Source organism: Seriola dumerili, unplaced genomic scaffold (assembly GCF_002260705.1).
Source record: "Seriola dumerili isolate Sdu_G_001 unplaced genomic scaffold, Sdu_1.0 BDQW01000138.1, whole genome shotgun sequence".
NCBI lineage: Eukaryota > Metazoa > Chordata > Actinopteri > Carangiformes > Carangidae > Seriola > Seriola dumerili.
The window spans coordinates 6,166,515-6,310,693 of NW_019174393.1; the positions used below are offsets into that span (position 1 = coordinate 6,166,515).

Consider the following 144,179-nt stretch of genomic DNA (forward strand, 5'->3'; position numbering starts at 1 on the left):
TATAAAACTGCATTATCTCTGTGACAATCACTTTATCCACTATCTCAACACTTGTGTGGTAAACAATAGAATCACTCTGTTCTTGTTACAGGGTATTATAGCAGGAATGCATGTACTTCACTGACCGACGCAGAGTGTTTCCGGATGATGTTGCACACATTAGTGGCAAAACTTGATCCATGTTCATTGTTTTTCTTGGAGGAACCTGTATGTTATTTCTTTGCTACAGCCCTCTGCATCCAGACTCCCACTGTGCCAACACAGTAAACTCACTGAAATGAAGGAGGAGGCTGTGTCGGTCTGAACACGGCCTGATGAGAACATTTTCCCATGCCCCACGAAGAGGCTTCCACAGAGAGGTCAGAGGTGAGGATCAGCTGTAGCACAGCACGGGAGCTGAGGCTTGCAGCACAGCCATGCTTATCTTTTTTTTTTTTTTTTTTAATGGAAAAACTGACAGAAGACAGAAAACAAGAGAAGCTAATGACTGCCACTCTCAGATTGTTTTTATTAACAACTACAGCCAAGATGCCCTTGGGCAACGAACTGAACTGTCAATTATGAAGCTTCTCAGCGGCCAACAGTGGAGGACTGTGGTATTTAGAGTCAACTGCTGGGTGTTATTGTGTTGAACCGGATTAATTTGACGCAGGGCATTGCGAGTAAGCTTGTTTACTTATCATTTCTGGAAAGCCAAAAGAAAAAAAAAGAAAGAAATGCATTAAAAAAATTTTAGGATTTAACTGATCTAAAATAAAAAAAAATAAAAACATAAACACATTAAATGAGACTGATGATCAGATGTCTGGCAAGTCTAAATGCTGCTTTGTGTTGGTGTTTACAACATCTTAAACAATAACCTGAGGCGCTTTTGGAGCATTTCACGAGTCAAACCTTTGAGTATCTGCAAAGTGCAGGTGGTCATGCCCGTTTTGGCAGATCTCATCAGCTCCCCGGGGCACGGAGAGGGGATGAGCCGGGGATTGAAGGGAATAGAACAGGGCGTGCTCACCCTGGATGAGTCACCCAGCGCTTTGAAGACACACGCACAAACACAGAGGGGTGAACATGCAACTGCACAGAAAGCACATAGGACACAAAATGCACCCACATGCAGAGGGTTAGAAAGAATATATATACACATCTGAATCAGTCTCTTATTACAGAGGCTAAAGTGTGTTAAATATATATATATATATATATTATGGCTATTTTGCTTGTTTTTCATTGAGTTTTTACGTTTCTTTCCTTTAAAACAACAAAATTTACTTCTGCTGAAGTGAAAATGATGGATATAAATCAGTCTAAGTGTTAAATGCAATAAAAAATATTTCATTTCTCCAAGCAGCCAGACGGCCCCACAACCTTTTTAAACACCCTTCTTTCATTAGCACTCAAAACCAATTAGCTCTGTATGTCCATATGTTGCAGAGCTTCATATGGAACAAAAACATTTATAAAGCTGAAAATAAGCACAGCTTGCTCACCCTTTATGTCGCCACAAACCAACCTCTTTCCAACACACACACAGGCTCATATTCATTAGCTCTTGCCCTAAGTGTGTGAGAAGCTTTTCCACACGTACTTGGCGCTCTAATGTAATTGTCTCATAGATTGTCTCTAGCAGACTAATGTGGAAACTTCTATGCCAGAGGTAAAATCCCCCTGTAGTGCAGATGCTCGTGGACGTGCATGTGTACGCGGTTGTGTGAGGGAGAAAATGCGAGACAGGTGAAAGAGAATCTCTCAGGGTTAAAGATTTCTCTCCCTACTTTGCTTCCTCCCGTGGGGATTTAAAGGGCTGAGAGAGAAAGAGACAGAGAGAGGGAGCGGGAGAGAGGGATGATGTCACTCCTACAATCGATAGAGCTGTGAGTCTACTTGATGTGATTTCTGCTAAATTTATTACTATCATACGCCACAGGAGCCCCAGGGGTGAAACAGAGTGGCAGCAGGGGGGGGATACCATGACTGAGTCTCCTCGCCACGCACATCTGCTCGACATGTTACGTCAGCCAAGTGTCAATATACTGATGGATCGGCCCATGCTGTTGCGGCTCGGCCATATTGAGAAATCGACTTAAGCCAATCACTTACTGTAAGACCAGAAGGTCATCAAGAAGAAAGTGTAAAATACAAGAAGGTAAAAGAAAACTCCATGTAGTCAATCACACTTTTTTTTTCCTCATGGGAACACGAGGGTTAAGGGTCTTTGCAGGTCTCACTGGTTCCGACTTCAAAACCTTATAAATAAGATATAAACCCATCAGACACTTCAGAGCAGGCAGGAGGTGGGGCAGCTATCCCCGGCCTGGGACCAGTGGGAGGGTAGAATCCATGTGAGCTCATTGTTTGTCTATGTGTTCCACTTTTTCCTTGCCAAAAAAATGAAGTAATGTATGTGTATGAATGAAACAAAGGCATGAAATGCATCATGAGCCTTGAGATTTTGTTATAACAGCCAATCAACTTCAAAGTATCCAATCTGCAGTGTGACGAATCATATCCATGTCTCTGCTTTTTTCCACTTTCACAAACAATCATATACTTGCAGCCATAAATCGGCCTTAGAAATGTGCTCATTCACAAAAATATATATACATAAATAAACAGAGAAAAGTGTACAGATGGCCATTATGCTGAATATTTTATTGGCTGGTCTGAAAGGCCAAAAGAAATTGCGAAAGAAAAGAGAGAGAAGGGAGGAAGAGAGTAACTAGGAATGTTATGATGATTATACTGCCTCATAAATGAGCGTGCCCAGCCAAAGTTGGAAGGAAAAGTATCCATAAAGTGTGCGCCGAGGTTTTCACTGTGTGTACAAATGCATCTATTTCACAGCGGCTTGCATGAACACCATGCGCTATGTGTATTTTAAATGTGCGTTGGTGTGTGTAGAAACATTTGCTCGTGCTTTATGTACTTATGTAACTATGTGGGAGAGGATGAAGCAAAACAATGAGATATTTGGACAATGAAGCCTCGACTGGAGGCCAGCCAGGAGGTAAAAATGCCCAGAGATTACTGGGATCCAGGGTGTAACCGCATCCCAATGTCACCCAGTGCCTCTTAGCTGCAGGGATAACTTGGGTCTGGTTCAGGGAATATGGGATTTACACTGATAGAGCTGAGAGAAGATGGCCGTGACCTGCCATAAAAGACCAGCTGAGGACTTAACGTGTGTATGTTTACGCCTGCACACATGTGTACCCCCTCTGTGTGTGTTGTTATTCCCCATGCGCAGGGGTCATCAGGTTTGTTGGTCTGCTTTGGTGCAGATGACCTTTCACAGCATCGTGCAGAATGTGTCACACTTCATCAAGCCTAATTACATGTGGGAAAGCTGTTTAGACGCATAAATGACCTTCATGGTAAATAACAAGTTCCAGTCTCCTTGGAGACAACCACATGCACGTGTGCATGGAATCACATCGATACACACACATACCTGATTTATGCATGCTGTTGTGTGCACACAAGTGGCCACTATGCTGCAGTCCATAAATCAGTTTAGTGTTATGAAGAACATTTTGATGGTAAAATTTCAGCTTTGAGGGGATAAACACAGGACACTTGGGGACAAACATCCCCCCAGGCTTCAGGTATCACATGACAGATGCTCGCAGCCATTGGCTGTGTAAAATGATGTCAGCTCAGTTTACTCACTTTTTTCTTTGCTAAAAGAGTTGAATTACCCTTTTCAGCTGGATATTAAGATTTCATTTAATGGGGTATATTTTACAGCAACTATGTTTCATGAAGATATAACTTCAGTTAAGCATCTATAAGCAGCATGTAACAGTAAATGGTTCATAGAAAACATACATCATACATATACTGTAGTGACAATTTATGTGTTTATTAATGTGTTTGTCAATTAATTAATGAAGCATCAATCTGTAAGATAAATGCTTGATAACATGGCGGTTAACATTTTATCACTCATGTTATAATATCATTATCAACACTGAAAAATGAATGTAACAAAATTGTCATATCTTAAAAAAGCTTCTTTGCTTACAGCAGCATACATTAAAACGAGCAAACTGACTACAGGCAGGTGTTGTGTAACATGGTTATCAATTAAAATCTAACACTGCTAGCATTTCCATGTTATCATAATTTCAAATTAAGCTACCGCTGAGTCCTTACCTTTGACATTAAAGAATAATATTAGCATACAAGCAGTAATAATATGACCACAGGTAGTTAACATGCTAACAGTTAGCATGTAAAATTTAGCTTGTTAATGCAATAACATTTGCATGTTGTCACAATTTACAATTACAGCTAAGTCTATTACTGAGTCTACTGTTTACTTACAACAATACGGTCATACATAGTTTAACCATTTATTAAATGTTTATATAGCTTAGTGCTTGTAGATAATAAATATAGATTAAGATAAAGTGGTATTTATATGGTAAAAACATCAGAATAAACATACTCTAAATCAGCACTTCCAAAACCTGGAGGTAAATCTGAGGGATCACGATACGATTAAAGGGACAGGAAAACGAAGAAATAATTAAGTCTACTATTCAAAATGATGTATATTTTTTGGCTTTTCTCTAATAGTGAATATATTTTGTGAAATACTGTGTATTTCATTCATCTGGGCCTCCAGAAATCCTTCAATTTGCAGTCTGAGAAGAAAAAAATGTTTTCTGTTAAGACTGTCCACAACTCGTGTCCACACGAGGCCATGAGTCACAAGTCCATATAAATCCATTTTTAAGGGGGCAAAAGCAAAACAAGCTTTGGGAACTAGTGCTCTAAAGAGTAGCTTCCTCAAAAAAAAAAAAAAAAAAGGTCTTAATTTTCTCAGAGCTGTTTGTGAGAAAATCAGTGTTTTTCTTTTGCAAATTAAAGACTTTTGTCAGGGTCACTGGGAGATATCACAGTAGTAATTTACACTTCAGAACAAAATGCAATGAAAATAGCTGCCACATGTGTCACTGAGCTAACTGCTCTTGTTATAACTCACAAGAGTAAAGGACGGAGTAGATGAAGCACAATTATTTTTGAGCGTTGAGAAAGTGTTATTTCAGACATGTTCCCGTGGACAGTGTTTCGAGTGAGCTGGATACACCAGATATTTTCCACCTCTGGGTAACAGCAGCTAATTTATCCAGCTGAGTCACTTTAAGTCCTGCTCTTCCACCCCATTGTGGTTTAAGGGATGATATTTCTTTAAGGTTAATTCACCATTGTCTGTTGCTAAAAAGAGATAAGTACAGTTTCTAGTGTATCTTAATCCTGGGTGCTGACCAGAGTGGCCAGTGTAGTGTAGCCACAGGGCGGGACAATAAACACTGCCTTTCTTTTCAGCCTGCCAGGAGACATCAACAGGGCCGATTGTACTACAGGGATCGGTGACATCATTCATTCTCTCAGCAGGGCAATACACACGCACAAACACTCACGCACACACACACACAAACCCCTCCTGGGCCGCCCTCTCCACAGGCCAGTAGCTCTAAAAGAAGCCTCTCACAAAGCACGGGGTCAAAAAGTCCAGTGAGTAGGGGCGGGCGGAGAACTCCATTGACCTACATCACAGACATAATCAACAATGGTCATTTGATGAGTTTCCACAACAACCCTCGCGCGCACACTCACACAGGCCCACTATCACTTTCCAGCAAACAAACTACACCACAACCTGCATCTGTCTCGGAGCCATAATAGGCAGCTTGTTATTAGCAAGCTCTCCCGACCCCCGCAGAACTGTCTGCCGAGGCCTCGCCGCTTCAATGGGCCTCTTATATCTGCAGAGAGAAACAGCTACTGCCAAACAAGACTGGCACAGAGAGGGAACAGCGTGGGCACGTGGGAAAAGCATGGGCAATCCGAGGCTCGTCTCGTGATCCAACACAATAAGCTTTAAAACGGGGAAGCTGGCAGACACAAAACATAACTGATAGATGAACAAGACTGAAAGTCTATAGCCACGGGTATGGTCCCTTGTGACATGATGCTCATCTCACACCAGAGAACAAAATGGTTGATTGGATGAAAAACAAACAAATGTCTGACCATTTATGTTGTCCTTTTTCAAATGATTCAAAAGCGACAAGCAGAACTGCTTCTCACTGTAACTGGCCTGGTGTGAGGAGGTGAGGAAGTGCAGCAATAAAAAGGAGAGAAAGACAAAAGAGCTTCATATCTTTAGGAGATGTATGATTTGAACTTCTCTCTTCTCTCTTGTTTCATTACTCCTGTAAAAATACTTAAGCATTGGCTGTGTTGGACAGGTGGAAACTTTGACCTGCAGGTGGTGCGATACAGAAAAAAAAGTGATCACCAAAGTCAACAGGATTCATCTTCAAAGGATCGTGAATGTCTTTTTTAAAATCACATTTCATGGCAATTCATCAGGGAGTCGTTCAGGTATTTCAGTTTGAACCAAAGAGGTTAACAACGGAAACTGTCGTCTGGAGAGCTACACCGCTAGAAAGGCGAAAAAGTGACACAAGCAGTTGAAAGTAGCATCCACACTTTGGTGTTCTCAGTTCCTGGAAAAAAAAAAAATGAGTCACTGAATGTTACACGCAACAGAAGAGAACACCAAATGGAACGGATATACAATATATCAGCTTGTCTAAGGCCGTAATCCACACCAGCGTCACAAAATGGCAGATTGTTTGGGGATGCAAATCACCGAGTCTCATGAGGATCCACAGAGATGCCATGAGTGGGAGATAGTATCTGCTGTGTTTGCATGTCCTGAAGGGCACGCTGTGGAACAAAACAGCCCCGGGTCGGCCAGCCTGTTGGAAAAACACACAGGTGACTGTATCGCCGAGGTCTCCGAATCAACAAAGGCAGATTAATGACAGCGGATGATGTGTGGATCTGATGGCACAACTTTCAGCTCCTTATCCAGTATGTGTACCAGAACAAGTTCGTCTGATAATCCCTGCACTGCAGAGGACCAAGTGTGAGTGTGTGTATGAGGGCAAGAGTGTCTGTATGGGTGTGTACATAATGGATTGTGTGCTTGTGTGTGTGTGTGTGGCTGATAAGCGTAAACAGTCCTCTTAGACTGTAGCATTTGCCTACGCTGATTACATCTCCTATGCCTTCGCCAACCAAATCAGTCTTGCCCCTTCTTACTGCAACACACACACACACACACACACACACACAAACACAAACACAAACACGCAGATGAAACAAGCAGCCCCTGCACAGGCATGTGATATGTAAACACTTCAAACACAGCAGATCCAAACCACTCAAAACTTCCCCTTTTGGCTGCACTGTCAACAAACAGGACGTTTTGCCCATGCAAATTTAAAACCCCAGAGGTAGCGAGATGGAAATCTCGGACAATGATGAACTCATACTTTCCTGTGCTCCTGTATGCTAATGAAAGGCTTTATGTGGATGGGTTGTCAGGGGATTTATAATTACAGGGCTGGGGAGGAGGGCTAAGGAGCTGTAATGAGCCGTGTAGCTTGGTAGGTCCTCTGACTGGAGAGCTAGAGGCCAAAAAGCCCCCTGTGGAACCTGATTCTGTATATTTATGTGTGCGAGTGTGTGAGTGTGTGTCTGTCTGTGTGTGAAGATTTGTTAGAAATGTGTAGAGATAACATGTGGGAGTGCTAATTTGAGTATTTTGAAGTCTGTTCACATTCTCCAACTGTCTCCCAGACAGACATGAAGATGTTTTTTTTTTTTTTAAGCTGGATCAATCACATGTAGGTTTGCATGTGCTGGTTTCAACATTGCAAAACAACCTGGAGCCTGCAGGGTTATTGTTTAGCTGGTTTGGCTTTAAGCTACAAGATGAAAGGGTAAAGCTCTTTGGTTAACTAAGATTGAGTTTGATTAGTGCTTAACCTTCTCCTTAAGGAGTGGTTACAGTCCTCAAAACAAATGGGATGTTGGCCTCCTCACCAGTTCACTGGATGAGTCTCAGTGAAACAACAGATGCTGTAAGACATTCAAGAACAAATAAAGTAGTTTAGAATCATCTTGCTCTGTATAACTTGCCGTACAGAAAGAGAAGCTGTAGCTCTGCCAGACTTCATTCAGAGCATGCCAAACATAGCTGCTTACTATTTTCTCCCATGCCGTGAAATCATTGTTTATGAAGCTTAAAATGTGACTGGCGAGGAGCAGCCAAGCATCTGGCGAGGAGCAGCTGTTAGTCTCAAAGCCATATTGTCCAAAACTGGTTCTCCCTTTATGCCTACAGTACAACTGTGGCTACCTAACCTTTATGTAACCCTCTCTATCTGTCCTTTAAGGATAGTATGGACTATCTATGCAGAACAGGAGTTCAACCTAATCTAATAATAATAATCTAGAATCGAGAAAATAGGCTCTAAGTTACTTGTCTAAACTATAAAGGTAGACACGAAACATCCACCTCAATGAACACACACGACAACTGAGTGGATCTTGTAAAGGTAAGTGTATTATATTCAATTGGTCACTTTAAAGTCACACAAATACACTTTCTTCTTTCAGCTAAAAATATATTGGAAGGAAATTAAATGTATTACCAGCAACCAGGTTACCCTCCAACAAGCATAAAAAATAATGACATTCTTGTTCTGCAATCACACTAAGTGTATAAACCAAAACCCTTGTACACATTAAATGCTTCTCTTCTAACCAAGTTCAATGAATAAGGAAATAAATGAAAATAAAATGAAAATTAAGGAGAGCACTCAAAATGTCCTACCATCCTCATCTACACTGAATGTACCACAGGAAGGTCCAAGGTGATGACTGATGGTTGGGTGGAGATGGAGACTTCCGGGGAGGACGGTTAGACGGCGGTTGAGATGCGGATGGATGACAACAGACGAGATGGTGGACAGACGTAGGACAGACAATGTCTCTGCTTCCAACAGAAGATCTCTTCAAAACCAGCCTACACAACATGCAGGAAAATTAAGCACAAGTCCTCATAAGTTATTGTAAATGTCCATTGAGATCTGCTCATATAAAGTCACTGCTGTAAAATGTTTTAAATGTCCTTTTTTTCATCAACTTAAACAAATGTAACATAACACAACCCACAGTATACCTCAAAGTATATTATCTCAACATAAACACATGAGAGAAATTAAACATATTGTTTCTCTAACAGACCTATTTACTGTACTCAAACGTGCTTTTAGCAGACTTCATAACTAGCTTACATATAGCTTAGCAGCATGAAAGCTTGTGCTAGCCCCAATGCCTATCTCCACTCCACATGGTAATTAAGCATCAAACACACAATTTACCTGGACAGGAGTCATAAAACACACAATTATCACACACTCATGACAAAGTCTGATCTCCTTCATAACAATCCCGACTGGTTTTAATAGAAATACCGAGCTTTTATCAACTCTTTTTATCTGCACGCATCATTTCATAATGCAGTTAGCATGCTAACGTAGCAGACAATGAGTTACAAATGCTAACTCACCGGGATATCAAATGTTAGCAGTCGAAGTCACAGCTCCTTCATCAACTCATGCTTTGCTCAGCATCAAGCATAAACTTACAGCTTATTATCATCAAGCTTTAACTTTGGCTAAATCCATCAGGTAGCTCCTTAACTTTAGCAGGACTGCAACGCATCAGGGAAAAACAAAAATAGGTGTTATTTAGAGAAAGAGTGCCACTCTGAGCACTTTTTGCGCACTGAGCAGAGCTACAACCTAGCAACCCCATTTAAAGGGACAGTAACATAAAAGTAATCTCGGGCTAAACTACCCCGGTTACATTTAGACACCTTGAGCCATTGACAGGTCACTAGCAGACATGCAACCACAGCAACCCCTTTGTCTGTGATTCCCCACCTGTTATCTTCAGTGGTGTCTTCAACCTCTATGTGGTCTGAGGGAACAAGGCCTGCTGAAGAAGAAAAAAAGGCAGAGTTTCCAACAGAAAGCAGAGCAAGTTTTCGCCTCACATTATTCTGGCGGTTTTAAACACACAAATATTTATTTGCCCCAAACAGCAAATGCAGCAGCTGTACAGACGTTAGCTTTAAGCTAGCTAGCAATGGACACAATGACTGTGAAAGTTGTGTCTCTTCTTTTTCCTCTCCTCTCATGTTATCATCATGTTTATGAAGCAGATTTACAAACTGTTATTTTTTATTTGTATAGTTTTCGTGTTAATTTGTGCCAAATTCGCTTCTAATCGTGTTTTTCCATTCACCTTATATGCAATCGAGCAGACTCTAAACTTCACTTCATGTTCTGTCTGAACACACAGTTTCGATAGATGTTTTGCTCCTTCATCCATCTTTTCTGTCAGTGCTGGTCCACATGAGAGCTGATCCACATTCAGCTGATTGCGGAGACAGACGGCAGACATGGACGAGGAACACAGGAGCTCATTCACCACCACCACCACCACCACCACCACAACACTGACAGTGGCTTGTGATTTGGCCTTTTAACATCTGTTGCAGACTGAGTGACCTTTGCACCATAAAGACAGAGCTGCAGAATGCTGTTTGTTACTGTTTGGCTGCCAAACCCCTTTTTTTCCATTGCATGGGTGTGCATCCTGAGAGAAAAAAAGTACTAAGAGTACTAAGATTTTTGTGTCACATTCACACTGCCCTCTTCTTTCCATAAATGTTTTTACACCACAAACCATAGCTGGAACAATGACTTAAAAATCCCCACACTTCCCTGAAAGAGGAAACCAGCTCTGTTGCTGCTGCCTCACTGCCACCAGAAAGAGAAAACTGTTTTTGCCTCAGAGATGAAAACAACTAGGCCAAGTCAGTTTTTTTTTTCTGCTTACGAAAGGGAAAAAGTGCATATTTTGATAAGTATGCAACCATCTTCTCATACATCAGATAGGATCTGCAAGTGGCTCTTTAAGGGCCTCTTTGAGTGATAAATGACAACACAGGGGTTCTTGGAATTTGCCTCCCAGTTGCTCACATTTACAAAGTCTTTGTTAAATAGGTCCCTTGCTACATTACGTTACGCACACTATCAATCTGGCCACTAATTAGCCTGGAAGAGACAGGGTAATGTACAGAGCGAGGCAGACTCAGCGGGACAAAAACAGAGGGTTATATTGTTTAAAAAAAAAAAAAAAAACAGTAAAATGAGTGTGTCTTTAGGGAACCTTGAAGCGGGGGTTCCCCTCCTTTGTGCCTCATGATCTTTAAAATGAAGAACCATCTACTAACAGTCTGTCTTTACTTATTGTTGCATATGTCAGTAAGTTGTGAGCAGAGTGAGTCGCCCTCATATATGTAACTTTTCTGTTCTTTTAAGCAAACTATAGAAACCTGACAAGAAAACAATAGAGAGTGGAGAGACAACAAGAGGAGGGTGGGGTGGTGGGGGAGGGAGGGTTTCCATGAAGTTTGGTCCCATTTTCAAAATGTATTTAAAGGAAGAAAAATAATATCTACATATTATTTTTATTGTGAACTTGTGTCCCTTTTGTTGTTTATTTCGTTGTGTTCTTTGATTTGTATTAGTTACTTTCAATGATTTAAGTGCTGGAAAAGCCACTAAGAAATTGAATTACAAATTTCTAAACTTCTAATAACAAAAACACCCAGTGAAGGACATTACATTGATAGAAGCATACAAATCAGAATAAAAAAAATAATTAATTAATAAACTTTTAATATTTTAATTAAGTTATTGTGCTTTTTTGATAAGAGAGATATAGATAGAGAGAAATCCTACTTCCTCATACACATCAACCGAAAGCCTGTAAACTTTTCCGCACCTGGCCAGGTGGGGGGGTGTTTCTGTGAGTGACCTCTACTACTAATTACCCCCAGATAAGATAAGTGAGAGTCTGACAGGAATTGCTGACTGGGACTGATAAAGAAAAGTTGGATCTGTGCTGTCCAGTAATGTTAATATTTATTTGTTTTCATTGGTTGAAAGACATTTATTTTGAGTTACCAGCATTTGACTTCATATTTTGTTTTCCTGGTGATAATACTTGTGTCATATCTTCTGATTGTGTGTTATGAGGTCACTTGGGATGAGGCAACAACAAGAACACTCGAGTTTTGTAACACTTTTTTTCCTGTCATAACAATTGCATGTGAAACATGAAATTGAACTGACGCAAGAAATTATCTGCGTAAGACCCAAAGCTCATGCGCGTGGACATGCACACAAAAAAAATCACACATGCAAATTGAGAAAGGAAAGCCAGCGGGTCAACATAACCTGATTTGAGATATTCATCAGCTCTCTCTGCTTGTGCCACATATGTCGAAAATTACATTTGTGATCAATCTCCACTCTTCACTTGCACTTGGCAATCAGCTCTGTGATTGAAACCCCCCTCCAATCTCGATAATAAGTTGATTTCATGCAGACACACTGTGACACAATTTACATGTCTTCACCTTGCTGCAAGGACGCTCTCCGTAAAAACCCGAAAAGGTTTTACATACATTAGAATACAGAACGCTTCATAGCTTAACGTCTTTGGTTATAAAAGCGGTGGAAATGTGATCCTAGGAGTACAATATGTCAGTCAGGAGTATTGTCTATGACTGGGTGTGTTGTGTCTTTCTTTGCTACACAATGCCGTATGGATTATATTTGCATTTGTCCCCTAAAGAGTTCCCTGCAAAATAAGGAGTTTTTTTCAGGGGGATGGGCAATATCTCCTGAGAGATGTGTTGCATAAAAAATACTGCATTTTTTTACTTTTACTGTTTCTGCATTGACAAGGGGACGTCAGCTTTGTGTGATTTCATTTTTATACCGATTCTTAATTATAACAATTTGATCATGGAGAAACACCAGCAGCCAACCACATATCTTGATGTGACTGCAACCAGCACGAATGTGGAAAGTCCACAATAGCCATTGTGTTTTTCTGGTTACTCTGGGAACATAAAATTCATTAGATTGACTGACAACATTAAAAACCTCTCAGCCAGAGGTTTTTTCCTAGAAGCCCTGTTTTGGCCAAGCAATGGCTGCCTTCTACGCACTGTGACTTGGATTCAGTGCATTGGTCGTCATTTTGCAGCCAGTGGCAGTTGTTCTCTTTCTCCTCAACGCCAATGAAAACATCCAGGCCACACTTAACCACTGCTTCATAAAAACTAATGCCACACTGCCTCTTCCAAACTTTAAATGTTACAGCTGTTAACTACATGCAGAAGCATCAAGAAGCAAACAATGCTTCCTTTCTTTCTACTTTGTTGTGTACTCAGTGACATACAGCGACTGTTTGCACAAGTTATAGATAAATTAAAACATAAAACAAAAAAATCTTTTTTAAATCACATTTCTAAAACCAAAAATTCATGAGCAAAGTGTAAGAAATGTATTAAATCTGTTTGTCTGCTCATAAACTAAAAACATTAGCATGCCTTGCTAACTAGCTTGTTACCTACATTTAGCTATTAGCTAACTATATTATTACATGCAGGTGGAGGTCACATTAGAAAAGCCCTGTGCACTTTCAATAGTAAACATCTGCATGTCATGTTAGAAAGAAATAAAAGTCTGGTATTAGATATTTTCTTTTATAATACTGCATTTTATACTTGGGCTAGTCACGTAGCTCTACCCTGCTGTACAATACTGCTCCTTTATTTTCATGTCTTCATGGATTAGCTGAACATGCTGACTACTTAGATCTCAAATCTGGGCCATATTGTTTTTAAAAATTACCATGAAGTGTTAAATCGGCCACTGTTACCACTGTAAACTGCTTTTGTTTAGTGCCATATTGGAAAGCTACCAGTAGCAATAATAGTAAAGGTAAAAAAAATTTAGTTTCAACCTTCAGACAAGCCAACGTATAGATAGTTGAACCTATGTGCTGCTTATTATGGCACATGAACTGTAATGCTTACTTGCTTTTTAGTATGTACAGAATTGAAGGAAAGTACCAATATATACAAAGAGTTGAATGAGCACTGATGGGAAAATGAAAATGAAAATAAATACATATACTATATATTCCCCTGTGATTTTTGGGGGACTTCTTCAGCTGTGGGCCTCACATGTGACAACACAATTGCTGTTAGTTGACTTGAAGGAAAACACAAAACAGAAAAGAGGAAAAACTAATAATTAAGAACAGTGAGATTTACTCCATTAAAGAGGCAGCGACTGGTGTGTACTAGAAGGCAGGCAGGGAGGAAGACGGATGATGGGGGAGTGTGGGGAAAGGCAACGGAAGGAGAAGCAGACATCACCCATTACCTCATTACCATTACTCTTAGTGACTCTGGAGTTGATGAATGAAAGGGTATGAAAGCAATTTCATTACAGGCAGCGAATAGGAATGGGAGCTGGAAGAGAATGCGGAAGAGTAGGAGATAAAAAGCTTTGCACAAATAACAACCAAAAAGCTATTATTTCAAGCTCTTCCCACATACTGGTTTAATATAGTAGATAAAAAAGCCACAATTTCTTCCCCCGAAAAACACATTTCAGGTTTTCACATTGTTTAAACATTGCACCAAGTGACACACACACACACAAAGCAATGCATTAGCAGCTTGCTGTCAGTATATTGCAAATGCTATACTGTCTCTCACATCAATCTATGTGCAGTGAAGTGTGTTGCTCATGTCTAGACCCAGATCAAACAATGAGAAAAAGCCACCTGGAGTTTTTTTTTTTTCAGTACAAACATTATCCACTTTCCAGTAGGACAGGCAATTTTCCCTAAGCAAATGAGATACATTGTTTGCTCTACTAACACAATCACTGGAAACCAGCCCTACCTGTTGTACAATGTGTGAAGCAGAATGGGTGTGGGGCGAAAGAAAAGCTAATGTGCGGTGACAAACAACACTACCTTGCAAGATGCCAGATTTCATAAGCGGTAATAAGGCTGCCGTTCACAAGGACATGGAGGTGAATTAGGAAAGGTTTGTTACGGATGAGTTCATGTAAGAGGTGTGTGGTGTTTTGGAAAGTGTCACACGGATAAAAGGAGACAATCAGCGATGGAGATGGATTAGCGGGAGGCCTCACAAAACCTGACACAGATGCACACTCATCTCAGCTGTGATAGCAATGGGCGGCGGGGGTCGAATACAGTTGTGTGCGTGTTGATTGAGTGACAGACAGAGGATCTGTGTATAAGAGTCCTGGGTGATCCTAAGTAGCCTGATAGTACAGGGCGTATCACTCCGGAAATGGAAACATGGGTCGGAAAGAGCTGATAAACAAACAAGACCTTCTGCAGTCAGAGCATCACGAGGACAAAATTAGAAACCACACTCACCCTGACCAAAGGTAACGATCACTAAAGTGAGCGCCGCAGCTGCTCAACCGCCACGATTTTTCCATGCATGCATCACCTGTTTGGTTGGAAGGTCACCTTCTCTGGTGTGACAAGTGAAACCAAATAATTGGCTGTTTTTATACGTTCAGTGTGTTTGTGGCTCACTACGGCTGATGATCCGTCTTTCAAAGAAATCTTCAAAAGTCTGATGGGGGTTTCTTTACTGTACACAGCACAGATACAGGCGCTGCCGATTACTGAAGCTGTGGTAAAGGGGAAACACAGTGATAGCAGTTTACAGGGAGCAGATGATCACAGGATTACTTTCCAGAGATACACACAAATCCAACTGCTTTTTCTGCAACCCCGTCTCCTAGAAATTACAGAGAAATGTCTTAACTTCCAACAGCAACAATGGAGCATTTTGTTCCCAAAACGTTCCCAAAACATCACTGCTAAAACAAATTAGTAGAATATAAATGCAACTCAGAGGAGACCTGAATGGTTTTTTTTTGCATCATTTTTTGTTTGTATCTCTTGTGTTGTGTTCCCGAGTTGTTCCTGTGAAGTCTGCTGTAAAGCTGTGAGCCAGGATCTGAGGGTAGCAACAATGAGCTCCTGCTGAGGAAGCTGAGTCTGGGCTTTTTATACGGCCTGTAACGACGCAGTTCTGGCTGGCTGACACCTGATAAACTCCACTCCTCTGGAGACGAAGCAGCGGGCATGATGCGAGGCTGCAGCTGCTCCTATGGACATGCTATATTGTACATTTATATGTGCATTTGTTTAACTTCTGTCTATACAGGACTGTGGACTGAAGAAAGTATCTTGAGACTGATGCGAACAGAAACACACGAAACCACAACCAAATACCAAAATTTATTAGCCCGCCTGTAGGCCCCTCTTTAGTCTAAGCAGACTTTTATGACCACAGTGGAGCCTTTCCTCTCTCTGCAGGGTCTGTGTTAAAACTGTTAACTATGTCAACATTTGCAAAACACAAGTCAACTGTCTCTCTATCACCAAGGGAGGAGCACCTTGCGTCTAACAACACAGGTCACAGGTCATAGTTTACCACCAAACTATTAAATCAGACAGGCTCAGGAGCCAAACCGACAGAGGTAAAAACATCGTTTAGTAGCTCCACAACACAAACAGGAAGGTGTGTTTCTATGTGCGATGAAGAAAAGATAGATGATTACATCTTCAGAGCAATCAGAGTATCTTGTTCAAGTGGGTCTTAAAAAACAATGAAAGAACATTACACTTTCTTCCCTACACATTTTCCCAGCCCATCCTGGGAAACCAGCCAGTTTTAATTTTTTTTTAAAGATAATCCTGCTTCTTTAACCTCTAGGCTACCGCCGCTCCCATTTGACAGAGAAATACTGTATGTGAGCATTTTCAGTCTGCAAACAAACAACAACAATGCACTTCTCTTCCTCTAAGGCAAGGGAGCTGGAAAGTTATAAATAGGAATATAGGGGAAGTGTGCAAACTGCAAGCAAAGGAGCACAAACAGCACAAAACATTAGGAAAACACTCCTATATATGAGGAGCACTTAGTGACTTTGCTTTGATCTCTGTGTATCTTCCGCATCGTGTGCATCCTCCCCTCCTGACTGAAGCGGATTTTACAGTTGAAATTATAATTAGAGATAATACTGTTCGAAACTATTTCAAAAGGGGAAAGAAGGGGGTCCTAATGTTATCAAATCAGCAACGTACTGCAGCATATGTTCTGTGTTAGTGGTGATACTATGTGTAGAAATACACATGCCAAGATATGAAGAGGAAGATATGGGGTTTTAAACTGCCAGAGCTTGTTAAGTGAAAGACACGTTATCTCTATGATTAAATGGCCCTCTATGTAACAGTCCCTAGTAATGGAGATGTGCTCCTTTGTTGCTTCGTACAATTCATGTGTGTATACACTGCGTGCATGCATGTGCCATGCTCATGTGTAAATGTGTGTGTGTGTGTGTGTGTGTGTGTGTGTGTGTGTGTGTATGTCTCAGTCTTTCCTGTGTCATCCATCCGTCCCTTGTGAACTCTGTATGCCATTAAAGGATGGCAAGACTGCAGCCATTAGTGTAACAGGATCGGACCACTGAGAACCTTTAGACACACACACACACACACACACACACACACACACACACACACACACACACACACCATGCACACGCATGCATACATGTGCTTCAGACATTTGCTCAATATCAAGAGGGCAGACACACACTCTCAGAGACATACTGGAAACCATTACCACTGTTTCCTTCACAGCACTTAAGTGGGCCTTTAGTTATTTTGTATGTGTGTGTGAGGAGGTATATGAATGCAGGGTTGTCTGAGTGGGAAAGAAGATAGAAGATCAAATCATGACAGCGGCAAAGCATCCACCCCTGCAGCCCACTTTTTGGCAGGAAGTTAAACCAAGACAAGAGGGAGAGAAAAGCAGCAGCAATCCTGTTTCTCCCCCCATATGTCACCCACACAGCCCTGGATTCTGTCCCCCACAGGAGGAAAAAGGGAAAATGAAAATCTCCTTGTTTTTTCCTGATGTTTTCTCTACCCAAGAGGCAGAGCTCACAGCCAGCCACATCTCTTCCAGTAAGCTATAATTATCACCAAACCGACGCAGATTACTGGAGGAGGGAGAGAGTGGGAGAAACAGCGGCAAGGGTTTTCGAACAATGGCGGAGAAAATGATAGGCTTGATATTGAGGTCACATAATAAAGGCAAATAGAGCCCAAATGAGTTGATTCTATGGCTCACACAACATTCCCCGTGCCTAGCCAGTAGAGACAGAGGGGGTTTTGTCCTTGGCTGCTGTTAGCATTTTGCACAACATGTGCTGCTGGTAATTACGTTTGCCATTGAAAAACACTTGAATGGTTTGAAAAGACAGAGCAGGGAAGAGAACCATCGTTATCTGTCTCTGTTGTGCTCTAATAATGAAATTGCTGTTGATTGAATTAGGAACATGATGAACGATTTCTTATGCTAGCCTTGGAGGCGTGGGCGGGTGTGACCAAATGGGCTGCGGGCCATATTTGGACAGCTTTGGGCCAAATGGTGTTGCGTTTCCACACGGCTCGTGTGACATGGGAGGCCATTTGCTGTGAGGGGCAGAGATCAGAGATGTTATGAAAAATGATCTGAGAAGGATTGTGTCGGGGCTGAAATGAAACACATATGGCTCTCGAGCGGTGGATATACACACAGGCAATCGTGCAGACAATGAAATCCAAACACATTGAGGTCGAAAACATAAACACTCAGGCAGAAACACACATGCACTATACGGCTCATGCAAACTCTCCAAATATTTGGAACCAGTTGGACGAGACAACGCCCCCCGTCATCTGTCCAATCACCTCAGGAGCATGTTTTTCACAATCACCTTATCAATCCTGTTAACCCCCACCACCACCAATACCTCCACCTCCCTCCTACACCACACCCTGTGGCACACATTCTGTCACACACACACACACACACACACACACACACACACACACACACACACATAAAGATGTTGTTTTGCCAGAGCAAGGCCCCTCCCCTGCCCTGCTATCACCAGGTATTTCTGGATTCCCATTGGTCACCTGAGGAGCAAGATTGCAACACCCTCTGAAGGTTCAGTGACCTTCACTCCCCGTGTTACTATGAAGCATCAACATCTGACGGGATGACTCAGAGGGAAGTCAGCTGCAGTGATTAACAATGTTTTTTGCGGAGGCTTCAGCTGAAACATATGTGCATAGGTACACACATACCTTTCGTACAGATGTAATGTAGGTCTGCTGCGCAACCGCTGCATGCTCTGCAACGCGCTGTCCAACTTTTAGTCCTGTGAGCCAGCTCCTCCAAAGAGAAGCATGCACAAGTGCTGCGTGTGTGTGAATGAGTGTATTTTTGCGTGCACGTCCTCTTGGACACTAGAATCAACCAATTCTGTAAAAAAACAACTCACGACCAACGAGGTGTGAGACTCTGTTGACACTCGAGGGCCCTCAGGGTTGAGCACAAGTTATTTTTTACCAAGAATCACCTGGGAGTGCGAGGCAACACACCTCTCATAGAACCTGTGTGTGTGTGTGTGTGTGTGTGTGTCGGGGCATACCATGAGGTGTATGTACAGGTTAAACCTACACACCTGCATCCTTTTTATGGAAGCAAAAACACAGCAGACAGTCCTGCGTTTGTACAGCCGGGGAAACTGTGAAATACCGTCACCTACAGCGTATACAGTTGGCTTGGCAGGATCTCAAAGTATGCACGAGCAAATGGTGAAGCAACATGACTGCCATTAGTGGACTGTGTTTGTTCAGTCTGCTCTCAAGCTCTGAGGCCTTTCCAGTCAAAACACTTCTTCTATGGGACCCATTTAATTTAGTGCATTACAGTATCTGAGGACTCGCCTCATATAGCCACATGCTGTTACTTTTAACACCTTATATGATAATTTGATCTTGTACCTCCACCCATGTGAAATAGAGTACGGGATTAGAAGACAACAACAACCTCTTTGTCATTCTGAGAAGACAGGCCGTGATACAATAAGAGGAAATCCTTGCAGCATACTGATCAGCTTGAATCATGTTCCCCTGACTCGGAGCTCTACAGCGCTACCAAATGACAATATATCCAACAAAACAACTACTGTATCACCCTTGCACATTATCTAACACAGCGCTCACAGTGAAACCTCAAACCACTGCAGACGTGTGGCTCAGCTGATGACCCCACCCTTGTGGGCTCCCCTGCAAAAAAAGATTTCATAGCTAACATGGGTATGCTTCTGAGTTTGCATGCAAGGCTGCTGGTGCAGAACAGCGTGTAAAGTTCAACAGTGTTCAGCTGTGCATGCTTGCAGACAAACTCCAGTAAGAAAACACTGCATAGGATGTTTGGAGGCACGTTCAGTGCACCGGCTTGCACATGTACATACAGTAGGCCCATATTAGAGTGATGATAATTCTGACATCCTGACTTCCTTGAGTTCAGTAAGAATCCCACCCGAAGCCCACTGCAGTCAAAGACAAGTTATAAGAATCAGTAGATAACCTAAAATATCTGCAAAAATGAATCCCAGTGTGTCCTCAAAAATCTGGACTCTATCTAATAAACAATTTACGTTTTTGTTGTTAGGCTGTATCAAACCTGCATGGATGATAATCTAATTCATTGATTATTTAAGGTGATTTTATTGAATCATTGCTTGTGTTTTGTGCTGTTTTGTAGGTATTTTTGAGTTGAGTTTATGTATTTTAAAGGTCCATGCATCGCAAACTAGCATGGGCTACAAATGCTTTGGTATGTGGCATTGGTTCATGCAATATATTTGCCCCTAAAATAACCATTAAATAAATAAAGAGATAAACCTTAAGATATGTAGGGGAGCAAAAGCAAAACCAGCACAACAACAACAGCCAGCCCTGCTACTGTGCAGTAGAAACGGCTAATACGGCTAAAAACACACCAAGAATCACACAAACTCAATGGAATGACAGTCAAACAGCTTAAAGCCGTACTTAAGTGTGTGTTGTGAAATGAGGGCCATGCAAGATGCAAACTGATGCAGTGGAATTTATGAGGTGGATGTATTTATGGGAAACGGCTGCAGTGGCTGGCCAGAAAAATACAGTGCGATTTCCTGCTCTCACTGCTTTCTCAATACCATCTGGCATGGTTATGGCTCTGCTAGTACGTATGTAATCACTCTGATACTTGTTAATATACTACAAACAGCACTGATGTCCTAAAGCTCTGTGCATTACTTTGTAAAGGAATCCCAGCTTTATGAGTGATAGTGCTCAATCAGAGAAAGTAGAGAAGAGTGTTGTCTAGACTGTTGCATAATGAATGAGGCAGACTTTGTGGTCACAGCAGTGGAGGCGCATTGGTCACATTAACACTATTCTTCCAGACAGCTTTAATGTGTTGTAATGTCTGCATGAACTCACTCACAAACTCAGGTAGGTGAAAACAAAAAGTCGGAAACTGCACTTTTGCACTTTTTGCAGACGCTGAACTGCAGGAGACTCGAAGGCAAAGCCAGTGATCCGAATGTGACAGAAGGGTCGGCGAGTAAAGGAATGAAGTTTGATGCTGAACTTGCGACATTTCTTCCCGACTGGTAAGTAAACAGCTGTTAATGCTAATGCTGGCTATGTAGCGATAGCAAAACTTACATATAGCTCCTTTAATAAAATCAAACAAATTACTGTTTTTCATGCAGCATCTGTGCATTTTTCTTAATTTTTTTTATATTAATTACTGGGCTGAAATTGCATGTCGGAAAAAGTCCAAACTCCGCTTCCTCTACCTGAACATCTACAACACCATTTCCTAAAACACTGAGTAGAAAACTCTGTATCCTCGTCTTCGTATTGTCGTCACAATACCGTGCAGCCTGAAACCACAAATAGTACACAGCTGCTTAGAAAGATAATATTCACATATTTGTCAGTGGCTTCTACACAATACTGAAAAGCGACTGTAGTTCCAATTCTACAAATGATGCTGTGAACAAGTACAACAAAACAAGTGCCCACCAAAAAACAAACAAAAAACACTAGTTTGAGGAAGTAATACTCAACTACAAACAAGACCAGCATGGTTAGGTCTTATTATACAGTGGGGAAGTCATCGACTCACTGGTTTGCACTGCTCTGGCTGCCAGTGAGTAAAAAAAACAGATGTGTGTCTATTTTTCACCAGCGGTGAAACTGTCTGACCCTGAGCTAGAAGTAAGAAAAAGTCAGAATGACAGCGATGAATGAGACCTTTGTTTTACAGACAAAACCAGAGGGAGCATGTGTGTAATTGTGTTTGAGCAATGTTTGCCATTAGTGAGGGTGAAAAGGTTAGTGCGCGTTATTGGTATAAAAATTTGATTGAGTTTTCAAGTTTACAGGAAAAAGTCTTGATGGGAGCGTAAAAATATCACATCCACTGTCATGACAACAACAAAAAAAGACTGTATGGAATTCGCTAGGAATATTCAGCCATGTAAAATAGTTTTTAGTCTGATTCGTTCTGTCAAGTCCAGTCTGTCTGATTGTTGTCCAATTGGGAATATACAGATTGTGTGAAAAGATCCATATGATCAGCAATCGATCCGGTTGAGTGTCTACGGTGTTTGTGTGTCTGTGCTGAGGTCAGCAGGAAGTTCCCACAGACCCACAGAGTGTAAACACAGCTGTCTGGATCAGTGTGTGTGTGTGTGTGTGTGTGTGTGTGTAGCATTATAAGATTGGAGGTGGGGCAGAGAGCAAGGGCAGTGAGGTCACTGCTTATATTGAGGGGGAAGGGGCTCGAGTGGGGGGGGACTGAAAGAAACAGTTGTGGAAAAAGTTTAAGGGTTAATGTGCAGAGCTGGAAGTAAACAAGAGGGCCGGGCCCTGCTTGGTGTCCAGTATCAGATAAGAGGCAGATTGAGGGAGGGGTTTCAGACTACAGACAATACAGCAACATATAGATAACAGCGGCAGGACCTTCATACCACACATTATGGCCTGGGTGGAAGTCAGAGTGAAGATTTCCTTTAAAGGAAAAATGTTGAAAACACAAAGCATTCATCTTAAGGTGCCATTCGGACTGTGCGATAACAATTTTACAGTTTCATTGTATCAACTGTGCAAGTTGGGTCCAGTAAAGTCTTATAAAGTCAGTTTTCAGGCATGTCAGAACGTGTGATGAAAGCCTGGGGTCGGGAGTGTTATGATGTACATAAAGAAAAGATTCAAGAAGATACTTGTCATCAACTCATGTTTTGAAAATGTAACAAAACAATAAACAAACTTTAGCCACGGTGAAATTTCTATGTCGTAGTGGATATTAAAGGTCCCATATTTTACACTTTTCCTGTGTTTTATTTTAAGACATATTTGTTTTTAGTACCAAAAACCATCTCAGTGTCGTTTTACATCTGATCACTCAGGGATCTCCCTGGAGCCCTAGCAACAACAGGTCAGTCAGCAAATCAGAAGAGAGTCTCAGAGCCTCTCCTCTGATTGGCTGACTGTTTTCTGAGTGATCAAATGAAAATATAGCAGATTTCAGGTAAATACTTTTAGAAATGAAATCCTGCAAGGCTGGATGCAGGGTCCAGGTAGACCGTACTGGGGGCATAGCTGTGGGTGATGACTTTTGTTGTGACATCAAAAAGTTACAGTAATCCTGACAGCTCGTTTTAAGACACAGTTTTTGGGCCCTTAAAGGAATGATAACAAAAGATTTTTACAGTGTTTGACGGTGTTGTTGTTGTGTGTGTGACAGCCCAGAAATTGCAGTGTGAGGGCCCATTACCAGAATCAAAACGTCAATGTCAGGCAGATGTAGAGACACAAGAAACTCTAATAGAGAGGAAATGATTTCCATTAAAGTTCTGAAGTGACTTAGTATTTCAGTAACGACAGGGGAATCAAATGAAACACTTAAAAAAAGAGGGGGCCGAGATATTTTGACTTTCAGTCCCTGTAGTGTGGGTCCTGAATTCTCCAGTTCCTATGATAACAGTGTCTTTTGTTAGGCCCTACCTTTCAAACTCCCCATCAGCAGTTTGTAGCGGATACATGCTTTGTGTTGTGGGGTTAGGGTTAGTCTCTTACTCTTGCTCGTGGTTTAATCACAGCTCCTCCTGCCCGCAAGTCAAAATGCTCTTGAGCAAGACACTGAGCCCCAAATCTTTCCTGGTGTGTGTATGTAAGTTTTTACCAAATGAACGTAGCATAAAATGTTATTGACTCAGACTTGAAAAAAAAGAGGACAATAGGACATTATACAGCAGTTTGCACACGCTAAGAAGTGACCCCACATGATAATTGAGTATAGACCATTGTAATATTGATTCTGGCCACCAGTGGTCATTCTTGAGTGTTTGCGTCCTGTAAGTTATTCTGGGTGCAAAAACAGAAAAGCCTGTTTTTTGCTTTAGGCCAATATTTGTGTTCTGAAAAGTTCAGAGTTCAAATGTCTCAGAGGTCGCAGAGGGATTTCTGCTCAGCTGACTCACAGGGCAGTGGTGGGATGAAGGTTCAGCAGGAAGGGTTTGAGGGCAGGTGTTGAGTATAAATGTGGTGCATGGGAGTGTGTGTATGTTGGTCTGTGGAAAGACATGTCAGCAGTGTAGGGTAATGGTGTGCACTTCAGTGCGGTCACGGTGAGAACTATAGTTATCTGTGCAGTGCAATTAAGGTCAAGAACGTGTTTATGTCACAGAAGTTCAGCGACAAAGTTGAGAGGAAATGCGTTTTCATCACAAGGTTCCCGGTGAGTAGAGGAATAGTTTTGAAATTTGTTTTGAAGCATGAGAGTCAGTTGATCGGGGGGGGGGGGGGGGGGGTGAAAGGGCAGAGTTCAAAGGTCACACCGCAGCAACTGGGAATGTTGAGTTGAGCTCTTCAGAGTTTCTTTGAGAGGTGAGCACCTTTGTGTAGCAGACAGATTTATTCTGGGAAGCATGCAGAGTGAGAGAAAGAAAATAACTTGTCTTGTTCTACACAAAAAAATGAGCCACCTTTTCTGTTATCCTCCTGTGTTTATGCAGCTTTGCCCTCAGGCTCCCATGAGATGTCTCATCATTAGAGGTTTTTTCTGTGATGAAATGTTCTATGTTCATACATAATGCATCGTATAGCATGTCTTATATAAGACGAGTTGGAGAGGCTTCACTCCTACAGCTCATCTTTTAGCACAGAGACACGGGAGCTCAGAGGAGGTTCAGCCTACACGAACGCCGACCAGCGTAACGGCATACATCTGTAACTGCACACAGTCAAACAATAACGTATTGATATGCAAGGCCGACATAACAGATACTATAGGCACCGAAACAGCTGCTAAACAAATGCTCTCCCTTGTATAAACACACATGGGGATATTCAGTGTCAGAGGGATGTGGTGTGTGTATCTATGCATATGTGTGTGTATTTGTGTGTGTGTGTGTGTGGAGCTCAGATGAGATCAGAGGGAGAGCACCGCAGCGTTTTTTCATTCACTGGGAATAAGGAAGAGCTCTGTGTGGAGGGGAACTCTGAAGGCCACTTCACTGGCAGAGGGACAAACCCTGAGAGGAATCATGTGCAACATACAATCCTGTGTGTGTGTTTAGAAGTGACTAGACACACACAAATGACAGTGAGAGTACGTTAGACTCGTTGGATTACTGTACTGTGTCTGAGACTGAGGTAACACAATGTCAATATATTTTGAGAAGGAGGATGGAAGAAATTCCCATAATCCTGTGCGAGGGTTGTCGTGCAGGTCGAGTCCATGCTGTTACATTATGTTACAGTAGCCATTACAACACCATTACAAAAACAGCCACATATAAAAACCTGTACACACACACAATCAAAGCGCACATAGAAACTCTTGACATTTGTTCTCATGTCTGAATTATGCAATAGGTAGAAATCTGGTGTAAATTTACACTTCTTCAGAATAGGCCTCACTCATCCTGATTTTTTTTTTTTTTATTCGTGAGAATGCCTTTTATGCTGCGGATAAGGTCGCCCACAGAGAACAAGCAGGTGATTACGTTAAAGGATATAAATGAGAAGGAGGCGAGCGGCTGACATAAATTTAATGTGCTGTATAACTGACGCACAACAACAAACAGCACATGTACTGTAGATGCTACAAAGCACAGGAAGCACAGGCTGAATTATATGAGGCAATGCCGCCCCCTGTCTGTCACTTTGAACCCGTGAGTTCTTTAACAGCAGGTATTGCCTCAGTGTTATTCTCTTGTACAGTATGAAAACATAGTGTGGTGCATTTAAATCAGGACACACACACCACTGAGATTTTCTTTAGTATTTTAACTTTTTAATTTTATGGACCCTCAGTCCATATCTGCTTTATTCATTATGAACAAATCAAAATCAAGATATAAAACTATATCAAAATATAAAAACAAATATATCAAAATATAAAACAAAAATAAATATACAATCAATACAGTTCTATGACAGTGTTGAGATCCATAGAGGTGGTGCTCACTGTTTGATTGTGTCTCAGGGTCATTTTACAGCCGGCTGGAAAAAACAGGAAACAAACTGCTATATTCACTCTCTTCTCTAGAATAATAAAAGGGGAAGTCGCACAACATGTGCACATTCTGCACTTTCTACATTTCTGTTGATGAACCCGGGGCCGCTGGTTTCTTAACAGTATCACTACACCTTTTCAAATGTCCTGAAGGACCAGAGAGAGAGAGAGAGAGAGAGAGAGAGAGAGAGAGAGAGAGAGAGAGAGAGAGAGAGAGAGAGAGAGAGAGAGAGAGAGAGAGAGAGAGAGAGAGAGAGAGAGAGAGAGAGAGAGAGAGAGAGAGAGAGAGAGAGAGAGAGAGAGAGAGAGAGAGAGAGAGAGAGAGAGAGAGAGAGAGAGAGAGAGAGAGAGAGAGAGAGAGAGAGGAAGCAGTGTGTTTTCACAATGATGTCTTGTCTTTCACGAAAGGAATAAGAAATATGTTCAACATTCACACTTTATTTTTTTATTCATTGGTTTATTTACGAGTCACAATCTGCTGTGACTGTGAGCCAAGAGGCTATTTTTCACCTGGAATCAGTAAACAGATGTTACATTCAACTTAAAAAAATCTTTAAAAAGTTTTTTAAAAAGTGTAAGAATACAGGGGATAAACACAGTGGCTGCATACACTCTCACACTATGATACAACCTTTTGTTATGCTTTGCATTTTCAGTTTGTTGAGACTGTCACAGAGGCACTTAATAAACTCTACATGTTCATTTTCTGTAGTGTTGTATTGGGTTAAATTCTAATTTCATTTGTGTTAATTTGTCCACAACCTGTAAATGAAGAGGTGGGCAAAATAACATCTTGCTCACACACTGTGTGTATTCACTACACTATAATAAAACCAGCTATACTACCACCAGTGCAGCTGTTCTGGGACGGTAGACATACGAGTAATGGACAAAGTAACAGGAAAAGACGTGAGGAAATCACACATTACAAACACAGCTGCACAGATGTATCATATTAGGCTGATTGTCAATTAGCAGCAGCTGGAAGAACCTGGTACAAGCAGCCTTTAAAAGATCTTAAAAATACAGCTGGTGTTCTTTTAAAAGCAGGTGCTGCATTTAAATTCCTTCCGCAGAAACTGGAAACCAAAAATCAGACAGAAAGTCGATACTAAAACCTGACAAGTGGTTAACAGAACAGTGTGTGTGTGTGGGTTTCTTTTAACCACATGAACTTCAGTATATCAGTCCGAACGCCAACAGCATCATGCATATTTGAAGGTGGCTGTAAAATGGCAAGACGCGGTAAATATTAACAGGTAAAGTGACACCGATTGCCGTTACATGCTCCGAGTATGAGGTCTGCTGCATATGAACACAAAAAATTAAAACAGGAAATAACTACATATCACTTGTAGATGAGACAAAACACTTTTAACCCACACGCACACATATTACTAACAATATCATTTATTTTAAGAAATTATATTATTATTATTACAAGGTTCGTTAAATGAGGATCTCTCAAATCTGAGTCCTCCTCTAAACAAATATTTACAAATTTCACAGTGAATTTGGTGCATTTGGTTATAAGATCATGAATAGAGACGTCTTCAAACCCTGTTAATATTAATCTTTTCAAAATAAACACAACACTGACACAAGGAATCAGATAATCATGACATGATGAAAACAAAAGAAAATGTGAATAGGACAATGAGATTAAGGCAAAGGTACAGGCAACGGAAATTTGGCCTCCCAAAAAAAAAGTCTCAGCTTTGACATCCATTTCCTTCAACAGAAATGCAATAATCCAACACTCTCAAGCTACATCTGTGGACCTTACAGATAGTCTGAATGTATGCCAATAATCAAAGTCCCTTCTAATCAGTGCACTAAACCTGCTAGTTCCGATTACAAGACCCAATAAGCATCTGCAACTGTAATGGTATCCAAGCGGAGGGAGAAGTGCAGGAAGTTCGGAGCTTCGCTGTCCTGCTCAGGGCTCACTGACGTTCCTCTTTCTTGCCAATATCTTCCGGAGAAACGTTGTTCTTCTAGGTAAATCTGAATAAAAGATTTCAGGGTGAGAGGTGTAAAACGACCTCTCTCAGCCCCAAAGAAATGTAACCACTAAAAAGTCTCACACGGACAGGAATGTCTGGAGGACGAGGTGGACAGAGGCGACGAGAAACTGGTGGCTTACGGTTACAGCAAGAGTCAGTCCTGTCTCTGGGGCACACAGCCTTCCATCTCCAACACCTCAGGCCATCCCTCGAATTTGTTGGTGTCTGCGCTGTTCTTTATGTGCTGGAGAGGGAAACACAACACACACTCTCACAAATTGTGTTTAATATGAAACCAGATAACCAGCTTCGTCTTGATAGTCCGATGGATATTATATCCTGTTCACACGAGTGTGACATTCATGTAAAGTGAACAGACGGAAAGGCCATGACATAAAGAATCCACTGTTCTGCCCAACAGCTGATATGAACCGGGTTGTTTAATGTTGGAGTGTCACTTAAAGATTACAGATTATAAGGTTATACAAAACCTCTGTATGCTCATATACAGTAATAGTGCTCAAACTGCACTTCATGTCACCTCTCACTTTAACAACTGGAAGAACAAGGTCCACACGTGTTCACACTTTCAAAGAAAAGAAACAAAAAGGTTGCACTTGTTGTTGCACTTTGATGAATGAAGTGTCGACAATGTTGTGCTCACATTAACTGAGGAATTACCAAATTACATTACATCTTTCGCTCCCTGAGCTGATGCCACGCAGAGTGCAGATCTACCTGCAGCAGGTATGAGATCTCTGCATGATCCGCAGATGAAAAGTGAAAATCTGCTGTGTCAAATATCTGTTATCTGCTATCAGGATTCTCACCAGCCTTAACCTGGCAAACTCTTGATGTACATCTGATGGGGAAACACTTGCGTTGTTGTGTTGAACACTGAGGATTTGCTGGGAGTAGAGAAAGACGAGGATACTGTTCCCATCATTCAGCTGAAATTGTGTAACTCTTTGTCAAAGAGAGTTGAAGTAAAAATAGGATTTTGTGGGTCGTGTTACCTGCTCAAATGGACTCTTGGTTTTGATGCCTTTCCCTCCCACAAAGATCCAGTTATCCCGGAAGCCCAAACTAGTGATAACTGAGCTGCCCAGATCAGCAATTAGCTTCCTGGCTTCATCGTTGAGCCTACAGAGGAAGGAAGACAATTATTTCACGGCCACACCAGCAGCGGCACAATCAATATTAGAGATAACTAAAGCAATTTAAATTAATCGTGTGAATCTAAATTGTAACAGTAATCAAGGGGATACTGTGGGAAAAGTCCTTACTTTGTTGAGGGATCATCAAATGAGGCCATCATCACCACTGTCCCTTCTTCAATTTCCTTCAGGAATTTAATTAAAGGAGCCACATCTGCACAAGGTTACACATGGTTAACACAACGTTACAGTGTGTGTGTGTGTGTGTGTGTGTGTGTGTTTGCAAATGTCCAAAACAAAAAGGTTGTGAAACGTATTCACCTCCTGCCCACATGTCAAAGAAGTCTGTCTTCATAACGTCCCCTGTTCTGCCTGTGGAGGAAAAAGATCCCACTTTAAATCTCATGCTCACGACACGACACAGAGGAGTTTTATAGTTTTAATCACTACTGATTAACAACAGCGTATATAACTTTTATTACATTAAGTACACAATCTCTGCAGTGACTCATTGCTCATGTGCTATATTATCACCTCTAGGCACAATATATTATGGTTTTGAAACAATCTTTGTGATGTAAATTGTTGTTAATTAGCAGGCAATAATATTATATAATGTTCTGCTGTGGACAGGCTCATGACGTCTTTTTGTTAAATGGTGCCATTCACTGTAGCACTTGATGCGTGACGTGGCAGTATAACATGACCGTCCACAGTTGTTCACTTATTAAAAAAGGTATTTGACTTCAAGGTGTGGAACTGATAACGTTACCGTGGACCAGGGCAATGTTGATTCCTCTCCCCACATTGTTCTTCACACTGCTCATTATTCTACAACAAGAAGTAGGTGATGAGAGCAGAGTCCATGGGGATACTTTCACTTGTCAGGAAACGACACTCCCTGTACAGCCACGAAGGGCAAAACTTTACTGTATGCCCCCCTATTCATTATTTATAGACACCATAAATTCATTTGTTTCATAGTTCATAAAACACTAGAATGTAGTTGTACACACATTTGCGTTTAATGTATTTGTCAACATCTAAAACTAGTTCAACAGATAATAAGTGACAACATGTTAAAACACAGTTGAAATATTAAATACATCTTCATAGCAGCCGTTATGAGTTCAGTTATAATTGTTGGTAAATATTATATAATAATTTAAGCTTTAAAATATACTTCTAGCTGCGTGAAACTATATCATTGTGTTATAAATGCTAACAGATGGACTCAAAGTAAAGTGTTAGAGTGGAAATATGTTTGATAAGACAGACGCTCTGGGACTTTTGCATGCACATATAATCTTTCCACGTTTATCTTACATTACACCAGGCAGGACTTTTAACAGATGAGCTGACTGTTTTAGAACAAAGCACAAGTGATCTGCTCTGACTGCAACTATGGTTATTATGGTTGGGTTGACTTGCTATTAAGCAATTCATAATTTAATGTATAACATTTTTTTTTTTCAATCTTGTTTTGTCTAAACAACAGTCCACATATTCAATTTATAATTGTTTAAAGCAGAGAAAAACAGGAAATCCTCAAATTGCATATTTGACATTTTTGCTTGATAAATGAATGACGGCTGACTAATTTTCTGTCAACTGACTGATGGATTGCAGACTTCAGTTGGTACATTTCTAAAACAGAAAGCAGCTGCAGGATTATGTCTTTAAAATGGTACCTGATTGCTGCCGAGCTATGAAATAAAGCTCTGAGGAAAAAAGTGTACATAAACGGTACATCACTTGACTTACAATTTGTCCTCTAGGCAGATTCTGGGTCCCACTACACTGGCCGCTCCACTCGCCATTTTGAAGGCAAAGTGTCCAGCCGGACATGACTTGGACAGGCCACACTTATACCTGACTGGCTTTGTTGCTGTGAAAAGAAAACCCCATTTTCACATTGACTAAATAGCACAGTATCAGTTAACAGGTAACCCAGTCACAAGAGCCTATTTACAAAACAGTGCAGACACAGAACAGAGAGCAATGGTACCACTTAAACTCTATCATTTACACTCTAAATGCCGAGTGCTGAGCTTAACACGCACCTGAGACTGTGTGGTGATTTTGGTGTGACCCAGGCTCATTATTAACATTCATGTGTTGACTGGTTCGACTGGTATAAAGTAACATCTTTAGAGCTAGTTCAGTTACTGAGAAAACAAATCAAAAAAAAAAAGTTGAGCATACTTACGGGCTTCATCCACTGGCACAGATCTTGCTGAAAAGCAAATATTACACCTTTAATGAGATTTTCAGTGGTCACCTAAATGTCAATAATTAAACTGCTTTGAGGAAAAACTCCCTCCTCTGAATAAAACATATATTTCTGTTCTGGTAAAGCAAACAATGATCAAAGCTGGTCAGTTATAAAAAATGCCATATCTAGTTTCAGTAATGTAAAGACAACCGGCTACAATAAGGAAAGCGAAAATACCACCTCTAAGTAAGCGTCATATTCCTTTTACAACCGAGCGCCTGCCACTGTCTCTTATCCTAATCTGCGACGAGTTTCGAAATGCAAGGAAGGTGACTCACACATCATGCTGCTCAGATTGAAATCCATGTTGATCTCCAGCAGTTGGAAAGCCAGAAAGACAGCTAGGAGGAACACAAAGATGAGCGCTGCTAACTTCAAAATACCTGGAAGAGCAAAGACATACAGTGATTAGCCGTCAACTGTTAATCAACACAATTTGGGAGATTTTAAACAACACACAAAGATTTTCCATGGGCTTATATCCTATTGTATAGTTTTTAAAGGATGCACTTACCGCCAGCCCTGACCATCTTAACGAGCCTCCAGCCACCGTTTCCACAGCTAACAACCTGTAGAGATGAAACCATCAGATTTACTTATTCATGTGTCTTATCAGGGTGGCCAGGGGTCCACAACAACTACAGGGCGACGCTAACTTTAGCTGACGTGGGTTGCTAACAGCTGAAATGGTTTACACACAAAGTTAGTTTGGGGTTTTACAGTTAACGTCAGTTTAGCTTTACTTAACTGTTTATTACAAGGCAGTACGTCGTTATGGTGCACTCGGCTAACGGCCAGAGTTAACGGACTGGAAATTACTGTACATAGCTTGCAAGCTACATTTTCAAAAGCTACGTTTAATCGTCTGCTGTGTAACTTCCTGGTCTGTCTATGCTAGCTAACTGACACCGAAGTAGCTCCCGTGGATGTTCAGTCGCAGTAATAATTGAATCTAAAACGTTAAAATATCTCCTCCAGATGAACGCTCACACCTTTCTTACCTGTTCAATAGCCACGGTAGCGACAAGTCCTACAGTGGTTCAGAATGTCATCACCTGATATGAGTGAATCGTGTAATGACAATTAAGCTAGCTGTATAGCAGGAAAGGAAGGCGAGAGGCCCCACTCTGTCGAAAAAACGAAAGACGAATGAGCCGGCAGACCAGACAAAAGCGAAGTGAATCAAAAAACTGGGCTTTTTACAGCGTCTCATTCCTTAACATTCAAGTCAATTAAAACAATAAATAAATAAATAAATAATACAAGGGGTTATTTCAGCTTCAGTCTTATTTTGTTTGATTAGTTTTGTTGCTTTTATTTGTTATTGTAATTTAGTAAATTTGCATCTGTGCATGAAATATTTAACCAATAAAATTATATCATCATCATCAATACATGAAACAATAATTCCTGCAAAATACTGCATCATTTTAAATGAAATGCATTAAACTTTCTTGACGAGTTCAGTGTTCAAATGTTTCTATATCACATTTCTATATAGAGAGCAGTTATTTTAATCCATGCTCACTCTGGGTCTGATTAATTCCTAGCAGAAATCTATATCATTTTCTTTACAGTTAAGCATAAGAAAAGATAAATATTTAGATCTACTTGCAATGATCCTTTTTTGTGTAAATCCCATTAATCAGCAACTAATTTATAAGTCACAACTTGGCAGTTTTACGTTACTTCCACACTGAAGAGTATTGGCAGCTAGTTCAGAGGGATACATCCTGTTAATAAACTATCTTTGATTTCTGCTCTTTCTTCTTTTATGCTCACTTTGAACCAGATGGGACAGTTTCCGGCAGCACCAGTGCCATCTGATGGAGGGTTTTGAAGTAAAATGTATTGTGCATTAAAACCAGTCGTGTTATATTTTAAAATGTAACATACTCAAAATGATGAATATGCAATAATTTATTTTTCACAAATGCAAATTTGTTTTCACATTTTACAGAAGTAAAAAGGTGCTGCAAACAGAGTGAAATAAAAAAAAAAATACTGTACAAATGGAAGAGCAATAAAAGTAAAGTAAAGCAACAAAATTAAGTAAGCTCAATAAATTAAGACATTTTCATGCTTGTCATTCAAATCCATAGACTTTGGCACGAAGGTTGTTCCCATCCAAATATGAGGGATTAGTCCATCAAAATGGAGTTGGTATTCTTTTTCAGCACAGCTGGTTTCAATCCATAATGTCTATTATGTCCATCAAAATGTGTCATGTGTCATTCAATAAGATCCTGTCAAAATAAGAGCACAAAAGTATCAGTATAGTTGGCAAAATCTCACAATCTGAAAGCGATTTTGAACTCAAAGTGTTATAGAAAAAATAATAAACAAAAGCGATAATAAGTCTGACATCATCTGAGTCCTGTTGGCAGACGGTGCCATTGCTGCTGGTTGCGCTTTCAACATTATCATCATCCTGTATCTGCAGGTTGGAGAAACGGTACACTGGTGACCTGTAGAGGGCGACAGGAAACAGCAATGCTCAGCTCCTGCTGAGTGTTCAAAGATGAACATGCAGCACAGCTGTGTGTGTGTGTGTGTGTGTGTGTGTGTGTCTAGCTCACCTGTTTCTATAAACCACTCTCCTGACAGCAAGGAGAGCAGAAACGACAGCCACCAGGACGATGAGTCCTGCTCCTGCACACACCAGGATCAACACCAGCCTCTCTCGCTGGAAAACACACACAACAGCTGTTACACTCCGAAAACACTGAACATGAGCAACTGGAGGTACACAGACTGATTAGACCAACAAATCTACTGACCGGTGTGTCAAAGTGTGTGTCTGGAGACGATGACCTGGCAGGTTGGCCAGGGCTGGGTTTAACACCACAGGGCCTGATGACTGTCTGCACTGCGAGCTGAAGATTGAACCCACCCTCACACTTATTACTCGGGACCTTACGATACCTACAAACATGGTCAAAGTGTGTGAGTATGCGCAGGATGTGTGTCTCTTTGTTTTAAAAAAGCAGTGACCATTATTACCCTGCTGTCAGTAGCTCGTCCTCCTCTCCATTCAAACAGACCTCCAGAGTTTTATTTGGGGCGTTGGGTTGTCTCACACACTCGGAAGTGTTCACATGACGATAGTAACCGTAGTCACTGTAAAGGACAGAGAGTGTGTTCACTGAGGAGTATTCTCCATGCTGGGACCAAAACACTTCCCAATACAAGCTTATGTTCTTCAATCTGGACCTGAAAGACGGCACATTCTGTATATTTCTTCATCTAATCACTAATAACAAGCTACAATTGTCTGACTCACCATAAGTAATCTTCTCTGGTGCACGAGCAGGGGCTTTGCTTCTTGCTCACCACAAAGCTTTTCCCATTTCTGCATACAGATTGTTTCTTCAGCCTCCTGTAAGTCTCCTTGACACCCAGGACGCAGCCGTTTCTCTCCGAGTCTCCTCCCTCCGTAGAATGAGCCAACCACTCCTCATAGTCCTGCTCGTTACCTGACAGAACACATGACGACCAATCAGGACACAACTGTCAAGGGCAATTCTTTCAGTTAGTAATAAACAAAAAAAAAGTTAAAAAGGCTGGTTGGTTAATAAATGTAACATATATATATATATATATATATTTATATTCCATTACATGGACATATAACACACCAAAACATAACACAGAGTGTAACCATTCTTCTCCATGTCATGTGGGGAGAAGTTTCTTGTGCTTAATTTCCCTGTTCAATAGACAACACCAGATTCAGTTTCTGTTTCCATCTACTTTCAGGCATCGCTCACAGTGCTGTCGATTGAATTTGCCAAGCAGATACGCCGTCACATCACCCAGAAGATTACTACTACAGGCGTAAAACAACGACTGTCATTTTACTTCTGAATCTGCAACAATTATTGCTGTCACCACACAGCAAAACTGAGCAGGAAAACAAGATAAACTATTCTATTCATGTATTAAACTATTCATGTATTAATTATTTAGTATAACTCTGACATAAAACTGTGTTCATGCAGGAAGAAGCTGATTGAGAAAGTAAGTGGTTACAAAAATGAAAAAGGATTACAGAGAGATAAAGAAACCACAAAAACAGGAGGGTAAACAGCGAATGAAGTGGTTTGATACACTGGATGCCCTTTCAGTCTTGTTTGTGTCTTGTTTTTAAAGCATGATGGTTTGTGAAATGCAACAGAAATGAAAATAGAGGAACCTAATGCGCCTAAATCTCATGACTTCTCAGAGGTTTAAGTTTGGGAAAGTCCCAGACCCTGGACTGTTAAGTTTCTGTAACTGCTGTAAGGCTTCACGCACCTACCACCAGGTGGTAACGTGCGCTGTGAAGGAGCAGGCTATATATGTTAGCAGATGTTACAGCGACTCGACTCACACTCTCTGGTAATGAGGCTCTGGAAATCGATGGTGACGGCCACCCACATGGGCTGGCCGTCCTCCTCGGGCCGGAAGCCCCACACACTGACATTCATGGCTTTGGTGCCTGGCTCAGATGCCAGGCCTGCGAAGAAGAAGGGCTGGTCAGTGAAGTTATACGACTTCCAGCACTGGCCCTCGTCTGTGGAGAACCTGGTGATGAGAAACCTCATATAACTCCAACTCTCTCTGCCTCTTATTGTGTTAACTTGTCAACTGCGCATGAGGTAAACAAATATCCTTTTCAGTACTTGATAGTTTTGACTTGTCCTTCGCGCTGAGCCTCCACAGCCACAATGAGACCCCCAGAGTCCAGTATGCTGTAGTGGTGAGTTCCCCTCAGTGTCCCCCTCCAGTTATAGCCCCCGTCTGAGGAAACGAACACGTCTGGGTGCTGCGACGATGACAGAGAATCACCCACAGTGCCTGAAGAAGGAAGGAGATGATCCCAAATACGTCTTTTAATCATCACACATTAGATTTCCAGCTGATCGTTCACTCATTCAAAGCTGAAAAAAGGGGCCGAGTGTTTGACTCTGACTTCACTTGTCTGTGTAACAGAAGCTGGAGCAGTTAAATTACCATGGGCGATGACCAGGCCGATCGCAGTGGGCTCAGAGAGCGCCACCATGGGAACTATTCGGTTGTTGCGACTGTGTTCTCCATGGATATGAAGGTTGCACTGATGAAAGACACAAAGGCACTTTAGTCGACAATGACTAATTCGAATAATGTAATGTACACAAATGCAAACAGGGATTCATGTAACGTACACTCTTAATTTGCTCTCTACAGTCCACGTTCTCAGGTTTGTTAAGCTGTCGCCACATCCCTCCTCTGTTAAAGGAGATGACAGATCTAACACGGCCGTCTGCAACAAAACACAGTGTTAAGGTCATGAGTCATAATATTCAAATGAAAAGGTGAATGACTGGATCAGCAGTTCGATTTGAGCAAAGTAATTAAAGCCTAGATTAAGTAATATGTCTGCTAATTAACTAATGCATTGTGGAAGTCAGCTAATTACAGTTAGAGTATGAGAGCAAAAACAAGTTGGGAACCACTGGCTTAAACTTTTAATGAGTCCATTAATTATAATGGACGTTATTATAAGTGATAGACATGATGGCCAAGGCTACAAAAAATAAGACTCAAGCTGTAATAAACCGGAATTATCCTTTAAGATTTCACCAATAATGCAGAAATATAGGGCATCCAAAAAAGGTTTGCATGTGTGCAGATGTGTGCAGGTGTGTGTGTGTGTGTGTGTGTGTGTGCATCCAGAGTGGACAAAGAGATGGATGGCCTACCCTCGTCTAGTTTGTTAGTGAGGTATACTCCTCTCAGTGAGGTAATGTTGGTGAAATCGCTCTTCCTCTGCCCGTCAAACAGGTGGCGCTCCAGTGACTTGGAGAACAAGATCCCACGGTCGTCCGACGTGTACATGGTCCCAAAGTAGGTGTCTGGAGTAAAGCAGAGGGACAACTTTAGTCTCTCAACACACTAAAACCCATTTTGGCCAATTCTGGATCAAGGTGTGCTGTAGATTTTATTCCTGAAGATCAGTTCACTGGTCGTAAACAGCTGTGAATCTGTGATATCTTATTAGAGATAGTCTATTAGTCCAGATCACTGGTAGTGTCTGTTTCCTATTTGTGGTCATGTTTTTTATGTTTTTCCAAAATCAACATCACATTTTCAACAAACTACCTCATTCCTCAATCAAACAGGATGTGGTTACTCAGCTTTTGTTTTCTTACTTTTCTTATAAAAACAACAGTAACTGAAAGTTATTCACATCTACAGGTTTTAGTCTCCATCCAGCAGAAACCAAACCGCCGGCACAAGATATCATAAACAATGAGATCTGAAGGTGGGAGTGACGTCTCAAACTGAATGTAGTGACAATGAAATGATGCACCTGGTGTCAGCTGATGCCAGCCACACGTCATCATCCGTCATATTCTAACTGTGTGAAACTCACACACATCAGCTGCAGCCATGAAGGACGAGCTCGGCTGAGGAAGGTGATGGAAGTGGTTTACTTTTCTTGAGTGTGCGCGTGCGTGTGTGTGTGTGTGTGTGTGTGTGTGTGTGTGTGTGTGTGCGCGCTTGTGTTTTTCCCTGATCCCAAGATATGTTTGTCAGCTTTTGCAGTGTAACCTAAATCTCCCTCCCTCCAGCCAACAAAAGATAAAGCCCCTCTACCCCCATATCTCCCCTATTTATCTCAGCAGTACAAAAGTCCTCATCACTTAAACCACGCAGCACTAACTGGAACACTTTACAGAGACATAATCACACTAATAACAGAGGAATCAAATAGGCATGACTGTGTAAAGAGGAACTGGATGAGACAGAAAGCAGGAGGGGGAAAGACGGGAACAAAGACTGGGCAGCTGGACCTGAATGCACAAACACACTCAGTAAGATGATTTGTCAGCAACACCAAGAACTTGTGAAACCAGTCTGGTCTTTACCGTTGAGCTTTTCCATTACAACAAAAGGGGCTGAGAGAGCTGTAACTTCAGCCAAGTTGTGCGAATATGTGTCAAGCATGTTTTTAAGGTAGGTGTGCACTTGTGCATGTCCTCTGAGTGGAGGGAGGAGATGGATTGTCTGTTACCTCCTGGGTTGTCCACATGCATGAAGAGCATATCCTCATCTCCATCCAGGATAGAGTAGAACTGGAAACACACAGACAGACACACACACACACACACACACACACACACACACACACACACACACACACACATTGGGACGAGGGAGACGGAGCACATGTGGGTGAGAAAATCTAGATTTGAGATAAAAAAAAATAAATTAAAAATAAACAAAAAAAACTTTGTGATGACTAATTTACTCTTTGCCATAAACCTTGTCTAATCATCGTGAGAGAGAGTGCATGTTTGTGCTGTCAACAAGATGTAGTGGGTGTGTAACTGTATGTGTGTGTGTGTGTGTGTGTGTGTGTGTGTGTGTGTGTGTGTGTGTGTGTGTGTGTGTGTGTGTGTGTGTGTGTGGAGGGGGTGGATGTTTCACCAGAGCAGCTGTGTGTTCAGTTGGTTGTGAAAATAGGAAATGTTGCCATTGATGTTTCTGCCTAAGGTGAAATAACCTCTATAACATCCAGCCACTGAAAGCATGAGTGTGTCTGTGTGAGTGCAGTACTTGGCAGGAGAGTTTAAAAGTTTCCCAGAACTGAAATTATTATATGACCATCTGTGTATTTCCTGTGGTAGTGCTTGGCATAGTTTGATTTTTTTTTTCATTTTAGAGTCAATAAAATATGTGACTTTTGATTAAAAAAAAACATTTTTGATGAAATAAGGAAGTTACAGTACATGGTGCTATGGACACATTTCAGTTAGCACCACAGAAAGTATTCAAGCTAATGTGTGTTGTCTCTGACAGTATTTAGATATTCATTTCTCACCTGCTCAGTGGAAGCAGAAGGCAGCAGTGCCCGACTGAACGTCTCTCCCTGGTCTGATGAGAAATACATGACACGAGGGGATCTCTGCCAGCAAGACAATGTAACGTGCTGTATAAATACTCACTTACTGAACAAAATGACAAGTGCGTTACTAGTGACTTTATGTCACAACTCACCAAATCTTCCATCACAGAGAAGAAGAGAAAGGCTCCTATGTAGCCAAAACTGTAGATGTCCTCATGGATTATGGTGAAGGTCTTCCCCAGATCCTTTGTCCTCTTCAGCACCCAGTCTCCTCTCTTGTCCGCTTCAACTGCAGCAGCAAGAAACCAGACTTGATAGCAAGTGTACAAGCGTGCTCAATGGGACATCTAAACTTCTCTTAGACCGTATTTAAACTGGAAAACAAAACTCCTATTTATATTTTAGTGGACCAACTGCTACATCTTTCAAATCTTGATTTGAGTCACATTTGTGATTTTGGGATGTGTAAATACATTTGACTGGATATTTTTTGATAAATTAAGCTTTGACATTGTTGTGGAAATCTCAGGCCTGTCTTTGTGGTTTTTATTCAACATTGCATCTGCAAATGGGCTCAGCACTTCTACAGAGATCAACGGTCCCCACAAAGAGAGAGCCTCGAAATGAGAACAATCCAGTGATTTATACTATAAAAAACAAGAATGTGGGAGTATCTGCCCTCAGGAATAAAAACAAGGCATGTGGGGCAAGAATGTAGATAAAGAACTACTCCACAGTCAAGCAACTGTTCATCAACTAAAAAGGGGTTAAAATGAGGTCAGAAGAGAGCACACATATGATGGCATAAATTTTTCCCTGTTACAATAAGAAGAGAGGTTACAAAAACAATCACACTAAGATTCTCCACTACAGACATGAGCACAGAGGACATCGTTGTAAATCTGGACCATCTTCTGCTTAAAAAGTATGACAGCCTCCCAACTGGTCATGGAGGTTTATTCCATGCACACCACGTTTGTATTGTGTGGACAGTAAGTGCAGTTGTTAGTGTCTTCTATTGTTTTATTGTGTTTTTATTATTTTATGATTTCCTCTAATGAGGTAATACAGAGCTAACAGCCAGCCCACCCAAAGTACTTTTCCACCCTGGAAGTGTATTTCCTCTACAGTTTCCTACCTGTGTCCACTCGACTGCAGCTGAAGAACAAATTGACACCAGCTCCCCTGACGGAAAGAAGAAGTTCAAAACATTTCACAAATGCCAAACATGTTGCAAGAATGTCCACGGAAATTGTTTGTAAGGATGACTTTAAAACATACTGCATATCATATACCGCATCGTACATTCAAGTAAGATTATATTACTGCGTCATGATGTATTTGCCAGTCCTGCATTACTCCTGCCCTTCAGCTTTCATTGAATATAAGGTTCATCCATCATGTTTCTGTAGATACACTGGGATTTAGTGTGTGGTTTAGTTTCCTGTTTATTCTCACCATGAGAAAGAATGCACTCCATCATGAACTTTTGTCCACTTGGCACCAAAGTCCAGAGAGAGCCACAGACCGCCCTGCATGTCAGGAAGGAACAGAGGAATGTTTACCTTTACTTTAAGGTGTGTGCTTGATGTGTGTGTGTGTGTGTGTGTCTGTATGTGAGTGTGGACATATAGTTTTGACCCAGAACACTGCATTGAGCAAGTGAAACCACCGTGAGACCTTGAACATTTGTTAGAAAAAAATGGCAAGAAAGAGAGAGAGAGAGAGAGAGAGAGAGAGGAATCAGCTGTGAGACTCACGTCAATGCTGAGGGCCACCAGGTAGTCAGGGTTGAGGAAGTGGTACGTGATCGGCTGAGCCAAGTGGAAGGGGAGTTGGATGAACTTGAAGGTCGCACCGGCATCTGTGGAGGTGAAGACGACCCCTCCTGGGTTGTCCAACACCGGTGTGTCCGCTGTCAATATCACCTGTCGATTAAAACCAATAAACGCAGACGGGAGATCTGAGGAATGTTTGCAGGATTGATGAGAGGTTACAAAAGATAAGTTAAGTAAGGATGAAAATATCAAAATGAAATTGTTTACTACCGATGATCTTTGAGCTTAGTTTTTAGTTTTATGAGATGGAATATAATGCAGAGAAAGCTGAATAAAGAGAAACAGCTCACTGAGCTAAATGTACAGTCAAGTTTAACTGTTGAAGGTTTTGTTTCATGCTGCCGTTACTGGCACCAAAGTGTTCTTATGTTTCTATTTCTGTGGGTGTGTTTTTGAACATGGCAGCAACCACACCACATATATCGATGCAGAATGTGATGCAGATGTAGATGTGACACTGAGTTGAACAGACGGCAAAATGCGAGATGTCTTTACACTTGCGCTTCCCCGTGTATGAGCACGTTCCCCAAATGAAACTCTAACAGCTCTCTTACTTCACACCCTCATAATGAAAAAAAAAAGCAAAAAACAAAAGCCGGGTGTCACAACTAAACCAAACTCACAGAGCTCCCTGGTCCAACACTGACTCCAAACTCCTCCCTCATGAAAGTGTTGTTGATCCGGTGGGAAATGTCATGGAACGACTTCCCATAATCCGTACTGACAAGAGAGGGAATGAAGTCAAGCTGTCACTGCATGAGTTTGTGCACAGAGAGCGGGATGGACGTGCTGCTGACACCAACTCACCTTCTGTAAAGTCGTGAAGAGCCTCCTTCTAGAAAAGAATCAAGGGGAGCGCTGATGGTGGACAGCACCAGGACCACCTGGGATCAATGTGGTTGTAACTTTACAATGAGGGTCCATTTCAATTTCCATACGACATACAGTACTTTCAGATAGGATGCTTAAAACGGATATATTTCACGCCAATCAGAGCACACTGAGAAAAACAAATAAATATCATATTCTGCCTGAAAATGTGAAGTTGAAATGATGAAACTGCTGGAAACAACTGCAGTGTAAAGCCTGAATATTCACATGTTTCTGAGTGGGACTGTGTTTCTACAAAGACAAGCAGGCAGCATGTTGTTTTTCATGATGGATACTCACTCCTGTTCCATCGCCCACCCATGTGAGAATTACATAGGAGCCATCATCACCATTAAACCCTGTCTAGGAGAAGGAGAGAGGAGGGAGACTCACACATATCACTTATAAGGTTAAATAAAAAGATGTTCAAACAGCATGACTTGCAAAATGGGCTGAATAAATATGAGAATAATAAAATAATGTTCAATGATTGATCAACACATTGGTGATCATTTAGTATATTAATCATGTTTAATGTCATAATTCTTCTTTCTATTACAGTTTCACTTCTTTATTACTCTTAACTTGTTTGATTGGCATCTATTCACCAAAGCCCAGCTTCACACACTTAAAAACACACCTTACCTCATGTGTATTGTCATCCAGGACTTCGTGTTCGGCTGGAGTCAGATGGAGTCGGCAGGCAGAGAAGGATGGACCGTGAGAAAGCTTGGCTGTGCCAGATGAGCTGCTGGCTTCTCTCCTGGTGCGTGTGCGCACTTTCCCCTGGCTCTCATCCTGCTGAGTCCGGTGGAAAGTCACCGTCCTCCCCCCGTGGCCTCTGCCTTCAGCCCCCAGAAGACAGACCCACACCCCGCCGAGGACCACAAGTCTCCAGATCATATCCAATGTGAAAATAACGACACCTCACTCAGAATAAGAGCAGCCAGCAGCCAGTGACAGAGATGCCTGCCGATTTCTGACTCTGTTAATAATCTTGCGCTCTCAAGGCAAGTGGGGGGTGGGAAGTGCTTGCACGGGTCATTAGCATAAAAAGTGCTGTGCTGTGTGAGGTGGTGCGTCCTCCGCCAGCAGGTGTTTCTGCCCGCATCCAGGTGACCTGAGCTGCTGCTGCAGGGAGGGTTTGCATTTCAACACCTTGTGGCCACTTGTAACCAGGAAATGGAAACTATTGAATCCAGCGTGACTGATTGTGACGGGTTAACTTGTGATGCGTTCGTGCGTTGGAATTACGAAACTCCGAGAAAGGAAAGCGTAATATTATGCGGAATGGAGACGTTTTTGCGAGATGTGCAGTTGTGAAGAGGCCTGCTTGCAGCATAATGTTAGTAGTTTTTTTCTCTCTGATTTAATTTGTAGTGGGCACAGTTGAACGCAAGGGGACGTCATGTCTTCACCTGTGATACTTCCCCTGCTGAGTGAGCGTCAAACTCTCTGGTGCCAAAAGTGCCTGAAGATGGGTTGTGCGCTCTGACGCACGCGTTAATATCCGTTCCTGCGGTGGAGCATTGTTACCTTAATATCAGTGCCAAGAAACCTGAACAAACAAACACAAATGAGGTGTGTAATGTACGGCGCCTAGCTGCTTCGCCGCGGGCTATTTCGGATTTAACGTTCACTTGTGATAAAGTGATTCAAAATCATGTCGACTTTGTCTTTTTACCTTAATAGCTGTTCGGATATTTGTGCCACAAAGTAATACTAGGTGGTGTAAGAGATATTACATTTTTAAAAGCCTTTAGAGCGCAGGAGAAGGGGGAAAGAAGAAATTGCAGCAACAAAGACTCACCTCAGGTTTAAGTTTTTGGCCCTTTGATTGGAATAATGTTTCTTTGACCTCCAGCTCATATTAATACTTCACCATTTATACATTGTAATCTTGTCCAGATGTTCACTTTTTATATAATAAACAGGATCCAGTTACAGACAAAAGTATGTAATTATTTGCTGTTGGTTATATTGGATCCATATGTTGTGTAAGGGAGTGGAATCCACACATGAAAATAGGTCAAATCAATCAAGTAGGAAGTTGCTACCTTGTGAGAAAGAGGTGACGCATTAACCATGAACCAGTGTCTCACTTCTGATGACTAGTCCCTATTAGTGTGTGTGTACGTGCAAATCTTACCACTGCAGCCCCTGATGGTGATGAGGCTTTTACAGGAACCTGGTACACTTCCTCATACTTGGGTCAGGGGGTAGAGCGGAGAAACAGAGGACAGAGCAACAGTGTTCCTTCTATGGGTCAAACGCCATAAATACTGAATCCTACACTTCCCATAATGCAGTAGTAAACTCAGTCTGTTGCAGGTTCATGTTAAAAACCTTAAAAGGAAAAAGATTGTGGAACTCTCAAAATGAGCAGCAGGGGGAGGGGGGTCCCTCCCCCCAGTCTCTGACAACTCATGACAAAGATATCTGAACCTGAATGAGAGAAATTACACTGAATCCTAAAGTTGGGTCATCAAATCAATACAAGAGGCTAACAAGCTGCACAGAGCAGAGAGTAACAATTCCCACAGGCTTCAACTATTTGAGCAGCTGTTTTTAATGTAGCTTTTGATTTACTGTCAGTACGTAGTTATTGACTGCAGGGACATGGAGTCGAGACTGTACAGGTCAGCAGTTGTGCAACACACATTTGAATTGGGAAAGATCTCTAATTGCCTCCTTTAAGGTTTCCAATTTTACAGATTGCTTTATCTTAGTCATCTAAGATCCTGGGCCGTGTTGGGACCTGCTGCTTGTGTGGACTGGTGAATACCTTTGAAAAGATATTGGATGTGATATTGATCAAACCCATACAAATAAAGCATGAGCTGACTTGACTACTGTGGGTCCTGCACAGTTGCTTTCAATTGTACCAAGTTCTTGTACTAAGTTTTTTTTTTTGTGTTTTATCTGAGTCTTAGACTGTTTCAAAGCGAAGACACCTTGCAGGTCAGTAAGGGTTAACATAGCCCTAAATGGGTGTGTGTTTTTTGTGCTCACTGTATGATACTGTAAAACACATTGGGTCTAATGCGATCTCCTGTTGAATAAACCTTAAGTTCTTAATTCACTGCAGATCCCTGAGGTTCCAGCTTTAACCTTTTCCAGTGAACAGCTTATGACATCTGTTTCTTAGAAAAGGCTGCAGTATATTCCATTTAATTCAATTCCTTTTATTAAAAAAGAAAAAAAAAAAGACAGGACAAAAAGAAAGAACAAAACTTCCTCAGTTAGCGCAAAGCAGACGGTTCAGTAGTGCTGTCACATTTGGGGTCAGATTTGTGGTTGCTTTGATTCAGAGTAGCTGCTACAGTGTCTGACAGCAGATCATACAAAGTGGAACAAATAGACATGTTATGGGATTAGGCATCCATAATCAACAAACAGTCCTATGTTGAGCTTTTCCAAAGCACACAACACGTATTAGAAGTTAGACACAATAATGATATCAAAACTCAGCAATGGAAGCATGAAGTCTCACAGTCTCTTGATCCATTGCCACAGTGTCCAACGTGTCCATTCAGCGGACATTTCTGTAAATCACGTCCAAGGCTCTCTCCACTATGAGCCGATGTTTTTAGTCACAGACGAGCGTCGCTGGTGGATGCTTGACGAGAGCTCCCTCTGTGTCTGGTGGTCCAGCTCCAGTATGTAGTTTCGGTCTTGGACATACATCAGACCACCAAAGGAGTCCACTATTCCACAAATGACTGCAAGGACAGTCAGCGCGGTTCCAATGAAATACAACTTAAGGACTGCTGCCACCATGGTTCCAATGGAAGAGGACAATCGGCTGCAGAGGGGGAAAAAAGATCAGTTAATTCTTTAATTGTAGATTTTATTTTGGATAGATAGATAGATAGATAATTCACATTTTCATTAAGAGTCATTATTTTCAACATGACATAGCTACAGACTGAATGAACAATACACACAATGCATTTCAGAGGATTAAGAGAAAGGAGGTGGTGCCTGGTGGGAAATTACCTGCAACAAAGCTATAAGCTATGGTTACCAGACCATATCAACAGGAAGAACCAGTAGCCTAGGCTAGTGGTGCATTTAAAGACTACTGGAGAAAATTAATTTACGTAAAGAATATTAGACACGTTTATATCAGAAGTGATGCATATGACTAAATTCTTCTTCTACCTGTACAATATATGGTACTCTTGCAAAAACAACAGTCACTAAACACTGTGCTGTTACAGATGGGACTGTAGCTGTGTCATTTACATACAAATTCCACTTAAGACCGATCAAAATCAAAAGCGGGGACTTCAGACACGAACCTGAAGGCAGCAGTCCGTCACAGAGCACATGGCTTTAAGAAATGATAAAACACAAGACCACACAGCGAGAACAAGCGTCAATTGTTTTCCTGTCTGTTCGTTACCGCTAAGTTACTTTTAACAAAACCCTGACATTCAGGCAGAACAACAAAACAACCTACCACAGGCCCGGCTGAACGGCGGTGTTTTTCCTCTGCTGCTCCTTTCTTTGGAGTCGGCTGGAGTTGTTTCCAACCAACGGGGCGGTTGCAGAGAAATCCGCTGATATTTATATATTTATTGTAATCGTTGAGCGGTTTCAGATGTTTTTTCTATTGCTAAGCGCTGAGAAAGTCTTCATCCCAGGCGGAGCTGAATCCCACAGCTGCAGTCTGCGTCTCTTGCTCTCCTGTGCTGAGTGAGCTGTTGGCCCCCCTATATGAAAGCCGTGCTAGATTAATGTGCGTAACAGTGACATCACCTCGTAAGAAAGCCGCGATTTCCTGTGTGTACAAAGATTGAGATAGCCTGAGGAGAGTTCAGGAATTTCCACTGGGTCGTCACGTCTTAATGAAGTGTCTCGGTGAGGTTCCAGTCTTTAAATTCTGCACATTCATCGAAAAGCTTTTTAATTTGTGTTGTTTTTGCATTACTGCAATACATGTATTACTGTAAGAAAGTTGTGAAACTGAACGTGAAAAATAAAATGTTTCCGAGGAAGAATGTTTGTCAGAACTGTGAGGCAATTTTCACTTTACTTCAGAGATTCATGGAAAACACTTTTCTCTCAAGTGAACGTATCGCACTTCCATGGAAAAGTGCCAGGGGGGCTTATTCATAGTTTTAAAATGTCTGAGAACATGACACAACCTTCTAATGACATAAAAAAAAGCCTGTTTCCAAACCACTAATCCAGCATACTGCTGGGCATTTTGAACCACAATGACATGTTTTAACATGTTGATGCTTTAGCAAATAGAAAAACTGTTTAACATGTTCAACAGTTTATAAGCTGGGTTGTATTTTTGCAGTATCAAAATGGTTTAACTAGCTGTAGTTGATAATTAGCACTGAAGACAACATACAGCTGAGACAGCTGATGGAAACGTCAGTAGTATTTAGTCCTAAAAGTTGTGGTTAACATTTTGACCTGATGATGACATGGATGGTTAAAGGGAAATTCTAAGAGTTGAATAAAGCCTTTTGTGGCCCCGGGGGGGGGGCTGTTTGTAGTCTGATAAACTGAAGTAATATCACTCGAGTCAGTGTAAACTGGGGCTAAAGACGACAAGTTTGAAAATGAGAACAATCTGGGGGTGTGGATTTACAAAGAAGTGGGTTCACCAAACCTCTGTACTCCACTCCACATTTCTGCTTGAGGCTGGAGGCTGGAGGCTACATTAGCCGATATTAGCATAACACACCCAAATCTCCCTTAGAACTGTTGGTGGTTGAGTTGTATCATGGGTAATGTAGGTGCCAGTTTTCGACACGGATGAAGAATGCATAGAAGAAAAAAGACTATAACTCTGGTTCTGCTCAATCGATTTTTATACTTTTTCAACTGTTCATCATGAGTTAGACAATGTTACAGGAGTGAAATTTAAATCAGTGGAGTTTTTTTTTTTAAGAGGCCAGAGTTGTTTATTAATCCTGAGGCGAACATGAGTGTCTCAACCATATTTCATGACACAATAGTTGCTAAGACATTTCATCTAAAACCACAAATGTCAACCTCATGGTGATGAAAGAGTGAAAGTTAGGGGTTCCTCAGTGTCAGTAGGAGTCATCCTCTGGGGACAATGAATTTGTATACAAAATTTTATGATGAATTTTTTTCTTTGAATAACTGAACATTTATTCATTTCAGTTCCATTACAGTTTCTTAGAGACTTAACAGATCATATCTGATGACAGAAATAGCATATAAACATAAACAAGATGATAAAGAGCAAGAGGATCTCTCAAAAACTGTCTCACTTCCTTATGAGTCAGACTGCTGACATTTAGAGATGAACTGCAGTGTGTTACTGACTCACGGCTAAACATTGAGTGATCATAAAGGAAGATACTGTATTCATGTTTCATTTTCATCACACACACACTCCCTCATAAACCAGGACGGCCGTGATCCTACCCCACCACGCTGTATAGACTTGCCTGCAGTCTTTTATCAGAAATATACATAAAGTAGATAATGTTTTGGGTTTTCCAATCCAGTCACATGCCAGAGTGGAGATTCCAGACTTTTGCTCTGAAAAATTCCCAGCAACTAAAGAACAGCACTGTTCTATCTTTTTCATGAAAAAGGGACGATTTCATTTCCTCTGTGGGCTGGCTCCATTTCTGAGGAAACTCAGCCCAGATTGTCATTAGGACATTTCAGCGAGAGTAGCTCAGATGTAGAGCAGACTCGAAAAATCAACACTACACATTTGCTATGAGAGTATATAAGTAATCAATACTACTAATAAGTTATGAGGCAAAAAAGTTGAGGATACTGCGGCATATTAACTCAGACAAGCCTGCACCGTACAAATTCACAAATCATTTCTTCTGTGTGGTGATTGACAATTACTGTAGAGTGCTTATGATATAAGTTTTATAATTTCCTGAGGTTATAAAGAAAAAGCATAGAGTTGAGCAACCTGCTTTTAGAGTCTGGAGCTCGGGGGCTGTACTCTGACTCACTGCCCTTTTCACTAACTGCCAAAGATTTCTTCTTCTTCAGCAGCAACTGAAAGGCAGCCAATAATTCACATTACTCACATAGCACGCAGCATGCCAGCACACACACACACACACACAACTCTCAGTTTTACAGTATTTGTAGGGACCCGCCATTATTATAATGCATTGGCTAGCCCCTTACCCTAACTTTAACTATCACAACTAGATGTCTAACCCCAACCTTCACCCTAACATTAACCTAAGCCTAATTTTAACCCTGAAAACTAAGTCTTAACAGCATCTCGGTCCCCCAAGTATATTGGGCTCCTGGTTTTTAGACCCCATGAATGTAGTAAAACAAGTTCATGCCCACACACACTAAATCCTTCTTTTTTTTCATTTCACTTCCTGGACTTAAAGGCAGCTGTCAAGGAGAAACAATGGTATTTTCTTTATAAATTTCATTTTAGGCCACTTTTAACTATAACACTGTACACACACTGAAAGGAGTCAGTAAAAACAGGTAAACAATGGTACAGAGAGAAAATAGAAGACTGTGAATCAGCGGAAACTCTTCAGTTATAACACAAAGAGTGCACCCAGTTATTGTCAGGTGATTATTAAAAAAGTGAAGGAACGAGCACTTATTAATGGTTTATATGACAGACTCGGACTAGACTAGAAACCGATTCTGATTTCTGAGTAGAGATGACAAAGTACATGGCAGCACATCTGTGACAAACAGTCAGAAAACTACATTCAGAAAGCCCTTACTCAGGAGATTATTATGGCATTTGGGGCACTAAAACATTGCATCCACTAGATGGCAGTGTATGATAGTTAAGCAGCCAGAGTACTGTCATGACTGCAGGCTTGGAGAGATGTCCTTAATGTTGTGTAAAAAGGAAAATTCAACAGATTACACTTCAACACTTCAGAACACTGATTCTATTGTATTTATACCATGTTTTGTTTTATTACACTCTATCATAATGGGCCCTTTCCACAGCAGACATTTTGGCGAGTCACAGCAGGAGAGTCACAGATGTTACTGATAACATCAAAAACAACTGCATTTCACCTTGGTGAGTTAGTAGTGTGCGTGCTGGGTCACTGGCATGGCATACATGTGATGCAACTCAGCTATAATATATATATATAATGAAATTTGGTTCACCTCTTCTTTTCTTGTTCTAATAAGTCAAAATGTCTGCTGTGAAAAAAGCCTATAGTAAGATTCATGAAAGTGAAGCAGCTAAATGGAATCAAAGCAACATTAACTTTCTTATGCTTTTGATGCTGTGTCATATATTATACTGTATCAACTGTTATTAATAATCTTAAAGAGTGCTGCTCTGCATTGTCAGTGTGTGTCAGTTGAGTGTCCATGGTTTGTGTAAGCTTACACTCTCACTGCTTATGATGCAGTCAGAGCAAAATTTGCTTCCCATTAATTTCTGTGTGAAATGGGGGAAGACACTGACCCGGCCTCCTTTGCTTCACTCAGAATTTAACCTGACTTTAACTTTGACACATGAAATGACGAAGCTCTCCTGTTTTAGAGACAAAGGTTAATGCCAATAAAAAGCATTTTCCAGCATTACTGGGACATTTAAATGGAACAAAGCCATCTTTTTTTAAATTTGGTCAAGCAAGACAAAGAAAGCGATATAAACTTCCAACTGGGTTATTGGTGATTTGTCTTTAGGTTGGATTAATATTCCTTTCTCTTGAGTTACTATGCTGCTTGTCTGTTCACTATGTAAAAACAGACTCATGCAATGAGCAGTTTTCAGTGCTGTCTCTTTGTTATTGAGTTAGGTCAATTTTGTCTTTACTGAGTTCAGTTTAAGTCACTCAGTTCTGCTGCCCTTTGAGTTTAGTGCTCTTTTGTTGACCGCTTTAGTGCCCAATAATAAAACCCACCATTTTGAAATCTGAAACTTGTGTCTTGCTGGTTGGTCCCCAAACAATGCACGGACATACATGTTGTAGCTATGCTTTCTATTCTTTGTCGAAATTATGGTGTCAGAACTGAACATTTATTTTACAGTGCACTCGAGCAAATTAATTGCATAATCCTGGAGGACTTGTGAGAGATAGATTTAAAAATATGGTCAAAATCTATGCAGCAGAGGCCAAATTATACTGGCTATTAGATAAGGGTCGAACTCCAGAAACACTGGATGCTAATGTAACTAGACAGCATTGCTTCATTAGACACTTCTCTCCTGTTAAACACCCAAGTCTTTCAAACTCTACATTCCCAGTCTGTAACCAAGGCTGAATTACCAACCAGGCAAAGTGGGCAACTGCTCCCAGTCCACAGACCTCCAGGGTCCCCCAAACTCCCAGGTTCACTGTATGTCAGTGCATTTTCACAATTTAATTTTGTCACCACAAGCTCTGGATTACTGGTTGGTCTCTGGGAATATAATGAAGCTGCCATATGTGCTCCTTTGTGTGCTTTGTACCTAATGCTGTATGTAACAGGGTACATGCAAAGTACACAGAGAATGGTAGGTGGCAGTGGTCCAACAGCAAATCTTTGCCTCAGGGTAACTCAGGCTGTCCTTTTACTCTCTGTCTTTAGAACGCTTTCAACAGAGCCACAGAGTACATGATGCAGCTGTTCCCACAGGCTGTGACCTTTGACAAATAACAGCAATAACAGACAAAGTAAAACTGAAGTACAATAAAAATAAACAGCTAATCACAATTTTCACTTTCACTTTATAAAGTCCCTCAGTTGCTTTTAGCTGTGGGACTAGCCTGTGCTCTAAGTAGTATGACGTGAAATTAATTACAACTACTGTAGATTCAGATCAGCTTACACACACAAGGAGTACTCTTTTGTTGGAAAGGGTAACCCTTGTGTTAAATCTCATGACTCTCATTTGTCTCAGCCAGTCAATGACTACTCACGCTGTGCACATGACAGGCATTATGATTAAGTGATTGAATGAGGAGGGACCACGCACAACCTGTGGACAGGCACATGTGAAATTTAGAGTGGCTTCCTCCCGTCCCTCCAGCATGTGACACTGACCCTTTAATGCCACGGATAATTTTAATATGTATCAGTTATGTGTCAGTTTCCTCATTTTGTTATCTGCACTGTGTGGGTGAGGGGTTTTCTGTTACCATGTGTTATAGATGAATGTGGGTTGTAAGTGGGGAACTTATTAGAGCCTCAGAGGACAAGCTAAGAGGATTTTCCATCTTAACGTCTCACCAGCTGCCACAAACAGTCAGTCACCTGGAGGTGATCCCTTTGAGAAGAGGGACGCCCCAAATGTGTGTATATGTGTGTGTGTGTGTGTGGGAATCCTTTTAAGATGATGATGATCCCTTATCATGTACAAAAGAGTCAACAACATATTGATGCCATACATAGTATTTACAGCGCACTGACAGTGTGGGTTCACAGGCTTTTCTCATGTAAAAAAAAAAACAAACAATCTGACACGTGAAAACTTCGCTAGCGATATTCATTTGAAAACAAACTGCTTCTGAAACCATTCTGAGTGATTATGCAACACTGACACTTTGGTGCAAACTTCACTCAGCAGTGTCAAGGTACATGTTGTGTTATATTAGGGAAGTGGAGTGGTTATATGAGGCCTGCGCAAAGCTCAAGAAGCAATACAAATCATACCAGTGGGTAATGGTAAGAGGAGCTGAAATGAGTAGTAAAAAAAAAAAAAAACCACTGCCCTGTGCCAAATGCAGTTCTTTCACAATGCTATGTTTGCTGTATGTATTTGGTTTTAATAGAGCCCGCTGAGACAAATAAAATAACACACCACAGCGGTAAAATGTGCTGCTCTCTTTGCAGAGCTTGACACTATAGTCCTGTTCATTCTAATTCTGAAATCCTCTTTGTGAAAGTGACGTTCTTCCACTGATAGAAAGCAGGATTAACGTATGCATAGAGGGGGAGCAAGACATAGAGAGCGCTTCATGGAGCACTCAACAGGACAGGACCACTCACTCCATTCAACTGGTAGAGAAACGCTCAAGGCAATGACTGCTTTATCCCACATATAAGTGCAGTGCGGGGCTTTGCTGTGCTCCTCTACTCTTTGCATTACCCTCTACCTACATGACAGAAGACCTCCTCCACGGTCAACGAAGACATCAGCACAACGGCCTCTCCACGACAACACTCCGCTGCTGGCATCATTTCCACAGCAACACCCTCTCAGTGGGAGAATCTCCTAGGTGACGCCCTCTATTGACACGCCTAGAGGTGGCTGGTGCCTTTTTGTAGGCAGGTGCATCCTGTTCAGGAGCAGACGGAGTCGCCTGACACTGGTCTTTTTTTCTGTTTTGCTCTCTGTGGAAACACCTATGCAGCTCGGTATCTAGTCTGGAAGTTAGCAACAGAGTAAATAGAGCAGGCGCTGGCATTCAGATAAGGATACTAGAAACAAATGGAGATTTTGCATTTGTTTTGCAAAATGTAACCCCCAAACTCTTACTAAACTTTAGTTATGAAGTTCATATAATGCCAAGGTTTCAACAAAAAAAATTCTCTACTGTTTTGACCCTAATGTAACCTTCAGGTGTCGGATATCTTGTCTGATTTTGTACAATCTGTTTAAAAACAAGAGGCTGACCTTGGACGGATGATGGAGGGGTATGGTTATGAGCACTTTGGAGCAGAAGGAGCGAGGGAGAGCCAGCAGGTGGATTATAGGAGAATTGTGGGGGACACTCAGCCTACGCATACCAATGTTGGATCCCGAGAAGGTGACCAGTATGTCCGGCAAACCTCATACGGCCATGGACATGAAACTGCAGCCCAGCGATACAGCGCCACGCGCATCCAGGCCGGTTTTGTCCCAGAGAGGTGAGTTAGTGTAACTCCATCAGTGTGCAGATTAAATCTGTTCGTTTCACTTTTTTCACAGAATGTAACAGAAAGACTTTTTGGAGCTGTTTGTTTTTGCAAATTTGGAGGCTGCAGAATAAATTTCTTGGCAGCAAGTGCGAGAGCTCTGCAAAAAAACTGAATACATGCTCAAACTTTTTCCAGAAATTACAAAAAGGATGGAAGGAAAGGAAGGAGGATCAATGTTGATTCAAAAAGATAAGTGCAAAAGTAAGACTAACAATGACTTAGCAAAAATAGAATTTCAACCCTCATGATGATGTGAGTCACTTCTGTCATTCTCATTGCTTCCACTGGCTGTGCTTTCATAAGGCTGCACATGTAAATTACCTTCATGCCATCAGGTCAGTTTACATGTCCACACATACTTGCATTTGGATCAGTTTGCAAATGCCCTTGAGGTTAAATCCCTTGCTTTGGATGGCACACTTCATTTTTGAGTTGTTTGAAATGCCCTGTAGATAATCATTTGGGCTTATGAGAAGATGCCAAAAAAAGATGTGTTGTCAGGGCCTATTTTTATCACGGCTCCTCGGCCCCTCACGAACACAGACAATTCCACGATGCACCATCAAGGAGAGAGCAGCATGCTGCAGGGCGGATAAACAAGCCTGAATCAACTGCTCAAAATAGCTACAGTGCATAAAGGAACCACTGACCCATATCTGCAATGACCCACATTTAATTTGACACAAACACAGAATGGGAAACGGATCCCACTGAGTCACCTTGGCAGACATATCTAGCAACTCTCTCCTAAGATTATTATAGAACAAGGGAGGACTGTGAAGTACACTGGGTTCGAGGGAAGACCTCGTGGTTCTTTATTGTATTTGACATCTGAAGTGCATCTCTGTGAGAAATGGTCAATATGCAGGTCCTCATACCATAGCACCAGCCCCATGAATAGCACTGTTACACAAAAAATGAAAAACTCTGTGTATCTGTAGACAATACCCTGTTCGTTCAACTTAAATATTATATGACTTATGTCACACTGCCTGCCAAAGTTGAAGATGAAAGCACACTAAATACAGAGGATCACTCCCTAACTCCCTAATCCCAACTCTGAATTATAATCCCTAATTTCTGACAGATGGATCTGTTTTTTTTATGCCATGATTGGAAACCCCATTACAGTACAACTGCAAATACAAAACAGTGTTAGCCATATATTCGCATTGAATCTCTGTGTCAAATCGCCATAATTTGATTTGTACATGCAAGATTGTTTAAGGTGACCGCAGTCCTGCCAGGAGACAGACTTGAAGTTGGCTGCAACATGTTTAAAAATAGCTCTTGATGTTGCCAAAGTATCAAATGTGTAAAGGTTTTGGCAGCACATACAACAAAAAAACTTTTTTTTATTGATAGTAAATCATTTTACTCTGATCTTTCTGCTCCATGAAGCTGAGATAATAGATCCTGACAGTCGTATTTTCAAGTGTGTGAAAGCAACAGTGATTTTCTGTCAGGAACTCATGCTAACCGTTTATGCTGCCAACAGCTTAATGACAAGAGCAGCATGCTGACAAACTGCCAAGTAATGTAAATGTGCACGTGTGTGTGTGCCTGGATGTGCGGTGTTATGTTGCTTCCCTTTCGCGGACTGCCCAACACTTAGCTCCTATAAGCATGATGGGCTTTTTGAATTCATTCTATTCATTCTTCCAGTTTAGATTAATTACATGTGACCAGAATCCAGACAGCACTGGTTAAATTCAACACAACGTTTCGCTAAATTAAGGAAAATTAAGGCATGAAAGTATCAATGAATCAATATGCCCATATTAGGCTGACTTAGCCACATGATTTCCTCTTTCACAGTATCTACCTAGCTCTACACGGTGTCCACACCACCAGATGTGTCCATGTATTTTTTGCTCTGAGCCTTTGACATGGCACTAAAAATGAAAATTTTACAAAAAAAGCGAAACAATGAAAACTGAAAGTGCCAAAGCACAATGGTAAATGACTCAAATGCAGTCAAACTTGCAGTTCCACAATAAAGTACTCCATTACAAATAAAAGTAGAGGTATCTTCAAAAAATGTACTTGTAGAATCAAAAGTAAAAGTAGCCTACTCATTATGCAGCAATACTGTTAGGAAAGTCTAATCATTAACAATGCATAGTATTTTATAAGATGTTGAAAGGGTTTGTATGGAAAATCTTAATGTGAGAAGTAACTATTGAGGCTGTCATATATGCACAGTGGAGTGAAACTAGTTCCCTTTTAAAATGTAGTGGATGTATAAAGAGCTGCCCAAAACTGTCCAAGTAGATTTTACAAACCCTCAAATAATACAAATTCAAGTAGGGACAACAGCTCTGTTGCCTTAAAAAAGTAGTGCTCACTGACGACCAGTCTATCAGCATTTCTGTCACTCTTGCTACACTTCTTGTACATGTTCTTCGTTCCACAACCTATGTCCATAACTAGTCCTGTGATTTGTCAGGAGCAGGATGCAGAGGGTTAAACACGCCTCTGACGGGAGAGGGGATGTGACGCTGCCGCTAGTACATAACACCAACACGCACTGTCTGCGACGGGCAATCGCTTCTGTTTCACTTTAATGCAGACCTGTACTTTCACATCTTGGAGCCACGAACGACCGGTGTTTTCTTCTAGTTTCTTCTACGAGGTAAACTGAATTAGCGCGTCCACCACCGCTCCCAGCCTGACATCTGCAGGGTCACTCATGGAAAGTTGCTTCCTTTTAGTCAACGTGGGCATCAGCAGCTCCATTAGGCAGCTGTAGCTAGCGTTTCTCGGTCTAGGAAAAGATTATGGTGTTCACGCCAGACAGGGGGCTACATGGTTTAAAATGCTTTCTTACTTGTTAATGGAGAGAGCAGCTTTAACGTCTCAGGAGCCTTTTTCGTGGGTGAAGCCGTAATAACCACGCCGCTAATGCTAAATGCTAATGGCTGCTCCCACATGTCTGCAAGTCAAACGTAGTCTGGACGCAGCTTAGGTCTGGTCTGCCAAAAAGTTCAGATTCATGTACATTAGTGAGTTATAAAAATATCTGCGCCAGGTGTGACAGCTTTGTATTATCGTCATTTGGATAGAGCTTACCTGCTCGTACACTGCTGGTATAAATTTCAATGAGGTAACATCAAAATTGTATTGTAACGGTCGCTAAATAATGTACCTGAACGCTGGCACAAGTGCCCGTTTCAACATGGCAAATGTGTTTGAGAAAGCACAATTATTCGTGCGAAACACTGACTAATGATTTACAGGTCTGAGTTAACTTGCCTGTGAATTTCAGGGAATGTTGGTTAGGTGCCAGCCATATTGCCAGCTGGCTGATGAAACGGGTGTCTCCAATCCTCTAGCTAACCGTTTGCTAACATTACAAGTATTATTACCCTAAGCTAACAGTGTCAATAGTGTTAGACAGCAGTTGCCACGGTATGTTCGTAAACATATTCATGTAGTGCGTCATGTGCTTTAATTAAAAAGGCGTCTATTTTATTTCATTTATCTTTAATAGTACATATTGAAGGCTCACTTGATATAAGTTTAAGTAAAGTAACCTCACCTCCCCTTTGCGTTCCTGAAAATGATAGATATGGCATTATCAACCGGCATGCAACACATGCTGTGGGCATGAAATCGTGCACCGCTGAACGCAATACAAAACTCTGTTGTAAAATAGTGTTGCCTCTGTTCTCTGAACTGCGTTATACAGGGGAGAAAAATATGTCAGATCATTTAGCATATATTGGGAGCCACTATCCAACTCGGCGTGCATTGAACACTGAAAACAGAAGTTAATGTAATAAAATTTCAAGTTTTAGTTTTGGTTCAACTGTTATTCCAGCATTAGGATGTGGTCAGGTTTAACACTGGCTGAACTGTGATGAAATGTAAGCCAATTTTTAAAAGACAAAGTGCTGTTTGGTGGATGATAAACGGTGGTTAACCAGGCATGGAGTTATGAATTGTGAGAGATGAGAGAGGGGCTAACATGGACAACGTTACTAGCATGGATAATGCAACACGGATGATCAGCAGCATGGACGCTGTGTTGTCGCGTCACTATAAAAACAAAGACGGATTTGAATTAGCATGTTTTGTTTTATCTACCGGCAGCTAATGTTTGCTAGCTACTGGTAATGCAATGTAGGTCACCGGGACAGTAGACGTTACCGCTCAAGTCGAAAAAATATACATTTTTAGGATAATGTGTGCCATTAAGACCGCGTTTCAATGATTTTATTTATAGCAATTGACCTTAGTATCACCTCGCTTGAAATCGAAAGCGTGCACTTGTGAACATTTTGGTCCAGTGAACTGTTAGTGGGTCACCCGGCCATATTTTGCTCAACACGCGGTCGTGTGGGGACTGCTGCACTGTTGTCATTTGCTTTATTTATTTCTGATGCGCTCGATTTATGTTATAACGGTTTAATTTTGTCGACGCAGAGACAGTAGATTCGCTCTGTGTCCTTCCCAGCACAAAAATCACGGTAGGATTTTTTTCAGTGACGTATACTCGATTATGAGTGTAATTGGTGATATTTTTAATGTCCACTAATGTCTCTGTAATGGTCGTTAAACATATGCTCTCAAGTTTTTACAGCAGGGTTGAAAGTTCATCATAGGATGATTAATGGTTTGTTTTCGCAAAGTAGAGGAAGCGGTGGCATCTTGCACCTGCCGCGCAGGCGCAGTGACCTGTGGCTGGCTGAGGGATGTTGATGTTGCTATGGTTATGTCTTCCTGTGAGAAGGTCACTAAAGCTCTGTATGTAAAGTGGATGTCTAGAGTTCTTGCAGAGCATCCTGTCACTGCCTGTAGATAAACATCTTTATCTGATTCTGGGGCTACACAGCTGACTGAAGTTGCCTCTCCTTATCATTTGGCAGCATGGCGGATTACTTAATCAGCGGTGGTACTGGCTATGTACCTGAAGATGGACTCTCAGCTCAGCAGCTCTTCTCAATTGGAGATGGCCTTACATACAAGTAAGTTTCCCTGCATCACAGACTTTGATTTTGTTATTTTGAAATGTCAGTAAAGTAATTAAATAAATTAAAAATAAGGTCTCCTCATTTTAAAACCTCACCTGCGCGCAATGGTGGGTGACGTGTACGCACCAGTGCTTTGTAATGGCCAACACATTTTGAACCAGCAGATCTGACCAACAGTGCGTTGTCTCCGATGGTCATACGGCTGAAGAGCTATGCTCTAAAGGAGATGGGTTGACTTACAAGTGAGTAAAACAGTCATCTTTAAACTGTTTTTAAACTGTGCTGTTAAAATCCTCTGTCTCTCCAAATAGTGAATTCATATAGGGGAAGCAAATGATTGTCCGTCTAAAGCAACTTTACCATGAATGAAACAAACCATCTAGAAATCTCAATCTGGTGCCGTGGAAGTGCATGAATGCAGAAGATAAATGGAGGGATTGGTGGAATGCTCAACCGGATCTCGGTCATGGGGATGAAATTTGCTTCCAGTGGGCAGAGCTGCATCATTAACCTCAACTAACCATCAAAGTGCGCAACCTGTCCTGTGACTGCAGCATGAATGCATGACAGAACAGCTTGTGCACTTTCTGACAGATGCTTTGCTAAAGGTACTCTTAAAGCACTAATTTTTCACCTCTTACTTACCCTCACACTCCTCTAGTAGGCATTCTGGTGACACATCAAGAATGCTTTATAGATCATCATAGATCACCATTTTCGCAATTAATCCATGTAATCACCTTTTTGATTTTCTTAATAATAAACAACAAGAAGCAAAGCGTTGTGCAACTCACTTGTGGTGGTTGTTAGGCACAGTGAAGCATGTCATCTCTTTTTACCTTGCATTTGCTCCACTGAACATTCTCCTAAAGTCATCACAGTGCTTTACCTCAACAATATGTTGTGCCACAGGTCCTAACAACCATTACAGCCATTGCTTAAAATACCTTTTCAGCATTCCCTTAAGGACCATTCATTAATGCACTATTGTGTATAACATAATGTAGATAATTATCAACTGCATAAGGCCAACAAAATAACATTTTGATTCAAGTAATTCAAGTATTTGGAAGATTTTATCAGCTGAAAAACATCAAATTCTTTGCTCTAATCATGCTGCTTCTGCTTAAGCTAATTGAATAGAAAACGTAATGATGTTTGAGTGTGTCCACATGTGATTGGATAACACCCTCCAAACTAATCAAGTGCATCACGGCCAATGGAAAGGTTGCGCACATGATGGCCTGAATTGACATCATGTGAGCTGCAGGAGGAACTGGGGTGAATGGGATTGGTCTGAGGATGAAAGAGTCTGCACGGGTCTCTACAAGCCATTTGTCCTGCATTTTAACCTTGTTCTAACACTAGTGTGACAAATACAGTACAGATTTTAGTGGAAGAGTTTCTCTTAGGCAGATTTAAAGTTTCTGTATTTTGTGTGTGTGTGTACACATCTGTCTGTCTGTGTGTGTGTGTACTGTTCTTCTAAATGTGTTCATAGACTAGTTCACTCTCAGTAGAGGAAAAAGAAAGTGAGCCACCTAAAGTGACACAGAAAGACGGAAACGGCTTTGTGAGAGAGACAGCTTCCTGCAATATTGTGACTTGGAACCAGGTGCAGAAACCATGTCTTGAGCATGATTGTTCACTTCATTAAATCTACGTCTGAACTCCATTGCTGTCTACACTCTTGAAATGGCCTCAAAATTAAAGGTGTCCTAGTGCTTTTGCCTGAATATAGACAGTGTGTCTATGGCTCTGTTAAAAACACATTGATGAATTGTATGTTATGTGTAGACGTCTCTTATTCCACTTTCTCACACGAGCCTCAGGCTATTGGTTCAGGGTAAATATTGGGTCATTGCCATTCAGCTCAACTACATCCTTTATTCTGTACATACAAGACCACATGGTGCAGTGCTGTACACCGATCACGGACTGCACCTTTGTTCCACAGCAAAACCAAACCAGCCAATTAAACCATTAAACACCATAATAGAGAAGCGTCAATTACTTCAAACATAGGCTGGTATGTTACAAGCACAGGTTTGTGATTTATTGTTACTTGTACAACAGAGTCGCAATCATTAGCAAAATAAACTCTTGCTGCCAACTGTAGTGTATTAACAGTGCACTGGTGGCTTTTCTGTCACACAAAGCAAATAAAGTGATGAGTCAGACATGCATTTGTTACTCATGGAGATTCACCATTATTAAATTTGCTGCTACATTAATAAAAACTGGGTGCCGTGCATTGGAATGCTTTGGTGTTTTTTGGGTGTGGTTGTAAAGTGTTGTTAGTTACTTAATGCCCCAGCCAGGGCAAGGACAGACGGACAGTTGTCTAAGCATTTACTTTTCAAACACTCATGCTTGGCATCTTGCATTTGTCTACATTTAACATTCAAATGGAAAACCATGATCGTCACCAAGCCGGTGTTTTCGTCAGAATTCAAAACCAACTTAACGAGCTCTTGTGTAGCACTGATCCCGAGCCAGTAGGTGCAGCCTGTGTGCCGCAGCTGAGGTTTGTGGCGGCTGTTAAATGCTAGCAGATGTATGCTGGACTTCTTGCTTGTCCCCATGTTGGTTTGTGGGTGTTTGGGCTCTTGGGCTCCTCTCTTGCAGTGTCCTATCTTGTGTGGCTGTTTAAGACCTTCCTTTACTAGAGCAGGAAAAAAATGAGGATCATCTGTCAACAGATTGGTCCCACCCCTTTTCTCTCAACTCCCACTCTCATTTAGACCCAATTATGTACACCTGTACTGTTTACCATTTACCTGTTTGACTTATTCTTGTCTTTAAGTTTCCCCCTCCAGTTTCTTCCAACATGGCTTACAAAGCTGCCCTTATTCCTCCATCTTTCCATCTGTCCCCTGCCTGATTTCACACCCATCTGCAAAAACCACAAAGTTTTACAGAGTTTGGTTGAAAAACAAACACACCATTCCTCAGTCTGGGCCCTGCTCTTCCATTCATCTTGCTCCTCCTTTCATTGTGTTTATACAGGCCAAGAGCTGAAAGAAGTCAACTGTACAATTTTCTTTTTTTTTCTTTTTTCTTTTTTTTTTTTAACCAAGTACAGGACGTACTGGCTAAATTCACAGTCTGCACTTAGCCACTTAGCAATATTCTGGGAACCATCAGGGCACACAGAGTATCCAGCAATACGTCACAGGCTCTTTGCTATTGTCCTAGATGTTTTATAGAGAAGGTAACAAGTAGAAAAAGATCAGAAGTCATCAACCAAAAAAAAAAAAGATAACGGATATTTAATTACACCTGCATGACAGCTGATGAGCACAACCTCAAGTTCATTCACATTCTGGCTACTCAGTCATACTCTTGTTTTTATCTATCACATTCACATCTGAGTTAGGTTAGCCATCTTTTTCAGCAGCGCTCTCCTTTTCCATTTCCATCTCCATTTCACCCTGTGAATTCATACCACCCATAATGTAGGGAAACATTTTCAGTTTTCTGCTTTTCTTGGAGATATTTTGTAGATGTTACTACAAAATGTTGGTTGTTCACAAGGAACTCTTTAGCTTCTGGCATTTTCAGTGCAGTGTGGATGTTTTTTGTTTGTTTTTTTTTTTTTAGACCTCAGCACTGCTAAATTGTGAGGATCAGCTGCTTACTTTGCGTTTTGTTTATGTCTTTCAGTGACTTCCTGATTTTACCTGGCTTCATTGACTTTACATCAGACGAAGTGGTGAGTATATATATATAGCTGCAGATATTTGAGAGGACAAAAGGGCATGTATGCTCTGTTATAATTTCAGACAAATGTTTTCAAGTAAGTGTCACGTCTGAGCAGAGACTTTCCTGCGTTTTTCTTTTCTTTTTTGAGGGACAAGCCAATCGTCTCCTCAGTTTCTCCCACACCCGTCGTGATGGTGAATGTGCAGTGCAGCAGCGTCAGCAGACGGACTGTTCTTGGCAGAACCGCTTCCTAAACCATCAGCCTTATTACAGTGGAGTCTCTTTTAATTTTTTTAAACAAACCTCTCCACTCCAGACCTCAGCGTCATTTTAGTAATTGCAGCTCTCACAAATATAGTGTTGTTTTTGCCCGAGTAAAAGCGTCTGCATCATTTCTTCTGCCCTGCTATTTTTGCCCGCTGTGGTCACCCGCTGTGGTCACCCGCTGGCTGCTGCCTCACCCTTGTGTTTACATTTGTGTCTGCTCGGTTGCTCATCCATCTCTCTCAGCAGATGACGGGAGAGTTAATCTCCGAGCTTTAGATGAAATCCCTCGTTTCTGCTTTGTCCATCTCGGGAGGGTTTTTAATTTAATTGATATCTCTAATCTCTCGCTCTTTCCTTCAGCGTTAGAGAGAGCTGGCTTCACTGTGTGAGCTGCTTGTCTGTCTCGCCGTGTTGTCATGGGTTAGTTGTCTCCACAGAGTCTTGGGCTGCCCTAGTTTTTCCACAGGATAGTGGGCCTATTCAAGCTTGAATAACACAAATGCTTCCAGATTTGGCCTCAGTCAAAACTGTGGAGTAGTTCATGTCCACACAGAGCAGCTCAGTACACTTGAAATGTGTAATATACCAGCTTTGTGTGCACTGGGTAAGGTTTTTAGAAACCTGATGAGGGGCCACATGAGCGAGGAGCTGTTATGGGAAATTCTTTGGGGTCGTGATGTTCTTGACATGCTTTCCTAACTCTCAGTTGAATTTAGCAGGTTAGTGCAGTTGTGCTCTCCAAATGGAGAAGTGGTGTTAGGTGATTTCTCTCGCCTTCACAATGAACCTCTGAGAAAAGCAGCCAGCAGCCTCCATAGTTTACATCTGTCACAGATAAGGAGTAATAAGCTTGGACCTCATAGATCTCATATGCTGGTTTTCCCATGTGCAAAGAATGTCATTATTTTCACTCCCCCAGGTGAAGATAGCAAAAACCTGGTGCTGGCTGTGGTGGGAATCAGTGAGAAGTTAAAGTTGGAGATACTGTTGTGTGGCTCTTTCGCATGGCCAGGTTTCTGTCCCTGAGAGGAAGGGCAATGTTTTTAGATGGCGTGTGAATTTCACACCACAAATGAACACTTAATAACACACTAAAGCTAATATGTCCATTCTTATTTTAAAGGAGCTCTTGTTTATCTATCTTATAAAATTCTGCTTAAATTGACCTCACTGGCCTCTTGTCATTTAAGGTTATGTCCTTTAGTGTCATTGAGAGGGATTTAACTGTATTAACCACTTAAAGACACAACAGTGGAGTGTTGTCTATCCCCCTGGTTCAGTCTGCCCCCTGGTGGAACCTGTACAAAATGTTGAATGTTAAGACTCTTAAATATGTACCTCTGTCTTTTTGTCTCCCAGGACCTGACATCAGCACTGACCAGGAAGATCACACTGAAGACCCCTCTCATCTCCTCCCCCATGGACACCGTCACAGAGTCAGCCATGGCAATCGCTATGGCGGTAAGATATTAAAAAATATTGCAAAAGAGCACTGATATTTCCTTAATTGCATGATTCTAAAATCCACACATCGTTCCTTTTGGATTTGGTAGCTAATGGGAGGGATTGGCATCATTCACCACAACTGCACACCAGAATTCCAAGCCAATGAGGTCCGCAAGGTTAAGGTAAACTACGATTATCCTTCATATGGACAAATAACTAATATCTTCTGTGTATTTTATGTCATACTATATCAGCATTTTGTAGTTAAAACAGATGTTCACTAAACGTGGTTTGGTTGTAGCAGAAGCATCATTACTGTTATTGTTTTTGTTGTCTTGTTGTTTGTTGTCTTTCAAATCACTTCCTGTCTTGTTCCTATATAGGTTATGGTAATTGTCTTCTTTCTATGTTTTTTGTTTGTGTGTGTACGTGCGTTCTGTTACTTTTACTGTTGTATTGTTGTTTGCATAATGCTATTCATTTATTGCTGTGTGTGTGTGTGTGTGTGTGTGTGTGTGTGTGTGTGTGTTTGTGTGTGGTGTTTTTGGTTTTGCCCTGCTTTTGCTGCTTTGGATAAATAACCATAACTATAATAATTATGTTTGGTTTGGTTTCCAGAGGTTTGAGCAGGGTTTTATCACAGACCCAGTTGTGATGAGTCCGCGCCACACAGTTGGGGATGTGTTTGAGGCCAAAGTAAGACATGGCTTCTCTGGTATTCCTGTCACAGAGACAGGCAAAATGGGCAGCAAACTGGTGGGCATCGTCACCTCCAGAGATATTGACTTCCTTTCTGAGAAAGACCATGGCAAACCTCTGGAGGAGGTGTGTATGTTTATTTTTTCTTTTTTTTTTTTGTTTCCAACAAACTATCAATTTAATGTTTGTACTGGCTTCACTCATTTGATCATTTTTACTTTGACATTGTGCTGATGATCTCCTAGACTATGACTAAGAGGGAGGAGTTGGTTGTGGCTCCAGCTGGCGTTACACTGAAAGAAGCCAATGATATTCTGCAGCGCAGTAAAAAAGGTGAATAAAAGTTCATGCATGAAAGCAGCTTCTTCTAGTTTGAGTTTAGTCTCTTCCATGGAGCTTAACAACCTGTCTTTCTCTCACTTTCTCTGTTAACCAGGCAAGCTTCCCATTGTAAATGATAACGACGAGCTGGTGGCCATTATTGCCCGGACAGATCTGAAGAAGAACAGGGACTACCCCCTGGCCTCCAAAGACTCACGCAAACAGCTGCTGTGCGGCGCCGCCATCGGCACCAGGGAGGATGACAAATACAGACTGGACCTGTTAGTGCAGGCTGGAGTGGATGTTGTTGTGCTGGTGGGTGTTTTTGATGGTTGTAGTGTGGTTGCTCTATATTTATCACTGGTGCCAGTCTATCATAAAAGTCTGAGAAGGCCAGAACCAAACTGGAGTTTTTTTATATATATATATATACACTTGAATCTGAAAACGATCTTCAAGCAGTAATGTTAGGTCAAATGTTCTCCTCAATTCAACTTACAGAATGTGTGTGAAATGTCTTAATAATATGCACACTGTTAGGTACTTTAACCAAGAATGTTTTTGCATTTCTAGGATTCCTCACAAGGCAACTCGGTGTATCAAATCAACATGATAAATTATATTAAACAGAAGTATCCAGACTTGCAAGTGGTGGGAGGAAATGGTGAGTATACAGGTGTTGCTCCTCTGTTGTAAATATGTACATCTGGGTGGAATGAAGCATTGGTCAAAGGACTTTGATTTTGAACACAAAGCACTCCCTGGGTTTTCGGCAGCCTTCATTTGCACACATTTCCTGACCATTTGTTTTTTTTGTGTTCCTCCACCTGCAGTGGTTACAGCAGCCCAGGCCAAGAATCTGATCGATGCTGGTGTGGATGCTCTAAGAGTCGGGATGGGCTGTGGCTCCATCTGCATCACGCAGGAAGGTACTCAATCCTGTTTTAAATCCTTTGAACATATAAGCAGCTGTATATTTGAATATAAGGACATAATGATAAATAGGTAAAGAATGCACGTTCATCCCTGCTGTGCATCTGGCTATGAGCTACAGTTTGAAGAAAAGGCGATCAGTTGCTAGCGGTAACAAATACCCTGAGACCACTCCTAGTTGTCATGGTGATCTGCCAAGGCCCTGTTCTGGGTTGCCATGGGGACCGGCCTCTCATGCTCAGACTAGGTCACGTTCACCAAGAAGAACAGAAGAGACATGTTGCAGCAAAAGGATATGAACTCAAAACATCTCTGTTAGTTATGAGTGAAATAGATACTACTTTTTTTTTTCAGCTGATTTCTGCTTGTTCCAACTTCTGCTCTGCATCACATCACATGAATGTGTTGTTTGACTTGTTTCCATGGCAGTCATGAAAAATATTTTCTGCCTTCTAGTCATGGCATGTGGGCGGCCCCAGGGGACCTCAGTGTACAAGGTAGCAGAGTACGCCAGGCGTTTCGGTGTGCCAGTCATCGCAGATGGAGGCATTCAGACTGTGGGCCACGTGGTGAAGGCTCTGTCACTCGGAGCATCGACTGGTGAGATTTCAAACATTGTGACACACAAATGTTGTAACAAGTCTTCTTAGCAACAAAGTGGTTTATCACAGCAGTGATCAGGTTAGGTTGGGCAATACAGGAACACAAACATAATTCTCCCTTGTTTCCCACTCCAGTTATGATGGGCTCGTTGCTAGCAGCAACCACTGAGGCTCCAGGAGAGTACTTCTTCTCAGATGGTGTGCGGCTGAAAAAGTACCGTGGTATGGGCTCCCTGGATGCCATGGAGAAGAGCACCAGCAGCCAGAAACGCTATTTTAGGTATGTGGGAGGTCTAAAGATGTGAAAACCCGAATTCAAAGTGCAGCTTTTACAATGTGGTGATCCCACCCCATGAATATAAATTGGGTGATGTCTTTGCCACAGTGAGGGCGACAAAGTGAAGGTAGCTCAGGGTGTGTCGGGCTCGGTCCAGGACAAGGGGTCCATCCACAAGTTTGCACCATACCTGATAGCCGGTATCCAACATGGCTGCCAGGACATCGGGGCAAAGAGTCTGTCTGTCCTCCGGTGAGTAGTTTTTGTTAGTGTTGGTCAGTGGTTATAATCCAGTTCAGTTTTATGTGTGTTATATTTTACAATGTTTCATTTCTTCTCAGTTCCATGATGTACTCTGGAGAGCTAAAGTTTGAGAAGCGCACCATGTCTGCACAGGTGGAGGGAGGCGTTCACGGACTCCACTCGTAAGTACAAAAACATCCACACGAACACACAAACATTTGGATAACATTGGAGAATAATGAAGAATAGAATAGAATAATGATTTAAAAGTTAATTGCAAAAACACACACCCTCCTTTTTGAAAAGGAAAGTAGAAACAAGTTTGTTTTTACAGTGAAAGCAGGTTATTTGAGTTCCCAGTGGCAGGAGCGGATATGCAAACTCGGAACTGTGGTTTCTTTGTTGATTGTCACAGATTATTTCGTCATTACACTGCCAACGAACAGCTTGTCTTCAGCACTGTACTTCCTGTTAGATGTTGACATTAGGAAATGCTGAGAGCAGAAATAAAGCGACTGAAGTTGTGAGGGACAATGCAGCAAAAAGCATTAGTGTTTTCAGTTCCCATCATTATTTGCTTCAATAGCAGCAAGATTATTTAAAAAAAAAAAAAAAAAAAACTGGCAAAACATTGCATAACGGGTGGATGCAGTTGTTGCATGAATGTGAAAGTCTTGGCAACAAAAGTGGTTTGTATCAGAGCAAATGCTGATTCCTCTCCGATGTTTCTTTGCCTCCACAGTTATGAGAAGCGGCTTTACTGAACTGGGGGCGGGAGTGGAGCACACATCAGCGGCGCACGTGACACACCCAATCTAACAGCGACCAAATGTTGAAACCGCCACTTATGCTAAAATGCGTACCACCTACTACACCCCTCTCTGCCCTCCCCCCCCCATGCGTAAGTATCCACCGTTGCTCTGTCTGATCCCAACCAGCGGCTTGGGGGAGGAAAGAGGCACCGTAGCGAAGTGAGAATCTTCAAACTGACACCGACCCTCGGAACACCTGGGATTTTGCACTCAAGAAGCGGCGCATCAGGGTTTTCGGAATGACATACACACCTGTATCTTGAGTATGCAGCCTGATCCCAATTTTGTGTGTGTGTGTGTTGATAGAGAATGTGAATGACTGTGTGCCTATGAATTATGGGTTTTGTGTGTGTGTGTGTGTGTGTGTGTGTGTGTGTGTGTGTGTGCGTGCGTGCGTGCGTGTGTGTGTCTGTGAGAGATATGGTTTAAAATGTGTGTTCTGAACGTTGGGATGTAAGAGAAGGTGCACTGTGTTTTTTGTCCTCTTATTATTAGTGAGTCTAAAATGACCATGGTGCAGATCCCATCAGCATCTTTTTTGGCTTTTTTTTTATTTTTTATTTTTTTTATTTTTGGGGGATCCACGCTTACCAGCAAACTCCCTGTCGGAAGCCTCACACATCCCAGTTTTTAAACACACTAGTGCGTGTGCAGAAAACAAGATTAAACACTTGTCTCTCTATGTGCAGTGTGTCGGTGTATCATGGCAAACTTATCCGTTATATTTTGTGCATTTTTAAGACCTCACAGGTATAAGCTACTTAATAAAAGGTAGCTGCTTATATTTAAGCGCTTACTGTTTACTTGTGTATTGTGGATCCTAATGTACGAGATATTGCCCAAGACAGTAATCCTGTTGACATCACCTGAAATCGGTAGACAGAAGTCAGACCCACAGTCTCTGCCACTGTGGACATTCATTTTCCCCCTCAAAGACATCTCGAGCCAAATAATCAGTGTCCCATCTCAGTGTTCATATGTTGAGCATGGAAGTGACCAAAAGCTAAAGATCAGGTATATTAAAAAGAAAAAAAAAAGCTAAAATCAATATATCAATCAAAAAATAGTTCATGAGGAGAATGATAATTTCTCTGCCCTTTTAGATTAAACAACCTTTATATTAAACCTGTATAGACTTGGGGGATTTGAATTGAGTATGAAGGGTTTTTGATATGCATGTTTGTTTTTTCACTAAGCCAAACATGGCTGTATTTATATTCTGCTTTGTTGTAATTGCATACATACTGCCAAGTGTATTTACACTTCTTCTGACACTCTTCTTTTGTAACTTCAAAACCAAAATTGGCGCAACAAGTTGCTTGGTACCTTAGTCACTTGTTCAGTCCTGCGCTCTCACTATGTTGCATAGGTTCTGTGTAACAGGTTTATTTTATTTCTGACTTAATGTTTATTTTTACCAGAGATATGCCTTGAAACAGGGATGGATAAAGGCTGTAGATGACAGCTCAGTGAAAATGCATTGTAATGCATAACCGCTATACACACTCGCCTCCTTTTTCTTACTTTGAAACAGTTATTGTTGTTTTTGTTATCATTCAGCTTATATAGGAGTAGGCTTTTCTAACATTTCATAATGGATGTTCTTTTGCCAGATGGGTTTTTTTTTTTTGTTTTTTGTTTTTTTTAATAAAATGTCCCAGATTGTAAGAGTTGAGTTGCTTTCTCTAATGTGCTAATGTACTTTACCCTCCACAGGGTTCACTTGACTAACAGTCTTGCAGTTGGAATAAATTGCAAGAAAATGTACATGGAAATATATGGAGAAATATATACCTAGATTCAGTTAAATGACTGCTGCTTGTTTTCAGTCTCCCACCTTAAAGACATAATTCAGGTTCTTAAAATGTCTTACTTGTCAAGTACTGAGTCCTGTTAGTCCATCTAAAAAGCACAAATAGACTGAGATGTTAGGTTTACAGTTTGTTTTTTTTGTTTTTTAGCGCTGCACTTTTTTATCATTTAAACATCAGTATATTGAGAAGCATATACAGTTGCCATACTGGTGGCCTCTGCAACCAACAACCAAAACAGTAACTCGGGGCTTTTTAGATGGACGGAAAAGAACTCGGTAGTCAATAAATCCATCAGTTTTTGAGGAATATCACTTCAGAACATGTTTACAGTAAAACAGTTTCTTTTGCTGTTCAATATGGTAAAGAAGAATAAACAAATCAAACTGTGTATGGACTACTGTCGTATTTAACATGAGTTGTGACACTATCAGTGTGAAAAAGTTTGAGTAAAATGAGCCAAATGTTATAAAACAAACTTTATTAAACAATGTGTTAAGCAAAGTTATGTTTGAACATAAATAAATTAGTAAGCCGGTCACAGAGGATGCTGTCAGTATATGTTGAAGCACAGTCTGTTGGTGATAAATGTGGAGGGAAAAGGTAACATAGTGTGTTTTAACAGTAGAGGGCGCTGCTGCTGCACCATAACTCCAAGTAAGACATAGCATATTGGTATGAAGAGTTTATAGTTTGTCAAACTAGATTTTAATCCCATTTATTCAACATGAGATTTAATTACAATGATATTTGCTCAATTTGAAAACGTATTACTTCAGTAGTATTTAATAAGTGCTTAACTCAGTCACAGTACTATCTATTGGAATGTTGGAATGCTTTAAAAACATTGTACAAATAAAATCCTGTTATCTCCACTCAGTAAAATGTTACAATTCTTTTGACTGTAGCAAACGTCACCTGCCTTTATCAAACATGTAAAAGTTACAAATCACCTTTTGGCTTTTGACATTCTTGGCACTTCATAGACATTCACTAATGACCACATAAGAAAGCTTATCAACCTCCAAAAACATTATCTCGGCAGCTAAGGGTCTTTAATGCTGTACGGAAAAGCTACCATGCACTAACAAATAGACTGTAAAAAACCATGACAGACGACTTGCTGCACAAAGCAGACATCCTTCTCAACAAGTCCTCAATGTAACCCTTGTTTGACCATACTGTCCTTTTATAAATCAATAGTCTCACTGCAGATGCTCAAAGCATCGATTTGTCTGCAAACACTGATGAACTCCTCCTGCACCGACCGGTCTGCCTCAGATGACATGTCCAGGTCCAGGCTCTCCTGTGAGGCCGCGCCCAGTGTATGATAGTGCCTCTGTGGGTCAGCATGGGCCTGGTGGCCAGAGGACGCCACATGGCCCGTGCCCCCTTGCTGGAGAAGCTGCTGAGCATGTCTCTCTGGGCTCGGGCAGAGGACCAGCGAGGAACCCCCGAGAGAGGCTCTGTAGAGGGAACAGGAGGAAGAGCTGTCCCTCCAGCGTTCAGGAGATGAACAGCTGGAGGTGGAGGACAAGGAGGGAGATGGTGGAGCGCCTACAACAGTTTCTCCTTGAGGTTGGGTAGTAGGGGGCTGGGGTTGACAGACCATCTCCACGCAGGAAGAAGTCCGATAAAGACCGGGGTCAGCCGAGAGAGGATCACAGAGGCCGTTGCTTGGAAGTGCACAGTGGTTGTTTATGGATAAGTCACTGCAATGAAGAGGCCTTGCAGGGCTGAAGAGGCTCATGGGAAAGAGGGCCTCACTGAAGAGCGCCTCGTCTATGCTGCGACGCAGGTTGATGGGCGAAGGTGGCCGCAGATCTGTAGTGGAGTCACTGGTAAATGAGGATGCACCTGATGGCTCTCTGCCTCCTCCATCCTCTGGTTTTTCTGACCCCTGTAAGTCCATATCCAGGTCCAGGTCTCGGTATGCTAAGGCCCGGTTGCTGTGGTAGAGGAGGTCCAGGCCGTTCAGACTACTACCAAGCCTCTCATCCATCAGAGTGTAAAGAGGAAGGCTCTCGGTCTCTCCAAGCCCAACTGTGTCAACAATGGCGAGTTTCTCCTGCTGGCTCAAGGCCCACTGGTAGCTCCCAGGCAGAATGGGCGATTTGGACGCCAACAGTTCAGTCCAGCAACTTCCTGCAGCTGGAAGGTGGTCAGAACAGTAGACTGGTTGTGCAACCACCAAGGCTAAGGTGAGACAAACTCCAAGCTCACAGAGTCTGCAGCTAAACTGAAAAGCCCACCAGGGCCAGGGGTGGAACACCTCCTCTCCACCTGCAACACCCATAGCATTGAGCATTGCATATAACTGCAGTCCTGCACATGCTAGAGAAAACAATGCTGAAAGACAAACGGTTACAGCTGCACGGTCCCAGTCGCGGCTCTCAGCAAAGGGACAGCGGTTGTAGCGCTCAGCAGGTGTGGGAGAAGTGTTGTTCAGGTGGTAGATGTGCTTCGAGTCTGCCCGCACGTAGATGTAGAACACAAAATAGGCAGTAGACAGAAATGTGGCCAGTGCTACAAAGGCCCCACGGGAGATGAGTGAAAGAAATAGGCAAAGGGGAGGCTTTTGCTGGTAGAACTTCAGTAATGCCACTGGACCAAATGCAGCAGCAAAGTGCAGGACGACCAGGCAGGCCAGAAAACAGGGTCTCTGGAAGGCTGAGTAGGAGAGCTGCATTCTTGAGCGCATAGAGAGGAGAAGGAAAACCAGGCCGAAAGCTGCAGTCAGGCAGGGAAACGGGGCCTCATAGAGCATCAGTGAGGCCTCGGTGGAGGGTAAGCGATCCTGGTGGCCGTAGGCGTCGTACAGGAGCGAGAAAGATCTGGTACAACCGGCAGCTAGGAGGAACAGGCTGACCAGAGCGAAGTAGCCACATCCTGATGGGCATCGCAGTGGCAAGCAGAGCAGATTGAGCGCTGAGGCTAGCGTTAGCATCGCAAAGACACAACCAGCGCCATAAACATGTGCCTCCCAGGCCAGGCCCCAAGCAGCCATGGCACTGTTCCAGTCGGTGTACAGGGGAACCAACATGGGTGGAGCTGGGATGAGGAAAGGGTTGACTGATTGGTTCGTGGCAGTGGTGTTTTGTGTGGGTCTGATGTCCGAGGCGGTGGTAGTGGCGGGGTACCAGGTGTCCGAGAGGTTGCAGATCCCGGAGCGTTCTTTATTGCAGTCTGGAAGGAAGGTGGTGTTGCTGTCCTCCGCGTTGGACATCCAGTCTTCAGTGTAGAGAGGAATATGTGGAGTTTTGGTGGGAATGCCTGCAAAGAAAGAAGAATGTTAGTTTGATCAAATTTGCTTTGAAAAGCTGGTAGGATAATATTTTAAAGGGCAGTAATTGAAAAGGGAAATAACTACTTTTATACCAGTTAAAAGCATACTAATCATCCACTGATGAGAATACACATAAGCATTTAATCAATGTTCAAACTATCTGAACCAGAAAACAAATTGGCTTATGTCCAACATGGTGAAAGAGTGCTTTCCTCCTAGTCTGCTAATCCCATTTAAAAGCTTGTAAGAATGCAACTTCAAACTGAGCAGGGCCCAAAAGAGAAGGTGTGTATGTGTGTGTGAGAGAAAATGTGTGTGTGTGTGTGTGTGTGAGATCAGCCCACTCAGAACCACAGAGCTGATTTCTCTTGCATTACGTAAGCCATCTGGAGTTTCCATGCGAGCGCAGTTAATTTTGATTGTGTTAGACATGTGTTAGCGCTGTGAAGGAAATGGCTGCTTCGAAGTCATTTAGCTTTGGAAATTAAGGAATAACCATGCGTATACGTGTTTCAGTGAACATTACAGAGACTCCTGCAAAGCTCATCTGCGGTGTACATGTTTACACTGCTCAATTAGTGGGGGATGACTCGAATGGAACGTAGCACAAGTCACTTCACACAGCATAATACCTCACAGATGGGCAAAAAGACAAACATTTTTCAGTCTCCCTGTGTCCGCATCAATAAGCTTCACATCACGGAGCTTGTTCTTTTCCACAGAACATAACCGTCATCACATGCAAGCGATCTTTCCACCACAGAGAAGAACATATTGAGACCTTAAGTGTAATAATAGCAAGTTAAAAAACCTTGAAAAAAAAAGAAAAAAAGAAAAGGTAGTCAAATGCAGCAGGAGCGGCTTGTAATTGCATCTCTGTCATTTGCAGACACACACAGGCTCATCAGTCATTTTGCTGCAGGCTTATCAGAGGCAATCACTCCTCCATAAAGAGCCAGGTGCTATAATGGACCACAGAGACAGGCGCAAATTAACGGGATAAACTGACAGCACAGTAAATCACACAGCAGGCGAGTTTACTGTACACTCATAAATATATTTTACAATCATTGTGGTGTGAGATTAGTGACTTATTTTTTGGGACTCAAATGGGGGTTTAAATGCATCTAGTGATGTCTGGGGAATACATCATATCTGGCAGTGATGTTATGTGCCAGTTTAAGAACGGAAATGTGCCGACATCACCACCGCAAAACCCAGAAACTTTGCATATAGATTGAGAATGCCTAATTTGTGTCCTAAGTAAACCTAAAAGTGGAATTTGTGTGGTTTAGCATTTTTGTTTTACATCTTTTAATGTACTTTTATGGGTTGTATTTTTGTGTTTCCCATCCCACCCTGTCCTGGTCCCCTAATTCACTCTTTTGTTTATGATTTTCCTTCAACACCCGCCTTCAAAAAGGGGAAACTCCCATAGGTGGGTTTGTTATTTTTAAACTGGGACAGTTTTCTGAAGCAAACGCCACTATTCCCTTTGACTGCCATGTATTTTCCCTTGTTTTATGTTTTCTGCTTCTGCTGGTCTTTGCCATTTTTTCCAATTGTATAGATACAGTGTAGCTGCTGCTTCCATTATGTTTAACATGTGTAGTTCTGCAGCACCAGCAGGAGAGTGAAATCCTTGGCTGCGTGTGTGTTTAACAGTGACGATGCTGAGATGTAAACTGCCTGAAGGCCTTTCACTAGAGTTAATGTTAATGTCTTTCCACTGTGCTCATTTCTGGGGGGTGTCTATCTGCGTATTTGCATGTGTTTGTGTACTGTTGACACTAGCTGTACTTGAGTACCCCAACAAAGCCACACTCTCTTTCTGCCTCATATCCCCATGAGTGGCAGAGGATTTAAACAAGTGCCTTAGCATAAGCTTCAGCACTTTGCTGCCGTCTGCCTGTTGTCGTCGAAGGCTTTATAATTTTTCCTCATTCGTCTCCTAACCCCAGAGCTGATTCATAGTCCCAGGTTGTTATGAAAATGTCAAGCTCCGGGAAATATGACCCCACGGCCAGCTGCCAGTGCATCTTTTACTGTAGCGTGACACAGCAGTTTTATTTCAGACATCTTGAACTGTCTTTTGAAGCTCAATAATGTCTTCAACAGGAGGAACAGGAGGATAAACAGAGATTTGAAAAGCTTTTTTCTTCAGCTGTTTTTTAATTAAACCCTGAAGAATCTTTAATAACAAAAAGTGAAATGCTGTCGAGATAACTCCCTTATGCATCTTTTTTTTAATAATGATCCTTCAGCATCGCACTGGACTATACAGTGAAGAGCAATTATGGCAGGGAGGAGAGTTAGACAGATGTGTGAGCATTAGTCAGAACATTCAAATTTGTCACACATTCACATTAATTCTTTTGTTCTGCCAGGAAAGTACAAGCTGTGCCGCCATTAAGTCAGTTCAGCTAATGGTCTAAACATTAATTTGCCAGGAAGGAATGACTGTATTATAATCACAACACATGATTTAGAGTCACAGCAGTGTCCTGGGATGCCTGGAACTCCCACGTTTTTTTTTCTTTTAAATTTGAAATAGTCCTGAAACCATTTTGATTAATTAATCAGATGAATGACAAATCACTCATTTATGAAGTAAAAAAAAAAAGTTGGTTCTAGATTTTCAAACACGTCAGTTCAACACTTTTCTTTGTTTTGCATCATCATAAATTGAGTACTTTTAAACACCTGGTCAGGCAAACCGCGCAAGTTGAAGACATCTTCATGGTCTGGGAGACCAGTGTTTTAAACCCTTTTTTGGCTTGTTACAGACTAAATTAACTGATTAATCTAATTAAATAAATGATGCTGAAAACAAGTCTGCAGTTATGCTAGTGGCTCTGTGAGGCTGTATTTTCAACATGCTCACAGTGACAATGCTAACATGCTGACGTTTAGCAGGTAATTCCTCGCGTGGCCATCATCTTAGCTTAGCTTAGCGTGTTAGCTTGCTAACAACAAAGTACAGCTGTGACTAATTAGTTTATCAGGTGGTCATAAACAAAAGCATTGACAAATAAACCTGATGATCAGGATCAACAAGGTAATTACAATTCATCCTGAAGGGGGCATTAATGTCAGGACAAAATTTCATGACCGCAAATGTCCACCCCACGTAGCACCAAGGGAAAAGTCAAGGCTCACCAAAGTCATTAGGATTCATCACCTGTAAACCATGAATGTTTTTACCAAGTTTCATGACAATCCATCTAGCTGTTGTCACGATACTTCAGTCCAGGCTAAAGACCGACCGACATCACTAGTGCCGTGCCTCTAGTATGGCTGATGATCGACAGATTCATCAATGACAACAATAATCATTACTTGCAGCACTACACTGAAATAATAATGTGAGACCTTCTTAGTTCAAACTCCATATTGCATCAGTACAAAATGCACGAAAGCCATCTCATTGATACTCAGGCATCGTGTCAGAGAAAATAAACAGGAGCTATGTTTAATCTTGTTGAAAGTTATGACCTTAGCAGCTTAAAATGAGGCCTTTTAATATGTCTGTGTTCTCATAAGCCTGCACTGTTTGACTGGACAGTGTCATCCTATCAAAACAGACAGAAGCAGTGTGGGAAATGTGGCTGGAGTGTAAAACAAACACACAGCTGCAGCCGTTTTGAACGTGGGGGCCACTGATAAAATAGGTGGGGTCTTATACAGTGTTATGCCACTGACTTCTCTGCCCATTTGTTTACTTTCCAGGGCAGGACTAGGATGCCTCTGAGTCAGGCCGAGTGGAAAACGTGACAGGTATTGAATTAGTGTCATGTTTTGTTGCCTCTCTCGTGTCGATAAATGTCACATCTGAGCTGCCGGGCCGGCCGAGCGGCCTGGACAAGGTTTGGTATGTGGTGGTGGCTGCAGTACAAGGATGGATCAAGAGCGTTACGTTCCGCTGCATGCTGCTCGGTCATCTGACACATTCCTGTGGGAACAAGTCTCTCAGGCTAGGGACAGCTGACACATCTACAGTGGACACACAGACTAAAAGCAAAGTCCTCTGAGGACAACAAGACTTGGAGTCCACATTTGACCAAGTTTGCTTCACAGACCATTTCGAGGAGTAGTCTCATTCTGTTCTCAGTGGGAAGACTGTTAGTATATTTATGTCTTAATTTCTTTTGGTTTTGCCAGTAAATATTGAAAGGTGTCCCCTAAAGCACCTCAACCTGTAAACCAGCTGAGGTAATAAAGGTGAAGGACTCCTCTGGTGTTATACTGCAGCCCCCACACACTCATCTTTAATTGGCTGCGTGTTGATTCATGACACTGAAAGCTCCATGTAGTTTTCGTCTGATTGCCTTCATCTTCACTTTGGCTCCCGTCAGAAAAAGCAATTTAGTGAGAGTTCGTGGAGCAGTTAAATCACGCGTACTGTTTTTTCTGCACTGCTGTGGGTCAGTGAAAGCAAATAGGCGAGCTGCTATGATAATTGTAAATCTGTTTATGCGCAGCCGGTATTTTCGACAACACATTTTTGCTTTAGGGTGGACACATTCAATTGGCAGATACACAGACTAGTAACATCATTGTCTCACTCACTCACACTCACTCGTGGCACACCCAACTGGAGAGCCACGTAGCACAGCATCGTCAGCGAGTGGCACATTTGACAGGTCTATTTTTGAAAATCACTTGACAACATCCGCTATTCTGGGCGAGGTAATGTGGGCTACATCTGCTACTGTGAACTGGGCCAGGAGTGGATCTTTTAATAAACACGTAAGGCCTTACTGTTACATTGATATTTTATTTTACAGAGGGATTATGAGACTTTTTTTTTATTGATTTTGTTTAGATGATATTTTGTGTTTTTCTTATCAATAACAAATCCAATGAAAAGACCAAACTAACATTGTCTGTGTAGCTAAAGCCTGATATATCCTATTTCTCTGTGCTGTATTATTGCCCAAATATACAAATAAGCCACACCATTGCACTAGATGACATGTTTCTTCATTACCCTGAATTTGAGCACTGTAGTTTTGAGTTAATGCCACATACATTGTAGTGCTGACGTTAATATCACCAAATGTGTCAGCCATGTAATAAATCACACGTTTGTAATAAGAGCCTCTGGTAACTCCTGCCTTAATATACACACTCCAAGACAGAGTAAATAATACAACTTTATTCATGGAAACTGCTGTGTGCAGCAACCCTTCATTTTAAAGTACTCTCCTGTCGTCAGCCAGCACTTACTCAATACTTATTTGTGTTTTCTGTTTTTTAACAGCAGCTATTGTCATTATCCATCTGTGAGCGTACGGAGAAATGTTTGTTTATCAGGTGGGCATTGTTTCCCTGTCTCCTCAGTTCTCCAACATCACAGCTTGAATGAGCAGTTTTCTCCTCCCTTTGGATGCAATTAGTAGCTTCAGGCAAAGGATCCAGGGTAATTGTTTCTCCCTGTCCTCTGACAGATTAACAGATATTGAAACAACTACAGGATGGCTTATGAAACTAACAGCATGTGGCCCTTTTAGTTTTCCTCCTAACAGTACGGCAGCACAAACACAGGCTTAAAATATATGTAAGCTGCAGTGTTTGTTTACATCTTAAGGGATGTGTTTGCTCACCTGTGCTCTGTGGCAGGGATGTTGCTAGCAGCTTAGCGGATGGCGTGGAAGTGTCTGCCAACCTCCTGGTGTCGGCATCCCCATCTACAGCTGAAGGGACCACACCTTCCTCAGCCTCCTCATCCTCCTTATCCTCTTTGACTGGCAGCTCTGGGAAGACACATGCAATTTAACCTCTGAGCCATCTCAAAGGAGATCAGGAATACAATTTAAAGCACACAACACCGTAGCTCCAAGTAGTCTGAGAAAAACAGATTAGCAAGTCTGGAGCTTGGAAAGAGAAAGTTTAACCCTCTCTGTTAACCTCTCTGCTCGCAGCGTGTCTGTGACTTCACACTGCAGAAAATGGAAGGACTCTATTTCTTAACCCAGTTCTGTCAAACGGATCGGCCTATCATCCACTTAGTTGTAGCCAGTCATCCATTGCACAGTAGTCTGGCCCTCTGTAGTCTAATTACATTGACATCTTGATGTGTGTGTGTGTGTGTGTGTGTGTGTGTGTGTGTGTGTGTGTGTGTGTGTGTGTGTGTGTGTGTATGGGTGTGTCCAGCACAAACCCTTGTTCAATCATCTTAGCGTTCCAAAACAGAGGTAAACAAGGAGAAGCATTTCATAAAGAGCACAGAGAGGAGGATGGAATAATGACTACATGACAGAGCAGCTTCATTCTCTTTTCCCTTTGGTACAATCACAAAACATGTTTTCACAGTCAGGCCTCTGTGCACAGCTGTTGTGTGTTCTCCGGTGCAACACAATGCAGCAGTTACAAATGAATGAGGCACCAGAGCCTGTTGAGGGAAAAACTGATGAACTGACTGTGATGAAAGCGAGGGATACCAGGTACAGTGCGAGTTTATAGCGTCAGAATTAATATTAATAAAAGATACCAAGGCGTAAGTCTTGTGGGAGGAATAATAAGTTAGAAAAAGAAAAAGAAAAAATCATAACAGCTACAAGGCAATGCATGTGACTATCTTATAATCTAGGTCATGCACACAAGGCTCGGGTAAAAATTTGAAACGTCTCCAAAGCGAAATCTGCTCACTTTATTGCACTGTTGACCTCCACACAGCTGGGGATCTGTCTCAGCCGAAGGAGGGGGAGATGAATGAGTGACAGAGACAAATACTGCACATTTACACACCTGCACATGCAATACTTCACAGCTGGTATTTGGGAAAAGTCTGAGTCAAGCCACAGGTCTTCATAAGCAAATTCCAAGGTGAGATTCATAACTAAAATTCAAAAGCTATTTAAAGTAAATTCAACCACTGCTGCGTATTTTTTTATGTTAACGTTTAAATACTGCTGAATTTACAGCATTGAAATATTTTACTTTGAAAAACCTCAAAAAGTATTGACACATACCTCAGAATTTTTTAATTATATGGACTTCTGCTGTTTTTACAGTGTATTGTAATTAAGCAGTTGTTTGTTGAGCCTGTGTCGAGTGACTTGGAAGGAGACGCTGCACATCCCAGCCAGATCACTACAGCGACTTAGCACAGACGCGCTGATGTGCCTGTAGTGGTAGATTAAATAGCAACATCTAACAAGATCAGCTACAGATGAGACACGGGGACAGTAAACAGGTGCAGACACTCGCTCACTCACACACAAACAGAGGAACTCGTCCCTTTAGCACATCACAAGCAAAATTACTGATGACCAGCCATTTACAGACCGCTGCTGACGGAGCAATATGAAAGCAAAAAGAGATGAGAGAGGGGGGCACGAGCTGAGTGGAACATCTCCATTTTATTTAATGAACAGCTCAACCTTCCACATTAGTGCTGAATTATCATTTCGCTGTCTACCTAATTAGTACATACATAAATTTCCTTTTGTCTTCATCATCTTTAAGTATGCTTCTCTATAATGTAGATCCATTGTTTCGCAGTTGAAGAAGAATCTTTCTTTGTGTCTTGTTCCCCTCAGGCTGTGAATCAATATGACTCAATTTCTTCATGAGTGCACAAAATGAAAATTTGTCTTTCATCCTGAGATCTAATGATGGCCATTTTGGTATGGTAGTAATTCACATTGTAAAGTGTTTCAGAAACTCTTTATTATCCTTCCAGAGCTGCCAGAGGTGAAAATGTCGAGATGTTGAGCTTAGAGTGATAAGAAATAACAGGAAGTGCAGCAGAGAGCTCGATGCTCATAATCAGATGCATAAAAATAAGATATGACTATTAGCTCAGCTTCAGTTTTTTTCTTCATGTACTTGCACAAAATTGCATCATATTGTTGCTAATTTGGCTCGTTTTTAAGATAGTTACTGAGGGTTTCGTGACATTTTCTAACTCTGTTACACTATTTAGTCAAGGTGAGGAATAATCCTGATTGTTTCATGATAATATTTATAACAGTCAGGTCTTTTTCTGGGGTTCATACAGCCCAAGAGCTGTGAGTCAAATCTTAAATACAAACAGGCCTAATCCGTCCAGTTTTTAAAACTCATGGACTCTGTCTGGTTAAAGGAGAGAAGATTAACATAATTATCTCTATTTGCATTTAAGCCCCTTTTTCCACATAACTTCTATACAAGGGCATCAGATATTCATGTCACACACATTGCCTGTAAATCCATTTCCATTATCAATTAATCTGCCAATGGCCACAATTTGGCTGTTTAGTACAAAGCTCGGATCACAGAGACAAAATATCCTTGCAGGTATTAATGGAGCGTGTTAAGGGTTTAGCCTCGCCGCTGCCTATTAGTACAGCAGACAGTAATGGAAAAAGTGGGAGGAGGGGAAAAGGGGCAGGCTAAAGGGAAGCTTTTTAGAAGAAAATTTACAGCAGTGGCTATCTGAGATGCTTCAGAAAACCTCCACATCTCATCAGCCTCAACCCTCAGTTCCCTTTTTTCCCTCCTTTTTCCGCTCTCTCTTCTCATAATTGCCTTTGCTATCGGATGTTGGAGTGTCCCTTAGTAGAGGATTTGACACAGATGCAGAGCGTTGCTGGTTTTTTTTTTTGTATACCTGACAGCCTCGTGAAGGGCAGCGCCACATAGCAAACACCTTCTAGATCAATGAAAACACACCCATTTGTGTGGTGAAGATGTTCAACACCTCCAGCAGGGAAATGATTCACCCTGAATCTATCTGTTCACACAGATATAATGTTCACATTGGGATAATATATGATAATGCAGAGGCGCCTGTGCTTTCATTTTCTTATTAGTCTCCTCCTGTGTCCTTTGGCAAGGCGTAATCGTTTAAACACTGCAAGACTCCAGTGAAATATTACAACAAACAGACTAAAAGCACCATATTCTTTTGGGTTTTCATCCGTCTTTGATAACCATGAGCTTCTTTCATCCCTGTCAGGATATTTTCACCCTTCAAAGCACCCACAGCCGACATGTCTTTCCATGGAAAAAACTGACAGGGATTTGTGTTTGTACAGGGGCACAAAGATTGCAAAACGAGGAGGGGAACAGGAAAGGGAGGGAGGGAGGGAGGGATGGAGGAGACTAAATGGCAAGAAGCATGTTCAGCATCCATGAAGAGCGACTGGCGAGCGGACGGTCCCACAGGAGAGGTGGTGGTTTCGCTGAGTGTGCGCTCGGAATACTGATACACAGCCACAGCAGACCACCCCCCACACCCAGGCCAAGCCCTCTATCTTTTCCCAACGCCGTCACACAGAGCACAACTGAAAACAAGTGCAGACACAACACAGGGCGCCACAGACAAAACATAAAATCCACTAGTTTCGATGCAGGCAGCGTAAAGCAGTGAGGGAGATACAGGATCTGGAGTGGTTTGATTCCAAAAAAAACATTCACTCTCCACCTTTTTCTCCACTGAATAACTATTAAAGTGCATTTTGACATTGTGCAGAATACACTGCTTCCTGTAAATATCCAAAGGCTGATTGTCAAGGTCCGTTATTGACCTTGGAAACAGAAGCTTGGTAGCTGTTCTGAAGCCTTTGGTTGACTGACAAATAAAGAAAATTTAAACATCTACTTTTCTCTGATAAGTGGGAAAATGCTTCCTTCTGAGGAAGATCATGCAATATGATGGAAAGCTCTAGAACAGCTACTGCATGGACCTTGAGATGAGATGTTTTTGTCAAGCAACAACTCAAAAGATATTTAAAATAACATGCCAATGTGGTTTGAGAGGAGTTTGCATTTGAAATTTTTAAAAGCGTTTTTTTTTTAATGGACATTTGATGGGTTGGCAGCATTAAAATATAGAGGCTAACTGATGTGCACAAGCAGACTGTCATTATGTGATACACATGCTAAGTGAATATTGCAGACTCTACTATATGCATCCACCAAAAAATCATGGTTTTATCAGATGGACGCCGAACCTCCCTGGCTGAGAATAATCGACTCATCATTTCCCCGCCCAACCTTTGACCCTGCATGATGAATGTGTCTGTCGTTGGAGGTGGGCCTACCTCTGAAGACTCATTAAGCATACAGACACCAGACTGCCACCATGTGTTGGGGGATGGGCCATGAAGAAGAAGGTATTGCCTCGCTGTCGTGTCAAAGTCTCCCATAATGTACAGGCTACAAGTAGCGCTTTTAGCTCATCATCTTTACCTTTTCATGCAGTATGGAGAACAAAACCCCCACTGAGCAGCATTCAATCAAATACTACTTTCCTTCCATTCTCTGAGGTAATGGCTTATGCAATGCTAGAGTGGAAATGCTGCTTGAAAACTCATTACAGGCTGTTAAAGGGATGGTACGAATTATTCTCTGCTTGCGATTGTGAAATGCAAAATTAGCTAAGGGTGTAGATGGGGCCAGTAAACAACGGCACATCACTCAAAGGAAAGCTTTTTAACCACCCAGACACAACGGATTGCAAACCAGATTCTGATGATTTAGTCTCCACTATACAAAGTTGGAGAGATTCACGCTTTGGAAATACAATAAAGATGTCACATTCTGTGGTAGACGGTTCAAACACTTTTGATTACTGCATCGTGGAGCAACTTCCATTTCTGCAGGCTGCCATTTCGCTGTGATATATGTATCCACAAGATAAGTACTTTGAGCAGTGATGTGCTCTACAAGCTAAATTTCCACATATAACTCATCAGTCCTGTCGTGTTAATGTTGATTCCAGACTGAGCGTTGACAGGTTTTCAACAGGATCTGGATTTATGCTAATCACAGACCTTTGTCTATTTACCATGTCAGAAATGTCACTGATCACGCTGAACTGTCTGCAGCCCTTCGACAGACATCTATTGAACACTTAAGACCTGCCTGCACATGATTGATCACATCTATTGAGTCATTCCAGCAAATATTGATTTGTTTAAGTTTGCTTACCTCCTGCGATTGGGAAGTTAACCCTTTGGCTCTGAGCTGTGCTTGTTATGGATTCCAGTGCTTGTCTGTGATCAATGCCCATGGCAGTCGTGATTACCCCCCACTGTTCCTCCGTGGGCCCCGACCTGGCCTCGGAGAAACTCGGGTCAGTCTCACTCTGAGTGGGTTGAGTTTCTGCCATTGCGGCCTCTCCAGTTCGGAGGGGAACACTGACAGTTGAGCTTTGGGGTTTTCGGACAAATGTGGTTTCTGAGGACGTAGTGGGAGTAACAGACCTCAGAGGGAGTCTGCTGGTCAGTGTGGTCTCTACCAGTCCTGGGTTTGTTGTGGTGGACTGGGCTGATGCCCATGTCAAGGCAGTGGGAACTGTAGTTTCTGGTGCTATCGTCGAAGAGATCTTTCCTGTAAAATCTTCAGCCACCTCTTTATCAGTGTGTTCCTTTGGGAGGTGTTGTGCAGTGGCACCCATGCTGGGTCCAGCTGCTTGTGTGGTACCCTGTGGTGGGCTGGTATGTGTTGCATTTTGTTCAGGAGCGTTTGTGCTGGTGGGACTGTTGGTGAACAGAGTGCTTCTGATAGAGCTGCTTGTGGGAGAGTGGGAGTCTGAAACAAGAGTATCATTGTCGGTCTGCGCTATGCTGCTGTGTGGAGAATCTGATGTCCCCGTGGGAAGTGATTCAGCTCTTATCTTTGTCACGCTGGTTAGAAGCCCCTGGGTTGAAGTGGTGGATGGTTCAGATGCCTCAGAATTGCTCCCTTCCCCTGAACCCGAGTCTTGGAAGTGATTGATTGGTTCTGTCAGCACCTTGGCGGTTGTGGTCGACGCAGCAGCCTCGTTGTTACTGTCCGAGCTTCCATAAAAAGGGATACTGAACGGCAGTGAGGGAAAGGATGGGATCTTTGGCAGAGACGGGGTCCAAAACCATCTTGACTTATTTTCAGGTGGGTTTTCTCTTGGTGGTGTTGGTCCCCAGAAGGCCTCTTCGTCAGCCACAGCCTGCCTGTGAAGTAGCAAAAAACACCAGAAGCAGAGCACCAAGGTCCGGTGGAGGCGAAGCATGCTGTCGACAGAGGCGCACGGATCGGTCACATGTTGTTCTCCATTCTCCTGCTCCCTGAGGCGGGTTTGGCTGGCTCTCTGGCAAAACGGCCTAAAAGACAAGCACAAAACAGGACACTGAGTGACACACTTTTCATCCACTCTTGTACAGCTGAATTTGAGTTGACGAAGACTTGATAGAATTTGCATCTGTTCATTTTTCTTTTCACTGAACATTTTTGGAAGGCCGAGCTTCAGCTCCTTAGAGTGTGACCTGTTTTCCAGACCGTAAAATAAATCAAGTATAGAAACTATGCCACCCAATACGAGCAACTGCTGAAGTTAGCCGGCTAAAAAAAATGTCACCCACCACAAATCACAACAAGAACTTAAGTAATATGGACACCCTGTAATTAGTGGTGTCCTGTTAGATGTGGTGGTCAGTATTTATGTCATGCTGTTGCTCACGCACATGCTGTGTCGCAGTGGTTGGGCGGCCACACGGACTGACCAATTAGAGAAAGAACTTCCATCCATATGTATGCTATTCAGCGAGGAGTAGTCAAGAAATAATGTGCATGAGACTTGGGTTGGGGGAGGTTAGGGAAGAATTAGGGTCTGGGGTTGCCAACATAAGAATAGACGGACCTTTTTTTTCTTTTGTGGAGCACCAAGTGGTTCAAAGTCACTAGCCTGTTGCCTCAGTGAAAAGAGCGGAGCACCAAAGGAATTTCCCCTGCGAGAACAACAACCTGTATGCTTTAGCTGTACTTAACTCCCCCTTCCACTGCCCCCCAGCTTTGGCCTTGCTCTCTTTCAATCTCAGATTTATTTGTTCCTTAAAGCGGAGGGAGAAAGATCTGTTAGTGTGGGAGTAAAAAAAACAAAAAAACATCAATATTCACAGAGAACCACTATCACAGTGAAGTTCTCTCCAGTCTCTATCATGCTCTCATTCTCTTTATGAATAATATTTCACACGTTTTCTTCATCGTCAGCTTCTGTTCTTCTCTCTGACAAGTTTTTTTTACGACTCACTTTTTTCCGTAATCCATGCCAGTTCACTCTGCTCTTTCAAGTTCTTGCTATTTTCTTTTGTATGCACACAGGAGATCAATCAGCCGCTGCCATAAGAGTCACAGGCTTGTTCTCGCTGATCAGGAGAGCAGGGACTTGACCTGCCATCTCCCCTTATGTTCCCGCCTGGAGGGATGAAACCATCCTGGATACACAGTTGGACCCTGAGATATGAAGACTACTGGAGGGGGTCAAATATGGAACTTCCCACACACTCCCCAGTTTTAGCGTTTTGACTGAACAGCATGAAAATAATTTTCCAATGAGGTGAGGTTGTTTTTAGATGCCTGTGTGTTCAAGCTTGCACCAACCAACCCACACATGGTCACATTTCTTGCGTGCAGAGATAGGACTGTCGATGAATCTCTGCATCTCTGCACGTTAGCGCAAATTGTGTACTTGCTCGCCCACTTGTACTGTTCTGTAGTAGGTGCACACTCTGATGCACACGCACTTTGCTGGCTTCTTCAAGACATTTAGCAAGCAATTTCTGAAGGATTACTGAAAGGCCAATAAGGGAAATGTGACTTGTTGAGGAATGAAGTCCATTTTATTGTGTATAGAAACATTCTAATTAGTTGTGAAGCTTGGAGCAAGTAATTTTTTTATCCTTAATGGCCTTTTTGATGATCTGATGCATAACTGATCAATTATTTAGACAGCAGGGATCATGTATAATTTATTTTCGCTAACATTCTCACATTTCACTTCTGTATCACATTCGTTCAGTATCATCTAGTGTGGGAAAAGGAAACTCATGTAGAGTACAAAGCGCTTACTCCACTTCACAGTATATCTTCTTTTATCTCACTACATGTTTTTACAGTAAGTGTATGATTGCAGAGTCCCTCAGTCAGAATGACATTTATAGGTACTATATCTCCTTATGTTTTAAACACAACCAAATTTTGGGCAGAATTCAGAGCACACTTTCCCATCACTGAGGCAAGTAGAAGAATTTCCATTCTTACTTTGTTTTTGATTTGACTCAAGTAGCATACCAGATGCTATTTTGGTGATGGCTGACTCATCTTGTCATGGGAGATGTGCAAGCACCTTTTCTTAAAAATATCAGTTTTTTAGTCTTCCAGCTCCAGAAAGTTAGAAATTTAATGCAGCTCTGATTTGATCATAATCATCATTTAGTTGATCAATTATGGAAATATACATTTATCTATGGTGTATTTCCCTATACAGTTAAAGGTTCTGTAAAGGAGAGTTTAAACTGTAATATACCAGCAATAACTAATTTCTATGTAAAGATATAGTGGACTAATGGCGTCTGTATGCCTTGTTTTCGTATAAGGTCTGGCAGCGCATACGTGTCAGTGCATGTACATGTGCATGTTAGTGCATGTTAGTGCATGTGAGTCCTGTTGGCCCTCCCTAATTTTGTAAACACACGGGGACCACCCCTCTATGGACCGCCCACAGGTGAGATGACACGTTGCAATAAGCTGCGTTCAGGTGAAAACGGCCTTCGAGAATTTCCTCCACTAAAAAAACACGTTCTCGTCTAAAATGCCTCAGACAATAAGACCAGCGCAAAGGCTGACTGGCCATAGGGACTACCTGGTCAGCCTGTGGACCGTGAAAACATCCATAAAGTTTTTAAAGATTTTTACCGGTTTCTTCAATGTCACTCGTGTGGTCCAAGTCCAAGGCTGAATTTCTTCCCCAGGCCAAGCAGATACTGATCTGGCGTTACCGTGATGGAGAGCCCTGCTAGCTGCTAAAGGGCTCCGGCTTGACTCCAAACTGGCTTTTCTTCTCTTCCATGTGTAAGTAACTTGATGACTACATAATGTTGCACGTCTGTTTTCATTAGTGACCGGCTACTGTTGGCATGTTAACGTTGGCTCACATATTAACAATGTGTTTGGCAAATGTTGCTATCGCTAGCTGGCTAACTTTTAGCATCGCTGTCGAGCATATCACGGCAATGCTAGCGTGGGATAACGGCTGTGGACATAGACTGTATATAAAAAGGATGTGGTTAGATTGTGTTGTGATGGCTGGACGAAGCATTTGTTTTGTTTTGTTTTTTGTGGACGCTGGTGTTGTAGTGCGACATCTAGTCGCAGTGGCGGTGGTCTACAGAGCTTTTTTTAACCTGCAGTAATTTTTTGGTCACTTGCGGTCAGTGGAATCAACCTCTGTAAATAACACAACCGTAGAATAACCTTTAAAGTTGATATGGCAAACCTGTTAGCAAATAGTGGCTTATTTATACACCCAAGGTCATGGTGGGTTTTTTTAGAGCTTTTTTAGAGCTGCCTGAGGGACTCAGACATTACAGCTGTGGACCAAAAAAACGAAACAGTGAGCTGACAGACACTAAAACACAACAGTGCTAATCTGTCGCTTTGTCAGTACCTCTGTCCAGAACTGCATGAACCAGTTTCATTAATAAAGAAATTTTAAGATAAGTAGCCAATAATGAATCTAAAACCACTCCACTAACTTTCCAGATTGGGCCTGTAACTTACTTGTCACCACTTATCACCACATCAAATACATGTCTGTTAGCAAAGGCATAGTCTGGTTTGACAGGCAGCGGAGAAAGTTGAAAGGAAATATAAAAAGTGTCTGTGGGGAATTTTACAAGTCCCCTCTATTATTTTGCTGGCGTTTTGTCTCACTGCTCCCGACAAAGACGGGGGCCTGCCACTGTAGTGTGCTCAATGGAGCAGAGATAGAGAAACAGAAGGAGAAGCAGCAAAGAAGGGCAGAGAGCAAAAGACAAGGGCAGGAGAGGAGAGAGAGAGAGACAAAACCCCCCATATTGACATTCAGTTGTGGCATTCTTAGTCCAGGAGAGTAAACTCTGCAGCAGTCTCCCTAATGCTCATTTTAGTTGTTGCCAGAGCCTCCTTTTATTAACTCTGTAAACAGACTCCTGACTTTCAATTTAGTCTGTGTGTGTGTTTGTGTGTGAGTGAGAGAAGCCCGCACTCAATCTCTTCTCTCAGGGCCATCAGCCATCTTGTTCTCAATCAGTCTTCAACCTGCTGTACCATATTACCCTATGGAAAATTCTGTCTTCCAAATTAATCTGATGGCAATGTTTACAAGCCCCTCTGTGTGAACATAATAAGGCCACTGTACTAAAGCTAATGAAAAAGAGAAAGGCATAACTGCAGTCTCTGACAATGAAAGTGAGATGAGAGGGAAAGAAAAGAGTAGGCTATAAAAGGAGAGGCAAAAGAGTAACGTAGTGACTGAGAGGTGTGTGTCTCTCCTGAGTGATTGAAATGGAGAGGCTCTACACTGAGGGGAGTCACAAATGGAGACGAATTGACTGTGGCCAATGTCATTACTATTTTAACAAACCCGCTATAAGCATGGAAAGGCCTGAGGATCAATGACACAGTCCAGGATAATGGAGTAATTTACCTTCCTGCAAATGGCCACTGTTTTTTTTCCTGCTCTGTGGGTGTGCATATTTACAACCACTAGTTTTTACCCTAGCATTAAATCCATGGTTATATGCTGGTGCACTTGCATGTGGCCATGCATTTACATGTGCATCCTCCCACGTGCTGTTTAGCCCTGTGTTTTCGATTGCAGCCCTTTAACACCATGGGATCTATCTCCCATCTAAGGAGTCAACGTATGGCTTTTTCCTGTTGTCCTCTCCTGACTTTGACTCTACACAGGGATGTCAATACAGCACAGATTCAATCTGACTGGCCGCTTTAATCCAGCAGGGATTTATTCTGCATAAAGCAGCGCATTGGAAGGGCTTTATAAAGTGTTAGAAAGCTTAGTGTAGCAGGTAGGTATCTGTCTATCCATCTTATCATCTACAGTAGTTGTGGTTATGGTGATAGCAAATTATTGTGGCAATTCGGCAAAGATATACAAGATAAAATTAATCTTCCTAGGTGGTAATCATCATAATAAAAAAAATCCCTATATTTGAGACCTTATTTGTTTTCTTTCAAGTTCACGGATTCATTTTACGGTTGGTGCATTTCACCGTTATGGATGAACACTGTGTTTTCAGCGTCCCCATAAACATTGATTAAATATTTCATGCCATATCAATATTGCAATTTAAAATGAATCAGTCAGCTTGCTGGTGAGTGAAATAATTTTTAGAGTATCCTATTTTCATAGTTGATGCTCATATCTTGTATTCAGTGATATTGCTTTTGCACCAACTCCCCCCGTGTGTTTGTTTACGTCAAGGTGATGGCAAGACTTGGGGAAGTTACTGCATCATTAAATAGAAACTGCAACTTGTTGTTTTTACACTTTGTTTTTGTACAAATTCAACATACAAGTAACTAATGTGTTAATTCGTGAGCTTTAGAGGTGCTGGTATATTTTGTCATCTTTTGGCAGAACCCGGCTACCTGTTTCCCCCTGTTTCCAGTCTTCATGCTAAGTCAAGCGGCTGCTGGCTGTAGTCTTGTGTTTACCAGGGAGATATGAGAGTGGTATCTATCTTCTCTTCAAACTCTAAGGCAGAAACTGAATAAGGCTCCCAAATGTCAAAGTTTCAAGTGGAAAATTGCAAGTCCACTTATGTGCAAGTCAGTTTTATTCTTTACCTGTGCAGCTAGTGCTAGATGTGTTTCATTAATCCCTTTTTACGTAAACTCCATAATTCATTGGTTGACATAATTTTTCCATGACTAACTTGTGAGTTGTGAGGCAGCTTGACCTATAGTCAATAGTCCATGGGCAATATTGACTACAATGAGAGCTGCTCTCATGTCCAAGTAAAACCAAACCTCTGGCCATGAGTCCAAATGAGCGGCATCACAGGCAGGACTCCAGCAGGTTACATACAGTATGTCCTGTTGGTTAAACAACCAAACAGCATCCTGAGTCATGCTATTTACAAACAAGACTAATCCCTTTCTGCTCTAATCTGTGGGCTTTCCTCTAGTGATTCTTAGAAATGCCATCACAACATTACCAGCACAGTTTATAACATCTTCTTTAGTTGCATTTTTCGGGGAAAACTTGTTGATTCACTCAAATGTCTTTTTTTTTATTTTTACACAGATTAGTTTGGTTCTCCAAACGTATTTCACGCCTCTTATACTCCATCTCTTTAAAATCCCACCTTGACCACTCGTGAAACATATCCCCCACGCTTTAGAATGACATTAATTGTGCTGGGCTAATGCTTGTGTTAGCCCTAGAGCTGATGAATGCAGTAAACCTGCCGATTTATAAAGGACGCTCTCAAACACAGGCGTTCCACCGGCTGCCTTTGCCATGGTGACAGCTGAAGCCAAAGACGTCTTGCTAATCCCCGGGATTTGAGCACCTTTTGGACTCCGCTGTTCCGCTTGCAGGAGTGTGCTGCACTCATATGCAAATAGGCAGTCAGTCACACACACACACACAAACATTCCCATCCATGCTTGCAAGAGCATTTGCTGGTTTGCTATCACCTTAACACACACACATACACACAAACATGCATATATTCTGTACATGCCTCTGTAGTAAACACAAGGATGTCCAAGACAGATATTCATGAATATTATTCAAATTAATACATAAGATGTACCCAAATTACACACTGACAGACACACACACTCTCATTTATACACCCACCGGCATACACATTGCTTACTTGCTTATAGATTTACCACTAAATGGTTCCTTCTGATCTCCTTAATCCTGGTTTTAATGAATATCAATACACCAACATCAGCCACAAGCCCCCATGTATTTGATGAAATACGGTATGTTTGTGTGTGTGTGTGTCAGTGTGTTTACCTATAGCTGCAGCTAGAGTGCGTGTCTCAGCATGTAACAGCATGTATATGGAAGTCAGACCTACACATCCCTCATATCTAGATACAGACCAGCTGATTAAACAGATACAGAAAGAGAGAGATGCACAACTAGGAAAACATGTGAGCTGCTTACCTACAGATGTATGGAATAAGATGGAGAATCCACAGCCAGTGGTGAGAGTGTGTGTGAGTGCTGCAGGAGAGACCGTCTTTCTGAGCCTGTGTAGGTTTGTCTGCTGTGTGGAATTGAGTTCCAGTCTCCCTCCCTCTCTCTCTCTCCCTCCCTCTCTCTCTCTCTCTCTCGCTCTCTCTCTCTCTCTGTATTTGTCTCTATCTATCTCGCTCACTGCATCAGTAGTCCACTATGTGGCTTCCATCACAATGCCTGTGGTCACACCTCACTGAGCAAATTGTTCATTAGCGGAGATCACCCAGTGCTGTGGACACTGGTGAACAGAGTTGGGTGTCAGATGACAATGGCTTATGCAAACACACATGCTGAATATTACATACATAGCCCATGCACACCTGCATGTGCACACATACACAAGCTACAAGCTTGTAAGATATGAATGCAGCTGTTTTCAAGTGCTATAATTAGACTTAATACAACTCATATGCTAAGTTTATGTCAAGGATAGTACTGGTTTATTACATAGTTCTCTAGAGGTTAAAATGAATTGTGCTCATCAGGGTAATTGTTGAAATCTGCAGCAAGAGGTCCTCCAAATTAAACAGCACAATTCATAGTTAGTAATTGCCCTCCAGAATGACACATTTAAGTATTTTTTTGATCTGATAAACCTATCAGCAGGACAACATCACTTGTCACTGTCTTCCAAAACTGTTACTTTTACAACTGCTGCAAAAAGAATTGTTGTCTGATCTTACTTCATTAGTGATAAGCTGTAGGCACCAAAAAAAGACTTGGTTTGGTTTCAAATAATTACTTGATTATGGTTACAAATCAGTCATGGCTGAAAGAAACCAGTGTCGACTGTCAGTATTGGAAAAGGAGAAGTGAAGGCAAACACACATGAGCAGAAGAGTAACAGAGGCTGTAAATAAACCAAAGGTTTAACCAGATTACAACTTTATTTGGATATACAGCCAGTTAGCCGCCTGAAATGTCAGTAATAATCACTCATTGCACAGGAAAACTTTGGCAAGTATCATTGAACCAGGAAGTCAGTTTTGGGTAATAATGGTGCTGTTTTGCTAACCTGGGGTGTTTCTTGTTCTGTTGGACCTCTCTTTTTTTCTTTTTTTTTTTTTTATCAATTTTGCCGCATCCCTAGATAATTTGGTTTGTACACCATTACCATAACCAATAAAAAATAATTAGCTAAACCTCAACCCTGTCACCAGAAAGGAATGTCAAATTAGGATGATTTTCCCACTTACCACCCCAACTTCTGAACACTTTCTATCTGCCATGGTTACAAATCATGCACACTACTTCCTGTCTTGGCACTGAATACTGGCATTGGACATTAATCAGGAGGCACAGATTTGTCCAATATGACTGAATGTAATTATGTAATTATGTAATTTGCTATACCCTCAAGTTCCCCTTTAAAGCATCTGTATTATTGGTTTCCATCCCACCCCACCCAGGCACTGAACAACTCACGCAATCTCCTGCCTTATACAAAGTGTACATGAGGTTGAAGACACTCACCTTTGACACAGTTTTGAAACATTATTTTGTCAACTGGCGTCACTGACTTATCTCTGCTGACATCTAAGGTGTCCAATCAGAGGGTGTTACTATTGTGCATTAACTTTAGCACAACATTCCCCAGATCTTTGCCTTTATGATCCTCAGGAATTTCCCAAATATAGAAACAATCAGCGAACTCCCAGCCCAAGGAAACATAATTTCCTGAACAGTGTCTGTGCAGTCCTGCCTATGATGCAGCCCCCTCCCCAGCTGAGCTCAGTCCCATCGGCGCAGGAAAGATCACCTTAATAACATATTTGATCTTGACTCTCCTTGCTATTCTTACCACCTTTACTTTTACCCTAGTGAGATAAAAGAATAGTTTCCTTGCCACATGGCTCGTTCTTCCACTGTTTTTATGCAGAATAACTGGATTTAGATTGGACACAATATCTGAGGATGTATATCCTCACCACCTGAAATACATACACCATTATTCTGACCTTCAAAACTAGTCAAGACTGCAATATGCTAATATGGAAATGGCACAGAAAGGTATCCCCCACACTAAACTGAACTGGATAAGGAACATGCTCAGTCTTTAAGAGCTTTAATACTTTAAGAATTTAAAACATTATTAGAGACAGTAGATATTGTACAGGGTTTATTTAAAGCCTGGTTTCATGCCATATAAGAAATCTAATCACTTTTGTAATAACTGTAGACATAAACGCTTCTTTCGAGCCTGCATGCTTCACTTAATGGCAGTGAGGGATATGAGAGGTAAAATACCCCTGTTCTGATCTCAGGACAGATAGTAATATTTCAGTCCTATGAAGTTATGAATTTGGGACACAGTAAGCTGATCTTTAAACTGTGCCAGAGGACAGTTTTAACAACAGACAAGCATGTGTGCTCTAATTAAAGATGGCGGTCTTTATTTATTCATATCCGAATACTGTTCTCGATTTTCCTGTAGTTTTTCATTTTGCTTTTGCAGTAATACAAATATATTTCATAACGGAGGGCGAACAATTAAAAAAAAAAAAAAAAATGTAATCTTATCTTGGTAGAACTTGACTGGAAGACAGTGAAATATTTAAAATACATGATATACTTAGGTTGTCGTGATCCGTACAGATGCATTTCTTTACTAGTGCATCACATAGCTCATCAAATGTAATTGTGTCAAATGTTTGATAGTAAACTGAATATTTTGAGTTTTGGACTGTTGGTCGGACAAATTAAGACATGTGAAGACATCGCTTGTGCTCTGGGAAATTGTAATTTGCATTTTTCTGTTCTGTTATGTTTTATTAATTTAAAATGATTGATAAAGATTGCTAATTTTAGGTCTAATGACAATAGATTATTTTAGATAAATTATTTAGCGTTTACTCCAGCTCTTCAAAGCAGTCCAGTATCCTATTGCTATACTGAAAACAGTTCTCATTCAAGATAACCTCTGCAGACTGTATCATGCACTTTTACACATATTCCTGTGCTATCAGTGTGACTAAAGGCAGTGGACTTCAGTGTGTTAAAGGGAATTTTCGTGCTTTCTCAGGTCTGGCTGGCGTCTTGAGGACACTGTGAAGCAGATCGGCATCCCTTAGAGAATACTAAGAAACCAGTGCATGTGTCTTTGTGTTTGTGTGTGTGTGTGTGTGTGTGTGTGTGTGACTTCATACTGATGTCCTCTCCTTGTACAGTCTGCTGGCTCCAGCACACGGAAAGTGCCAGACAATGGCAGATTGTGAAGGTCAAAGAAAGTTTCTTTGTCTGGGGGTAAAAGGAAAAAAAACAATGGACTCTATCAATAGTTTATTGGCTCTGCCAACCTTATGGTTCCGCCCAGGGTCTTTTTATAGTGCCAGCAAGGTCAAGACCCAATAACCTTTAGCCACTAAAACAGTTAGTCCTCTTACAACAGGTTTTTTACTTTGATATATTTAGCTTTTATTTTGAAAACCATGATTTTGTACAGGTGTGTCTCACTGCAGTGTTATTGCATGCCTTTCAGCCACTATTATGTTAACATCTATAAATATTTGTTGATAACATTTCACCTTATACAGACTATATGCTGTAATTCCCAAACTTAAAAGCAGAGTGAGACATGTCATCATCGCAGGCCTTAATATATGGAACTGCTGCAGTCATGGTGTAAATATGACCTTTGCAAAAATCCATAAAGACAATCTGACTGGGGGAGAAATCCAATACGCACTTGGTAACTCTTAACATGCAACACAACGTCCCTGTGTATGTTTCGAGTAAAGTGCTGCTAGGATGTGTACTTTAAGCCTACTGAATGTGTGTGTGTGTGTGTGCATGCGTACGTGTGTGTGTGAGTGAGTTATTGTGTGTGTTTTTGTGAATGTGTTCTCAGACAGCTTTCCCCGCAGATTTGATATGGCTGATTAAGGTTGTTAGATGAGGATCAGAGATGACCTTGGTGGACAAATCATCTGCATTTACTTGAGAGATACACGGAAAGGCTGTGGGATAAATAATGTGCCATCTTCACTTTGTTTGGGTATTCACAGCACTGAAGTATATGGCACTGATGAATCATTTGTGAATGTGAATGCTCAGTTTAGACCTCACATGAGGCAAACTGTCAGCTCACTTCATTAGAGTGGATTTGGTGGAGGCAGTCTGCTATGTATTGGCTGAGTGCAGGCATTCACCCTGCCTAGTGGACAATACATACCAATTGTGTGTGTGTGTGTGTTTGTGTGCGTGTGTGTGTGTGTGAGAGAGAGAGAGTGTGTCTGAGAGTGTGTGTGTGTCTGAGAGTGAGATAGCTCAATCTGTATTCAGAACTTACCAGAAGCTCTATTTGTTTGTTCTATTAGCCTCCAGATTCTCCTTATATTCCTAGCTAGTCGCTGTCTGCTGTTTAGTGCTGGGGAGCAGTTGCTCCATCTGGAAACGACACCAGTGAGAGCCCTGAGACTGAACTGAAATGACAAAGTTTAAAGCCATAAAACCAAAACAATGAGCTCAAAGAGAGAGGTAATATTGTTTTATCACACTTATTCAAGTGGTCATTTATCTGCTTAACCTGTCACTTTTTAACAGAGCAGTAGTAAGATTAACCCATCGTTAGGTTCATTTTAACAGTGAGAATTAACTGATAATGTGTCATGAAGCAGAAGTTCTGTTAATATGGTTTCCTTTAGTTTAATATACCTCGCATGGTCAGTTATAAAGTTTTATCTGACACCTGCAAACCGGTGAGAAACAAGAATTATTTGTGCCTATGGTACAACACCTAAATTACCAATATAGCCGAGTGATTAAAATACAAAATGACAGCTGGAAGTGTCAAATAGGACTATGGTGCAGATGTTTGGGTCCAGTGAGATGTACGCTTGCCATCTGTAATTAATGAATGTATGTTAATACATCAGCTACGAGCACCTACTGGGGATTTAACTTGGTTCCCATACCAGTAAGGAAGATTGATGGAGACGACAGGTGTCACACATGAGCTACAACAGCCTCTAAGCATGTTATGAATGCAAATCGCAGCCCTCACATGGAGAAGGGTGAAAGATGGATGATGATGGATGGAAAAGCAAGCAGAGAGATAAAGAAATGGTAGATGACCATGCCACGTTGTGTCACCCTTAATGCTACTTTCTTGTTTTTGGGTAAATTGGTATTGCATAATTTTTAAGCTGCTGTAACCGATAAAAACATCGATTACAGCAGCTTAATGTTTTTTTTAAAGAATGAATGTTGGGTATAGACTCACCAGGTGCTGAGACATGGTTCTAAGTGAATGCTTACGTAGCTTCATCAAGATCCATAATGTACAGTTACCAGCAAATCAAACAAAAATTTACAAGTGTCGTAAAAAAGTAAGTTTTAGAATGTTTTTCAGGTTTTTATACGATTGAAGAACAGATGAGAAAATGTGGTGGAGAAAAGCATAACTCCAGACTGTTTTGCTCTTGGTTTATAATGATTTGCTACGCCTTCCAAGCCTAAGTGACCGTAAAACTGCAAATTTCCGCATGTTTCCTGGAGTTGGTTCCGGTCATATTCTTACTCCTAATATTGTGGCTTTTTAAAAAAGCATCAATATCTGCATTTTAAACGGTTGTGTTTTGACCATTTAGCCTTAAATGGCATTGTTGCCACCTGCTCACACAAACTCACTTTTTTTTAATGCCCCAGACATGCTTGGTGTAATGCCCTCCAATGCGTGAAAAGTTAGGAAGGCACATGATGCCAGGAGAAAATATGACAGAGATGAGTGAGAGGAGTAAAAAGGGAAACACTGGGAGAAAAAGCAGGAAGCTGCAACGGAATTTCCACACCCTGATGTGGGTGGACTTGTCCTGCCCAGAGAACAGAGAGGGCACATTCTCCCCTCTCCCCCCTCCTCTCCTCTTTTTCTTCTCTCCCTCCACTCCCTCCCAACTTTCTCTCTTTGCTTGGACAATAGGGGCCAGGGAGAAACAATGTGAAAAGGAAAGGCCAGGGGTTTGTGTGGCAGCAATAGGGGGGTGGTCTGAGGTGCTGAGGAGGGGAAATGGGTGAGAGGGTCTTGCTGCTTTGCAGGAAGGGTCAGAAGAGAGTGATGGAGGCTTTCTTTGCCTGGGAGGGAGAGGTTTGATGAGGGGGATGTATAGAGAATCGGCAGGGATGAGGGGGGATGTTAAAGAGGATGACATAAGACTGGAGAAAAGGGGTGTAGGGTAGTGAGGGGGAGCTAGTGTTGAGGGTAACACAGGCACATGGCCTAGTGAGCTTAAAGGGTTGTGTTTTTGTGGGACTCACATTTTTCTGCCTGACTGAGCCTGAAAGTGACCATGCTGAGCCAGGCAAAGAAAATCTAAGGCTTTTTCTGTTAACGTGCAAACCAGAGAAATTAAAGCTGCTGTAATATATTTTTATGTTAACAATGGATCAGTTCACTACTCATAATGTGAAAGGATCAAACCACAAGAAGTTATTTGGAGAATTTTTACACATCTCTGCAGTTCCCCTGGGTCTATTTTCTGCAGTTATCTATCCATCTATCTATCTATCTATCTATCTATCTATCTATCTATCTATCTATCTATCTATCTATCTATCTATCTATCTATCTATCTGTCTGTCTGTCTGTCTGTCTGTCTGTCTGTCTGTCTGTCTGTCTGTCTGTCTGTCTGTCTGTCTGTCTGTCTGTCTGTCTGTCTATCTATCTATCTATCGCTATGTGTGTGTGTGTGTGTGTGTATATATATATATACACACACACACACACACACACACACACACACACAGGACATAACAATAACATGCATCTGAATGCACTCAGAGAATTCTGACAAACCCAAAAATAAATATACTAAATAAGTACTGCCGAAGGTCAAAATATAAAGTAGTGTGTGTGTTGGTGGGGGACAACGCAAATGGCTGCAGAAAACAGACCCAGAGAAAGACGAGGGGAAAAAAGAGAAAGTGAGAGCGCTTGAGATGACCTAAAACTGCCTCTGCTGCCTGTATGTGAAAGAATGGAAAGATCGGATCACAACTGTGACAGCCATTTTACGGTCACCTACACACAACACTGTCATGACAACCATGGTTCACATTTACAGCTACACTGCGATGACCTGATGGTGGCATCAGAAAAAAAAACGTTTCTGTGTTTTCAAAGGCATAATGAAAAATGTAACGTAATTGTAAGTGTAATGCAAATAACATAAATCAGATTTAAGATTATAATTCATCTTAAACCCAACCGAACCATGTATCGGACAGACAGTGAATTCATGCCGTGCAGCCAGACTTTATACAAACCCACATAACTTTATTTTAAATGCTAGTGGAGATCCCAAAGTTTGCAATAATCTCAAATGCAGCAGGCTTAATTCTGAGGAAATGTCTATAAAATGAGGAATGAGACTTCTAGAATATTTTTTTAAGGTGGAATAGTGCAGCCATGAAAAACATGGGCTCCTGAGTTTGAATATTTCACTTTGCATTGTAGCTTCAGTGAAGAGCTAGAACCAGATGACACATAATATATACTGAAATGCTGTCAGACAGTGTGGAATAAGATGATTTGTCTCATCTTACATTATTTTTTTTATTTTTTATTTTTTTACAGGTGTAAGACAATAGACTCTTCCTCTCTGCAAGAGTGTCCATGCAGGTAAATAGGAAAAGGGCCACAAATGCTGAATGATGAAGGTTGTTTTATGCTTCTATTCTTAATCAGACCAACAGTTAACATGGATCTAATTATGTATGCCCAATCACATATTTCTAATAAATGTGTTTCCATCTGATATGTTTTCAGACTGATAAGACACAGTGTTTGACTCTGAGCATAAAGTCTCTGAACTGAAACATTTTTCAGAAACATTGCTGCCTCAGCTTCATGCAGAATCATGCAGGGGAAAAGTGGAAAAACAGCTTCACACACTTACATGAGCCTAATAACCATACAGGGCATTCAGAAAGTATTCAGACCCCTTCACACAAGAGAGAATTTAGAATTTTAGAAATGAATTAAAAAGGGAAAACTGAAAATTAAAACAAGTATTGAATTTGATTGATGCAGGAAAAAAATGAATTTAGATGTAACGAAACATAACAATTTGAAAGCTTTCTGAATGCACTGTATGTCTAACTGATTCATCTGTGAAACTGACATCTTCTAGTATTCTTTCACTTTTGGATCCTTTGCTTTCATGAGTCAATTCTTTCACTCACAGTTCAGTGGTCTAGTTTACAGTTTAATTTTCTCATGTATGAGTTCTGGTTTACATTCAGTTTATTTTTTTGCTTACAAACATTCTGACCCTAAATTGAAAAACTGGAAATGGTTTGCAGGGTCACAGTTTAGATAAATCTGCATTGTTTGAGGTTGGATTTAATATTAGGAGCATGAACACAACGTGACCGAGTCTCTTTAGGAGAGACTGGATATCCCCGAAATTCATATTACTGTTTCTAAGTAATCACTGTCAGTTATACACGTTACAATACACATATTCATCAGCGTGCTCTTCATACTGAGGTAGTAAAGTTCTTGTCTTTCTGAAGACCAACCTGCTTTTTCAGTCTCTGGCTCCATCTTGTGGCACTGAAATGTCTTGCACTCGTTTCATTAGTAGGTCAAAGCAAATAGACTTCAGCCAGTGTGACTATCCTCACGGCGGAAGCTTGTTCTCAGATCCTTTGAACTATAAATAACCGTTTCAGAGATAAGATCTGTTTGCAGCAATATCAACAAATACATCGCTAGGCTGAATGAGGTCTATTTAACTCTTTACCTATCACAAATAAAATGTTTAATGAATTCCAATTCTGCTAAAATCATTAAGATTAATGTCACATTATTGTTGCTCCATGATCTTGTCTGAGAAATTTCTGCCTGCGTTAATTCATGAGTTAATCTGACGGGAGCGAGCGTCGCATCAGTCGCAGTGGCAAATTGCGCGTTCACAGAGAACTGCAAGAGTGTGATAGCCGGCGGAACGGAGGCGGGCTCTCGTCGTCAGTTCCTCTTTAATTTTAGCCAACATCCAGGGCTGCGTGTTGCTTCGTGGACCCGACACCGTGGCAGAACTGACTGACCATCCGGAGTCAATTTTTCAGACCACCAGGGCGCTCCCGGACGTATTCCCCTGCCAGAATGGGAAACCTGCTGCTCTCAGGGTAACTGAATGACGAATGATCTGCTTCTGACCTGTTTTGCGGAAGTTGCATGAACATAAAATATGCCAGGTGATGCTATGGTGTAGCTATCCTCCTGAGAGCCGGTAATGCGTTTAAATTGCTGTAGTTTCACTTTGGGGGTGCGTGATGAAAGTGTGTTATAGAGTCCTGGCAGTTTGATCCACCTCTCCTCCTTTTTTCCGACAAGATAGCAACCCGCGGGGGGTGGGGGCACAAACATCCAAAATCAGATTATGATGTCATTCTTCCTGATTTCACGGTTAGTGAAATATCAGACTGTAAGTTCATCAGATGAATAAAAACATTAGTATTAGTAACTGAGATGGTCCAAATGTAAATGAAGCAGTGTGGATCTGTCATTAAGCACCATTTTATTATCTGTAGGAAACATTTCAGTTGTGTCGCCCAAGTGCACAGACTGAGAAAGAGCACTTAGTTTAAGAATCTCTAGTGAATGAATGAATGGGGAAGTGGTCTTAGACTTTTTGACCCCACTGTATGTATCAATATTGGCATGTGCATTAAAGATCCTGCCAAGTGAGGCTATAATCAGTGAAAGGAGTAGGCTGTGATGGGTGGACATTTATGAAGCATGTCAAAAGTAACCGGTATTTGTGTGTATCATAACAACTGTTTACAATAAAACTAATATTATCTTTAAATAACTTCAATACCCATTTTTTCTGGATCTCAGGAGGATATATAGCGAATTCTTCAGATAAATAACGCTTCACATTTTTATGCTTATGCCATGTAAACCATTTTAGTCCTCAGTCATTTTTAAATCTGACTGTTTGTCGTTTGTTCTAGTCTCTTTAGGACTGATGCAACCGTGTCTGAACAAGTCACCGGAGGGAAGTTCATTGTCAAGAGGATCAGGAATGGCATAACTTATTATTACGCTCCATTGCCACAGGCAGGTGAACAGACATTATATCCTGCCAAAGACTCCACCTCCACTATCTCATCCTCATCACCCTCAGCTCTGCCCCTCAGTGACTCCTCCCCTGCAGATCCGTCCTCCTGTCCATTGCTCTCTCATTCACCATCACACACACCTGCCCCCTGCCAAAACCAATCAGATTCTGCCACCGCTTCCCGTCCACTTCTTCTTTTCTTCTCCTGGCTCGGTGCGCAGCCAGGGGCGGTGGCCAAGTACAGGGACCTTTACCTGGACCGTGGAATGGATGTCCTCCTGGTCCAGAGCGGTGTAATGCATTTCCTGTGGCCTCAATGGGGGCTTGACTACGGATTGCAAGTTTTGAAAGTTCTGGAGGAGCCTCAGTTCTCAGGGAGGGCAGTGCTGGTCCATGCCTCTTCTATTGGTGGCTACACTTTCACCCAGATGCTCACACACATTGCTCATGGACCGGAAAAATATGCAAGTGTGGGCCAGAGGGTGATAGGACACATCTATGACAGCTTGGTGGCTGGCTCTCTGGAGCACATGGCAGTAGGTGAGTGAGAGTGATCCACCACAGTCACACTGGGGCTCAGGTTACTTTTGTGTTGGATACGGTCGCCAGATCTTTAAATAATTCATTAGGCAGCTGACCTACTGCTCCAGTTTGTCAGGAGTTCAGCACATTTTCTGTGGCAGCCTGTTTCCAACCCACCTTGGGACAGTGGCTGCAAACAGTTTGTACATTCTTCAATTTACATTTATATAATTGGTTGATCTCTTTTTTTTTTTTGATTAATCATTTAGTTAATCAAATAAATACAGTTCTAATCTGTGAATTTGAAATATTAAGTGTAAAAAAAAAAAAAAAAGGGGAAAATAACAAAGCTTTGGTATCATGGCAACATTGTTTTTGTATTATTACTTTAAATAAGTGCTAATACTAATAATTGTTTTCATTATTGTTTATTCTGCTGATTATTTTCTCACTTAATCATTTGGTCAACAAAACCTGTCCTTTGCAGTTTCACAGATCCCAAGGTGATGATGTCAGATATTTAGCTTTGTCCAACTAACATCCAAAATCCCAAAGATATTCAATTTACTTAAATGTACAAGAAGGAAAACCAGCAAATTCCCACAATTGAGAAGCTGGAACTGTTTGGCTCCAGTTATCAAAATATTATTGACTAATTGTTGCAGCTTTACTATTTAACGGGTAATTATTATAGTAAATATGTATACGGTGGACTTGTGACCTCAGCATTTCTAAAATCCTGGCTATGGCCCTGCTACTGATTACAAAACAATACCTCACATTGATTTTTTTACAGCACAGCTTTTTTCCATTCAAGAAAAGAAGCTTATCTCAACTGCATTACCCTTAATTTGGTCTAAACACAAACCAGTTGTACATGAACTTTACCTAAATAAAGTCTTAACTATTTGCTTTCTTGCTGCTATTCAGGCCTCGGTAAGACTCTGGTGCCACGTTTAGAGGGCTTCGTCAAAAACACAGCCATGCTTTACTTCTGGCTCTTCAAAGCCCACACAGCGGACTTCTACGACAGAAGCATCCAGGTTTTCAACAACAGCCCAATCACTGCGCCAGCCCTCTTCTTCTTCAGTGAGAATGATGCCCTGTGCAACCCAGTAACCATAGAAAAGACGATTGACCTCTGGAGGAAGAGAAGCATGGCTGTGGAGAGCAGGAAGTGGAAGGAGTCGGTACACGCGGCACACATGCGGTGCCACCCACAAGACTATATCTCCACGCTGGAAAAATTCTTGAAGTCGCTGCCGGTTTTCCCCCCTCAAAACAAAAATGTCAACTCTTAGCGGAGTCTGTTTACACTGAATTTTAAACTTGTAAGAAGCTTTATGATTTCAAAGAGAATGCACTTTAATTACATTATCCTGCAGCTGCGATATTATCAACAGCAAAAATAATGTAACAGACATTTTTTTTCCTCTGTCCTTTAAAGCACTCTCAGTTGTTTGACTTTGTTTTGGTTTTAAGCATAGTTATATCTAGTATTTAATAAATTGCTGTGGAGCTTCATGTTATGCTTGTTTTACACTTGAATCTAGAGCCTGTATCATGAAGCAACTTCAACTCTGCCTCCCTGAATTAAAGTAAGGCTAATGATAGATTGTAATTAGATGCAGGAAGAGTATTTTTTTTATTTTTTGTCTGATGATAAACGAAATGTTATGAATATGTGATGCACATAAAAAGTTAAAAGTAATGTCAGACTGTTTACAAGTACTCGATACCTGATAATAGCAAAACAATTCTACTGGTCTATAAGATTAGATATTGCCATTAATTATTTGTCAGTTTACTGTTAACTATTTTGTGTATGTGGGAATCCTCTTGGAATGAGGACTCAGTTTTTCAGGTTTTAATCTGTTCCATGCAGCACAGGTTCGTGATACCAGAGTGAAACCCAAAGATATCTGGATAATCCACAGTTGTCGCTTCGTGGTACAGGGCCCTTCTTCCTGCATAAAATGCAACATCAAACCTTTGCACCTTAAATGCGAATGGCATTGTTTCTGTTTTTGCTTTTCTATTTATTTCAGCAGAAACCACTAAGGTATTTAAAATGCATACATCAGATTTCCTAAGTGTGATTTTGTTTGTTTGTGAGGGTGAACAGGAGTAACGGAATATGAGTGTAAAAGCATGTACACTCTCAGGAATCCTGTCGGAAATTAAATAAACTGCACGCAATATAAAGTGTGTGTGTGTGTGTGAGTGTGAGTGTGAGTGTGAGTGTGAGTGTGAGTGTGAGAGAGTGTGTGTGTGAGAGAGAGAGAGAGAGTGTGTGTGTGTGTGAGAGAGAGAGAGAGTGTGTGTGTGTGTGTGAGAGAGTGAGTGAGAGAGAGATTGTGACAAATGGAAAGCCTGAAAAAGTAAAATTATACAACTGATTTATAAAAAATAAAATCTGTTGCTCTTAGTTATTTGTCACTTTGTTGTGAACTCTTTTGTCCCATTGTCTCAATTTTTCAGTGACCCGGTCATGCTGCCAAATATCTGCTCGTTGCTTAGGTAAGGATAGGATTCAAGGAAGCCTGTGAATGGTGTGGAAAGTTTCTGATATAAGTGTTAAATATTTGTAAGACAAGAGGATCTAGGTAAACAGGGACGACCACTGGACTACAAACAAGCCAGTGGGGACAGCCACGGTACTGTAGCCTAAGCAAATAAAATGTAGATATAAGGCTGGATCAAGCTGCTCAGTATCTGCTCTGTCCTCGAGTGAGAGGAGGATTTAAAGGCAGATCAAAGGTACGATGGGCCCATCACGGGGCCCAGTAGATTTATAATGGCACAGCCTGATACCCACTACAGGACCCCGTGATCAGAGCTGTCACTTTTTCAAAAACTCAAGTTTGAATTAATTTGTATTGGCACTCAATTTATTCAAACTAATTAGAACAGAATCCATATACCATATAGTTAACTAACGCAAAAGAATGTAGAAATTACAGCATAAAAAAAACAATAAGTTGTTTTTACATTATAATTGATATTATAAACACAGGCTTAGGTGTGTCAGCTGTAAGAAAACTTAAATTCCATGTATCTTTTTCTGTTATAAATCAATACGTGATCATGGCAGAAATGTTGGCCATGGTGAAAAATTAAATGCCAGAGAGGTTTTTCTGCCTTTTAATCCAAGCTCCACGCGAGTTTATTCAGACCTTTGCATATAGCTGATATCATTGCCAGGTTTATCTGTTGCACTGTTTCTAATTCTGTTAAGTACTATATTTTTGAAAATAATTATTTAATAACATACTGTACATACTATACCTGCACACTTAGTCCACTCTAGGGCTTCACAAATGTTTTCACAATTGTCACTAGACTGCTTTGTTACCTTCTTCAAACATTGTTTTTTCTACAGCAAAATAATATTTCATCACCTCTTCCCTTGTCGGCGTGGTTACATGTAGTTTTTCTCTTTTCCTAAAAACGAGCCCACATTCTTGGCGGTCTTGATCTGTATGCAAGTTATGTTGACATTTCTACAAAATCACAATACTTTACACACAATTTAGAGAAATTCAAATCAGATTTATATCTCCCGTGAAATGTGTTCTCATTAGTTTGTATTTTATACGCGAAGCTAGATTCTCATTTGTGAGGTATACACACTTCTTCCGTTTTGCATTCTGTCTTCATTCTTTCTTTCTTGTTTGTTTTCCCTCCTTTAAACAAAAATTTCCGAAGGAATCCTGGATCTGGATTATATTGTACAGTAAATCAATATTTTGAGTAACCCGGTTTGAGCAGTGCAGTGCCCTCTTTGGCACAGATGCTTCTTTCTACATTTTAATAATTTTTTTCCCTCCATTTTTCTAAATTTTTAGCACAATTATAAGAATAATTTCAGCTCTCATCTGTCTGCTTAAGCATAGAAATCACTTCACTCCTGTCTGTGTGTTTTAGCTGAGGTGTTCAGTGTACTGTAATATTTTACAGTTGTGTATGTGTCACAAGACCGCTCTGCATGATGATGTTACTATAAGTGTGTTTGTATGTGGGTCAGAGTTCAAACTTTAATGGCACATTCTTGTGCTTTGCCCAAATTGGCCACACTGCCAAAATGTTGACCTCTGTTGTACAGAGCACACAGTATTACAGAGAAGGATGTTATGTTATGATTCATTCAGTGCTATGAGAGGCTTTTTCTTTTGTTATTCGGTTTTTGGGTTTTTTTGTATATTTTTTTGTTGTTGTCTCTATCATGAAATGTTGTCCACCAGTGACCCTGCAGTTTCTGAAAAAAATGTGCTTAAATATTGAGAGAGACCATTTTGTTCATCACACACTGAAGAAATATTTGAAAAAATCTTTTCTACTGTAGGTTTAAAAAGACAATATATTAAAGCAAATGTATGAATTATGAACAGAATACAATAGTTCAAGCAATGTATAAAACAAAAATTGAAACGCCATATACTCTTGGTTAGTCTGATTTTTAAGTGATTAACTTCTCACAGAAACTCTAGTTCATGTCACATCATAAATCATACCATAATTGGTAGTAGTAGTTGTAGTTGTAGTTGTAGTAGTATAGTAATAGTACTATTACAAACATTTATGGTGACACACTGCCATGATTGTTACAAAAGCCTGAACATACATTAAAATTTGACTTTATGGTATGTTGTCTTTCCAATAAAGTGTCTATGTTACAGAAACAGACCTTATATTTAATATTCATTTATATTTTTGGTGTACACTTCTGACATAGATTCATTATTTTATTTTAGAAAACTCAAAGCCTGAGATTACATTTACATTTAGATTGATAAAGTTGGTCAATATTACATTTAAATTTTTTCATTATTTTCTCCAGCAGTGAAATTTAATCGAACAGAAAGTTGACCAGAATTTAAAAACATTAGAATTGTTTCCACAATAACACACAAATAAAGTCAAATCTACAGGCAGAAAATACTGACTAAAATCTTTATTGCAGAGTTTAATATAACAAATGACATTTCAGCTAAAAAAAAGTCTCACACTCTGTTGCTTTCAGTTGTAAGCTTAATGTTTCTGCGATAAACAGTAAACTTCAAATCAAATACCATTAACATAACACATTCATCAAATAGATTCCATACTTTTCCTTGAAAAAAAGCTTGCATATAATTGAATTGAATACCCACACCAACATACAAAACATCTTTCAAATTGTAAAACATACTGGAAGAAACATCTGTTCCCATACCCAAATAACATAAATAAATCTACAGATTATATAAAATACATCTACAGTTCAAATATTTTTTAAACTTCTATAAAAACTTTTTTTCAAAAAATTTGAGAGATAAAAAAGAGTACACACTTGAAAAGCTACCTGCATTACATGTAAACCTTTTTGCAACCAAAGGAAAAGTATTATTGCTTGAGTATTGAGAATTCGGCTGAAAATGTTATTCACATACTTTTCATCAATATGTGACAGAAGTCCAGTTATTATGCTACTATAGAAAAATAGTATGTGCAAAGACAAATTACACTGTTGCCTACACCGAGCTATTTGTGCAAATAATCTTCTTTATATTTGCATTATGGCAAGACTTGACATATATATGATACAAGAGTGGATTTCTTAACAGACCTTGAGTTTGTCCTTGTTGAGAAGCAATTTCTCCAGATAGCGCTGCACCTTGATCAGAGTCAGGTAAAGGTGACTGTCTGGGAACAAACTGTCCCCGGTCTCTTCACTGGGTCTGGCCTGGATGGTACAGTCCATTGTCAGAGCGAGGGAGCGCACACTTCCCTCCAAGCTGGAGACATCAGCATGGATCTGGCTGAGGAGATCTGTGCTCTGTAGTTCATTGTCCAAAAGTCCAAGGTCATGGCTGATACTGATAAGTCCGTCAATGGAAGGACTGGTGACTTCTATCTGTGGGGATACTGGCAACTAAAAGAAAAAAAAAAAGTCATATGTATATCAATATGTTGCTTAGTTTGAGAGGGAATATTTAAAGCTTAATGAATAAATCTTCTTTACTTTGATGTACTTCTTTATACTGTTACATTACCGTGATGTATGTGTTCTCCGAAAATTTTGCCTAAAGTTAAACTTGTTCTTGCAAAGCTAAAAAAGATAACAGTGATAATAATAATAATAATAATAATAATAATAATAATAATAATAATAATAATAATAATAATATTAATCATCATCATCATCATTTACTCTTTTCTGAAAAAAGACCAGAAAACAATGGACATCCTACACTTTCCTAAAAACACACTGATTAGAAAAATTAAAAACTGGTGAACTGTGCTCATATAAAGCAATGTGCATACCTTTGTCCTTAGTTTCTTAATGTGGACCAGAGTTATCTGAGCGATATTCATTATGTTGTGGATGGTATTTCTCATGGAGTCTCCCTTTCTGGGAGGACTTGTGCAACCAGGAGCTGCCACAAGATAAACATATAGAAGGGCCAGAAGGATGCGCATCCTAAAACAAAAAGTAACTCGGTTATGAAAATGACAAAGATCCCATAACAACTGCTCAGTAACTAACAGATATATTAAAGCCTCTATTTTACTTAATAAAAGATTACAGCATTACTTTATACACTTTACTTTATGTATAATATTGTCATAATTTATGTCTCCACCCTAATACTCTCGTATACTGTAAAATATCATGTAATAGCCTTACCTGTTATTTGACTTGTCGCTGTGCTCCTGTACCACTGAATGACAGAGAGATGACACATGCCTCTTTGCAGGTTTCCCCCATTTAAATAGTCTGCTCTGAACGTGAGTCTAGCCTGGGTCCATTCCCCTCCTCTCTCCTCCCCCGACTCAAACCTGAGCCTGACCCTCACAGGTCAACTTCTCAACATGCTCTGATTATGCAGGAAAATCATACCAAATTCCATAAAAAGACAGATCACATTCTTCTGACTCAGTTACTTGGAACCTGCACTCAACCTGTGTTCTTACTTTTGCTTCCCAGTTGATTATTTCAGTTGCTGAGTGCGTGTCTACTGATGTAAGCCTGTTTTTGATGTCTCAATTCAATCTTAACTCTTAAGAAATGGAAAATGTGTAGGTAGATTGTAGCTTGAGCTGGCACCATGCAACACAAACTGACTAATACCCATGTGCACAAGTAGACAAAGAAACAGATGATACGTTAGAGAAGGAAAGAATGGAAATAAAGTATGTGTATGTTAATGCCATCTTATACATAGGTGAAATGCCTTGCAATATTAGATGAGAAAATGGTATTTGCCATCTTGTAATTCAGCGTAAAGGCAGTGAGTCATCATCTCCTTGCAGAGGCATCTTTAACTGTCCTCTGATTTTCTTTATATGTCTTTGAAAGCAATTATCTCACTTTTGAGATATACATGGAATGAAGAACCGTGAAATCTTGTCTTTGCTGGAACGTGAAGCCTATGACGTTGTCTACCTGTTTTTATTATTGCTGTTAGAGGCAAAAGCAGCAACAAGTTAAAAATAGAAACATAATAACGGCACACAGAGTTCATAAACTGTGGCGGTTTCTGGAGGTGTTTTTCAAGTTTTGTCTGAAGGCCTGATGCTCCAACCGCCAAGGTTTTCAGTGAATGTCTATGTACTTACTGCAAGGACATTCTCAATTTTGCTGCACACTATCTTAAATCTGTGTTTCCTCGATGAGAGTTCCCTTATTGTGGCCAATGACAGAATTTCCAATAACACCAGTGACACCATGACAGCCAAGTCAAACCGTCTGTGAGCGCTGTCACCTGTATATCCTCAAGGTTGTTCAACCCAGGTACTTCTCACATTAAATGGGGAATTACACTAAGCTCCCTCAGCGCTTTTACTGAAAAACCTGAATGCATCACTGAGTGCAGTCTCTGCCAAAGTTTGTGAAAGTTTACTGTAAGAGTAAGTTCTTCTTTACAAAGTACTGTCTAATAAAGTCGGCTCACTCTCCTTTTTATATATAAGCCCCATCAAGGTTCTCTTTGGCTTCGTCCTGGTGAAAATGATGGAAACCCAAAACACAAACCCTCAGAAACCAAGAAGGATCATCTTTCAGCTTCGGCTTAATTCATAAACAGACACATCGCTCCCCTTAGGAGGCTCAATCTGGCTTTGCCGCATTAGTGACTCTGAGGCCAACAGCTGAAGGACAGCGGACTAACCAACAGCCCTGATGGAAAATCCAAGGCCTTTAGGGAAAACACAGTTCTTATGCTCAGGTTCAGAATGGGCTGTTAACGGTATTATTGAGTACTTTCTCAGTATCACCAAACACTGAGGTTTGCATGAATGCAGCCCAGCACAAGGCTGGGAGGAAATATTTCCTCAAAATTAAAAGCATGAGAATGTCATGACTTTTTTAAAAAGGGGTTTTAAAGTGGAAAATGTTGAAATGACACGTGTTAAACTCACCACTAGAAGAATAAAAGCCAACATTAGTGACAGACACTTGAACTGATCTGCCAGTCTTGTTTTCTAGTTGACGAAACACTAAGAAAACAAAGAAACGTGCATGTTTTACATGCCTCGCAGTTTCCAAAACACACTTACATGTGTGGAATCCCTGCGACAGGGAGGTAACCTGTCTTTAAGCTATTCTTGTTCTCAAGTAAAGGTTTTGGTTACAACTTTTGGAGGACGTATGCTCGTCCTTCATATTGAGGAAATTCCTGCTATGGTATTTTGTGTAGAAGGTGTGAATTATACCAAATATACCGACCTATTTCTTAGGTTGACAAGTTTACTGAAGATGTGGGACAACTGGCTACATTAACATTTGGATTTTTAAGCTAAGTTCAAAGTTTTCTGCGAGTTTCTGTTTGTGTTCATCTTCATCTACATCCGTCTAGATAACATAAGGAGCTTTTAATGCAATTATCGTATTTATTTTCTAATAACTATGAGCTAACTATGCCAAATAGACATTATTCCTCTGCAGCCAAGGTAGTGGATGAATTATGTTAATCAGTCACATAGCTTTGAACTTTTTCAGTCAACTGATTCTTCTTCATCATTCTTTTCATAAACTGCTGTTGTGCATCCATCTCCCATTTAAACTCTAACTAATTGAGACCCTGTTTTGTAGTCGGCGACCTGGTGGCACAAGATTCCCAGAACTTTAATTAATGATTTTGTTTGCAAGAACAGGAATCTTATACTGTAACTTGCCAAAACAAACTGTCTCGTCCATTCAGTTGGGCTACGGAACACAAACACATTGCTCCTTTATGTTCAAGTAAGAATGTGACGCAGATGGAAACACTTTGCTTCTGAAGCCGATGATGCAAGGAGTCTAAAATGGAAACTAGGGAGGAGCAATTTATTGGAATATCTGCTTTGTTCAATTCCAGTAAGCTGATGTGGCATATGGCCACCTTTTTTTTTCATCACCAACTGACCCCCCTTCTGGTGAAAAAAAAATTTCAGTGCACCATTGTTATAGGGAACCAGTATGCCTTGTCTGCACAGGAAATAGCTGTGGTTTAATCCACATGACAAAGTGAATGACTGTATAGTAGACTTAAATCACCCAAAGGATCAGACATCGCGGACAGATTTATCCAAAGTTTAGTTGTAAACCGAAAGCCGTGTATTTTCCTTGGAATCTCAGTTATCATGAATCATGCTTATGCTGCTTATGAGAATTTTTTTTACCTTATTTCAAACCAAAATAGTTTTACTCACCTATTTTTAGCTGCATTTGCGGTGTGGCTCTATGAATGGAATTGTTGATCGTCGGTTGAGTCGATCAGTCGTCACCACTTTAGTCCTGAGATATCTCAAAACCGCTTGGTGGATTGCCATGCAATTTCATACATCATCCACAGTCCCTACAGGATGAATCCTAATTATTTTGGTGATTTGCTGACTTTTCCTCTATAGCTTGACAACTATTGGATAGATTGCAATGAAATTTAGAGATATTATTTTTTGCCCCCTCGGGATAAGTTCTAATACCTCTGGTGTTCCCTTACCTTTTCATCTAGTGCAACCATCAAGTTAAAAATCTGATTTGCCAAATACTTTTGTTTTTGACTAAATACCTGCAAAACTAATGACATTCCCATCTGCTACCCGTGTACCTCGCATTTAGCGCTTATTAACTAATGTTAGCATGCCGACAATGGACCTCCAAAATATGACAAATTTTGGTAATCATTAGTTGCTAAACATCAGCACCTTAGCATTGTCACTGTGAGCATTTTAGCATCCTGGAGTTAGCATTTTGCTGCAAACCTCTGTACAGTCTCACACAGCCGCTAACATTGCTATAGACTGTTATTCTTGTTAAATTCTCCTTCTAGTTAAATAAATGCAATAAAAAGCTAACCCTTTGCCAAAGTTAGCATTAGCTTGTCCCCTAAAAATTGTTGCCTCTTTGTATATTTAAACTGTCGTCCTCAGAAGTTAAGAACTAGAATTTGAATCCAAACTTTTGAACTGCTGTGAATTTAATATTGCACATGCAATATTGAAGTAAATCCACATGGTCAAAATCCACAATCTGTATTTGTAATTTAGTCTAGCTAATGTGACAACATTCCTGTCCAAGTTGCTGCAGCAGTCGTTTTTTCACTGTTTAACTAACAGACAAATACAACTGCAGAGAACTGCAGACTACAACACTTGGGATGATGTTTTAACCATAAGGAGTTTATTGGTCTTGAAAGTAATGACGCATCTACCAAAACTTCTGCATGATTAATTTTTTGCGTCATCTCCAGTGGCCTGAATAAAAACACAATCACGCTGCCAGTCCTCCCAGCAGCATGAATGACTGGAACAAGATTTATTTTCTGCTGAGTCCACTCAAGTCACTTAAAACCTCTTTTATAAGCAGGCTTTTTGCAATTAAATTTAATCACATCATTGAGTTGAAACAAAATACTCGGCAGTGTTTGGCAACAACACCAAGACTGAAAACCAAAACACAGACCAGACCTTTGGAAAACCGAAAGCCAAGAATAGCAACCTTGTGCTCAGAGAGCATATTGTGTTTCACCAAATGAGGCATTAAATCATTCATGTTTAACACTTTTTACCGTAACTTTGGTGTGAATACCTCATTGGGAGGAGACTACCAGTATGAATTTGATAATTTAACTAAATACACCTGTTATAAAACATGTCTGTTTCCAGCTGGGAATTCTGAAAACTTTACTGGAATACTTTTTGAATTCGCTTCAGTACTTTTTTTGAACAGTGTTTTGTTCGTCTATGTGATGGAGCAGCATTGTGTTCTTGGTTGCAGTTCTCAACACATCCTCTGGAGGGCTACAGTCACCCAGAGATTTAACAGAGGACCAATTCATCAGTTTGTGTTAAGTATGTCTCAACATTATATGACAATTCTACTCTTTTTATTCATTCCCTTTCAAGACAAGCCTTAAAGAATCTCCTATGAAATGCATCATCTCCGAAATCATGCATTTATGACCTTGAATTATTGTGGATCTTTATATTGAATTACAATAGATCTTCAGCAAGTATTTTAATGTGGTGTATCCCAGAAGTTCCCCATGGTTTTATGAATATTTGATTCTCTTTTACCTTTTCAGACAACTCTCTTCCTTTCTTTTTTAAACGTTTGTGTTTATAGTGTTACAACTGGCAAGTTCTGTCCATCCTGTCAAACTGTTTGATCTGATTATTTTCCTCTTTGTTATTAATATTTTTAAGCCATCTGTTCTGTCGGCTGATATGCTTCATTGTTTCATATGTATGAAAATATTTTAAAGAGAAAATCATAATTTTTCACCATTGTGAAGACATGAAAAATACTCCAAATACACTTCTTCTGCCCAAATATTTATTTTGTATCAAATTACATGGAGCCACAGATATTGAAAATAGAGATTGTGCAGTAATGTGAGACAGAGAAAATCCTTTTCACTGTCTTTTGCCTGTGGTTACCAATTTAATTTACTCCATTACAAGTGGGAGAGGAGCAAAAGTGCATCCACCAACCCACGTCCCTATCTGATGACATGGATGAGGCGCTGCCCTATTTCCCAGGGCGATGTGTGACACAAATTGCGGGCCACAGTCATGATTTAACTGGGAATCTCTAGCTCCAATCTGAAGGTCAGGCAGAGATTTGTTAGGTCAATTAATGGAAGCAAGGGCCCTGTCTACTGGAAAACATGTTACTCATGTTAGTCTGTGATACTGCAGCCACCCACAAGGCAGGAAGAGTCAGTGGTTTAGTGTAGGAACAGTTGGCGCTGTTTTTGGACCGTAAAGTCTGTATTACTTTTTAAAGAATTAGTGTGTTATTCTTGTATGATGTGCGTCAGTTGTAGCTGTAGTGTATTTGTACTTAATATCTAAGGAGCTGGGTTTTCGTTAAACCTCTGACAAATTCTTGTAAAGCGATTCTTCAAAAGAGAATTAGAAATCACAGAGAGATCACAATTGCCATGTTTGTATCAGTATTTAGTAATATTTAGTATGTGTATCATAAAAAAGCATATAGCACTCTAGACATACACAGAGTACTGAAACACTTGCAAATCCAAAGAAGGATTCATATTGGTTATAAAATATTGGACAGACAAGAAGACAGTACAATCTTGATTTTATTTAATCTTTATTTAACAAGACACAAGACACTCAAGATATGTCCAGCTTACAGTAATGAACATGTAAACACAAGATGACACACAAGAAAAAAAAGGTGAGTGACTTTAAATAAAAATGAACATGTATGACCACACAAGCAGAGAAGCAGTCAAGAGAACAGGTTACAATATAAAATCAGAGAGGGGAGTAGAGTTGAGAGTACAGATGGAAAGAGATTACCACTGCCATTACAATGAAGGACACAACACATCTGCACAACCTCACTTAACATGTTCTCCTCATTGTATGTGCCCACTATGTAGCATGCACTGTATGTACAGTACACACACATGCATACAAACACTCACTGAGCAATGGAGTCACATGGTCTGAGCAAGCGTCCTCGTCAGCGCACAAGAAGCAAAAACTGCCTAAGGTTCTGACGTACAAAAACCACATTGTGGAAGCTCATGGGTTTGGATAAATAATCATGTTTATATAATACATAGGACGTCAAAGGCTCGAAGCTGCATGTCTCTTTTCCCTCAGCTCATTCATCCTTTTCACATTGTTTCTAGAGGTAATTCTATAAATCCCTCACCTGGTGATTATTCCATTCATAAATATGTTATTTTAGAAAATACTTAAACAGATACTCCTGTAACATATATGATGTGATGTATTTCTATTGGGTATATAATCAATAAATGTAATAGAAATTCTATAGCATATAATCTAAAATGTTTGGAGTGTACAGATTGAATTTATAGCGCTGGACCTGATGACGTACAGGATATGAAAAGCAAACCATTACATCATGTTATTTCCACAATACACTTACACACAGGGATAATGCAAAATCATTGAAAATGTACCCACAAATGCATGAAGACAGCCTATTAGTATAATTTTTTTAACCGGATAAGAAAAAACTAACATGACGCAGATCTACATCCACTGTTCCAAAACAAAGATAGAAAGACAGACTAGTATTATATGACATGATGAAAGCAGAATTTGTCATATGCTTTAAATGTACAAAATTTAAGAGAAACGTCACTGTCATTTTGACTAATTTAACCTCTGTCCATAATCGACATCCGTCTCCATCTGCTCCTGTGTATAAGCATGAACTAATGGAAAACGAGTAATGGCTTTTATCTAGATTCTTCTATGGACACAAATAGGATATTCAGTATAGATATCATACAGTATATAAATCTGCAACCTAATGGCTCTTCCTTTGCTGTGAACAGTGAAGAATATACTGTATGTGTACTGACTCGTTAAATTTTTTTTTATATCTATAACTATAGCTTTACACTTTTCAATCTGAAGTCGAGGTGAGTCAAGCGCCTGTCAATCTGTTACTGTAATAAGACTACTTGCATTGGATTTGTCTCAGGTTGCTTGTTCCGATTAAACCACATCCTGTATTATTTCCCTCACATACTTCCTCTTTAAAAATCCTATTCTTGTATTTCCCAACTGATCAAAAGCCACACCTAACTTTGGCCAAGCCTTTGACAAGCTCAGATTGTGTCATATGTTAAAACACCTTAAAGTACTGTGTGTAAGTCACTAATAAGTAGAGGCCTCGCTCTGAATCACCCACAGAGACGGGAGATACTCACTGCTCCATCCAGAAGAAAGAAGTTGCGGCGTCTGTTTCAGATGCCAGAATCCAGTGCAGATACTTTTTGGGGTAAGGGCTTCCTGGCTACTGCCTTAGGAACAGCAAGCCCAGACCGCAAAAAGACCCACAAAGGACAAAGTGTTTCATGATCTTGTGGCGATGTCCTCAGCACCTACAGAAGGGGAAAGAGCCGTCAGCGCATCAGATGTATGCAAGGCCTTTCTAAAACAGGTAGTTTTCAAAATGGGTGGCATCTACAGGGCACAAAGTACTTCAAACTGCATGGTAAAAGAAAATACGTGTTTCTAGTTACTTCTTTAATACCAATTTTATTTATTTGTTTATTTGTCCAGAAAATGGCTGATCACTCTACAGGTGATACCAAAAAGACAACAGGTGTATAGGTGACAATTACACAACCTCTCACAAACACATGAAACATATTGCCCCTAAGCTTCCTAAAAGTCTCTTTATCAAAAATCAGTTGTCTACTCGAACGCCACACCTTTATATGAACCCTGTTTTCTTGACTCACTCTATGAGTTCTATTCTTTCATGATTCATTTTGGCTTCATTCACAAAACATCTCCTACTGTTTTCTTAAAGAATGTATCTACAAAAACCCAAAGCAGGAATCATGAAATATTGTTTTTTACAGATCTTCTCATTGAATATCACAAATTTGTAAACTGTTAATGCTTAATGGCCAAGGGAGACACCCCGCTGACTGCAGACACAATGAATGGAATGTGGAGAACGACAAAGATGTGATAAAATGTATAGATGCTGACAATGCTGCTACATGAAACTGAACTAAAATATCCTAGAAAAAATGATGTCAATAAGATCTTCAATAAACAATACTGAAGAAGAGCAGCATCATTTTCATTGTAATTAAGAGTGGGACACTGGTTCATATAAGTCATATATCATCAATGGATCCTAAACAGAGACTTTAGGCTCAATATCATAATGTTGATTTTGACTGGACTGAGTGATTCTATCATAATTAAATGAATGTTCCTGAAGGGTGTTACAGTTGATTAGGGGTCCTTAAGAAACACATATAATGTTCCATCACCAAAAGAACCAAAGGAAGTCGCCTTTTTCCCCCTGAAAGAGACGATAACTGTAAATAGCTTTATTATCTTGAAGGCTCCTTCCTGATGAATTTGAGTGCAGAAGTCCTGATGATTCAACTACAGTGATTCAAAACTGTGTCCAAGGTTTACATTAGAAAAAGCTTGTGATAGCCCCTTCTTATTTTGAGTCATTTGGAGGTTCCTCCCTCACTCCACCGCCAAGTTGATAAGAATGGCTGAAAAATAAGATGATTCACGCAGATGTTATGCAGGACAGTATGGTGCTGGTTATTATGGTCTTTGACTTGGTCTTTGTTGTCCTCTCCACATTTCCAGGAGCCAAAGTTGTCACAGCTTTGGGATGGAAAAAGGCTTGCAACCATTTTCTACTCCACCGTCTTCACCTGACAGGTGGTGACACCTGACATCATCACCTCATCCTTTCACCTGATGAGACACGACTTCACCCTGGTCTTCTCTGCAGATTAGTGAGCTGGTACAGTTCAGTCCTTAAAGGGGAAAGGTGTTCTCTTTCTTTTGGGTAGTAAATCCCACGGTGTGATGTATATTGGACCTCACCAACACCATTCACAAGCTTCAGCTCTCATTCTCTCTGGACTGGTCATTGCAGAAGATGATCTCACGCAGAATAGCACTACAGTATGAACTGTCTCGAGGTTCAGAGCAAACTGCTTCATAAACATCATTTTCATTGAGTTCTGTTCCTCGGAAGGAAGGTCAGTGCTGATGTGACCAGTTGTGATATGACAGAGCTTTACCTGTGTGATGTGACATAAGAACTGGAGGAACTGTTTTTACAAACCAACTCTTCATTTCAGTAACATTTGGAAAATAGTTTAGATTTTGGGTTTCACCTTTCATCCACTCTCACTTGACCAGTTTAGAATTCCATTCAGAAAATCATCAGCAGCAATAAATCTCTGACATTCAAGCAGATAATTCAAAACTCCACTTCATCAGTTTCAAACATGTCAGAGCTCTAAGACCATGTTAAAACTGTTAAAACACACCACATCCAATCAGCCGATACCGAAACCAGGAACTATAAAACATTCAGTTACCCCCGCCACTGCCCACCATCACGAGCCAGCCACCACATGTTATGGAGATGACAGTAGAAAACACCAAATACATAGCTACATCTTTCACACTGTGTGAATTCAGTGATACCAGTAGTTGCTTCATCCCATGCCACACCCTGATCATAATGAAATAATTGCCTGTAAAGCCACCATCTGCTGAAGGTCGAAACTGCTCACAAATAATGTGGCGTACTTGGGTGATTCACATCAACTTCTCACCCAACAAAATCAGCAAAGATGTGTTTTGAGAATCTAATTCTTTACACTTACTGGCAATACAATACAATAAAATGCTCTTTTACAACATATTCTGACTAGTTATCACCTTTTCCCTACTTCATGTTCAAATATTTACATTTTTGACCATTGCAGCTTTATTGAGCATGCATTTAGTCTCTTTTATGTGCTTTTCATGAAGTTTGCATTGCCATTATAACTTTGATTAGAACTGTCTCTCAACTGATGAACTTTTATTATAAGGGACTATTCCATTTATAATAAATGCTATCTGTTGTACCAAACAAGAAAAACAAATTAGTCACTGCTATTCTATTAAGACAGTATGGATATATAACACAATGAAAGATGTTTTAGAAAGGATTTTACTCTAGGGATTATTAATGGAGCTCACATCATGTTGAAGATATTACCATACCTCCCTTTACTTATATTTTGTTCTTTCAGCTTTTTCAGAAGCTTAAATAGATGTAATGTAAAATAAGACCTATTTTGATCATTTGTCAAATCTAAACAGGTTTAAGTTTGACCTCTAATGCAAACTGAGTCAGTATTCTAGAGAATAACATTGCACATATGATCTTGAATTGTTTCAACCTGCAGCAATTATCATTACAAGAATTATTTCTGAGCTGTGTTTGCAGCTGTATTTTGGTCTTCTTCATAAACCCATTAGAAAAAGTATTTTAAAAAATTACACCTGAATTTAAGATCTAACAGAACTTTTTACTGAAATCCTGAAAAAAATATTAAAAAAACCTGCGACATAGGATTAAACACAAGCTAAACTGCAAGTGTAAATCCAGTCAATGTGCAGACCTACATCATGAAATTTCATGCTCCAGTAAAGAACAAGTTCATAAAAAAGGGAGTTTTTAAAAAAGGGCTTTTGTGGTGTCTTTTCAGGAGGCATGCACAGCACAGGACCACATCTGGATGATGGGGCCTATGCCTGTATATGGGTGTTACGTCAAGCCCAGGGCGGATAGGGACCAACAGACTGGACCATCTGCACACGTAGGCATCTGCCACACTTACCTCACCACATGCGTCATATGTGGGAAAAAAAGTGTCACATTCTATGCTGCTCTTTCTCCAAATGTGTCCTACATTGTCCCATATTCATCTTACTTTGTTATACGTCATACACTGATGGAAGATGTTGTTTTATTATTCATTTACTGGATGAATAACATGTGGTGTATCTACGATGTCTCGACCGGGCTCCAATTATCTAATTTTCGCAGTGTCAGTCCTACAGGCCCTTCACCACTTTAAGCTCTTGGTCTTAGAGACGTTGCTCAGGTTGGTCCACCTTTACAGTAAAGGATGATCAGTGCGGTGTTCAAAGAGGATTGCATGGCACCTACTCGTTGGCCTTAAAACGATGGATGCAGGGAGAGCGCTCTCCATGGTCCTGAAACACACAGAGCGCCGTCCATGGTGCTGAAACCAGCTCTCGCTGCGTGGTGAACGCCCTGCACTGGAGCCCAGATTGTGTAAAGAGGGAGAAGTGGAGTTGGTTAAAAAAAAGACGGGTAAACGGAGCATGGCAGGAACACCAGAAAATTGAAAGAATTCTAAAAGAAAAATAATGAAAAAATAGAATAAAAACATCTGATACAACCATGTAAAATCTCTGCTTTTGTGCATCAAGACGGGATGTAGATGAATTGATCGTGCATGAATTGGCACTTGTTGCCATAATGCATTGAAAGCCTGCCGAGTGGGCAATATGTGGTTGTGCCTGCGTCCGCGTGCGCGCGAGCACCCCCCCTAGAAGGGTCTAGTCTTCGCTATTCCACACGCAGAAAGAAGTAACGTTACTTCTCCTAGGTTCCACGCGCACGACGACCCCCCCCCCCCCCCCCCACCCACACACCCACACGCACGCACACACACACCGCCTGGCTATGAAAAGTAGCCTCTTGGCAAATGATGATCAACCGGCTTCATTTCTATAGATAGCTCGATCTTAATGAAACTCACCGGAATCGTTTACATTTCACGAGCCTATCCAAAATGATGTAAGATGTTGAGTGATTGGCATTGCAATTAGACGACACTGCTTGCAAGTATTGCCTTGATCCTTTCATGCTGTTTCTAATATTGAGATAACGGCCAGTCGTCAGTATTGTAATTATCGATACTAAAATGTATTTCCCCTCAGAGCACACACTCTGTCAGCGGTGAATATACATCGATGGATGCAGAATTTGTATTGCATCGGTATAACAGGGCTGTAGACGGAGCACGTCCACCGCTGCGGTTAATGATAAAGAATTGCAATCAATTCAGTGGAAGTCAACACTAAGACACTTTTAGTTGAACAGGCTATGTTTTTTCCTATCCTCGCACATCAACACGTCTCTCCGGAGAAAACACTGGCCACTCATGCTTCACCGCCAAACTCGGGGATGAATTTCTCAATGGCTCTCTATATGGCAACACTGTCTATAACCACGAAAACAGAATGGCAGGTTGTTTTTTTTTACTCACTTCAACAATAAGCAAAAGAGGAAATAATATAAATAGAATGGGCTCACCCAGTCATCACCGATCCGAGGAAGCGTGCATCATTTTTCTCTTCCCCCCCTTTTTCCCTCCAATAATCCCTGGGAATTTGAACGGCGCCCATTGATATGCAGCAGTAGGGTCCCCCCCACCACCCCCCACCCCTCCACCTCCACCCTCTCACCCTCCCTCCATCCTCTCTCTTCCCAGACGTCAGTCGCATTGCCTCCCCTTCATTTCGTTCTATATTTATTTTATTTCTGTGCCTTTCTTAATCTTAATCCATTTTGTCCTCCTCCCTCCTCTCTGGAAAATGCTGCAAAACCTCTAATGGAAGCCACTCAATTCCTCCAGTCTGCTTCTTGCTGGTGACCTGCATTGACGTCATTGCGTCATTAGGTTTCCCCTGGAAACACGGGAGGGCCAAAAATAGAAACACATTAATTCAAACCCCAGGCTGGGGGGAGGGGGTTGGGGTAGGGGGTAGTTGGGGGCTGTTTTTGGGACTATTTCTTTCTATTCAATCCTAATCTTCTGACCCCCACCCCACCCACCCACCCCCACCTCCTCCACCCTGCATAGACACACACACATACACAGATACACATATTCAAACATATAACTTTGACATATTATAACAGAGCATTCTTTTTTTTTTTTTATGTTTGTCTTTTGGCTCTTTTAGTATCAGTATACTGTTCATCATGCATCTATTATGTGTTTCTGTGTTTCTCAAATGTAAATTTAAAAAGAGATTTATGGGACTTCTTTTTCCCTTAATGTTATTTTACTCTATAATATAATATCCTGATATGGCGTATCTGGCCTAGGAAGCTACAGTAAGAAGTCTCAAGAGCACATGGGGTCTATATATTTACATCATATTTTGCTTAAGGACTATTGCAACATGCTATTTCTGTAGTATTCTCTATAAGGCATGTTGTATTCAGTGGCAAATTTCAGTGGCAGAAACATATCAAACTTGGTTCTTATTAAAATCTCTGCAGGTATCATTATAATATTACAAGGAACTGAAGTTGATTTTGAGTTAACTATTAGTTTTTTATACTTTTTGATTGTTTTATTGTTTTCTAGATTGCCATGTCATTGGCATCTATTTGTGATCTTTAAATTACATTATCATAGTATGATACACTTTTGTGGCACCAATTTACTATATTCATCAACTTTTGGTATTACACAAGCCTCTCTGTGAAGAGTGCATAACATTTTTACATTACCACAAAATATTTTTCTGACTTGAAATACAGCTGAAACCTGTAGGGTAATTCCTGGCTTGATTAACCTGAAACGGGGCAGCAGGGCAAAAACCAGCTTCACTGGGCCTCTGTGCGATGTTCAATACCTCGTCTCCAGGATTTATGTGTGGTGATTTGATCATTCAACTGAAATAATAAAGGTCTTGAAACTAGAATTTGACACAGGGACCCTCAGGATTAGGAAATGAAGAAGATCATATTGTCAAGACCTTTAGTGTGTCAGTTGATATTGTCCTCCAATAATGCAAAATTCTAAACACATTTTCAATAAAGTTACCACAAACCAACTGACATAAAGTAAAGCTGGAGCCAGTTCATGATCAACCTTGGTGACTTGTTCTGTAGTGAGCTGTGGTGAGCTGTCTATACAGTAGAGCAGTTCTGTACAACCTGGTTCTCTGGACCCAGAGAATGGCTGTATTTAATTTTTACCATACAATCAGGGAATTTTTGATGACTGGGGCACTGGATGCCAGTTAAATCAACACCAAACATGTCACAGTTTAAAAATGATGATCCATGACCCCAAGCACAAAAGGTTATATACACTGTTGCCCATAAAGTTGGAATAATTTTGTTTTCAGACACAATCCTCTGTTTATTCCTATTTAAATGCATCAGTAATCACTTTTGACCAGGTGCAATGATTACATTATGTGTCCCAATTACCCAGGTGAAATAAATTCATGCATAACATTTGTTTGGCGCTAAAAAAATATAAAAAAAAAATATTTTATTCCAACTTTATGAGCAACAGTGTATGAAGGATATCACAAGTATTTTAATATATATGTATGTATGTACGTATGTAAATATGTTGTATGTATTTGTGTAACTATATATATTATTACTACAACAGCTATATTATATTATACAGTATATTTGGCAAACTATTGGAAAAAACAGCATGTGGACAGTGTGGTTAAAAGTGAGCTTTAAATAAACATATATTGTGTATATTTTCCATATACTCTTTGTAATATTTTCCAGTGAATAATTAATCACCCCACCTTTCAATAAAAACTAAACAAAACACAAACTGTATCAGTTTATTAATTTATCAGTTTATTCACAGTCATTCCCAAAAATATGTAATATTCCAAGTTTATAATAGGAAATTTTTAAAACAGGGAGACAGTAGAAAAGTTGTGACAAAGATCATGTGAAACTGTTCTTAAATATTATGCTAGTAAGTTCTTTATAGATACTGTAACATCACTATTAGTAGTTGTTTGATATAAGTGTGCATGAAAAGCTCCTGGCTGTCCATTTAAACTTTGAGGGAAAAATTGATAATTGAGAAATTTTGTTGCACGTTGACTTCATTCAGGATGGGACCTGGTTACCTAACTTCAAAACCCTTGATTGACAGAATTGCAGTATTTTGGTTTATGTACCATCTTAAATTTGGCATATAGCCAATGATGCAGTGGCAAAAAGGTGAATAATTGATGAAAATATGGTCTTAACTCAATGATCAGGGATGGACAGATGGATCGAAAGATCCCCAATATAAATCAACATTATGCTTAGAGAAAAGCTTTTTTTTCTAAAAGCTCATGTTTAAATCACGTATACCACTCTGATAATGATGTTAATGCTTGTGATGAAAATGTCCCTTGTCTTTTTGAAAACTATGGGTGAACTATGACCTTTGACCTCAAGGTGTTGATTACAATAAAGCAAACAAATAAAGACAAATTATGATTTTTCTTTAAGGGTCCTCATATAGTTTACATCAGTTTGAGAGTACTTTCTGTAATATATTGAGTAACGTTTTCCACATGAAGATTTAGAAGGGACTGAAAGAGGTATGTGAATTTAAAAAGTAAGAAATAGTGTTGTAGTAAGCTATTCATTCATTATTCTTTCATTCATGCACTCATTCATGTACTTCTCTTCTTAATCTATTCACATATCCAGGACAGCCACCTTTCCAATGACGCGAAGTCCTCCTCCCATTTAATCGCTTTAGCTTCATCTATCTGCTCTGATGTTCGAGATCAAGTGACATGCGGCGCCGCGTGCCCCCCCCCCCGTGCACAACCGCTCACACACAGGAAACGTGCACACGCTCCCGCCTCGTGACACCCGGCTGGAGGCACGCGCACCGCGCACTGGCACAGGAGTGGTGATGCTGCATTCATACTGTGGCCTTAAAGAAAGGAAGCGAAAAAAGGAAAGAAGAAAAAGAAGAAGAAGAAGAAGAAGAGAAAGAAAACACTAGCAGTATCAGCATCGCGAGATGATAGCGGACTGCAATGGCAAACTGCCAATCTTAGCCAAGGTGATTTCCCTAAACAAGCAATTCGAACGCCCACAAACAGTGGTGTGTGCGTGTGTGTGACTATTCATTGTTTATATTTTGATTATTCCTTGCCTGGAGAATTACTCAAGGCTTCCACTGTGGCCCAAATTCACAGTACAACAGTTACTGCCAAACTAAATCTAGCCAACAACTTAAAAAAAGGAGTTAAGGCTACAAAATACACCTCTATAGAGTTGATGATACTGCAGTCCATCATTGTCATACCTTAACTAACTGATCTTGTTTTGTCATCACTGGTGAAGCCAAATTCAATTATGATTATAAAAATAAATAACAACAACCCATATTTACAGGTTTAAAAGCAACCTCTCTAGCCTCCCCATGGACCATAGTGCCCTCCACCAGACACATTCAAGAACTGTTGATCCAGGGGAAAACAGAAAAATCGGAATTCCTTCACTTTTCTGGTAAGTTCTGCATCCAAGTGACCTCAGAGAGTAGTCTGTCTACTGTGTAGGCTTTCTCTTGACTTGACACTTTCATCAAATGTGCTGGTGAGGCATTCAAATCCCTGCAAAGCCCTCTTGTACCAAGATGACCTCATCATTATCTGCACCTGACCATGCAGGGGTTTACATGAACTAGAGCTCCCCCCAGCCCTGCCAGCAGCCATTGCAACTTTCCAAAAGCCAGATTACTGCAAGGAAAATGTCCTGATGCATGGTTGTTTCTTTCTATGTGGTGGTTTTCATGAATTTATCTCTGATGGCGAGGAACCAGCATGACTAAAACAGGTGATAGCTCCAAGAGGGCTCAGAGCAGTAGACCTAATGCCTGTCCTTCAACATTAGAAGCCACTTCTGTGCAGTCAGGGTGTGTTGGTGTGGACAGACACCCAGATTAAGTATGGGGGAAATAAATAAATCATAAATAAAAATAAAAGCTGTGTAGAGAACCTGTGGAGCCAGGCCTTGGAGATGCTGTACTGTCTCAAGGCTCTCCACATTTCTGCTGATGAAATCACAGATGACATCCAGATCAAACTAAAGTCAGACACTGTTCCCCAGATCTGGTCTGGTTTGCCTTTGGATCTGTTTGCCTCACTTAAGAATTGTCACAGACTGTACGGTTCACCTTGAGCTTGCAGAGCTAATGACAGGGACTTTCTCACACATATTATAGCCAAGAAAGAGATGCTCTATTTTTCCTCCTCCACAAAAAAAAAACTTAATATCAAAAAAGATTATACAGAATATATGCAAACACACTCCATTTTGGCCTGTTTTCCAGTGGTTTTGATGATATTCCAAGAACACAAACTTCATATTATTTGGAGATGGTAGAATCACACAATGGAATAATTTATTATGCTTACATTTCAGGATGCTTATAGGCCTTTATGTTTATATGAGTAAATGAGAAACACTAGTACATTAGGCCATTTATGTAAAAATGTACTAAAATGTATTTAATTTAATTTATTAAAATGTTTTTAAAAAAAAGACAAAAGAGAAGAAAAAAAAGAAGAGAAAAAGGAAGAAAAAAAGTTGTGTTCATGATTGTTAATCAACTTTGTACAGAGCATGATTGGACGTTAATTGCTTAATTGTGTTATGCAGTGCACCTGTTGCATTTGTAAAGTTTGACCAGCCACCTGTCTGCATATTCTTTGCTCGACGCTACCACCAGGCGACAGCGAGTTTTTAAATTATTTTTTAACTTGGGTGAGGACCGACAGAGTAACATTATATTTAGCAACAACAACACCACTACCAGCAACGCAAATCACGGTAACGAATTATGACCGAGTTAATATCTGAATAAGTTGAACGGCCCATGTCCGTCGTAGTTTCGTGGTGATCCAGAAACGTTAGCTTTAGCAACGTCAACTTTCTTAGCATTACTATAATGCACACCATGTGCTATTTAATGCTATACTAAGTAATTGCATATAACGTTAGTGTCAACCTAACTGCTCGCTGAAATGTGCTAACTATACGATGCAGATGTAGTGGTAATTTAACTTTGCGAATAAACAAGTACATTTCTGGTAGGAGTCTCTAAAAGTGTCACGTTTTAGTAGTGTGAGGCCAACACGAATATTATGCAACTAAAATGACATTGTTTTATTTTCTTATTCATTTCAAGTGATGGGTCACGTACATGATAAGTGTCGGAAACGTCGTCTCAACGTTGACTGCAGCCCCAGCGCGAGACGTGCAACCTGGATTACTCACAAGAGGTCTGTGCCATCCATACTACAGTCTACGGTGCCACCCAGCAAAACGTCCATACAGGACCTGCCCTGACGGATTTCAGGTGTGTACATGATATACACATGTTTACACTGTTAAATTTTGTTACTTTAGCCACAACAGTGCATATATTAGGGGGCAAGACTATGTATTCCATTCATGGTGAGGCCTACCTATGTGAAATTATAGAAATAACATTTTTGTTCAGACCATAAGAGAGGAGTTGTTAAAACTTTATAGTGATTTTTGAGGCAGAAGTTTGTGAGTGAGGCTGAAGTTCTTGTGACCTAGTTAGTCAATGACATTTTTACAGCATGAGGTGAGATAGTGTCTTACTGTAAGCGTTATCACGGTTGCTGTAGTTTCTGATGTGTGGCAAGTAAAAGATTCCAATTGTCATATTGCAACAGTGCCTGTTGATGCTGTCAACTTCCAAGATATAGTACCATTGAAGAACATCAGCATGGTACTTTGATATTATAGTAGTTTACCAATGTTAATGATATCCTTACATTTTTATGGTATTACCATGGCAATTCAACTTTCCACAATCTCTACCATGGTTCACTGTCTGCTTAATCCCACTGGCCCCTAATGTAAAGTATTGAAATCCAAACACTGAGTTTGAATTTTGATGTATTTATTGCATTACGGAGCCAAATAAGAGATATAAAATGATGTCAAAATGTGGCAACTTGCTGTCTGTAATGTAGATTCTTGTAATGGTTCTGTAGAGTGGCTTATAAACATGCACACATCTTGTATATTTGTGATAATTGAGATAATTGAAAATTGGAAAAATATCAATATATGCAAAACAAGATTGTATCAACAAGTTCATCATGTAAATCATTCTTCATTGATGAAGTGATTTGCCACTAGCTCTCTTTTAGCTTTCTTCTACTGCTTTGTTTGATCTCACATGCTGAATCCTGGCTGATGGTAGAGTTTGAGCACTGTGCTTGTGACTGATGATGATGGTAATGATGGTGATGGCTGTCAAGAAGATGACTAGATGATATACTCTATGTCTGTCTTCCTTTGACTTCTCTTTGTTTTGGAGTCATTGGTGTCGAGGATGGCCTAAACGCTTTAAGGAAAGAATAGGATTTTTGGTAGTTTTTTTTCAGCACTTTTCTGACTGGATAGTGAGCTCTTGAGTTCGCTGTTTTAGTGCAGCTTTCAAGCCCCGAGGAGAGGCATGGTCACGTTGGACTTGATCAAATGGTGGCAATATTTATAAATGCAATACAAAACTTTTAGTAAATCCATTTAAGAAAATCTTTACAATTTTCTGTCTTGTATGGATCTGACTATGTGAGGGACACGATTTCACTATTTCATACACATTTGATTCTGATGACGATACTATATGTACACTTTACAGTTCAGAGCATAAATGCTCACTCCATAGCCACATTAGTACTACCAGATGAAAACACCAGTTAGCTGAATGCAATTTTTTCTCACCTCACCCCATTACCCTCAGTCAATATCTAATCCTTTTCTTCCTCCTTCTGATGTTTCTATTGATTCCCCAGAAACGTTTTACCATGCTCCTTAGCATGTGTATTAATGATCTCTCTCTTTTCTTTCACTAACACACATATACAAGCAACTGGTGCTGCTAGGTCGAAGGCACTTTGACAGAGATGCATTTGTGTGTGAGTGTAAGTGTGTGGGAGGGTTAGCAGTTGAGGGGATTGAAATATCATGCAGAGACTGATGGATACTGAGAGATGAATTCTAAGTAGTTCAAAATGGCATGTATTTGTGAACATGAACATGAACTTGGGTTGCCTGGTCAGAATGAAAAAAACTTGTTATTGCCCCAAGCAGACAACCAAATCGTTGTTCCCTCACCACAAGCACTGACCTCCAGGACTGGCAGCATCAGGGTGGTTGCACAGTAGCACACACTGCACTAACTGCTGATGCCATCTGCTGGCAGAAAGCGTAAACTACAGTCACTGTGTTCACTCAGATCCACAGATCAACCACCTTTTTTTTTCAAGCTTTTTTAATATTGTTAATTTTCAAGAACCTGTTTTCTTGCGCCAAATTTCTATACTCACACTTCATAGAGTGCAGTGGTTTGGACAAGATGAAACAAACAGATATGTCTAAAATGCTTCTTACAGGACTAGTTTGTCTGCATGGTTCAAAGTTGTACAAAATTATCACGGCTGGTGGCAAATAAATCAGTGATCATTGTGAACGCAGTATTCAAAGTCTGACATCAAGCATTTGAAATATCTAGCAAATGAAACACAATTTGCTTGAAGAGTATTATGAAATGATGTCTACTCTTGCTGTAATTCAAGATCGAAATCCCAGTTGCTGCATTTATGAATGAATGAGCTTTACCACCCCTTGGTATTTTTTGCCTCTTTGGAATTTAAATGTATGCAAAGATCAAAGCTACCCTTCAGGAGGCAGAGGTGGTGCAATAAGCAGAAACCCCCAGACTATTCACACAGCAGTCCCTCTTCTACTGTAACTCAGTCAAAGCCTCTATCACACAGTCAGAGGTGCTACTGCAAACTGTCACCAGGGGGCAGGAGTGCTCAGGAGTGTTTTCTTCTCCCTCCCCCTCTCCCTTATGACTTTCTCTCTGTAGCTGTTTGTCTGTCTTCTCATAGTAAATGTAGATACGCACATGCATGCTCACACACAAATGCACATATAGACTGAACTTCATATGAATTTAAATATTGATTTCCTGGGGGGATATCGAGATGTTTACACACAGTCGTACATATTTAAATAAATTTCTGTACAGTTATGACATCGTATTGCTCCTGAGCCTGCGATGACACTGCACTTTCTCTCTGATCACAAGACCACGTTATGCTTTTATGTGGCCCCGAAGTGACTTCACAAGGTCATGACCTCCCCATTCCTCCACCACTCATAGCTCCATCACTGCACTGCATGATCAAGGTTCAGCTGCATCACACATCCCTTCACAGCTACACATCTACTGACTCCATATTTATACCAGATTGTTAATGGCTACTCTTATTAATTTCACAGGGAGGCAATCAAACAAAGCCTTACTCTGAGGGGGTGCAGCAGATGTCTAGTGTAACCTTCGAAATATTTTCAAATGGGCCTTTACCAGTCAGGCCACAACCTTGGTGCTGGGAGGATGATATCAAGGGGACAGAGAGGGAGGGCAGGGAGAAAAATAGGAAGAGTAAGTTGTATGCAAGGAAAACAGGAAAAGACAAACGAGTATAAGATGTAGGGAGAGAGTAAAATCGAATAAGGGAGGGTAGGCTGATATCAAAGAGGCCTTTGTTCAAGCCACCCTCAGTAGCTGTATGAGGATCAGAGCCAGAGAGCAGTGGACCTTGAGGACCTTGAGAGGGGGAATTGAATGCTTACGGTGCAGAACTCTATCTTCAAGGCTCTCTGCCCTCAACTTTTTCATTTTTATCATTAATTATTTCTCGCTAATTGCCAGGATTAGAAAAAGAGGGAGAGAGAAAGGGCGCTCTGGGTCTCTGGAGTCTTAGACCAAAGTGTGTATGTGGTGTGTGCCTATGCAGTATGCCTACATATACACTTCCTCCCTGTATATAAAGAAAAGAACAAGGGGAAGAAGCACAAATTGAACATTCTTGGTCAGCAAGGTTGTTAGCTCTCTGTAGTTGATTGTGCTTGTTGAACCATAGAACTATTTCCATTAAATTAAGAAGATGGTCATAGCCCAGCAATGTCCTTGTACAATGGTTAACAGTAGAGGTGACTGAGTGTGATTTTTATGCTTCCATGCCGGTGACAGCTGTGGCTGGAGGCATTATGTTTTTGGGTTGTCTGTCCGTCCGTCCTATTCTTGTGAATGTGATATCCCAGGAACCCCTTGAGGGAATTTCTTAATAATAATATTCACTTGGCCCTTAATTAATTGATTAGAACTTGGTGGCTAAAGGTCAAAGCTCAAGGTCACTGTGACCTCACAACTGAAGAATTCATTTGCTAATCATGACACAATTTAACACAAATGTCTAATAGGATAAAATTATGAAGTGATGACATTTTAGATCCAAATGGTCAAAATTCAACCTCACTGTGACATCATAATGTTCAGCAAAAGCACCTCTGGCCATTATTCAGCACTGTAACTCAGGAACAGAGGGGGAGATTGGGACTATATTTCCTGTAATTTGACTGGTTGGTGGAGGCACACAATTGCGAGGCAGTAATTTTAGTTTTTCCTGGCCTTTTCTGTTAGACTGCTATAAGTTACTTGAAAGCCACAGACTAAAGATTTGTCCACTCTGGGTTTGATTTATTAAAAAAAAAAAAAAAGTGTTGTGTTTGGCATCTTTATGGAGTCTTGCAGCTTCCCCTTCACCTTTTGGAGAGAAGGATATAATGTATTTAGCTGAATCATCTTCATCTTAATATGCTCTTAATGGTCTTGGGCAGGAAGAACATATTTTGATGGATTTTGAGCGACTTGTGTGTCCTCTTATGGCAAAAATCAAACACTGCCATGATCCAAGCAAGCAGCAGTGCTTTCTCCAGAAAACAATTCTTCCCAGCTCCCTATGAAAGAACATGTAAAACAAGGGTTTCTGAACCTCTGTCCATACAGCACCTTATAAAATGAGATTGCTGACACATGTCTTGAAGTATGAGTATAAATTGTGTGAGTAATATTGAAGATGAAAGTTGTCAGCAACGTTATGTTTCAGTAGATTCTTTCCCAAACTGGTTATGGAAACCCAGTGTGAAATCATAGATTGCACTCATGCATCTTTGATAATCTGTACCACATTCACTGATAATCCCAGATCCGTCACTCAGTCCTTCATAGGAGCCAAACCCTGAGAGGCTGGACCAGACTGGGCAATCTGCCTATAGCTCCACTTGCCAGCGACAGTGGTCACCAATATTGAGGAACTTTCCTGGGCTGTGCTGCAAATACATTAATCGTTTCTAGATACCACAATGCTGTCAGTGGAATATCTGTCTTGCCAACTGTGAAGGGATAAGATGGAAGTAAGGAAAAGTTTACATTATGGCCATTGCTACATAGTGTGTATTTGTGCCACCCTCAATTGCATTTTGTCTTCAAACAAGGGATTGCAGCTTGGCTTATTAATGTTCACATCAAACTGTCCAAGAAATAGTCCAGCACATATGCATGCTGAATACAGTATTTTGCTGCCCTGTTAAACCACCTTAACAGCAGCTGTCTAATCGGGTTTCCAAAGCTGAAAAGAGGAGACACCCCACACTTCCCATACTCAGCACGTGAAAGTGCCCCAAAGCCCCAACATGAATGGGATGAATAGGCTCACCCTAGATGAGTTGCCTCATTTCATTCTGCGTATATGTAAAGCCTATGTGAAATCAAACCTTCTTTTTCATTAATGTGTAGCTTGTTCTGGCACTATCCCCATTTATTATATTTTAGATCAAATCACCCTGCACATTATCTGCCTTCCAATGACCTAGGCTGTATGTTTCATCGGTTTATAATAAAAGCTCTTGTTGACAGCACAGCACATCCATCTGGCTCCAGACCAGGTCCCGTGGCTTCTGTTACTTAAAAAAAAAAAAAAAATCACCTTGTTGTGATGGAAGAACCCACCTTGGGGCTTCTTGTCATGTTTTACAGTTCACCTGATGCCTTCCTTGTGTGATCAAGTTCAGTGTGGCTGTTAAAAGTGCAGTACAGCAGCAGAAATGCTAATGTTGATTGGAATTGATTGGCACTAATGCCACAGTTTCCAACATTTAATGCCACCATAGCTAATTGGTTAGATTAGCTTTGGACATTGACATACAGTAGCTTAAAACATGCTTCATACTTTAAGACATAATGGGCATTTACTCTGTTCATGAACTACACTGAGGTGAATCTGTGTAAATGTTATATTCCCTTATTGGCTTGTGGTACAAATACTGTATGTACCAGCCACAAAGTGGGATAAGTTGTTCTCTCAACATTAATTTCTGACATTTTTAGGTCAGAAGCTATGTGCACAGTTTGTTTACTACCACTTTTGACAGGGCACTGAAGCACAGCTGTAACATTAACCCCATCCTGTGCTCGGAGGAGTTTTGACTTTTGCTTAGCATGTCAAACCACGATCTCTTTCTCTCTGTCCCTCTCTCCCCAGCTTCTTTTTTGCCTGCTCCCCCAACAGTGTGCTGACATTTTGGCATTAGTGATTGTGTCAGAGTGTGAAAGAGTCAACCCATACTGCTCCCCCTCCTTAGTGCCCAGGGATAGCAGACTGATTGGTATGTGTGTATTCTGTGCACCAAATGATGTTGTTTTTCAGTCAGTGCCGCAGCCTGCTTTGTATCATTGGGAATGAAGGCACCTTGTAGCCTTTCAGCCTTTCTAAATCCACCCAAGATGATTTTATAACGGAGTGTCAAAGTTCAGAACATACAATATTCTCACTCAATCCCTTCATAACACCTGTCCTGTTCAATCACATCACTTTGCAGCCATTCATACGCTGTCACCCAGCCTTCGCTCTACCTAAATTCATGTGCCAACCCATGGACTAAGACCTTGAGGGCCATATGCAGAACGTAGGCTTACAGCATGAAGCCTTCATTATGTGCTGACTGTTGAACAAGCTGTGTTAAAACTCAGAGAATCCAGATGGACTACCACAGAGCATAAAGGGACACATTTGTGTAATCTCACAGTGCAGAATTTTGTGTGTGTGTGTGTGTGTGTACATTTTCATGTTAGATCATCAGAGGGTATTGTGTTTATGTCAGGTATGATAAAATTAATGTGTTTTTGTTTGAGTGTTAGATAGGGAAGAGTATAATGTGTTTGGGCACGTGGCCTGGCCTGCCTGTTGTGCTTAGTGTTAGAATACAGTGTGACTGTGTAGAGTAGGCTGGCATGGCTGGGCATGCCCCTTGCACCCCCACAGGGCTTTTGGAAAGTGCACATCTCACCAAAATGTCACTTTAACTACACTGAGCCACCCTAAACACAACCAAGTGTTCTTTCTCTTTCTCACTCTCCTCCCTCTCTTGTCCTCTTTCACTCAACCTCTTACTCATTTCCGCACACACCTGAATCCTCTTGAGGAAACGAGGTGAATGTAAGTGCTAAGCAAACTCTCTTGTACTGTAATTAACTGCTTGCTGTACAGTACATCGTGTGTCCGTGTGTGTGTGTGTGTGTGTGTGTGAGAGAGAGAGAGAGAGAACGGTGCAGTGCCTCATGTATATAGATGTATTAGTCACAACTGTTACTGAAAATATGTCCACTTGAGAGGATGATTTTTGTGCACGAGTGGAGTTCAGTAATCTTCTTGTATGTTAATGATGAGAAGAGGCATATATTGCCTCAGTTCAACATCTCAAATGCTACATGCGTAGTTATGTAATTATGATAATAAGCATTTTACAAGCTGCAAAATAGGCGCCAGGGGCCAAATGGGGAGATGAGGGAAAAGTTACTTAGGCCCTGAAAATAATTTGACAGTAGTTATTACAGGCTTATTGCTGTGGATGACATCTATTTCTCTGGATTCTGACAGCACATCATCCTGACTTTCCTATAATAGCTTTGGTTGGCAGATCAGGACTGGTGAGAATAAATTAGAAATGATTCCTAGACCGCAGTATTAGGAGCTTTTTTTAAATAGTGGCACTTTTATGAAAAAAAGGGCCATGTAATCACTCAGGCTAGACTTTGATTAAGCGGTAAAGTGAGCTGGTGAAAGTGTGGATTTCATGGTGACAGAGCTTATGTGGGTTTGACAGTTCATCCTCCATGTATTTCCCTAATTCCAACCTTCCCTCATCCTTACTGTTACGCCGGACCCCTTTCATGTTCGATCCTATTCTTCATCTCTGTGCTTGTCATTTATTCCTGTCCTCATGCTGTTATCGCATGTATTGATTTATACTATCCTTTTTACTGTCTTTTTTACTTTAACATTACAATAGCTATCACACAAGGTCCTAGTTTATTCCTGTGATGCCTCCATTCCTTTGCAAAGTAGTGCTTGTCATTGACTCTGTCATTACATGTTTGCTACAGTGCTCCATGTACGTCAATGCACCATGGCAATGGCATTCAGAAAAATGTACCTTCTTCTGTGTTCACTACAATACAGTACACTCTGTACCATAAAGAATACAGTTCTCTCAAGTCTTTAGATTGCAGTTCAGTTGTATCACAAGTGATTAAAGGTGGATGATTATAGCTTCCTAGAAGTAGCCCATACAGTTGTAAATCAGCAGAAATCCTATGATGTGCATTTTAATAAATAGTTAAGATTTGGCTGAAAGCAAGATGGATACTTTGAATAACACGTAAGTGTATAGCCATAGTGTACACTTTTGCTAATCCAGCTGAAAATACTTGTATAAAGTCTGAGTCTGATAAAACATCCAGGGTCACACAGGATCTGAATGTTTTGATGTGGTTCAGGTTCAGGAGATATTGATTTGTTAAAGACCAAAGTTCTTCATTTCTTTATTGAAGAGCTGAGGCATGCGATGGTAAGGTGGTGCAGCTGTAGCTTGCTGTAACTGTTCCCAGTAGCTTTACTGGACTATGGCATAGTGTGAAGTGTATTCAAGGACATATTGGCTGCTGTCAGAGTGCTTAACACTTTATACCATCCACAGTTCAAAGCACTCGTGTGAAATGATAATCTTTGCTTGAAGTGATTGATCTCTTGTTTTTAAATTCAAATCGCCTCCCCACGGTGTTGCCTTTAAGTGTTACTATCTCCTCTTTCCACGTTTGTGTCTGTGTACAGTGCAAAAGCAGCAAATACTTAACTGAAGTTTGTATGGCTTTATCCTGTATATGTGTATGTAGTGTAAGCGTGTGACTTATGTGAGTCTTCACATGAGTGTTTGGTAGAGGTCTAACTTTAGGACTGTGTGCTCGTCTTGAGTGGATAGCAGTGTGTGGGGGTGCATTTGACCTCCAAGTGTAAATCCTCGTGCTTGACTGTGTTTGATCTTTTATCTCCAAAACACAAAGATTGAATAGCACTGTACGTGTGGACTATGAAGAGATTAGCTCAGAGACCAGAACATATTGATCAAGATTATATTTGGAGTGCAGGCCTGCGAGAACTGGCAGAGCACATTCATCAGTTATGGGGGAGGCATTTAAACTGTAATTACTCAACAATGTCAACTCCTATTCCACCACTCAACTCTGCTCCCTTCCCTTCACACCTGCTTTTAGACACTGTTATCCATATTCATGAGTAAAGATAAAGTTGCCCTCCCAATACATTTGGATGTCCTATGTAGGAAAAAACACATACACACACACACACACACACAGGTGTTTGAGGGTGATGAAACAGACAAACATACAAAATTAAACACACTTATGAACCCACTGGTAGGCCCGTGGGCAGGCCTGTAGGCACACACTTAAAATAAAGGCAGGCCACACAACCCCACATACACACAATGTGCATTTGCATTTCAAACAGCAGTCTAAATGGCTCACATATAATATGGGACATACATTAAAACACACTTACATTTACTACCACTGTGGCTCCGCACATTTGCTGCCCCATGGATTAAATTCCATTTATGCATATTTAACTGCAGTAGGATTAGAATTATCACTCTTGTCCAATTACTCTTTTCCCAGTTCCCCTTGCATTCTTGCTCTCTCCATCCTCTTTTTATCCTTTGGATATTTTTTCTCATGCCCCCCCCCACACCCCGCCATTTGCAAGGTTATAGAGTGGTAATTAAATGAATTGGGGGCTAGCGAATAATAACATCTTTCTCTGAGCTGTATGATCAACATTTCCTCATTTCCACCATAGCCAAAATTAAAGAAAAAATAATTCTACTAATTTTATCTCCTGTTTGCACTTCTTTCTCTCTCTCCCTCTCTGTCATTAATGATCAATATGTCCTAATGTTTCAGACTTGCCTAGGTCTCTGTTATCTTTTCTATTATTATGCAAACAAAATTACACAGATGTGGGGCCGTAGTAAGAGAGGAGACAGTTAATTTTCCTCTAGCTGCAGGCAAGCATGTGGAAACAGCATAGAGAATCATGTAGCAAGAAAAGGGGGAAAAAAAGACACAGAGAATGAGAGGAAGTTCGAAGGGGTAGAGATGGTGAGAGAAAACAGCTGGTGAGGTCTAGCAGTGCTGTGTTTGCAGAAAACGTTGGCAGCTGGTGACCCAGAAACATCCTCTCCTCTTCCCAACACCCAAGCATTGCTGCAATCACTGCAGTGAGAGAAGGAGAGAGCTGCTACGCATTCAGCCTCGGCTCATAAGACACTAGTTAATTACCATAATGAAACACAGATAACAAACAGAAAAAGCTGCCATAGAATACAGGAGTTAAACTCACACTGTGCTTATGCAACTTCTTACCTCTGTTCCAGCATCCACAATATTCTACAGCATGTGAGACAAAGAAAAAACTACTGTGCAGTCAAGGCACGTGTGGAGTGTAGCCCTTTGAGCTGTTTATTTATTGTAGTTCTATATTTATGCTTGGGTTTTTATATGAAAAATATGCAATTTTTTTCCTTTTTAACATGCTGCTTAATTGCGAAATCAGAAGTAAACAGAAGGATAAATTGTATGTCTGCGCCTGTGAGGGATTTACGTTGTAGCATCTCAGCATTAGAAGATTATATGGAAGGATTGTTTGCTTCGCTACTTCTGCATTATCTCATTTAAACACAACAGGTAAATGTAGCTGATTCGATTTGTTAAAAGTCATACTTTCAATGCGGCATTGTGCAGGCATTTAAAATTTTTTGGCTTCGCTTCACTTTTTAGTCTGTGTTCGGAGCAATTCTGCATTAGACTGTGCAATGATTTTGTTATTAGTACACATTCGGATGATAATATTGGCCAGTATACAATTACTTGCATGATTGCCTGGCCCAAAACAGCATTAGCTGATGCTTTTGATTTCTTGAATAATCAACACAAATGAAGTGGCTAAGTGGTTAATTTGAAGCATTATTGTATGATTTAATGTTTTCATAGATCCCCTATGGATTTGCTTATAGGCTAGCTCTATAATGAATAATATTTTGCAATCGTTTCCTGTTTAGTCAGAGTTTATCATAGCAATTCGGTTCAATGCGATTATTATCTGCAGAGTGGTGTACCATTTCTTATAAATGATTCTTACCCAAAGATTCTGTTAAGCTCTATGAATCTTAAGAGAAACTTTGACTTGATTCATTTTCTATGAAAGCACACATTCCATCAAGCAATTAGATGGGAAGCCGGCTAGAATGCCTGCACACATAATAAGCTTCATGAATGTGGTTGAAAGGTGGGGATCATGATGACGGACTCTGACATTAAAAGCTTAGGTGCAATAAGTGAGAAAATTCAATTTTAGATATTTATTTATAATAAATTACAGGAATTCACATTCACATGAATTTAAATGCACACAGTCAGACTTAGCTACTAGTGTATCTATTACCATGGCAACACACTGTTTCTCTCTGTGCTCGCCCAAACTGATTTGCAAATGTCCTCTCTTTTTTTTTTTCCTCCCCTCTCTTCTTCTCTTCATCCATGTCTTCGTCTGACACTGTTATTCTTTTTCATTTCTCCCCTCAGTCTCTCAGTCCTCTTCCTTCCCCAGTGGTGCAGCAGTAGTTCAAGAGGAAGGAATACCGGGATACGCTGGTTTAAAATAAAAAAAGCTGATAGGTGGAATTAAATTATTATTCACATAGAAGAAGAAGGTGTGTGTGTGTATGTATGTGTATGTATATATATATATATATATATATATATATGTGTATGTGTTATAATATTATATATATATATATTATATATATATATATATATATAATAATAGTATATATATATATATATATATATATAGTTATTTTTCATATAACTATATAATAATATATAAATAGTAATATATATTATAAATATATATATATATATATATATATATATATATATATATATATATATATATACACCTGTCTGTCCCTTCAGCTGCCCTACTGGCCTTTTTCCACACCTTTTCTGTCTAATTCTCCCACTCTTTTGTGCCCTTTTTCTCTCTGTTTCTCTCCGCTCTGTCACTTCTTCTTAGAAGCTTTCGTCTTGATATTTTCCTCTGCATTAACCCTGCGTCTTTTGCTTCTCTTCTCCAACTTTTTTTTTTCACATTTTTCTCCTTTTCTTTCTTTCCCTTTACTGTCTGTCCTCTCCCAGCATCTTTTGTCTATGGACAGTATCGCTCTCATACATAGAAAAGTATTTTTCTGTCATTCTATTTTGTATTCTCTTCTTTTCTCAGTGCTTCTGTGTAGGAGGAGCACACTGTTTTTCAGCTGAAGTCCTTATACAAGCGTGACTCACAATTCAACTATTTCTACAGTGGAGCTCGTCCTCTAGAGTCTCGCGCTTTTTCTATGTCTTCTTACATATTTTTATCTCTTTGCAGCGTTTCCTCCAATTTTCTTGCCCTGACTTTTTTATTCTACCTAATCTTACCTTTCTTATATATCTCCCCATACTGCATAGTCTCTCTCTCTCTCTCCCTCTCTCTTTTGCTCCTCTCTCTCCCCGCTCTTTCTCATACCACCGACCCTTTCTACTCTCCCCTCGACTTCTGTAAACATAAACATTTTGGGGTTTCTGCCATCGGAGATATCCAGGGCAAGTCTGTCACCAGAATCATTTCAATGCTAATTTCCCTGGCATCTGTGATAAATAAATTCACTCTGACGAACACACAGTCATCAGCTTCAGAGAATTGACCCGCTCGATTTATCCTTGCCTCCCTTACTCTCTCTCTCTATCTTTTCCCAGAGCTGGGCCATCAGTATCTGAAGCCATTCACATTCAGTAAACACACATGAACATGTGTACACACAAACACAAGCTCACACACACATATTTACTCTCAGCAGAGCAAACATACAAATGGTGTAAGCATACACAACACAGTATATACTGTACACAACACAATTGTACAGCAAAACTAGCATACGCGCATACTGTACACACTAATACACACACAAAATGCAAGCAAAGAATAATGCAAACAAACAAACATTGCCGCAGATGTACCGGACAAATACAAATGCATATACATCCAGACTGTACAGGCAGTTGCACACATTCATGCATATTTTTGCATTTTGTTTTGTTATAGCCATGCAGATGCTGCCTCTGTTCATAATAATTGTAATTCCTAACTCCTATTCTTCAGTTACAAACACCTTTTCATGAGAGCAAGGTCATGCAGACTGATGTAAGATTCATTCAGACGCACAGAGCTTACTCTGTGCACCCGAATGTCCATGTGACTATGCACACTGGACATACACTGAAGGATGGAGAGGGAGTGTATTTCAATGTGAAAAGCAGAGACCAATAATGTTGGACCGAGAAACACTAACATCTTTAATATGTAATACGTGCTTGTACAGAGTAGAGGATTCAGGGGATTCCTCTGCAATGCAGTATTGTAGTGGGAGTGAGCCCCCTTAGTCCTCCGATGCAAGCTCATATAGATATTCATTTGAGACATGCACACTATGAAGGTTTTGATTAGAATTCATGATTAGAAATTATGATTAGAGACTCCTCACAGCCATAAATGAATCAAAGAGGTTGTGAGACACTCACTCAGCAGTATGTATTCTTTCATTTTACATATTAATAGATTACTCTTTATTATCTATCAGTATGTAAATCTAAATTTCCTCCCTTAATTTACCGATGTCAGCAGTGACAACACACACGCTTGCTTTGCACATGTACAATCAAACTAAAAACCACTTTATATACAAATTCTCTAACATATGCTTGATCAAGGTTGCTAATGTGTCAGCCAGCTCCTTTTGAGTGTGCTCATTCATTTATGAAATCTGAGGATAATGTGCAACAGCAAAAACAAGGAAAAAACACCAAAGTACCGTGTGATGAGCAAAGCAGGGACTTTCCTATGATGAGTGTTATTCAGTATTGTTAATATCATTTAGAGCCTATAAATTACTGTACGTATTTATGTCCTGTTGTGTACGAAAATGCCGCAGTAATAATCATTTTGTTTTGACTGGAACGCTGCTGACCTTTTGATGCTTTTTTGTAAGAACTCTATTTAGTGAAAGGTCTGGCAAATATATTGTGTCCTGTCATTCCAATAATGTCAACTTGAACTGAAGTGGAATTGACACCTGAAAGAGGAACACACACACACACACACACACACACACACACACAACAACATACATGCACACACCACATGAAAACAAACAATATGAAGTCTAGGAACAATCATACAGTGGTGCTTGAAGCCTGCATATTCACTTATAAGTGCATGCTCATACACATAGTCTCTTTCTTTCTTTACCTTTCTTTATGCCTCAACATACACACACACACACAACACACACACCACCACACACACACACACACATGCACCCCCCAGCACACTCTGTCTCATACAGTGGTGTTTATCTACCTTTCCCTCTCCTCTCAGAATGTGTCTTCCTCCTCCCTCCTCTGCCTCTTACACTCTGCCTCTAAGACCTTTGTCTTCCTTGTCTCGTTCTTTTCCCATCAATTACTCTCCCTCTCTATATTTTTGCCATCAACTTTTTTCAAGCTCTCTTTGTCTCTCCATCTCCTTTGCTTCCGTTTTCTCTCCCCTCCCCGGAGGTCTGTCTCCACCACTGGGATCAGGGGCCAGGGCACTCAATATCTCCCACCTTGTCATGCCGTGAGGAGGCACCACCCTGGCTTTGTTGTGCTTTTTTGTTGACACATTGATCCTCTCTACCAAGATGCCCTAGATTGGGAGTGTGTGAATAGCAGACACGAGTGTATGTGTGTGGGTGTTTCCAGCATATGTACGTAAGTCCCACAAACAATGGCGCTTGTTGTTGGTGCTGTGTGTGGTGTGTGTGTGTGTGTGTGTGTGTGTGTGTTGTTGTGTGTGTGTGTGTGTGTGGTGTTGTGTTGTGTGTGTTGTGTGTGTGTTGTGTGTGTGTGTGTGTGTGTGTTGTTCGATTCTGTAGTACAGTATGTGTGATTTCTTTTGTTGTCACCCTTGTGAGAACCAGTTTGAAACTTTAGTCATGAGGAATGTGGATTATTTTTCCAGGACACTTCATCGAACTTAAACCTGAAAGAGTGTGATATTTTTAGCTACGCTATCGACTCTGGGTTCTAGGGAATGCGTGTCACATTAGTATTGTCACTATAAGCATGTTAGCCTTCTAATGTTAGCATTTAGCTCCAATTAATTGAAATTCTCAGCTGTGTTTAGTCAATATTTCTCCCATTATATTCTGGTATGGTGAGTAAATGCTGAGGGGCGGAGACACTCCTTGCCTCAGATGAAAAATGTCACTCACATTTGTTGGGGGTGCATCTATACAATTAACAGTGCCAGTTCATCTGACCTCATGACTTTGATAAATAATATAATGTTTTGTGTCATTTAAATTGATCAGTACTGTTGGCACTGCATACTAACATCACTAAAGTGAAATAACAAACATGTCACAACATGGCTTCATCATGTTTGCTGCACTTTGAAAATCAAGACAGCACAGAGTTTATTTTAAGTTAGTAGGTTTTAGTATTAAGATTAGGATCTGGTCTGGGATTAGGGCTAAATGAATGAGTTGTGGGCTTAAAGTTAGGATTAGGGTTTAGTTAATGTGTGGAGTCAGTGGAGAGTGGTATCAGCAAAAGTGAGGCTGTTTCATGCACAGTATTTATAAAATATGTCATCCTGGGTGCTTGACAAACAGCAGGACTTTCGGTGATGACAGTGAATCATAGCACATCTGGAGGAACTTCATGTCAATTTTCTTTTATAAATTCACAACAATATTTATTCATTCACAAGCGCAACTGTGCGAACAAACGCGACCGTCATCAGGTGTGCTTGTCAGGGAAAGTGTACTCACAAGTATAGTTAAACTGCAGTGTGTGTTTGTGTGTACTTTCAGTGGCTTTGAAGACAGTTGTCTGCATTTTGCTGCCACTGTCTGCAGCCCAGACTGTTAATTTAGGATACAGGCTGTGCGAGAGTGAGGGGTACATCCACACTGGGGAAATTTGAACTGTGTAGCAAAAAGAGGAGAGTGTGTCTGGACTCA

The 144,179-nt window shown here is 40.8% G+C and overlaps 6 protein-coding genes and 1 long non-coding RNA gene across 10 annotated transcripts; 2 read left to right on the top strand and 5 right to left on the bottom strand.

Annotated features, from left to right (window-relative positions):
* Positions 1 to 26,710: 26,710 nt before the first annotated feature.
* fam3c (family with sequence similarity 3 member C) lies at positions 26,711 to 32,832 on the bottom strand. 2 transcript variants are annotated; one of them, XM_022749669.1, is made up of 11 exons: positions 32,721 to 32,832; positions 32,234 to 32,288; positions 31,998 to 32,102; positions 31,654 to 31,680; positions 31,209 to 31,332; positions 30,217 to 30,275; positions 29,766 to 29,816; positions 29,574 to 29,658; positions 29,304 to 29,430; positions 28,428 to 28,531; positions 26,711 to 28,288 (listed from the first exon to the last, which is right to left on the bottom strand). In XM_022749669.1, exons 2-10 carry the CDS (start codon positions 32,247 to 32,249, stop codon positions 28,442 to 28,444), a joined length of 684 nt encoding a protein of 227 aa, XP_022605390.1. In that variant the 5' UTR covers positions 32,250 to 32,288; positions 32,721 to 32,832; the 3' UTR covers positions 26,711 to 28,288; positions 28,428 to 28,441. The 2 variants fall into 2 exon arrangements, with proteins under 2 accessions (XP_022605390.1, XP_022605389.1); XM_022749668.1 differs by having other exon boundaries at positions 26,711 to 28,531; positions 32,721 to 32,831.
* Positions 32,833 to 33,656: 824 nt separating this feature from the next.
* Positions 33,657 to 43,307, bottom strand: LOC111224697 (sortilin-like). Its single transcript, XM_022749290.1, has 21 exons — positions 42,946 to 43,307; positions 42,601 to 42,663; positions 42,238 to 42,314; positions 42,054 to 42,150; positions 41,353 to 41,520; positions 41,051 to 41,124; positions 40,731 to 40,777; positions 39,745 to 39,881; positions 39,569 to 39,652; positions 38,759 to 38,819; positions 37,443 to 37,595; positions 36,906 to 37,003; positions 36,715 to 36,814; positions 36,384 to 36,558; positions 36,092 to 36,285; positions 35,003 to 35,195; positions 34,723 to 34,839; positions 34,500 to 34,644; positions 34,299 to 34,405; positions 34,085 to 34,187; positions 33,657 to 33,965 (listed from the first exon to the last, which is right to left on the bottom strand). Exons 1-21 carry the CDS (start codon positions 43,201 to 43,203, stop codon positions 33,951 to 33,953), a joined length of 2,466 nt encoding a protein of 821 aa, XP_022605011.1. The 5' UTR covers positions 43,204 to 43,307; the 3' UTR covers positions 33,657 to 33,950.
* A 2,157-nt stretch (positions 43,308 to 45,464) lies between these two features.
* Positions 45,465 to 47,030, bottom strand: LOC111224905. The gene is made up of 2 exons (XR_002665248.1): positions 46,766 to 47,030; positions 45,465 to 46,105 (listed from the first exon to the last, which is right to left on the bottom strand). It is a non-coding gene; the product is annotated as an uncharacterized LOC111224905 (long non-coding RNA).
* A 9,648-nt stretch (positions 47,031 to 56,678) lies between these two features.
* Positions 56,679 to 68,795, top strand: LOC111224517 (inosine-5'-monophosphate dehydrogenase 1b). Of its 3 annotated transcripts, none has more exons than XM_022749031.1 (16): positions 56,679 to 56,794; positions 59,031 to 59,129; positions 59,297 to 59,377; positions 62,802 to 62,850; positions 64,467 to 64,568; positions 64,661 to 64,735; positions 65,172 to 65,378; positions 65,498 to 65,585; positions 65,689 to 65,888; positions 66,147 to 66,237; positions 66,407 to 66,502; positions 66,963 to 67,106; positions 67,244 to 67,388; positions 67,494 to 67,637; positions 67,727 to 67,810; positions 68,371 to 68,795. In XM_022749031.1, the coding sequence occupies exons 2-16, from the start codon at positions 59,032 to 59,034 to the stop codon at positions 68,390 to 68,392; spliced, it is 1,626 nt and encodes a 541-aa protein (XP_022604752.1). In that variant the 5' UTR covers positions 56,679 to 56,794; position 59,031; the 3' UTR covers positions 68,393 to 68,795. The 3 variants fall into 3 exon arrangements, with proteins under 3 accessions (XP_022604752.1, XP_022604753.1, XP_022604754.1); XM_022749032.1 differs by having other exon boundaries at positions 59,300 to 59,377; XM_022749033.1 differs by lacking the exon at positions 59,297 to 59,377.
* Positions 68,796 to 70,749: 1,954 nt separating this feature from the next.
* On the bottom strand, positions 70,750 to 92,550 carry LOC111224518 (proline-rich transmembrane protein 4-like). The gene is made up of 4 exons (XM_022749034.1): positions 92,472 to 92,550; positions 84,458 to 85,608; positions 79,144 to 79,293; positions 70,750 to 73,524 (listed from the first exon to the last, which is right to left on the bottom strand). The coding sequence occupies exons 2-4, from the start codon at positions 85,515 to 85,517 to the stop codon at positions 71,441 to 71,443; spliced, it is 3,294 nt and encodes a 1,097-aa protein (XP_022604755.1). The 5' UTR covers positions 85,518 to 85,608; positions 92,472 to 92,550; the 3' UTR covers positions 70,750 to 71,440.
* An 8,972-nt stretch (positions 92,551 to 101,522) lies between these two features.
* Positions 101,523 to 105,368, top strand: LOC111224873. The gene is made up of 3 exons (XM_022749560.1): positions 101,523 to 101,672; positions 102,504 to 103,150; positions 104,063 to 105,368. Exons 1-3 carry the CDS (start codon positions 101,650 to 101,652, stop codon positions 104,431 to 104,433), a joined length of 1,041 nt encoding a protein of 346 aa, XP_022605281.1. The 5' UTR covers positions 101,523 to 101,649; the 3' UTR covers positions 104,434 to 105,368.
* Positions 105,369 to 107,972: 2,604 nt separating this feature from the next.
* On the bottom strand, positions 107,973 to 109,866 carry LOC111224940 (leptin-B-like). Its single transcript, XM_022749646.1, has 3 exons — positions 109,803 to 109,866; positions 109,439 to 109,595; positions 107,973 to 109,046 (listed from the first exon to the last, which is right to left on the bottom strand). The coding sequence occupies exons 2-3, from the start codon at positions 109,592 to 109,594 to the stop codon at positions 108,732 to 108,734; spliced, it is 471 nt and encodes a 156-aa protein (XP_022605367.1). The 5' UTR covers position 109,595; positions 109,803 to 109,866; the 3' UTR covers positions 107,973 to 108,731.
* Between the last annotated feature and the right edge of the window lie 34,313 nt (positions 109,867 to 144,179).

Bases quoted from the DNA above. Each gene is read 5' to 3' on its own strand.
- LOC111224518 (XM_022749034.1), bottom strand. From the start codon at position 85,517: ATGCTTCGCCTCCACCGGACCTTGGTGCTCTGCTTCTGGTGTTTTTTG. The intron at 79,294-84,457 runs GTAAGCAAACTT...GTGTCTTCCCAG, and splicing joins TAACTTCCCAATCGCAGGAG to AGCTGCCAGTCAAAGAGGAT. The intron at 73,525-79,143 runs GTGAGCAAACAC...CTTTCTTTGCAG, and splicing joins ATCCCTGCCACAGAGCACAG to GCATTCCCACCAAAACTCCA.
- LOC111224940 (XM_022749646.1), bottom strand. From the start codon at position 109,594: ATGCGCATCCTTCTGGCCCTTCTATATGTTTATCTTGTGGCAGCTCCT. The intron at 109,047-109,438 runs GTATGCACATTG...TTTTTCTTTTAG, and splicing joins TTAAGAAACTAAGGACAAAG to TTGCCAGTATCCCCACAGAT.
- LOC111224697 (XM_022749290.1), bottom strand. From the start codon at position 43,203: ATGATCTGGAGACTTGTGGTCCTCGGCGGGGTGTGGGTCTGTCTTCTG. The intron at 41,125-41,352 runs GTGAGTCTCACA...CCTGACATGCAG, and splicing joins TGGTGGCCCTCAGCATTGAC to GGCGGTCTGTGGCTCTCTCT. The intron at 39,882-40,730 runs GTAGGAAACTGT...TTGCTGCTGCAG, and splicing joins CTGCAGTCGAGTGGACACAG to TTGAAGCGGACAAGAGAGGA.
- fam3c (XM_022749669.1), bottom strand. The intron at 29,817-30,216 runs GTAACGTTATCA...TTTCCTCCACAG, and splicing joins CAACATTGCCCTGGTCCACG to GCAGAACAGGGGACGTTATG. The intron at 29,659-29,765 runs GTGAATACGTTT...AACCTTGTGCAG, and splicing joins CTTTGACATGTGGGCAGGAG to ATGTGGCTCCTTTAATTAAA.
- LOC111224873 (XM_022749560.1), top strand. From the start codon at position 101,650: ATGGGAAACCTGCTGCTCTCAGG. The intron at 101,673-102,503 runs GTAACTGAATGA...CGTTTGTTCTAG, and splicing joins GGAAACCTGCTGCTCTCAGG to TCTCTTTAGGACTGATGCAA. The intron at 103,151-104,062 runs GTGAGTGAGAGT...GCTGCTATTCAG, and splicing joins TCTGGAGCACATGGCAGTAG to GCCTCGGTAAGACTCTGGTG.
- LOC111224517 (XM_022749031.1), top strand. From the start codon at position 59,032: ATGGCGGATTACTTAATCAGCGGTGGTACTGGCTATGTACCTGAAGAT. The intron at 65,586-65,688 runs GTGAATAAAAGT...TCTGTTAACCAG, and splicing joins TCTGCAGCGCAGTAAAAAAG to GCAAGCTTCCCATTGTAAAT. The intron at 65,889-66,146 runs GTGGGTGTTTTT...TTGCATTTCTAG, and splicing joins GAGTGGATGTTGTTGTGCTG to GATTCCTCACAAGGCAACTC.